Genomic DNA, 144,179 nt, shown 5'->3' with positions numbered 1-144,179 from the left:
AGCTTGAGATTTCTGACATGAGGCAGTTCTGACAAGGTTCTTGGATGTGGGGGAAACTGAAGGAGTGGAAATGAAGCCACGGGATTGGGGAGGTTTGTGTGCGGTGTCTATGAGCTACGGACATCCAACTTTCCCAGCAAGATGGCGGACGTGGAGGAGAGAGAAGGGCTGTTGGTCTTGAGTGTGAGGTTAGATGTTGAAAGTTAGAGGAATGGCAGAGGCTCATGGAACCTCAGGGAAGAGGCTGTTTTCAGGAAAAGGAAGAGCAAAGGTTTGGAAATGGCCCTGGGGAGTGAGGAGGAGGACACCTCCTCTTCCTGACCTTGGGTTCAGTGGGAGTGGGGAGTTGAGTGAGTTCCATGAAGGGCTACAGGGAAGCTGTCAGACTGGAGTCTGTACAGTTTGCACGCTGCCCAAGGAGGGGAGGGACCGGAACCATTAGTCACACTTAGAGTCCTCAGGGGCTGGACTGCCTAGGGGGTACTTTTAACCAATGTGACCTTCTAAACCAGAGGAGCCACCTTCTAATTTGCCCAAGGTTCATAAGGGTTAGCGGTGGCCTTGGGGAGTGCTGTCCTCAGCAGAGAGCTGGGTTTCATCAGAGATGGTAGAGTGTAGAGAATGGATCAAAGATGTCATTGAGTTCACTAGGCAGTCGGGGGTTCAAATGGCCCAGAGGGAAGGTTGGTGAGAGAAGCGTGGAGATGGGGAGGAGAGGGTGGCAGGTGGAGAATGGAGCAGCCCTGAAGTGTCCTGTGGAGGAGGGGTATCTGGAGGGGCTTTCCCCAGGGAGGAGGGGCTCTGAAGCATGAACAGACTGGCTGATTCCAAGGTCTGAAAAAAAGCCACTAGCCTCTCAGGGCCAGGCTGGAGCTCCAGAATGATCCCATTTGGATATATCAGCATAGTCCTTGGACATCTACATTGGTGTCAGTATGCTTATTAAAAATGCATGCTTCTGGACCCCACCCAAGATATGAAGACATGACGCCTTGGTGTGCCATTATGCTCTGCTCCAAGGTGATTTTTAAGCATGTCAAAGTTCAAGAACCTCTGCCTGGGAGTCTCGATGGTCCTAGGTGCATAGCGCCTAGTGGTATTCAGTGGGGGTAATATCGATTCAGCACCTGGTGCAGGACGTGTCTGGACAATGACAGGTTTTACACACAACCCCGGGTTTGTATTGGTGACATGGGAGGGGTGTAGGAACCTGCAGAGAGTTTACTGTTAGCTGATACACATGCCATCCAGGGAGTGAGCAGAATATTGCTTCACTTTTCCCTTCACAACACCTCTCAGTCACACCTCTGGGGATCCCCCTTCTTGCTCTTGTCTCCCCCTTTTTCTCTTCCACAGGCCTCTTGGTCTTTTCTATCCACAGCTTCTCTCATGGTTCTGCTGCAAATAGGGGCCCCGGGTCATTCCTGAGGCTGGTGTGTGGACCATGAGCAAGGCAGGTGTACTGACAACCTCCCCTCACTTCCTTCAGTACTGTGCCTTGCTAACAATTTACCTCTTTTCTCTGTGTTACTGAAGGCTCCTCAGAAGTGGGGGGAGAAAAAAGGAAAGGATGGGGTGCAAGGACCCCTGCCCACCTTGTCACCTGAATCTTACACTTTATGTGGGTTCTAGTCCTGCCTTGGCAGCCAGTTCTCTCCAACACCTCCAGCCCACAACTGAACTGGAACTCTCTTGAAATTCTAAGCAGAATTTGAATTAATTCAATTCCAATTCGACATCAGAATCTGAGTAAAGCAAATGTCTATTTAGTTGGGAAGCTTTGGGCTTGCCAGGTGGCTCAGTAGTTAAGAATCCACCTGCCAACACAGGAGATGCAAGAGATGTGGGTTCAATCCCTGGGCTGGGAAGATCCCCTGGAGTAGAAAATGGCAACCCACTCATACTTTGCAACCCCCAAGTATTCTTGCCTGGAAAATTCCATCGATAGAGGAGCCTGGTGTGTTACAGTCCATGGGGTCACAAAGAGTCAGATAGGACTGAGCACATGCGCAAGTGCAAGCTAGATGCTTTGGCAATACAGATGATACACATCAGTGAATGGTGGAGGGAAAACTCTTGTGCCCTAGGGAACAGAGAAAGGAGCCCTGGCAGGGCTGGGTTTGAAACTGCCAAAAGTGGGAAAAGGGATGGGCTGGACATAGCACAGCAGGTGAAAGGGTAAAAAACAAGTCAGTAGAGCTTGTGAAATGAAATTTGCTCAGCTTAGGTGTAGAGGGGGTAATTTCTTGGGTCAGATGTTCAGGAGATGATCATGTGGCTTCTGGGACCTGCGGACATCAGTAAGGTATGAGAAGGTGAAAAACAAGCAAGCAAGCGTGCAAACAAATTCCAGATCCTTGAATCTCCCTACGTGTTCAGCCTTGTAAATGGACGGACAGAGGAAAATCTTAGGATCTGGTGGTAGAAGGGAGTGTGGCAGTTATTTAATCAAACTGACCATGTCATTCGGGTTGGTTTGGTTTCATGCTAATTTAATGAACATTGCCACACCCTTGTAGATGAGTGCTTGCCTGTGCTTCTGAGGTTCTCAGACATAACTGGACTAATGGGGATGGGGGTGGGCTGTGGGTAGAGGACATGGCAACCTGCCACTATTTTACAATGATGAATACTGAATTGTGTAGGGATTATGAAATCATTCACTGACATGATGTGACAAGTGTAAGACACCATCCCAGCCTCTGGGGCTCTCAGGCAATCCAGGAAGAGAATCAAATGGACACATAGCAAGAGTTGAAGATGAATCCCCCAAAGACCTGTTGGATGTGGAAAGACAGTTGCACAAAAGAACAGGAAAGGGAAGAATTAAACTCAGAATGCCTTTTTGTATGTTGCTTTTTTCCCCTCCCCAACAAGACTGCAAGTTCTGGAAAGGTAAATATTGTACAAGTCCCCTACATGCGAACGAGCTCTGTTCTGAGATTGTGTTCATAAGTCCAATGTGTTCGTAAGTCCAACCCAGTTAGCCAAGGTACCCAACTAACACAGTCAGCTATACAGAACTGTATGGTAATATGTTTATAATACTTTTCACATAAATAATACATCAAAACAAACACAAAAAAATAGAAAGCATTTCAATCTTACAGTAAAGTACCTTGGAAGGTATGGTCATACAGGACAACAACTGGCATACAGGGACTGGCATCAAGTGAACAGGCAAGAAGAGTTACTGACTGGAGGAGAGAAAGGAGAGGGGAGATGGTGGAGCTGGAGGAAGGTCAGCATAGGAGATGGAGGGCAAGCTGCCATGTCACTCATGCCTGACATTGATGGATCGCACGTTCCCATTTTCGAAAGTCCACAACATGAAGCTTCGTGTGTAGGGCACTTACTGTGCCCCACTTAGTGTCTCCATGATTCTCAGAGTGCCTGGGGTTGAGCATGGAGTAGGCACTCAATATTTGCTCCCTCTTATCCACTTCAGTGATTTTAGGGCTTACACCGCGATCTGCATATGTTAGGTACTTGGTTTTCTGAAATGAATAAAATTAATTTTCCCTGTCTTTCACCTCATCCCTTCATTTCCCCCCTGTCTTCCAAGGATTTATGCAATAAACCATTGTTAAGATGAATCATGAAGTGGTCAATGATATTAAAGTTCAGTTTCATTGATGAGATATTTCACTTAAAACATCAGCAGAGATGAATGAAAGTAATTCCCAACATTAATGAGGCCGCAGGTAAATGAAACTTCTATAAATGGTTAATGGGGGAATACTTGCTCAGTTTTTTTGAGAAGGCAAACTGATGCTCTGTCGATAGCCTTAAGACGCACATATCTCAACATATTTACCCTAAGGAGAAAAATTACTGTGGAGTGGAGAAAGATAAACAGCATTCTTCATGCTAGTGAAAGTTGAAAACATCTTAGGACTGTGTGATTAGCATCTTCAAGCAACCTATAATAATGTGGTAGAAATGTATTTGAAAAAATGGGAGCATATTAAAGATGGATTAAATTTTTTTTTTCTGGTATCTTTTTTTTTAATTAATTTTATTTTATTTTTAAACTTTACATAACTGTATTAGTTTTGCCAAATATCAAAATGAATCCGCCACAGGTATACATGTGTTCCCCATCCTGAACCCTCCTCCCTCCTCCCTCCCCATTCCATCCCTCTGGGTCGTCCCAGTGCACCAGCCCCAAGCATCCAGTATCGTGCATCGAACCTGGACTGGCAACTCGTTTCATACATGATATTTTACATGTTTCAATGCCATTCTCCCAAATCTTCCCACCCTCTCCCTCTCTAGAAAATAAATAGTACCAGCTCAGAAAGAGAGAGTGAAAGGCATTCTGGAATTCTGGTTGGCCCCTTTCTGGCTGTGTGGCCTCGGGAAAGTTACTTGACCTCTTTTGCCCTTTGACTTTCTCTTCTGTAAAATGGAGCCGTGGTTCTCTGCTTTGCAGGGTTGCTGTAAGGACTGTTGATATGTACACAGAACAGTAGAACACTTGGTTCTGAGCCTGGTATGTATTGGATGCTCAATCAATAGTGGCTTTTATTACCCAATTTCTGCTTTATAAAAAAGATATGTATTTGCACATGTGAAAGAAAGACCAGTAGAGTTTACAGCAAGATGTTAGCAGTGTTATCTCTGACTGGTGATACTATAGTCATTTTTCTTTCCTTCCTTGGGTTTTTCTGTTTTATCAAATTTTTTACAGCAAACATTGTAGAAATGATATTAATATTATAATCAGAAACAAAGTACTTAGAAAAGAAGCAGTCCTGGACTTGTACTAAAACATGAAAGAAATAGAGATGAACTAGAGATTCATCCAGAGAAGGCAATGGCACCCCACTCCAGGACTCTTGCCTGGAAAATCCCATGGACAGAGGAGCCTGATGGGCTGCAGTCCATGGGGTCGCTAAGAGTCGGGCACGACTGAGCGACTTCACTTTCCCTTTTCCCTTTCATGCATTGGAGAAGGAAATGGCAACCCACGCCAGTGTTCTCGCCTGGAGAATCCCAGGGATGGGGGAGCCTGGTGGGCTGCCGTCTATGGGGTTGCACAGAGTCGGACACGACTGAAGTGACTTAGCAGTAGCAGCAGCAGAGATTCATCTATGCTAGGTTATAAGAGACCTTAGGGATCATTTGTTTAATTTCATTGTACAGCTGAGGAAACTGAGGCACCAAGAGAGAAATGTATAAGGTTAAATATGAATTAGTAGTGAGCATCATTATTTCCTGAGCCAGTACTTTTTCTTATTTTCCTTTTATTTTTCTATTGGAGTATAATTGCTTTACAGTGTGGTGTTAGTTTCTGCGGTACAATGAAGTGAATCAGCCATGTTGTATACATATATCCCCTTCTTAAGCTTCCCTTCCACCACCCCCATCTCAGCCCGCTAGGTTATCAGAGTACTGAGCTGAGCACTTTGTGCTGTATTAGCTGGTTCCCACTAACTAGCTATTTTACACAGTGTATATTATATATAGGGCTTCCTTGATGGCTCAGTGGCAAAGAATCCACCTGCCAATGCAGGCGATGTGAGTTCAATCTCTGAGTCAGAAAGATCCCCTGGAGAAGGAAATGGCAACCCCCTCCAGTATTCTTGCCTGCAAAACCGCATGGACAGAGGAGCCTGGAGAGCTACAAGTCCATGGAGTTGCAAGAGGGTCAGACGTGACTTAGCGATTAAACAACAAGTGTATATGTGTCAATCCCAACCTCCCAATTCCTCCCACCCTCCCCTCCCCTCCCTGTGTCCCTTACCCAGTGCTTTTTCAACTACACTCACCTGTCTTTGAGCATTTGGGGCTCAAGAAAGGGGTGACTTTGGCCCTGGATATTCCCCAAACCTCTGGAGTCACCAGAAGAATCTCAAATCTCTAGAATCTTCTGAATCTCCTGGGGGAGAGACTTTTGTGTCCTTCGCTCTCTCCAGGAAGGGCAGTGTCGGGTAGGGTCCATTACTGGAATCTGCTACTTTCTACCGTCCAAGTGTGAGCAAGTTCCTTCTCCAATTTTGTTTTTTAATTCGTTAAATGGAGACAGCAATGTCACTGGAAATCTTTGGCATGATTTCTGAGCCAGGTCACTCTCCCGGGAGGGCAGAGTCATCTGCTGATCAGCACATGCATGTTCCGAGAGCACATCCAACCCCTCGTGTCTAAAAGGGACTGTCTTACCTCCCGAACCTGTTTATCCTCCTGTAGTCCACCTTGGAAAATGGAAGCACCAGAATCCATGGTGTCATCCTCTACATCGCCTTCTTTTTTTAATTATTTAACTTCATCTAGTCAAGGCTATGGTTTTTCCTGTGGTCATGTATGGATGTGAGAGTTGGACTGTGAAGAAGGCTGAGCGCCGAAGAATTGATGCTTTTGAACTGTGGTGTTGGAGAAGACTCTTGAGAGTCCCTTGGACTGCAAGGAGATCCAACCAGTCCATTCTGAAGGAGATCAGCCCTGGGATTTCTTTGGAAGGAATGATGCTAAAGCTGAAACTCCAGTACTTTGGCCACCTCATGCGAAGAGTTGACCCATTGGAAAAGACTCTGATGCTGGGAGGGATTGGGGGCAAGAGGAGAAGGGGACGACAGAGGATGAGATGGCTGGATGGCATCACTGACTCGATGGACATGAGTCTGAGTGAACTCTGGGAGTTGGTGATGGACAGGGAGGCCTGGCGTGCTGCGATTCATGGGGTCGAAAAGAGTCGGACACGACTGAGCGACTGATCTGATCTGATAATTGATTTACAATGTTGTATTAGTTTCAGGTGTACAGCAAAGTGATTCTGTTATACATACACATGTATTCATTAAGACTTTTTAAGATTCTTTTCTCATCCAGGTTATCACAGAATATTGAGTTGAGTTCCCTGTGCTATTCAGTAGGTCCTTGTTAGTTACTTATCTTGTATATAGTCTTGTATGTATGTTCACCCCAAGCTCCTGACCTGTCCCTCCCTTCCCTGCCACTTTTCCCCTTTGGTAACCGAAAGTTTTGTTTTCAATATCTGTTAAGTCTATTTCTGTTTTGTAAATAAACTCACTTGTATCTTAAAAAAAAAAAAAAAGATTCCACATACGAGTGATATCATATGCTATTTGTCTCTCCCTGTCTGACTTTACTCAGTATGACAATCTCTGGGTCCACCCATGTTGCGGCAAATGGCATTATTTCATTCTTTTTTATGGCTGAATAATGTTCATTATCCAATGAACATTATACAATGGAACAATGTCCATTGTTCCAATGTTCCACATCTTCTTTACCCATTCTTCTGTCAGCGGGTGTCTAGGTTGCTTCCACGTCTTGGCTAGTGTAAACAGTGTCACGGTGAACACTGGGGTGAATGTATCTTTTTGAATCAAGGTTTTCTCTGGATAGATGCCCAGGAGAGGGATTGCTAGATCACATCTTCTGATCCCTTATTGATTAGTTGCTAAGTCTTGCTGAGTGGCCTATAAACAACTCACATTCAATCATGCAATCAGTGTTGATTAGCCCAAGGCACTCTCCATCTGGAAAGTGGGAGGGTAGGAGGAAGCACAAGAATGAACCAAACTGTCCTGGAGGAGCTTATCCCTGGGACAGGGTTTCAGGGACATAAACAGGAGTAAAATCAGGTAGAGAGGGATCATCACCATAAGCAAAGGACAGCTAATGAGACGTGGGGCTTGAGATGAAGGGGAGATTAGTTCTAGTGGGGCTTGGTGGCAGAGAAGTGCACTCACTTGACCTGGACCTTAAGGGTGGTGTAAGGATTTGGACGTGCATGAAGGCTTCGGGAAGGAAGGCCCAGGGATGACCAAGGAGGAGGAGAGCCTCGTGGGCGAGGGGAGGAGGAGTGGGAAGCAGGTGAGGACAGCAGGGCTGGTGTGAGCGGAAGGCCTTGACCTCACATTCAAGCTTCCTAACCTCAGAGCCAATGGTCTGAGTGACCAGGAAGAGAAGATTCCAAGGACATCATTGTCACTCCTCGGGATGCTGGTGCTATATATTTAATCCATTCTATGAGATTCACTGAGTCCTACTCTGTGACAAGGACCAGGCTAGGTGGTGAGCAAGACATCACTGACCCCGTGGACTGTACAGTTTAGTGGTGCAGACAGGCCATTAAGAAGCAAACACATTAATTGCAAACTATGATATATGTCAGCAGAAGCAGATTTACCCAAAGCTAATGGAGTTTACCCTTCAAGGGCTCTACCTTGCACATGGGCCTAGCTGTTTTGAATTTGTGATTTTGTGACCTTCTTCTTTTTAAAATTATTTATTTCCCTGCGTTGGGTCTTAGTTGCAGCATGCAGGATCTAGTTCCTTGACCAGGGATCGAACCCGAGCCCCCTGCATTGGGAGTGTGGAGTCTCAGCCGCTGGACTGCCAGGGAAGTCCCTGTGACCTTCTTCTTAGAGTCAGCCTTCAGCAGGGCATGAGCTTCAGGTCCCATAGAACCTGGAGGTACCTGGCGCTCTGGATGGAGACCCAGGAGGCAGGAAGGAAGCCTGCTCAGATGGGCATGTCACCAAGAATCTCAGTGCAGGCTTCTCTCACAGGCTGGCCTATGTCACATTTTACTTTATATCCTCCACCTGGGACATCACATGCCTCCCTCTTCTCCCGTGGCTGTGCTTCGGCTGCAGGATCCTCTTCTCTGTTCCTCTAAGCCTTTTCTCAGCTCAAGGCCTTTCACAAGCTTCCACCTAGAAGTCTTTCCCTCAATTCCATGCATTGAAGGCTCCTTCTTGATTTTGTTTCAGGTCTCCAGGTTAAACGTCCCACTGTCGGTGGTGACGGGAGGTGCTCCGCAGCCTTGCTAATATTTGGAATCCTCATACTTTAATGTTTTGCAAATTCGGTGTGAAGCAGTATCTCATTGTTTGAAGGAATATTTCCTTTATAGAACAGCTATGGTGTGGCCCTTTTGGCTTTCTCTTTGCTCATTTCTCTATTTGGTTGCTTGCCATTTTCTTATGGTTTGTAGGAGTTCTTTACAATACTGGGGACTGAACATCTTTGGTTATATGTATTATATTGCTCCTCAAAATATGGGCTTGTCATTTATCTTTCTTTGTGGTGTGTTTTGTTAAGCACGCATTTTTCATTTTAGGATATTTATGGGGCTTCCCTGGTGGCTCAGTGGTAAAGAATCTGCCTGCAATGCAGGAGATGTAGGAGATGTGGGTTTAATCCCGGGTTGGGCAGATCCCCTAAGGGAGGAAATGGTAACCCACTCTAGTATTCTTGCCTGGAGAATCCCATGGACAGAGGAGCCTGGCGGGCTAACATCCATGGGGTCACAAAGAGTTGGAGATGACTGTGTGACTGAGCATGCATACACTTTTATAATCTTTTATGGGCAGTTTTTATTTTTTATTTTTTTGAGTCTTTTAAAAAGAACCTTCACCTTTCATGAAGTATTAAAAAGATATCCTTCTTTTAAGTTTTTTTTTTCCCCCAGAGCTATTTATTTATTTATTTTTTTTTTAAATTTTATTTTATTTTTAAACTTTACAAAATTGTATTAGTTTTGCTATTTTCTTCTGAAGTTGGGAAGATTTACATGTCACCTTTGGGTCTTTAATTTACCAGAGATCTATTTTTGTGGCTAGAGGAGATAAGAATAGAATGTTTCCCCCATGCAGCTAATCAGTTACATCAAAAGCATTCCATCTCCATGGATCTGTAATGCCAGTGATGAGTGTGGGGTGGGGTATTTAGATAGAAAGATACGGAAGCCCTCTTTGATAAGGGAACTTTGAGCTCAGCAGAGAGAAAAACAAACACAGAAGGCCTGGGGTGAGACACCCTAAGTGTGGGAGCAACGGCCAGGAGTCAGTGTCGTGGTCAAGAGGCTGGAATGGCATGCTCACTGCAGGCCAGGTCATCAAGGAACTTGAAGGTCACAGTAAAGGCTTCAGATTTTGGCAGCTGCTGGAGGGCTTTAAACAGGGAATGACGTGGTCAGATTTACGTCTTGTGATGACCACGTTGGCCGCTGCATGAAGATAACGCTGTCATGGGGCTAGATATTAGTTAAGAAGCAAGAGATCATGGCAGCAGGAACAGGGAGGGTGGGATTTCAAATTCAGGGTGTATCTTGAAGGTTGAGTGAAGAGAACTTGCTGGTGGATTGGATGTGGGGTGTGAGAGAAAGAGGACTAAGACCTCGTCACTATTCTTTGCACCCTCTTCTTCTGAAACTCCTAAATGAATGTTTGCTAGATCCTCTTGGTCCATCTGCTATCTTAGCTAATCTGTATACCTTTCATCTCTTTGTGCTCTGGCTGCATTCTTGGTAAATTCTAAGGTCAGTCAGTCAGTTCAGTCACTCTGTCGTGTCCGACTCTTTGCGACCCCATGAATCGCAGCATGCCAGGCCTCCTTGTCCATCACCAACTCCCGTATTTCACTCAAACTCATGTCCATTGAGTCGGCGATGCCACCCAGCCAACTCATCCTCTGTCGTCCCCTTCTCCTCCTGCCCCCAATCCCTCCCAGCATCAGAGTCTTTTCCACTGAGTCAACTCTTCGCATGAGGTGGCCAAAGTACTGGAGTTTCAGCTTTAGCATCATTCCTTCCAAAGAACACCCAGGGCTGATATCCTTCAGAATGGACTGGTTGGATCTTCTTGCAGTCCAAGGAACTCTCAAGAGTCTTCTCCAACACCACAGTTCAAAAGCATCAATTCTTTGGTGCTCAGCTTTCTTCACAGTCCAACTCTCGCATCCACACATGACCACTGGAAAAACCATAGCTTTGACTAGATGGACCTTTGTTGGCTAACTAATGTTTCTGCTTTTGAATATGCTATATAGGTTGGTTATAACTTTCCTTCCAAGGAGTAAGTGTCTTTTAATTTCATGGCTGCAGTCACCATCTGCAGTGATTTTGGAGCACAGAAAAATAAAGTCTGACACTGTTTCCACTGTTTCCCCATCTATTTCCCATGAAGTGATGGGACCAGATGCCATGATCTTCGTTTTCTGAATGTTGAGCTTTAAGCCAACTTTTTCACTCTCCTCTTTCACTTTCATCAAGAGGCTTTTTAGTTCCTCTTCACTTTCTGCCATAAGGGTGGTGTCATCTGCATAGCTGAGGTTATTGATATTTCTCCTAGCAATCTTGATTCCAGCTTGTGCTTCTTCCAGTCCAGTGTTTCTCATGATGTACTCTGCATATAAGTTAAATAAGCAGGGTGACAATATACAGCCTTGACATATTCCTTTTCCTATTTGGAACCAGTCTGTTGTTCCATGTCCAGTTCTAACTGTTCCTTCCTGACATGCATACAGGTTTCTCAAGAGGCAGGTCAGGTGGTCTGGTATTCCCATCTCTTTCAGGATTTTCCACAGTTTATTGTGATCTACACAGTCAAAGGCTTTGGCATAGTCAATAAAGCAGAAATAGATGTTTTTCTGGAACTCTCTTGCTTTTTTGATGATCCAGTGGGTGTTAGCAATTTGATCTCTGGTTCCTCTGCCTTTTCTAAAAGCAGCTTGAACATCTGGAAGTTCATGGTTCACATATTGCTGAAACCTGGCTTGGAGAATTTTGAGCATTACTTTACTAGCGTGTGAGATGAGGGCAATTGTGCGGTAGTTTGAGCATTCTTTGGCATTGCCTTTCTTTGGGGTTGGAATGAAAACTGACCTTTTCCAGTCCTGTGGCCACTGCTGGGTTTTCCAAATTTGCTGGCATATTGAGTGCAGCACTTTCACAGCATCATCTTTCAGGATTTGAAATAGCTCAACTGGAATTCTATCACCTCCACTAGCTTTGTTCGTAGTGATGCTTTCTAAGGCCCACTTGACTTCACATTCCATGATGTCTGGCTCTAGGTGAGTGATCACACCATTGTGATTATCTTGGTTGTGAAGATCTTTTTTGTACAGTTCTTCTGTGTATTCTTGCCACCTCTTCTTAATATCTTCTGCTTCTGTTAGGTCCGTACCATTTCTTTCCTTTATCAAGCCCATCTTTGCATGAAATGTTCCCTTGGTATCTAAGTTTCTTGAAGAGATCTCTAGTCTTTCCCATTCTGTTGTTTTTCTCTAGTTTTTTGCATTGATCGCTGAGAAAGTCTTTCTTATCTCTTCTTGCTACTCTTTGGAACTCTGCATTCAGATGCTTATATCTTTCCTTTTCTCCTTTGCTTTTTGCTTCTCTTCTTTTCACAGCTATTTGTAAGGCCTCCCCAGACAGCCATTTTGCTTTTTTGCATTTCTTTTCCATGGGGATGGTCTTGATCCCTGTCTCCTGTACAATGTCACGAACCTCCATCCATAGTTCATCAGGCACTCTATCTATCAGATCTAGTCCCTAAAATCTATTCTCACTTCCACTGTATAATCATAAGGGATTTGATTTAGGTCATACCTGAATGGTCTAGTGGTTTTCCCTACTTTCTTCAATTTAAGTCTGAATTTGACAATAAGGAGTTCAGGATCTGAGCCACAGTCAGCTCCCGGTCTTGTTTTTGCTGACTGTATAGAGCTTCTCCATCTTTGGCTGCAAACAATATAATCAATCTGATTTTGGTGTTGACCATCTGGTGATGTCCATGTATAGAGTCTTCTCTTGTGTTGTTGGAAGAGAGTGTTTGCTGTTATCAGTGTGTTCTCTTGGCAAAACTCTATTAGCCTTTGCCCTGCTTCATTCCATATTCCGAGGCCAAATTTGCCTGTTACCCCAGGTGTTTCTTGACTTCCTACACGGGCGCAGGAGGGCTGAGAGGAGCTGCTCCACGTTCAAGGTCAAGAGGGGTGTCAGTGAGGCGATACCCCTCCTCCAAGGTAAGGAGCAGCAGCTGCGCTTTGCTGGAGCAGCCGTGAGGAGATACCCCATGTCCAAGGTAAGAGAAACCCAAGTAAGACGGTAGGTGTTGCAAGAGGCATCAGAGGGCAGATACACACAAAACATAATCACAGAAAACTATTCAATCTAATCACACGGACCACAGCCTTGTCTAACTCAGTGAAACTAAGCCATGCCGTGTGGGGCCACCCATGATGGATGGGTCATGATGGAGAGGTCTGACAGCATGTGGTCCACTGGAGAAGGGAATGGCAAACCACTTCAGTATTCTTGCCTTGAGAACCCCATGAACAGTATGAAAAGGCAAAATGATAGGATACTGAAAGAGGAACTCCCCAGGTCGGTAAGTGCCCAATATGCTACTGGAGATCAGTGGAGAAATAACTCCAGAAAGAATGAAGGGATGGAGCCAAAGCAAAAACAATACCCAGCTGTGGATGTGACTGGTGATAGAAGCAAGGTCTGATGCTGTAAAGAGCAATATTGCATAGGAACCTGGAATGTTAGGTCCATGAATCAAGGCAAATTGGAAGTAGTCAAACAGGAGATGGCAAGAGTGAACGTCGACATTCTAGGAATCAGCGAACTAAAATGGACTGGAATGGGTGAGTTTAACTCAGATAACCATTATATCTACTACTGTGGGCAGGAATCCCTTAGAAGAAATGGAGTAGCCATCATGGTCAACAAAAGAGTCTAAAATGCAATGCTTGGATGCAATCTCAAAAACGACAGAATGATCTCTGTTCGTTTTCAAGGCAAACCATTCAATATCACAGTAATCCAAGTCTGAAGAAGCTGAAGTTGAACGGTTCTATGAAGACCTACAAGACCTTTTAGAACTAACACCCAAAAAAGATGTCCTTTTCATTATAGGGGACTGGAATGCAAAAATAGGAAGTCAGATTCTAAGGTGCCTTCTTTCAAATACTAATTCTCGCTGAATGTGACTAGTGCAGAGATTCTTGTGACTGTTGAATTCTAAATTTGATGACTTCATTTTTCATTTCCAAGGTGAAAAAAAATTCATATCTACCTGTTTTGGTTTCATAATTTTTTTGTTCTCTTTGAAGTAGACATTGAGGTAAAAAGGTATCTACGGGAGATAAGACTGTGGGCGCTTAAGAATATTCGATGCACGATACTGGATGCTTGGGGCTGGTGCACTGGGACGACCCAGAGGGATGGAATGGGGAGGGAGGAGGGAGGAGGGTTCAGGATGGGGAACACATGTATACCTGTGGCGGATTCATTTTGATATTTGGCAAAACTAATACAATTATGTAAAGTTAAAAAAAAATTTTCCCGTGTCGATAACCAGTTACATCAAAAGCATTCCATCTCCACCGATCTGCAATGCCAGTGATGAGTGTGGGGTGGGGGCTGATCCCCCACAGATGGGCTTCCCAGAAATGAAGCTGATGTCCTGCAGGAATCCTGAGGAACTGTCCCACGTGCTTCCTGGGTACCAGCCCTCCACCTTCACTCCCTCATCATGCTTGGAGAGGGGGGGCTGGTTCTTCCCCAACCATGAATCCACACCACCAGGGTGCTAAGTCATTGAGCTGCAACCGTTAGGCTTGGACGAGTCTCAATCACAAGGCATTGGGTTGGTACTTCTTCCCACCAGGAACACTGAGCCTGGATTCTGCCACATTGTACTGCTCTTATGTCCCAGCCAATGATTAAGTTACTTCCAATTAATATTCAGGGTTGATCTCCTTTAGGATTGACTGGTTTGATCTCCTTGCAGTCCAAGGGACTCTCAAGAGTCTTCTCTAGCACCACAATTTGAAAGCAACATTTCTTCAGCGTTCAGCCTTCTTTATGGTCCAACTCTGACATCCATACATGACTATGGGAAAAAACATAGCTTGGACTATATGGACCTTTGTTGGCAAAGTTATGTCTCTGCTTTTTAATACGCTGTCTAGGTTTGTCATAGCTTTTCTTCCAAGGAGCCAGCGTCTTTGAATTTCATAGCTGCCGTCACTGTCCGCAGTGATTTTGGAGCCCGAGAAAAGAAAATCTGGGACTGCTTCCACTTTTCCCCTTCTATTTGCCACGCAGGCTTCTCTAGTCCTCAGCTCTAGTATTGTCAGTCTGAGAGTCAGGGTCCCTCTCCCACAGCCTCAGGTTTCACTGTGCTGGACTTCCCTGTGCTGCCCTAAGAGCAAAAGACTCGAGACCTGTTCCTCTCTGTGCTTCACCTGGTGGGTGTGGCCCCAGCAGCCAGGGCCTGTGTTCCTTGGTCCTTGCCTTTATTTGCCTGATGGACATTACACTTTCATTTATCTCTCAAATTTCCTCAACATACTTCCATAAGTCTATTATGCTGCTTCCTAAAACTGACTTCATTCAGATGGGGTCACGTGTAGATTATTGATGTCTTTGCCTCTTATTCTTAGCATTTGATTTCTATATGCATTTCATAGTTTTTGATATGCAGGCTCATTTGGGATTGGAAGCTTTGGGATTTTTTTTTTTTTCTTTTTCTTCCTGTGTGTCCAGCCCTACCAGTTTCAAGCTGTTGCAGTTGGTTCCTCATTGCCCCCTGAAGCTCTGGTCTGGGAACAGGCCTTATGCTGCGGGCTGGTGGTTGAGGTGGGATGGCACGGTAGGCTCTCTTGGTTCCCAGAAGAAAGGATTGGTCCTCCAGCTCGCTGGGCCCACAGCTTCCTAGGAAGCTGTCACCCTGGGCTGCACTGGGCCGCAGGCTTTTCAGCTTCCTTTCTGGATTATGGGTGACCCCACCCAAAGTTGACTCTAAGCAGCGGAGCACTCTTGGTCCTTCTTTTGCTGTTGTTGTTAGAGTTGAGCCCCCTGACGCTGCCAGCTTCCAGACCTAAAACCCAGGAGCTGAGAGCTTCAGCTGTGTTCACTTCTCATCCAAAGAGATTTAGTATAACTTTTTTCAGTCCAACTAGGTCTTTTGGTTTTTCCCTTTTTATATTTTGCAATGTGTCTGGGGCAGCACGGTGCAGCATAGCTGGACTCAGTGTGCTATCCTGACCCAGTAGGTAGTCCTGTAGTCCACCGTGGCCGTGCTCTAAGGAATGGCTCTGAAAACCTCAGTGGGATGGCTTCTCCCCAGCAGCTATGCCCACTGAGGGCATGTGGTGATGACAGGCAGATAGCCACTCAGAGGGCAGGGGGTGCAGGGGCACTGAAGTCAATTTTTCCTTCCTGTGTACTCAGAGGCCATGAGACCAACCCTCTGCACAATACAGGTGTCCCCTCTACACTGCCTCCAGAGATGGTCAAGGTCAGCTGGGTTAGCTCCCTGTCCAGAACCACCTGCATTTGCACAGCTTTGTCTTCAGGGAGGGATCCCTTCTGGTATCGAGCATCTAAGTTTCTCCTGTAGCTCTCGGCCAGAAGTTTCATCTGCAGCACTGGGCAGGCGAGCCCCTTCCCATCTCCCCTCAGCTGTCTGGGGCCAGCAGTAGACTTTTCTTTCCCTGGCTCCCTCATTCAACCTCCTCTGCTGTGCCCAGCGTGTTTTCTTTTTCACTTTGCAGGAACTTGGGGTTATCACACGGACTTTGTAAAACACGGGCTTGTCCTGACCAAGGAGGAGAGACAGACCATTTAGCTCCTGAGAAGGTGGTGCCTACTGACATCTCTTAAAGAGGAAGATGGGGAATGGGTTTCCTCACATCTGGTCTCAGCTCGGTGGCACTAGTGGTAAAGAACCCACCTGCCAATGCAGGAGACGTAAGAGACACAGGTTTGATCCCTGGGTTGGGAAACAGCCCCTGGAGGAGGAAATGGCAACCCACTCCAGTGTTCTTGCCTGAAGAGTCCCATGGACAGAGGAGCCTGGTGGGCTACAGTTCATGGGGTCACAAAGAGGCATGACTGAAGTGACTTCACACACATACAAGCATGGCCCCTGGGAGGCAGCTAGCTAAGATATGGTTTCTCCAGTAGTCATGTATGGATGTGAGAGTTGGCCTATAAAGAAAGCCGAGAATTGATGCTTTTGGAGTTGCTTTTGGTGTTGGAGAAGACTCTTGAGAGTCCCTTGGACTGCAAGGAGATCCAACCAGTCCCTCCTAAAGGAAATCAGTCCTGAATATTCATTGGAAGGACTGATACTGAAGCTGAAACTCCAATACTTTGGCCACCTGATGCAAAGAATTGACTCATTTGAAAAGACCCTGATGCTGGGAAAGATTGAAGGCCAGAGAAGGGGACGACAGAGGATGAGATGGTTGGATGGCATCACTGACTCAATGGACATGAGTTTGAGTAAAGTCCCGGAGTTGGTGATGGACAGGGAGGCCTGGCATGCTGCAGTCCATGGGGTCTTAAAGAGTCTGAAGGACATGACTGAGCGACTGAACCGAACTGAATTGAAAGATATGTTTCACAAGGAAGCATCTCCCTCTAGTGGCTACCAAGGTGTATCTCATGATGCTTTCTTCGCTGTTTGGTCCATGAAGATTCCCTTATAAGGTTAAGAAGATCCACTAATCTGTGGGCTGGAAAGCTATAGACTGCAAAGACCCCATCTGACTTTCTGACTAAAATGAACTGATTTTTCAGTGGTGACTTGTGTGAGAGAGAGATAGAGAGGGAGAAAGAGAGAAAGAAAAAGGGAGGGAGGGGATGTGGGAGGGACGAACAGAGAGACAGAGAAAGAGAGAGTGAACTTAGCTTCAGTTTCTGGGTTTCTCATAATTTCCTGAAGCCAAACTTTGCAAATTGTTATATTCCTTGGTGGCCCAGACAGTAAAGAATCTGCCTGCAATGCAGGAGACCTGGATTTGATCCCTGAGGGTCGGGAAGATCCCCTGGAGAAGGGAATGGCTACCCACTCCAGTATTCTTGCCTGGAGAATCCCATGCACAGAGGAGCCTGGCAGGCCACAGTCCATGGGGTTGCAGAGAGTTGGACATGACTGAGTGACTGACACTACTTTCATACATATGCTAAAATGGATATTATCCCCAGAAACTCCAGAACAGCTGTTTCTCTTTCATGTGACTTCCTTATTAATTGGCTCCTTTAATGATTTTCTCTGTTGGTCTCTACTTGCTAAGTGGTTTAGTTGAGTCCCTTTAGTTGCGGTGAACAGACTCCTTTATACCAGTTGGAGGGAAGTTGGAGAAGAAGTTAAAAGGACGGGGGAGCATCAGAGGAGAAGCAATGTCCACAGAGCCTGCCTTTGGACCTAAGGTCATACCAGGGTAGGATTTCCTGGGATTTTGCCCTGTCTAGTTCTCCCCGATAAGGTGACCTCTCTCCTCTCCATTTTCTGCTTGCTTGAATTCACCCTTGCCTTTTCTCTACATCCTAGCTTCTGCTTATTCATAACTTTGGTTTACTCCAAGCTCGTTGTGATCCCACTGGCATCTCTCCCATCCCTCCACTTTGTGAGATTCCAGCCTCGGCGCTTACTACCAACTGACTTATTTCCTTGGCATTTTCTAGTTCTGTTTCTTGAGACAGAAGTCTAATTGATGCCACCACCTTTTTAGGGGATACTAAAAAGGGGGTACATCAAAAATCTCTGGCCAGCCAGTGAATTGGCCATTTGGGGCTCTGCTTCCCGTTGCAATCATCTGGGCAGGGGAGGGTGTGATACAAAATAGAAGCACCTGAGAATGTCTTTGCAGAAGGGCCCAAGGCCAGGCAGTTTCTTCCAGAAGGGCATGTGGGCGTGCCACACCATAGGGCTCTCCCATTGGGAAGCTTGTCCCCTCTTGGTGGGATTCGTCTACTCCATTTGTCCTGTTGTTTTTCCCATCCTCTCTGTGTGGTCAGTGTTGAGGAGCACAAAGAATAGCTTGTGTGATCCTAAGGTGGAAATAACCAGGACTTTCCTTGTGAGCAGGTTGATTAATTGGCTGATGAGGGACCATGTCACACTGGGGCAGAGGAGACAGGCAGTGGGGTTGGCAGTCAGCTGCTAATTGATAGAGCACGTTTGTTTGCATTTCAAAAAAGGCACCTCTTCCTCAAGATGCTTCGCTTACATCCTCCGGAAAACTGCTGTAGAGGCCAAACAAACCTGTGAGGACCACGGGGTGAAAGGAGCTCTCAGGATTTAAGCAGAGTCTTTGGAGCTGGTTTTTGGGGGGGACGCTAAGTCTGCTATCTCCCCAGATTGCTGGCATTCTGCTTACAGTCACCTTTCCTTTGCTACCAACATTTTCGTGAATTTCAACATTTGTTGATTTTTTAAGTGGCGAACAGTGGACCTGCTTCATTTGATAACAAGGAGCCGTGTGTCCGGCACTGGCCCTGCTGTCTGCGCTGCCTGCCGGGGCCACTGAGTGCCACATGCATCTCAGCCAGCCGGGCCTCTACAGTGTCCTCGCAAGGATCTCACGTGGTGATGCAACAGGGGTCCTGCCTGTTCAGCGGACACAGGTGCATAGATTTGCCATATAGAAAATACTGGGGGGCGGGGAGTGGGAGCAGATAAGCAGTTATTGAACATTTTCTATACGCTAGGTGCTCTGCTGTTTCATATACATTGTTCATATTTTTGCATCAAATCTGTTGTATCTATAATGAGCCTCATTTTACAGCTAAGGAAACTGGGCTGAGGGGTTCCGCCAGGGCTGCTGCAAGCTGTGTATTTTCATCGCTCCAAGAGATGCTCTTCCCTTTGTAACTGAAGCTGCATGGTGGTTAGAGGCGGGGCCAATGTCACTCGCTCAAGCCTCACGATGAGGCAGGTGTAGAGCTGGGATTCAAACCCAGGCCTGAATGACTCCACAGCGCATGCCCCTTCTGCTGCACTAATCTCTTGGAGAGCCTATAGGAGTGTGTGCTAAGTCATCTCTGTCGTGTCGGACTCTTTGGGCTATGGACTGTATGGACTGTAGCCTGCCAGGCTCCTCTGTCCAGGGCATTCCCCAGGCAAGAATACTGGAGTGGGTTGCCATGCTCTCCTCCAGGGGATCTTCCTGACCCAGGATCCAACGCAAGTCTCTTGCATCTCCTGCATTGGCAGGCAGGTTCTTTACCACTAGCGCCACCTGAGAAGCCCTCCACCCGCCCCGCCCCCCCACTGCCTCCCCATAGGAATAAGCAACTGAGTTTAGTTTTATCCCCTCCTTAGAAAGTTTCATTCACATATTCTGAAATTAACTGCAGGAAATATAGAATTTTATCCAAGATTACAGCAACCTCTCAGAAAGAAAAATGAGCATGTACTTACTATGTATTACTCATGTTCCAGGTGTTGGGGTGTTAAGACCCAAATCCCCACTGGAGGCTGTCCTGGACTGGACTGTGAGCCGAATGATATGCCTCCAGGGTATGACAATGGAGAAGGCAATGGCACCCCACTCCAGTACTCTTGCCTGGAAAATCCCATGGGTGGTGGAGCCTGGTAGGCTGCAGTCCATGGGGTCGCTAGGAGTATGACAAAGTCAACCTGAAAATCGGATTTAGTTCCAAGTTGGAGGTTCTCTACCCACAGATAGGTGGTTTTAACTGGTCTGGCATCGACTCAGAGTCTCAGTTCTCTAAAGCTCCCTGAATGATTCTACGGCAAGCCAAAGCTAAGGAGCGCTGATCTAGTCCAGCCCTTGAACACAGAGTAGGCCGGAAAAGGAGCCCAGGGGCCAGTGACTTGCTCAAGACCACTCACCGGGGAGTGTTGCTACTGAGTGTGTGCTGGTTCCTACCGGATCCTCTGCGTGCTGGGAAGGGACAGGGTAAGGGATGGGTCACCTGTTAGAAGAGACAGGCCATTGGTAGTGCAGGGGAGGCATTTAGTCGTGCCCAGCACCTGCTCTTAACCATCGCAGCAGCATATTAAATTGATCCTTAGAGGGCATGATCACTATTGTGAGCTGGAATCAGGTGAGACTCATGTCAGGAAACAGCCTGCTGTCATTAGTTAGGATGAAACGAAAAGCCATTGTAAGAAAAAAAACCCAAGAACACAGTGGCTTAAAGAACATCGGAGTTTATTTCTCTCTCATTCAACAGTCTACGGTGAATAGATGAGTGCGTTTATTCCACAAGGGCAGTCAGGAAGCCGGCACCATCCCCAGAGCATTAGGACTGCTGCCTAAGCTGGCTTGCAGGCACTTCTGGGTTCCAGAAAGAAGCATGTGGGATGTGTCTTTTTTTTTTGACCACACCACGTGGCATGTGGAATCATCTAGTCCCTGACCAGGGATTGAACCCCTAAGTTGGAAGCTTGGAGTCTCAGCCACTGGACTGCCAGGGAAGTCTGCACGTGGATGTATTTTAAGTGACACACATCACTTTTGCTCGTTTTTCCAATGGTGAGAATTTAATCCCCTGGAAGCAAGGGGCATTGGGTAAAGTATTCCTTTCCTGTAGCCCGTGTCCAACTACAGTTCTAGCCCTCTAATAAAAGGAGAAAGATTTTAGTGACCAATGAGTGTCTCCACAGTAGCCCTCAAGGGAATTTATTCCTGGCATCTTCCTTCAATCACTCTTCCATTCAAGAAGCATTTTGGGCACTTTCTATGAGTGGGGCATGCACGTGAAAGGGAACACGGAGCTGGGGAAACTCGGTTGGATGTTTTAAGTCTAAGAACATTCCCTAGAGGCAACAGTGTTTGGACTGAGTTTTGAGGATGAGTAAGAACTGCAAAGAAGAATATGCCAGGCAGACGATGCAGCCGTACGAAGGCCTGGAAGTGGATGGAAGTGAGTGGGAGAAGGGAAGGTTGGAATGCAGCAGAGTGGCTGGAGGTGGGCTAGAGAGAACTTTGCAAAGCCAGACCATGTGGACTCCCACTTGATGAAGCCAAAGAGCACAAAGTAACCTTATCTTCTTTCTTTCTTCCTTTCTTTGTCTTCCTCTTTCCCTCCCCCTCCCTCTCTCCCTCTGTCACCCTCTCTCTCTCCCTTCCTTTTGTTGACTGAAATAAAAATGCTCAATGAGTTTCGAGTTTATGTAGGAACTTACTGAGGCCTAGGGCTGAGGAGCTGGGGCTTCCCTGATGGATCAGACAGCAAGGAAACTACCTGCAATGTCAGAGACCCAGGTTCGATCCCTGGGTGGGGAAGATCCCCTGAAGGAGGGAATGGCAACTCAGTCCAGTATTCCGGCCTGGAGAATGCCATGGACAGAGGAACCTGGCGGGCTACAGTCCATGGGGCTGCAAAGAGTCGGACATGACCAACACTTTCAGTTCACTTTTTCACCTTTGCAGATGAGGAGACAGACTCTCAGATAGCTCTGAGGAGCTGCTCCAGACAGGATGGGGCTGAGAAGGTCAGCAGATAATGTGATTCTGGAGAAGGGTTACTTGCCGTCAAGCACACATCTTGGTGGAAGGTTACTGTTGGTCACCAGGCACCGGTATCTCAGTAACTAATTTTAGTGTTTTTCTAAGTGTGGGAAGATGCAAGAGTCCGGATTCATGAAATTTCCTCCTGAAACTGTCTCACTATCTGAGGGCCTGTTCTGCTTGTTTTCTCAGGGCACAGAGTAACTCACTCCTGATCTTTGCCCTGAATTCCTCTCCGGGTGTATTGTAGGTAGAAGTGGATGGTGGGCAACACATGTTGTTTTATCCTTTCTATTCTCCTTTCTTCCCTTCTTCTTCTTTTTTTTTTATGTATTTGTATTGGGGTATAGCAGATTTACAATGTTGTGATAGTTTCAGGTGAGCAGCAAAGGGACTCAGCCATTCATATACTGATGGATGTACATGTATCCATTCTCCCCCAGACTCCACTCCCATCCAGCCTGCCACATGACACTGAGCAGAGTTCCACATGCTAAGGTCCTTGCTGGTTATCCATGTTAAACATAGCAGTGTGTACATGTCCAGTATTCATTACAGCACAGTTTACAGTAGCCAAGACACGGAAGCAATCTAAACATCCATAGGCAGAGGAATGGATAAAGAAGGTGGTACATATGTATACAATGGATTATTACTCAACCATTAAAAGGAATGAAATAGTGCCATTTGCAGCAACATGGATAGACCTAGAGGCTGTCATACTGAGTGACGTAAGTTGACAGAGAAGGGGAAATATCATTTGACATCCCTTGTATCCACAAGGAAAGGAAATGTTACAAATGAACTTACAAAACAGAAGGAGACTTACAGGCATAGAGAACAAACTTATGGTTGCCAGGGCGGAGGATGAGGGGAAGGGATAGTTAGGGAGTTTGGGATGCACGTGGACACACTTTCTTCCTTTTTAACAGTACATCTCCTGCATTTACTTATCTTATAACTGGAAATTTGGAAGTTTCTACCTTTTGGCCATCTTCACCCATTCCAGCCCCCTCCTCCCATAACTTCGGGCAACCATCCAACTGTTCTCTGTGTCTATGACTTATTTTGTGTTGCCTGTGTGTCCATTTATTTCTTTATTTTTAGATTCCACATATAAGTGAGATCACACAGTATTTGTCTTTCTCTTCATAGTGATGTATGGATGTGAGAGTTGGACCATAAAGAAAGCTGAGCACCAAAGAATTGATGCTTTTGAACTGTGGTGTTGGAGAAGACTCTTGAGAATCCCTTGGACTGCCAGGAGATCAAACCAGTCAGTCCTAAAGGAAATCAGTCCTTAATATGCATTGGAAGGACTGACGCTGAAGCTGAAACTCCAATACTTTGGCCACCTGATAGGACGAACTGACTCATTTGAAAAGACCCGGATGCTGGGAAAGATTGAAGGCAGCAGAAGAAGGGGGTGGCAGAGGATGAGATGGTTGGATGGCATCACTGACTCGATGGACAGGAGTTGGAGCAAGCTCCGGGAGTTGGTGATGGACAGGGAATCTGGGCGTGCTGCAGTCCAAGGGGTCGCAAAGAGTTGGACACCACTGAATGACTGAACTGAACTGATGTGACTTTATTTCAGCTTGCCTGGTGGCTCAGCGGTAAAGAATCCACCTGCTAATGAAGGAGACGTGGGTTTGATCTCTGGGTTGGGAAGATGCCCTGGAGTAGAAAATGGCAACCCACTCCAGTATTCTTGCCTGGAGAATTTCATGAACAGAGGAGCCTGGTGGGCTACAGTCCACGGGGTCACAAAGAGTCTGACTTGACTGAAGCGACTAAAGAACAATGTGTGACTATTTCACGCAACATAATGCCCTCAAGTTTCATCCATATTGTCACCAGTTACAGGAGTTACTTCTTTTATGGCTGAATAATATTCTATTATATATATATATACACTAAGTCACTTCAGTCGTGTTCGACTCTGTGCAATCCCATAGACAGCAGCCCACCAGGCTCCCCCGTCACTGGGATTCTCCAGGCAAGAACACTGGAGTGGGTTGCCATTTCCCTCTCCATATATATGCATATATATAAACAAATTTTCCTTATCTGTCAATGCTGCTGCTGCTGCTAAGTCGCTTCAGTCGTGTCCGACTCTGTGCGACCCCATAGACGGAAGCCCACCAGGCTCCACCATCCCTGGGATTCTCCAGGCAAGAGCACTGGAGTGGGGTGCAATTGCCTTCTCCAATGCATGAAAGTGAAAAGTGAAAGTGAAGTCGCGCATACATGTCAGACTCCTAGCGACCCCATGGACTGCAGCCCACCAGGCTCCTCCATCCATGGATTTTCCAGGCAAGAGTACTGGAGTGGGGTGCCATCGCTCTGTCAATGGACACAGTTTATTTCCATATCTTAGATATTGTACATAATGCTGCAATGAACATAGAGGCACAGATGTCTTTCTGAAGCAGTGATTTTGTTTTCTCTTTATGTATCTCCAAAAGTGGGATTGCTGGATCATACAGTAGTTCTAGAACCTCTATCAGTTCAGTTTAGTTCAGTCGCTCAGTCATGTCTGACTCTTTGTGACCCCATGGACTACATCATGCCAGGCTTCCCTGTCCACCACCAACTCCCAGAGCTTGCTCAACTCATGTCCATTCAGTCGGTGATGCCATCCAACCGTCTCATCCTCTGTTGTGCCCTTCTCCTCCTGCTTTCAATCTTTCCCAGCATGAGGGTCCTTTGGCCAAAGTATTGGAGTTTCAGCTTCAGCATCTGTCCTTCCAATGAACATTCAGGACTGATCTTCTTTAGGATTGACTAGTTGGATTTCCTTGCAGTCCAAGGGACTCTCAAGAGTCTTCTCCAACGCCACAGTTTAAAAGCATAAATTCTTTGGTGCTCAATTTTCTTTACGGTCTAACTCTCACATCCATACATGACCACTGGAAAAACCATAGCTTTGACTATTTGGCCCTTTGTTGGCAAAGTAGTGTCTCTGCTTTTTAATATGCTGTCTAGATTTGCCATAGCTTTTCTTCCAAGGAGCAAGCGTCTTTTAATTTTAACAGAACCTCCATTCTGTTTTCCATAACGACTGCACCAATTTACATTCCCCCCAACAGTACACCAGTTTCCTTTTTCGCCACATCCTTATAGCACATGTTTCCTGTCTTTTTGCTAATAGTCATTCTAATAGGTGTGAAGTGATAAGTCGTCATGGTTTTGATTTGCATTTCCCTGGTGATTTGCAAATTTTCAATTGATAGTTTTGAGGAGGAAATTCACTGGTATATACATGAGGGAGGGAACTTTGGGGAGATCTGAACTTTAAGTTTCAGGAGACTATAAAGAAGCTGAGCTGAGCTTTTGAAACACCCTCCGTCAAATCTGAGGTTATTTTAAGAATCAGCCAGGTGTTGGGAAATGTACTGTGGTCTGACATAAGATGGCCTTGCCCCAGCCTATCTGGATTACAGGGTGGTGGGGAGTGATGTGCCCTGGAAGGGATGGGATGTGAAAGGGGACTGTCCAGGGCACAGAGTGGTTTCGGGAGGAGGCCTTAGATTGGGGTAAGGCAGCGTCTCTTGGACTCAGACTCCAGAGTGGAGGTGCCTGGCATGTTTCTGGTGGTGGATGGGAGGTGAATACACTGGCTCTGTGAAGTTGGGTGGGCGGGAGGGAGATGGGAGGCAGGTGGATAAGGCGCCTACCTATGTCCTGCTGTACTTCCAGGCCTCTGGGAGAGTCGTGATGAACGTAGCTGGTCTGCGCGCTGTGCGGTGGACTCGAGGGTAAGGGCTGAGAAGCAGGGTTCTGAGCCAGGCCCTTTCCGGAGAGGCCAGTGGAGTGGCGCCCCGGTGGAGGCCTGCTGTTCCCGCAGATCCACGAGCTCCAGGGGCGCCCTGGGGACGCCGGACACCGATGCGGAGCCCTGAACGCACTAACAGGTGGGTTGCTGGGGGCGTGGAGCCTCTGCCTCAGGGGATCACAGTTAGGGAACGGAAAGGAAATGTGCTCTGGCTTTGCAGCTTCCAGGGATGAAGCCTGGAACATTCTGGTTTGCTTTCATGTTCCACTCCCAGCTCTCAGGAGGAGAGATCCTGCTCCCCGGGAATCTCACTGATCCTGAAAACTCATCCCTTTAAAACATTCTAAGTTCTTGACTTCTGCTTTCCAGTCTGTGTCTGTTTCCTCCTCTCTCCTGCTCTGTCTCTGTCTCTCATTTCTCCCCACGAGCATGCCCGGTCAGCAGACAGCTGGTCACCTCATGTTTCCTCAATGTTTCTTCTCTTCTTGACTCTTCAAGTCCTGAGGCAGGGAAGCCGCTGTTTCTCCGCGGGTAGCGGGGAGCGGGTCTGCGGTTCTCCTGAGCGGTGGTGTTTTCTCCCATCACTGGCCTCAGGTGGGCCCCGCGGTCTCCCACACCAGGCTGGCTCAAGATGAAATGCGGAGCGGGGGCCTGCAGGTCACAAACGTAGCCGAGGGGCCGATCCTGAAGACCGAAGCTGGATTCGCAGGTCTCCAGGGGCTGGCTTCCAGGCAGGCCATTGCAAACTTTGCTTTTAGGAGCCATCTCCTTTGTTCTTACATGTTTCTGCTTTCTCCCTCTTTTAAAAAAAACAATGTTTATTTATTTATTTTTGGCCGTGCTGGGCTTTCTTGCCAGAGCTTTTCTCTAGTGGTGGAGGCGCGGGGTGGTGGTGGGGGGTGGGGGAGTGGGGAGATGGGGGGGGTGGGGGGAGGCACTCTTAATTTGCCAGGCGCAGGCTTCTCATTGCAGTGGCTTCTCTTGTTGTGAAGCCTGGGCCCTAGGGCATCTGGGCTGGGTATTTGAGGCCTCCCGGGTGCTAGAGCACAGTCTCAATAGTTGTGGTGCTTGGGCTTAGTTGCTCCAAGGCACGTGGGATCTTCCCGGATCAGGAATTGAAGGCATGTCTCTAGCATCGGCAAGAGAGCACCAGAGAAGCCCTCTGCTTTCATTTTACCCAGTCTTGTGTTAATTGCTTTTCGGAGGGTTTTTCTGGCAGGTTGTTTTTGCTGTCAGGGATGGCTGCTGTGGGTGGAGGTAATGCCGCAAGCCCAAGAGGGAGCGATCACAGTGACCTCCTGCATGGGGTGGGGGTGGGGGGGGCGGCGCGGTCCCTGCTCCCTGACCCAGGGTAGAAGATTACAGAGTTGGTCATCAACAGTCAGGGATGCAGGCTCAGAGCCTTAAGAACTGACAGGAGCCTGTGGCCAAGCCCTTCCCAGGGTGCCATTCCCTTGCCGTTTGTGGTTTCCGAGGGCCGCCCTTCCAGTGCAGGGACCTCAGGGTGCAGGTGCTTGTGTGCTGGGCCGGATGACCTATGGGGTCTTTTCTAAGATCCTACAAATGCTGACAGCAAAGAGACTAGAACTGGGGTGATCAGATCTTCCCAAACAAGGTTCAGAACATCTGGGAATTCAGTAACTCGTCCATCACAAATATTTACTCGTAACTCCTACTCTGTGCCAGGCATGATGCTAAGGGCTAGAAATGCAACAGTGTATAAGTGTTCAATTTGACGGGGGAGACAGACCTGCACATGGGTAATTACAATGCAGTGAAAGAAACCCATTCGGGGCTTCCCAGGTGGCTCAGTGGTAAAGAGTCTGCTTGCTGATGCAGGAGACGCAGGAGACGCAGCCGCTGGGTTGGGAAGATCCCCTGGAGGAGGAAATGGCAACCCACTCCAGTGTTCTTGCCTGGGAGATCCCATGGACAGAGGAGCCTGGGAGGTTACAGTCCATGGGGTTGCAGAGTTGGACACCACTTAGTGACTGAGCACATACACGCACATGGTCAGGACCAGGATCCACTCACAAGTGGCTTGCTTTTGAGCACAGAAGAGAGGTACCTGGCCTAGTGGGGGCTTGAGAGGGCTCCTGGAGGAGAGACCAAGGGGACTGAGCCTGAAAAAAGAAGCAGGAGCTGGCTAGGCCAGGCAAAGGGGAGTGTAAAGGAGAGGAGAGGAAAGGTGAATTGTTGTCCTCCGTGAACCACCCTGTCTAATAGGAACATGTTGACAACGAGGCATGTGAGGAAGAGAGAATGACAAAACACAGATCTCTTGCTTTTACAGACCAGATTTTAATCTCCTTTGTATGAGGGTCTCAAACTCAATGTCCAGCCACCCAGTGTCTGACCTGTGGTGCCCTCACGGTTCCTTGGCGAGGGGAGGAACACAACCTAAAACGCCCCGCAGGGAGTGCAGATGAGTGTGTCCTGATAGAGCTTGCTTCACTCACGGACTGTCTGAAAGGCGGGCTCCCAGAGCACCCAGTGCGGTGCAGAGTGCACAGTTGGTGCCCATCAAACCCTCAACTGCAGAGTGCGTGTTGGTGCCCCGACTGTCAGGGTGATCAACAGGAACCTGGTAGTTAGAGGCAGCCACCAGTTACACGAGTCGTTGAGTTGACAACGGAACATGGGCCAGGCAGAGAGAAGGCTGCCCGGGTGTCCCTGAGGGCAGCACTGGCAGGAGGATCGGGGAGGCAGGACCTTCCCAGGGAGAGACACCTGTGGCGGTCTCTACTGGAGACAGGGGCTGGCAAACTCCAACCTGAGCCGGTTTCTCTTCTAAGGACTCTAGGGATAACCCCCCAGATTTCTTTTCCTGATTGCCTCTGGCCTTAGCTCTTCTGGGCAGATAAGGGGAAGTCCATGGAGGCATGTGATTTTAGGAAAAGCAGCCCTGGAATCAGCTGACCCTGAATTTGAGTCTTCGCTCTGACACATTAGCTGTGAAGCCTCGAACACTTAGCTTCTCTGAATCTTGATTTTATCATCTATAAAGTGGGGTTCATCGTATTTATTTTTAAATAGCTCTTATGAAGATCAAAAGAGACAGCACAGGTAAAGCACATTCTTCATGCCTTTATGTCTCCCAGCAGGGTGAGGTGGTTTCATTCATTCAGTAAACAGTTACTGATTGTCTGCTTTTTGTTGGGCTTCCCTGGTGGCTCAGATGGTAAAGAATCTGCTTGCAATGCAGGAGACCCAGATTTGATTCCTGGGTTGGGAAGATCCCATGGAGAAGGAAATGGCAAACCACTCCAGTATTCTTTCCTGGAGAATTCCATGGACAGAGGAGCCTAGCAGGCTACAGTCCATGGGGTCACACAAGAGTCGGACATTACTGAGTGACTAACACTCACTATTTTTCTGCTTATTGTTAAGCATTGTTCTGGGAAAACAGTAATGAATAAAACCCTCACAAAGCTCACGTGCTTATGGGGAAGCTAGAAAATAAGTAAGGGAACCTTTAAATAAATAAACAGGATAAACTCAGATTGTGATAAGAGCTACAAAGACAAGAAAAGAGGCTTACATAAATAGCAGAGAGCAATTTAATAGGAGGCCCGAGGGGTCTTTGGGTTGTTCAGTGATATTTGAACTGAGACCTGAAGACTGAGAGGGCATCTGCCTTGCCAGGACCTGTGGAAGGAAGAGCATTCAAGGCAAAGAAAACAGCATGGAGGCGAGACATGTGCTGAGGGTAAGCACCTGGCCCATGCAAGGGAAGAAACAAGGTCCTTGTAGTTCGAGCACTGTGGACCCTGTGGCGTGCGCTGTGGGAGGAGCTGGTGATCAGGAGCAGAGTCCAGACCCGCTCGCACATGCTGCGCCAGGATGTCTGGAGGCCCGCAGGGAACTCACAGGGCTCTGTGGGAAGTTCGGTGTTTAAGAGAACCCTCAGCATCTGTTGGACTCCATGCAGACTACTGACTGGCCCAGGATAGTTTGCAGTTTCATCATGAGACTTCCCTCCGTGCTTTTTGATGGCGTCGCTTTGTGAAGCTGGCTTTTCACTAGTTGCTGTGATAAAAAGCAAGCACCGTGGGAAAACTGACGGTGAACAGGAAATGAGGGTGGCAGTGTCTAATCAGATTCCAGGTTTTGAGAGGCTGTGCCCTGCCCCACTGGCACACCACACACGTACCACTAGTAAGCGGTTGTGGTTATTTAAGGATGAAACAAAAATATCATTCTTTCCCAATTTGTATGCATTCTTTTCTCTTTTAATATGTATTTGTTTGACTGCCCTGGTCTTGTTGTGGCATGCAGGATCTTCTCTCTTTCTTGCTTCAGTCTTCCTTGTGGCACGTGGGATCTAGTTCCCTGACCAGGGATGGAACCCAGGCCCCCTGCATTGGGGTGGGGGCAGAGTCTTAGCCACTGGACCACCAGGAAAGTCCCTGTATTATTTTTTTGAACAGCTACTCAGTTATTAGGACATAAATACTTATTACACTGTTTGGGCCTGCTGCTGCTGCTGCTGCTAAGTCACTTCAGTCATGTCCGACTCTGTGCGACCCCATAGATGGCAGCCCACCAGGCTCCACTGTCCCTGGAATTCTCCAGGCAAGAACACTGGAGTGGGTTGCCATTTCCTTCTTCAATGCATGAAAATGAAAAGGGAAAGTGAAGTCGCTCAGTCGTGTCCGACTCTTAGTGACCCCATGGACTGCAGCCTACCAGGCTCCTCCGTCAATGGGATTTTCCAGGCAAGAGTACTGGAGTGGGGTGCCATTGCCTTCTCCATGTTTGGGCCTACCTACCTTATTTATTTATTTTGTCTGCACTTGTAGGGTCTCAGTTCATCCACCAGAGATTGAACCCCAGCTCCCAGCAGTGAGAGTGCTGAGTCCTAGCCACTGGACTGCCAAGGAATTCCTGGTCCTGTTAGGTTGGTGAAAAAGTAATAGTGATTTTGGACTGTGAGTTTTAAATCATTATAACTAGGCTCAAACACATCTTTGTCAATCAAAATAGGAACCATTATAATCAACACATTTTTGCCAAAGACAAATGAGTTTGTTTATTCTTGTAGCATAAAAATCCATGCTTCGGGATTCCACGAACTCTTAGAAAGCATTTGCCACCTCCTGCTGGTTGTGGAAGCATTTTCCCACAAAAAGTTGTCAAGATGCCTGAAGACATGATAGTCAGTTGGCGAGTGGTCAGGTAACTATGGCAAATGAGGCAAAACTTCATAGTTCAATTCATTCAACTTTTGAAGCATTGGTTATGTGATGTGCACTTGGGTGTTATCATGGAGAAGAATTGGGCCCTTTCTGTTGACCAATGTTGGCTACCCGCATTAGAGTTTTTGGTACATCTCATCAATTTGCTGAGCATACTTTTCAGATGTAATGATTTTGCTAGGATTCAGAAAGCTGTAGTGGATCAGACAGGCAGCAGACCACCAAACAATGACCCTGACCTTTTTTTGGTGCAAGTTTGGCTTTGGGACGTGCTTTGGAGCTTCTTCTCCATCCAGTCACTGAGCTGGTCATCACTGGTTGTCTTACAAAATCCACTTTTCATCGCTTGTCACAATCTGATCGAGAAATGGTTCATTATTGTTGCATAGAATAAGAGAAGAGGACACTTCAGAATGATGATTTTTAAAATTTTTCGGTCAGCTTTTTCACCTTTCCAATTTGTTTCAAATGCCGAATGATCATAGAATGGTTGACGTTGAGTTCTTTGGCAACTTCTTGTGTAGTTGTAAGAGGATCAGCTTCAATAATGGCTCTCAACTATTGTTGTCCGCTTCCAATGGCCAGCCACTGTGCTCTTCATCTTCCAAGCTCTTGTCTCCTTGGCAAAACTTCTTGAATCACCATTGCACTGTATGTTCGTTAGCAGTTCCTGGGCCAACTGCATTGTTGATATTTTGAGTTGTCTCTGTTGCTTTATGACCCATTTTGAACTCAAATAAGAAAATTGCTTGAATTTGCTTTTTGTCTAATATCATTTCCCTAGTCTAAAATAAATACAAAATAAACAGCAAGTAATGTCATTAGCAAAAAAAAACAACAAAAAAGTCAAGCAATCTGCATTAAAATGATGTACGATGCAACCACATTTATTTAAGAATGTATTCCAATACCAAACAGCAAATTTCAACAGTGCAAGACCTCAATTATTTTTGTACCAGCCTAAATACGTCATGAAAAGAATCCTTGGGTATTTGTTTTGGCCTCAGAGGGCTGTGAAAAAAATTACTGAGCCTCTGAGAGCACTATCAACAGAGAAGGTTGTTGATAGCTAGCCCAGTTGATACCTGGCCCAGAGAAGCCCACCCTTGGGCTAGGTAAGGCTGTTGTTCAGTCACTCAGTTGTATCTGACTCTTTGTGACCCCAGTGGACTGCAGAACACCAGGTTTCTCTGTCATCCATTATCTCCCAGAGTTTGCTCAAACTCAAGTCCATTGAGTCAGTGATACCATCCAACCATCTCATCCTCTGTCATCCCCTTCTTCTCTGGCCTTCAATCTTTCCCAGCATCAGGGTTTTTTCCAATGAGTCAGCTCTTCAAATCAGGTGGCCAAAGTATTGGAGCTTCAGCTTTAGCATCAGTCCTTCCAATGAATATTCAGGGTTGATCTCCTTTAGGATTGACTGGTTGGATCTCCTTGCTGTCCAAGGGACTCTCAAGAGTCTTTCTCCAACACCACAGTTCAAAAGCATCAGTTCTTTGGTGCTCAGCCTTTTTTATTGTCCAGATCTCACATCCATACATGACTACTGGAAAAATCATAGCTTTGACTGTTTGCACCTTTGTAGGCAAAGTAACATCTTTGCTCTTGAATATGCGGTCTAAGTTGGTCATAACTTTTCTTCCAAGGAGCAAGCGTCTGTTACTTTCATGGCTGCAGTCATTATCCATAGTGACTTTGGAGCCCAAGAAAATAAAGTCTGTCACTGTTTCTCCATTGTTTTCTCATCTATCTGCCATGACGTGATGGGACTGGATGCCATGATCTTCGTTTTTTGAATGTTGAATTCTAAGCCATCTTTTTCACTCTCCTCTTTCACCTTCATCAAGAGACACTTTAATTCCTCTTCATTTTCTGCCCTATGGGTGGTAATCTGAATATCTGAGATTACTGATATTTCTCCAGGCAATCTTGATTACAGCTTGTGCTTCATCCAGCCCAGGATTTCACATGATGTACTCTGCATATAAGTTACATTGGCAGGGTGACAACATATAGCTTTGATGTACTCCTTTCCCAATTTGGAACCAGTCCATTGTTCCATGTCTGGTTCTATGTGTTGCTTTTTGACCTGCATATAGGTTTCTCAGGAGGCAGGTAAAGTGGTCTGGTATTCCCATCTCTTTAAGAATTCTCCACAGTTTGTTGTGATCTACACTGTCAAAGGCTTTAGTGTAGTCAATGAAGCAGAAGAAGACATTTTTGTGGAATTCTCTAGCTTTTTTGATGATCCAACAGATGTTGCAATTTGATCTCTGGTTCCTCTGCCTTTTCTAAATCCAGCTTGTACATTTGGAAGTTCTCAGTTCACATACTATTGAAGCCTATCTTGGAGAATTTTGAGCATTACTTTGCTACCATATGAAGTGAGTGCAATTATGTGATAGTTTGAACATTCTTTGGCATTGCCTTTCTTTGGGTTTGGAATGAAAACTGACCTTTCCAGTCCTGTGGCCACTGCTGAGTTTTCCAAATTTGCTGGCACACCGAGTGCAGCTGTATAATCGTAAGGAATTTGATTTAGGTCATGCCTGAATGGTCTAGTGGTTTTCCCTACTTTCTTCAATTTCAGTCTGAATTTGGCAATAAGGAGTTCATGATCTGAGCCACAGTCAGCTCCCAGTCTAGTTTTTGCTGACTGTATAGAGCTTTTCCATCTTTGGCTGCAAAGAATATAATCAATCTGATTTTGGTATTGATCATCTGGTGATGTCCATGTGTAGAGTCTTCTCTTGTGTTGTTGGAAGAAGGTGTTTGCTATGACCAGTGCGTTCTCTTGGCAAAACTCTATTAGCCTTTGCTCTGCTTCCTTCTGTACTCCAAGGCCAAATTTACCTGTTACTCCAGGTGTTTCTTGACTTCCTACTTTTGCATTCCAGTCCCCTGTAATGAAAAAGACATCTTTTTTGGGTGTTAGTTCTGGAAGGTCTTGTAGGTCTTCATAGAACCGTTCAACTTCAGCTTCTTCAGCGTTACTGGTTGGGGCATAGACTTGGATTACTATGATATTGAATGGTTTGCCTCGGAAACGAACAGAGATCATTCTGTCATTTTTGAGATTGCATCCAAGTACTCCATTTCAGACTCTTGTTGACTATGATGGCTACGCCATTTCTTCTAAGGGATTCTTGTCCACAATAGTAGATATAATGGTCATCTGAGTTAAGTTCACCCATTCCAGTCCATTTGAGAAATCTACATGCAGGTCAGGAAGCAACAGTTAGAACTGGACATGGAACAACAGACTGGTTCCAAGTTGGGGAAGAAGTATGTCAAGGCTGTATATTGTCCCCCTGCTTATTTAGCTTATATGCAGAGTACATCATGCAAAATGCCAGGCTGGAAGAAGCACAAGTTGGAATCAAGATTGCTGGGAGAAATATCAGTAACCTCAGATATGCGGATGGCACAACCCTTATGGCAGAAAGCAAAGAAGAACTAAAGAGCCTCTTGATGAAACTGAAAGAGGAGAGTGAAAAAGTTGGCTTAAAACTCAACATTCAGAAAACTAAGGTCATGGCATCTGGTCCCATCACTTCATGGCAAAAAATGGGGAAATAGTGGAAATAGTGACAGACCTTATTTTTTGGGCTCCAAAATCACTGCAGATGGTGACTGCAGCCATGAAATTAAATAGCTCAGTTGGTAAATCATCTGCCTGCAATGTAGGAGACCCAGGTTCGATTCCTGGGTCAGGAAAATCCCCTGGAGAAGGAAATGGCAACACTCCAGTATTCTTGCCTGGAGAATCCCATGGACAGAGGAGCCTGACAGGCTATAGCCCATGGGATAGCAAGAGTCAGACAAGACTTAGCAACTAAACCACCACCTTGGAAGAAAAGTTATGATCAACCTAAGCATATTAAGGAGCAGAGATATTACTTTGCCAACAAAGGTCCATCTAGTGAAAGCTATGGTTTTTTCCAGTAGTCATGTATGGATGTGAGAGTTGGACTATAAAGAAAGCTGAGCACCAAAGCACTGATGCTTTTGAACTGTGGTGTTGGAGAAGACTCTTGAGAGTCCCTTGGACTGCAAGGAGATCCAACCAGTCCATTCTAAAGGAGATCAGTCCTGAATATTCATTGGAAGGACTGATGCTGAAGCTGAAACTCCAATACTTTGGCCACCTGATGCGAAGAACTGACTCATTGGAAAAGACCCTGATGCTCGGAAAGACCGAAGGCAGGAGAATGGGATGACAGAGGATGAGACGGTTGGATGGCATCACCGACTCACCGGACATGAGTTTGAGTAAACTCCAGCAGTTGGTGATAGACAGGGAGGCCTGGAGTGCTGCAGTCCATGAGGTTGCAAAGATTCAGACACGACTGAGCAACTGAACTGAACTGAATGCAGCACTTCCACAGCATCATCTTTTAGGATTTGAAATAGCTCAGCTGGAATTCCATCACCTCCACTAGCTTTGTTTGTAGTAATAACTTCCTTGACTTTCGCATTCCAGGATGTCTCCCTCTAGGTGAGTGATCTCACCACCGTGGTTATCTGGGTCATGAAGATCTTTTTGTATAGTTCTTCTGTGTATTCTTGCCACCACTTAGTATCTTCTGCTTTTGTTAAGTCCATACTGTTTCTGTCCCTTATGTGCTTATCTTTGCATGAAATGTTCCCTTGATATCTCTAATTTTTTGAAGAGATCTCTAGTCTTTTCCATTTTATTGTTTTCCTCTATTTCTTTACATTGTTCACTTAAAAAGACTTTGTCTCTCCTTGCTATTTTTTGGAACTCTGCATTCAGATAAATAGATCTTTCCTTTTCTCCTTTGCCTTTCACTTTTTTTCTTTTCTCAGCTATTTGTAAGTCTCCTCAGACAACCATTTTGCCTTTTGCATTTGATGTGAGGGTGCCCTCAATCAAACTCTTTTCTTTTCAAGCCCTGTGCCTGATATTGGGTGCTTGTCTCTTGACAGCTTGTGAGTGAGTGAGTGTGCATGCTAGCAGGTACTGGGGAAAGGTCAGGTAGATATTCTAACTGGGTGAGTCCCCAGCCTGCCTCACCACTTGGATCACTGGAGAACTTTGCAAAAATAGTTTCCTGTTCTCCTTCCTGGAGATTCGAATTCAGTGGGTCTGAAGGAGGAATCTAAGTTTAAAAACCTGTGCTCCCACCCGCTTTCTTTTAGACAGCCAGGAGGGCCCAGGTTTAGGGGGTGAATCTGGTTGTTTTTTGGCCAGGCTGTGGCCCAGGGAAACGAGGTGGCAGTTTTGATCTCCAGGTGGGGGAGGGGCGTGGGCACCAGCCCCAGAACCCTGGGGGAGGTGGTTGCTGGCCGCGTTCATTCGCACATCCGTTCCCGGTGCGCAGCTGGGGTGGTCTGAAAGGAAGCCGCCCCTGCGGGGAAGGTCATTCCCCTCCCAGGCCCAGTGATCATGGCCTTCCCCGGCCCAGACGCTTGGGGAGGGTTTTGGGGCGGGGTACCAGGTGGTAGACGGAGAGGGCTGAGCGCAGCTGCGAGAGAAGGTGGCCGAGAGGTGGCAGCATCAGTCCGCCCGCCGTCTCCGAACTTCCAGGCCCAGCGGGGGTCGCGGAGACTCAGGCGGCTCGGAGACCCTCAAGTGGCTGGGGACAGGGGCGCCAAGACTGGCAGGGCTGACCTCGGGGCTGGCGGGGAAGGAACCACGGAAGCAGCCGCGAGGTGCCCGCAGCAGCGACTCCATGTCTCCAGGAGTCTGGGAGCTGGGGTTTGACCAGTCTGGTTACACCCTGGTTGAGTCTCTCTCCGCAGGATTTGCAGGAGTGCAAGACATTGAGTTCAAGGGACACGGAGATGAGCCAAGGGCTCTGGGTGTACGATGAAGAACCCCTCTCTCAGTATGCTGTGATGTGAAGAATTTTTTTTAAGGGGTGGCTGGCATTAAAGGTAAATCCCTTGTTGGTGTCTAAAATTCCACTACCAGAGATGCATTCTTTTAAGTATTGTTCCCTCAAGACTCTGGGAAGCAGCAATGCATTGGAATTTAAACTCTTTAGAGTAAGTCAACGACTCCATCTAAGCTTAATTCCTGGCAAGAGAAAGGTTAGCCCAGAATACTGAAGAAACAAAGAAGCCTGAAGGCTCATTGATTGGGCCTGGCTAATCAGGCCCCAGGGACCAGGGCACTTCCTAGGAAGGTCTCAGAACCAGTTATGTTGGAGAAAAATGAGCCCTATACCCACTCTGTGAATGTTTGAGAGAGGAATAATGAGGTGCCAGCCCAGGGGGATTAGGTCGGTGCATTGCCTTATTATTACTGTTTTTGTAAAGGAGGAAGCACCTGTACTAAGACTTTCATAAATTATAAAATTAATCTCCCTCTCTTTCCTTCTACCTTCTCTGTTTGAATTAGGGAAATGGTGTGGTATGGTATGATCCAACTTTTACGCCAGAAATTCCTGGCTTGGAGATCTGCCTCTGGCCCCCGCTTCCTGGCTATGTGGTTGTGGAAAATAATCTTTCTGAGCCTCAGTTTTTACATCTGTAAAAGTGGGGAAATGGTGCCTACTAGGATGGTTGTTGTGAGCTTTAAATTACAGAGCAGCTGGAAAACCTCTTGTGAGTGTATGTCCTGATTCAGGCCTGAGTGAGGTGTGCGTCACCGTAGGCACTGTGAGGAGCTCCCTTGTGGTCTGAATTTTATATCTTGCTCTGTGACAACAGCGATGCTGTTGAGCAAGGCTGTCCAGCTTAAGGACCGTCACAACCTACACGGACATGGGCGTGTGTGACCACTGTGGTATGGCGTGCGTGTGTGTGTGTATGTGTGTGACCATGGTGACCGAGAACTGTGAAGAAGAACTCTATACCCTTATATACTGGATTTTAGGAATCTTTTACTAGAAGGAATAGAAAATATTGGTACGCAGTAAAGTCTAATCATCATTTGAAGACTGGCTCTCCATAGATTTCTTCCAGGAATTTCACATGTGTTTATTCTTATGACAAACTAAAATCTATCCTCTATATTGACTAGAGGTCTTTGGACTAAAGACCTTGAGGCAGAGGTTGAAGTTTTATCTATCTTTGCAAGGACAGCCCCCCTCCTCTCCTATGCTGCTGCTGCTGCTAAGTCGCTTCAGTCGCGTCCGACTCTGTGCGACCCCATAGACAGCAGCCCACCAGGCTTCCCCGTCCCTGGGATTCTCCAGGCAAGTCCTATGCAGTATGTTCTAAATATGTGTGTGAACACCAGTCAGTGTTTCTCCCGGTGATAAAGTTAAGGGTAAAATGGTATTTTTAGGTTCACAACTGTGGAGGCTAATGACTTTTGTATCTTGCACTTTCCCTCTGTTCTTCCTTCTTATCTGAAAGTTCATTAAATATGGGTTTGTAATTTGGGTTGTTATTAAATTACTTTTGATGTTGTGTGTGGCCTGGATTTAGATTTCTGACACATATTCTGTGTTGTAACTGTATTTAAACAATTATCTTAGATTTGTCTTTTTGTGTGGTTGGCTTCGTGCTCAATGCTAGTCCTTTTATGCTTTGATTTTCCCATTCTTGAGGTCCTAATTTTAAATTGTCACTTGGGCAGTTGGAGTATATTTTAAAGTGATTTAAACAGTATATGAATGGCAGACATTTTGAGCTCTTATGAATGTCTCTTTTGTTTTCTCCTCTCAAAATTAAAACTTACCTGTGAGTAGAATACCTGAGTCTAAATTTTTTTCCATGTCAAAACTCTATAGGCATCTATCACTGTAGAAGAGAAGAACAAGGTCAGCATGATTTTTATTCCATTATAGATATTTTTATATTCATTTTTGGGTCTGGATATGTAGATAGATAGACAAAAAATCATGTTTTATATTTTAATTTAAAAAATTGTCAGGATATTTTTAGATATGAGTCTAGGTTAGTTACTCTTTCCTGGAACCTGGTGAATGTTTCATTCTCCCTCACCCTCCTCTTTTGGAAAGTTTTCTTTCATTATATCTTCAGTGATTGCTTCTTCTTTGATTATTATAAAGCCTTCCTCAGAAATGTAAGTCTTGGGCTGAATCTTTATTCCTGGTCTACAATAGCTATCATCTTCTTCTTTAATTACTGTATCAATATTTTATCAGTTGTAAGAAGTACTTGTATTTTATGTACTATTAAGGAAGAAAAGATGCTGCCAGTTAAACTATGACATAATGCCATAATTACAGTCCTGTGAAATTGGTAAGTTGATCATACCAGCTTCTTTCTTGTGAGGTATTTCATCTATTTTGAGATATTTGACAGTTTCTCCTGCCTTTAATTGCATTGTTTGGCATGCGACAGGCAATCTCTTTTGCGTGTATCTTAGTCACAAAACATAACAATTTCTAAGCTTTTACTTAAGGATAACTTCCCTTTCTTGGATCCTATAAAGAACTTGGCTTTTTTAAAAAAGGAATTTCACTCATTGCTCCTAAACAGATATTTGCTTCAGTAATATCAAATTACATCCTGCTGCTCTAATTCCACGCCTTTCTGCATACACAATAACTTCTTGTTTCAGTGCCAAGTCATAGTGTAATCTTTTAAAAGACATTTTAAATGTCAATTAAGCTCACATGTGATTGCAACAATGTACATAACTCAATTAAGGCACTTAGAACATGAACAGCTGAGACCACAGTTAGGCCATGCCCAGGACTTGAGGACAGTCTCACTGGGATAGCTCCCAGGTCCACAGTGATTGTGCAATGCCACTGATCGTAAGACTTAACTGATTTCTGAATTGTTGTGAAAAATGGACACCCTAGAATCAATGAAATATGATAATATCAATTCTTTGTTCTCTTTCTCTGCAATCTGGAAGTGTTTCTCAAGTTTGCCATCCTTAATACTTACTTGATTTTCTGCTGTGTCAGTTGCACTCACTTACTGCTTCCTATGTGGTTCAGTCACTGAGTCACGTCGGACTCTGTGACCCCATGAATTGCAGCACTCCAGGCTTTCTCGTCCACTGCTTCCTATATATGGCTTTTAATTATTGTTTAACAATTTTATTTTCTTGGAGATATTTCTTTTATCAGAAATAGCTCCCTTTCTATCTGTTCTTGGATGCCATTGGTCAGATTCTCATTTCTAGGTTTGAAGCCCCTGGAAATTTACCATGCAATTGAGCTCTACTGAATTCAAATGATGTGTATGACTTACAGAACTTCCCCATAAGAGCATTCATTAAGCTCTTCTCCATGCTTATTTTCCCTCATTCCAGCTGAGTGCCAGAAGATGACAGTGGCAACCTAGGAGGCCACATAATGAAGATGGTGGAACTTTTGTTATCCTGGGTGCCCAAGGATGGAGGTCTTGCAGACTTGAAACATTTGCCTTAGACTGTTTTTTAAGTGACAAGTCAACTGTTATTATATTTCATCCAATATACAAATATTGGCTGTATTTGTACAGCAGCTGAATTTACTCTAATAATACATATTCTGAAATCACCATGTACCTTTTCTAAAAGATTTTCACAAAATTCTTACAAAGTTTCAGTGAGAATTGCCTTGAATTTGGCTTTCTTAATTACTGTTGCTGCTAAGAAAAGAGAGTAACTTGGACGTTGAAACTACTGCAAATGAGGTAATGAAGTAATTACTGGATTTTAACATTTCCATCATTTATGCCAAAGGAAAAAAAGGTTTCAGAATACCATCTTTCCCCAGTGAGTACATGGAGTTTTGAATTGCTCAGACATTTGATAAAAGAAGAACTCTTGCAAGCAAGTGACTGAAGCCTGGATGGGTAATAACTGGACATTGTCTAACGCTATTTTGGATGAAATATTTTTTTAGAAAACTCCACTCTTTTATCTGTTATCTCTTTTATTATAGAAGTTCTGTGATTGTTTATTTTAAAAGATTCACAGTTACCCTTTGCATAAACAAAGGAGCTTACCCCCATCACATTTTTGTAAGACCTATAATGTCATTTCAGGTGGCGCTCTTTGAGCCTTATCTTCAGTTCAATTCAGTTCAGTTGCTCAGTCGTGTCTGACTCTTTGTGACCCCAGGGACTGCAGCACAACCAGGCTTCCCATCCATCACCATCTCCTGGAGCTTGCTCAAACTCATATCCATTGAGTCGGTGGTGCCATCCAACCATCTCACTCTCTGTCATCCTCTTCTCCTGCTTTCAATCTTTCGCAGCATCAGGGTCTTTTCAAATGAGTCAGTTCTTTGCATCAGGTGGCAAGTGTCAGAGCTTCAGCCTTAGCATCAGTCCTTCCAATGAATATTCAGGACTGATTTCCTTTAGGATGGACTGGTTGGATATCCTTGCTGTCCAAGGGACTCTCAAGAGTCTTCTCCAACACCACAGTTCAAAAGCATCAGTTCTTTGGTGCTCAGCTTTCTTTATAGTCCAACTCTCAGATCCATACATGACTACTGGAAAAACCGTAGCTTTGACTAGATGGACCTTTGTCAGCAAAGTAATGTCTCTGCTTTTTAATATGCTGTCTAGGTTGGTCATAGCTTTTCTTCCAAGGAGCAAATGTCTTTTAATTTCATGGCTGCAGTCACCATCTGCAGTGATTTTTGAGCCCAAGAAAATAAAGTGTGTCACTGTGTCCAGGTTTATCCTGGTATCGATTTTATCTCAGCTTGCTTTCCATATGGTTTTCAGTTTCATCCTCAAAGGGCCATCTTATATTTTTCATATTATAGATGACATTTTCTTAAAATTTTCTTCTGGTTTCTATAGTAAATCATCTTCAGAAGTGTGTTCTTTTTCTTAGTCTTCTGGGTGATTCTCTTTTTTTTTTCTCATATGTGGCATTGTTTTCCAGTAGGTCCAATTCCCGTCCCCCAACCCCTGGCCCCTCTTCATTTTACAATAAGGCGAATAGAGATTTGGTGCTTGCTAACAGAGGAAGTGTGGCTTGGCCTTGGCCTTGGCCCTGCTCCCTGGGCTGATCCATTTTGATGGGATTCAGCTGTTCAGCCCTGCTGAACTGCGGGGAGATCTCCTCCTCCTTCTGCCTGTTCTCTAACATTCAGAACTGATGAGATCATCAAAGTCTTACTCTCCAGCACAAACTGTCTTTGTCCTGCCTACACAGCATCCTGTGTGGGCAAAATACCTTCCACAATGTGATGTGCCATTGCTACTCATCCTCATCTACTTCCTGCTTCCTGGTTTCCCAGGAATTGCATTCTGGGAATGGATGTAGTTAAGTTGGGGGAGATAGAACAGTTCTCTGGGCCCATCCAAAGAGTAGTACCCATAGTAGAGAGACAGGTATTGGTTCAATCCTGGATCTCTGAACTAGGGGTAGAAAGTAGGAGAAAGGCAAAGTGTTCCTATCATTTTTCAGGTGGGTAGGTCTACTCTGTTTTACAAGGTGAAACATGGATTGTTTGTTTCAATGTGGCTTAGCTTCATTAGCTTTATTTAGGTAACAGAAATTCTTTTCAGATTCTGGTAACAGCTTGGTGATTCATCTTAATTTTTTAAAAAATTAATTATATATTTATTTTTTGGCTGTGCTGGGTCCTCATTGCTGCACTAGGGATTTCTCTAGTTGAAGCGAGTTGGGGCTACTCTTCGTTGCTGTGTATGGGTTTCTCATTGTGGTGGCTTCTTTTGTTGAAGCATGTGGGCTTCAGTAGCTGTGGTGCCCAGGCTTAGTTGCCCCCCGTCATGTGGGATCTTACTGGACCAGGGATTAAACCTGTGTCCCCTGTATTGACAAGGGAATTCTTAAGCACTGGACCACCAGAGAAGTCCTTCCCTTGTGGCTCAGATGGTAAAGAATCCGCCTGCAATGCAGGAGACTTGGGATTGATCCCTGGGTTGGGAAGATCCCCTGGAGAAGGGAAAGGCTACCCACTCCAGTATTCTGGCCTGGAGAATTCCATGGGCTGTATAGTCCATGGGGTTGCAAAGAGTCGGACACGACTGAGCAACTTTCACCAGAGAAGTCCCCTTCTTCAGTTTTGAAGTTGTTGAGGATATTTATCTCTTCTTCTATTTTGTAAGTAATTTAGAGAGAAGTTTAGAGGCATTTCATTGGATATATCAAGCCAGGTGGCATTTAAACCCTAAGGGAACCAGATTTTATTTTATTAAAAAAAAATAGGTCTAGAAATTAGTTCAGTTTACTTACTCATCATGTTCTGTTTACCCTAAATCAGTTCATGAAGCATCTACTGGGTCCAAAGTTGTCTTCAGATGCTTCTCTAAATTTCACTGCATGGGCCTTTGAAGGAAGTAGGGGTGTGACTTCTTTTGGTAGCAGGTGAAAAAAAAGAAAGGGAAGTCCCTCAGTCGTGTCCGACTCTTTACAACCCCACGGACTGTAGCCTACCAGGCTTCTCTGTCCATGGGATTTTCCAAGCAAGAGTACTGGAGTGGGTTGCCATTTCCTTCTCCAGGGAATCTTCCCAATTCCCTGGGATCGAACCCGAGTCTCCCGCGTTGCAGGCAGACGCTTTACCCTCTGAGCCACCAGGGATGTAAAACAGTCATCAAATGGAGCGTAATTTCTCTGATCTAGGGTCTTATTCAATGATTTTTGATTGTTGATAATAGAAACCAGTTATAGCTAGTTGAGGCGGCGGGTGGGAGAAGATGGAGAAAGAGAGAAAGAAAAGAAAAATGAAAAAAAAAAAGTATATTGGCATGCTGGAGTACCTCAGGAATCCAAGAACAGTTGGGACTAGAAGCTCCAAACTGTTAGGAATCCAGACCCTCCATTGAGTCTTCCCTGCTTTCCTTTGAAAGAAACTTTAATTGTAAACAAAGGCCTGTTCAGAATGTAATGTGACTTTGCTTCTCATATGCAAGTAAAATGTGTGCCTGAGAGCTCCTGCATTTTCTCCATTCAAGTAATACATTTCAGGCTGACTGATGGCTGTTCTTGGTGGTTGTTATTCGGTCACTAAGTTGTATTCAACTCTTTGTGACTGCATGGACCACGACTGTAGCCTGCCAGGCTCCTCTGTCCTCCACTATTTTCCAGAGTTCATCGCATCCTCTGCCACCCCCTTCTCCTTTTGCCTTCAGTCTTTCCCAGCATCATGGTCTTTTCCAACGAGTCCACTCTTCCCATCAGGTGGCCAAAGTGTTGGAGCTTCAGCAACAGTCCTTCCAATGAAAATTCAGGGTTGGTTTCCCTTAGGATTGACTAGTTTGATCTCCTTGCAGTCCAAGGGGCTCTCAAGAGTGTTCTCCAGCACCGCAATTTGAAAGCATCAATTCTTTAGTGCTCAGCCTATTTTATGGTCCAACTCTCACATCTATATATGACTACTGAAAAAACCATAGCTTTGACTATATGCACCTTTGTTGGCAAAGTGATGTCTTTGCTTTTTAGTACTCTATCTAGGTTTGTTGTAGTTTTCCTTCCGAAGAGCAAGTGCCTTTTAATTTCATGGCTGAGGTCACCATCTGCAGTGATTTTGGAGCCCTGCAAAAGAAAATCTGTCATGGCTTTCACTTTTTCCATGAAGTGATAGGACCAGATGCCATGATCTTTGTTTTTTGAATATTGTTTTAAGCCAGCTTTTTCAATCTCCTCTTTCACCCTCATCAAGAGGCTCTATAGTTCCTCTTCACTTTCTGCCATTAAAGTGGTATCATCTGCACATCTAAGGTTGTTGGTATTTCTCCTGGCAATCTTGATTCCAGCTTGTGATTCATCCAGCCTGGTATTTTGCACTATGTACTCTGCATAGAAGTGCAATAATCAGGGTTACAATATACAGGCTTATTGTACTCCTTTCCCAATTTTCATACCAATGAGTTGTTCCATGTCTGACTCTAACTGTTGCTTCTTGACCTGCATACCAGTTTCTCAGGAGACAGGTAAGCTGCTCTGGTATTCCCATCTTTTTAAGAATTTTCCACAGTTTGTTGTGATCCACACAGTCAACGTCTGTGTGGATCCACAGTCTCCAAAGTCCACACAGTCTCATCCCACGGGTGAGACTTCAAACTGCAGTTTTGGGGGTTCCTGCTTATGATCCCGGGCCACAGACTGGTATCATCATCGGTTTATGGGCGAAAATGCAGATTTGATTTTACTTCAACCTTTTTACAACACTGTTTATTTCACCTTGTGAGTCATAGGATTTTGTTAGACCTCAAGGGATTGGCCAGACCCTCAGGGGCTCAAAAGTACCAAGACCCATTCCCTTTCTCATCTAAAGTGCCGCTTGACTAGCTGTGCTTGTGGGCAGGAAGCGTCCAGGCAGGTCAGAAGCAGGTCAGAGGCCTGCTCTCCTGCTTTTGAACCCTGAACAAGACTTCCTCTATTTTAATTTCCCTGAGAACTAGCTATTAGCATAACTGCTGGCTCCAAGTCAGGGCTGGGCTGGGGGCAGTTCTCAGGGGACCCTGCGCCCTGGTCAGACTGGCCGAAGGTGACTATCACTGCTGGCTTTGAGAGGAAAAAGCCCATTAGGTCCTATCCTGATGGGAATGGGGGTGACTGACCATGACGCTCTTCTCAGGCCTCTGGGTTACTTGGGTGGAAGAGAGCACCAGTCTTCCCCTTGAGCTGAGGGTCTTGGGTGTGAAGAGTTGCGAGGTCAATTTGTAAGTCTGCACACCTGTGTCTCCAGCTGTCTCCCATTACACTTTCCTTGGCGTTGTTCCCGCATCTGTCCAATCAGAAACACTCTTTAGTATGAAACCCACATTTTGCAACTTTCTAGCAGTGACTTTATTTGGAAATTAACCTCTCTCTTCACTTCTCAAGCAGGACCAGTTGCAACTGGACAGGGCACACCTGCACCAGTGCTTTTCTCTATGGAGGTGGAAATGGAATATGTTTCTCGTGGATGCATTTAGTGGAGTGCAGCTGGAGCTAGCAGTGTGCCAGAGCACTGGCACGGACACCAAAAGTCCTGGGTTTTATTCTCCACATTAGCCTTCAACATAAAACTTCAACAGTTTGAGCAGATTTATTGGTGAACCCAAATTCCAGTTTCTACATTTATTAAGTGGCGATAATTATACTTTGTTTACCATCTATCATGTGCTTTAAATAGAATCAAGTATCTGTAAATGTAAGCCATTCTTTGTTAATTGACATCAGAAGGACAATTCATAACATTCTGACAATATTCCAGTGACTGATAGAGATTTGTGGTGAGACAGTTCGTCCAGTGGCACAGGTAAATCAGAGGGAAAGCTGGATGAAGCATGAAATTCTGAATATCCCCCACCTGAAGGCTCTCATGTGAGCCCAGGTCTTCTCTAGGCACTTGCTTCTCCTGGCTGGACTTCTGAGTCTGCAGTTGACCTGTTCTGATCTGACCAAAAGACAGAGGCTGTGTTGAGACTGAAGTAGCAGCTTGAGCCCCCGTCCACATGACAAGTACATTTGTGTGCATCCTGGACAAGACTCCGGAGCTAACGGTGCTGACTGGGTTGTCATACCCTAAGGCCTGGGAGCTCAGACATGGTTGTTCTTTTTCCCATTCATGGCTTCAGTGTATCATGTGCCCCCAGGGTGTTGAGAGGAAGATGAGAAGGATTGGGAGAGGTGGGAAACTCGGGAGTGTTGTTGTTTCGTTGCTACATTGCTTCTGACTCTTTTGTGACCTCATGGACTGTAGGCCTGCCAAGCTCCTCTGTCCATGACATTTCCCAGGCAAAAATACTGGAATGGGTTGCCATTTCCTTCTCCAGGGGATCTTCCTGACTCAGGGTTGGAACCTGAGTCTCCTGCATCTCCTGCATTGGCAGGTGGATTCTTTACCACTGAGCTACCTGGAAAGCCCAGGAAACTCAAGTTTAAGTGAGGCAAACCAGAGGATGGTTTCCCCTTCTTGTACCTTCTCGGGACTTTGTGTGTGTGTGGGGTGGGGTGAGGTAGGGTAGGTGAAATAAAATGATAAAATCCAAAGGAACAAGGTCTCACTTCGTTTGGTTTTGAGCTGCTGTGATGTGAGATGCAAAAAGAGTAGGTGCTGCCTTTCTGGCATGAGTTTGCAAGGGTGTTTTTGATTCCTGGGTCACAAATGCTTACAACCCTGTGGCCTGGATAATGTCATTATCCAGATGAGGATTCTGGGTATGAGCTGACATGCCCACGGTGACGTCATCAGTAAATAGAGTCAATTTGAACCTCATTCCAGAAGTTTTCCTCTTAGCAACCACTAACTACCCATTGGGGAGTTTTAAAACACTGATACCCAATTCTGATATAAGTGATCTGGGGTTGGCCCTGGGCGTTGAGATTTTTTAAAGTTCTCCAGGTGATTCAGTATCCAGCCTAGCTTGAGAACCACTGCTCTATGTTTTTCCTAGATTAGCGACTAGGGTCCAGCCACCTTCTGAGGCAGTGGCTCTCAAACTCGAATGTACATAAGAAACACCTGTGAATTTTGTTCAGTGTGGGATTCTGATTCAGGTGGTCTGGGAGGGCCTGGGGTTCTGTGTTTCTAACAGTCTTCCAGGAGATGCTGCTGGTCCTGAAACCACACTTTGAATAGCAAGGTAATCTGACCAGCATACCTCCCACGTGGTGCTGAGTGTCCTTCAACCCAGGTTCCCTCACTGTGCTCAGGCGGCCAGGCAGACTCGCTGCCCATCCCACCCCTCCATCCAAGCTGGTGTGTGACTCCATCTGTTTGTGTGATGTTTCTTCAAGCTGAGGTGCTCCTTCCCTTCCTTCCACCCCTGGGGTTGCTGCTATGGATCTTGGACTGGACTTCCTTCTTGCTGCTGCTTCTGGTTCCAGAATCTGGAGTCTCCCAGTTGCCCCCTTTTTGATGTCAGCCCAGTCCTGATGTGTGACAAAGCTAGGTGAGCCCAGGCGGTGAAGACCAGGAAGACTTGTGTTTGGGATCAGAAGGAGAGTCTCAGCTCTCCCACTTCCTGCCTGGATGACCTTGCGCAAGTTACTTGAGTTCTGTTAAAGGATGAAGATCATTGCCTTGTAGGTTTACAGTGAGATTACATGAGATGATTTAGGTGAAGTGCCCACCCCGGAGACTGGTATGCTCCATTAACAATAATTGTATTATTAAGGAGGTTGAAACTAAACATTTACTGACTGTCTGGGGTGTGCCATACCCTGCACTAGATGATTAGTAGACATTATCTCGTTTGAGCCCCAGAACAGCCTTGCAAGGTATCACACTTATTTCCTCTCTTGCACAGCTGAGGTCATCGAAATCCGAAAGGTCGTGACTCAGACAAGGATGCACAGCAAGCAAGCTCTAGGGCCGAACTTGCACCCCCGTCTGTCTGTCTGTGAAGGCGTCTGCAGGTCTCTTTTGACAGCTGTGGCTTATTTGACAGACAGGAGGGTTCCATAGACTCTTGTTGACTTAGCCTTTTGGGGAGAGGAGACCAGCACCCAGAGGCTGGGAAATAGCCTTCCTGCTCTCTAGTTGCTGTCAGAGAACGGGCAGGTGGGCAGGAACAGGGGTAAGGGTCAGAAAGTGACTTTGCTGGGCAGATACTAATAAACACAGCCTGCCTGATCCCTGGCCCTGTGAACCAGGCAGTGTGGGTCTGGAGGAACCATAGGTTTCTATGCCCTCCTCAAGAACAGGTGTGTGTGTGTGTGTGTGTGTGTGTGTGTGTGTGTGTGTGTGTGCACATGCCCTCTAGAGGGTTGAGAATGAGCTGACAGGAGCAGGTGTGAGTACTGTGGATGGGGAATGAATGAGACCTCCCTATGTCTGGGGTGGGATGGGGCCTCCCTACAGGCTCCCACCCCAGTCTCTGTGAAGAAGAGCTCGAAGGGGCCCAAGGCCACGAGTCTCTTGTCTCCTGCTGGACCCAGGTGCCTGCCAGCCGGGCGTCTCTGCCTTGGCCACAAGTGGCAGCAGCTTGTTGATGTAAAGTGTAAACTGCATCTCTGACGTGGCAGCCTGGCAGCAGGAGCGTGCTGATGAGAGAGAGCGAGCGAGCAGCAGAGGACTCAGGAGGCTGTGGGGAGCTGCAGCTCAAATCCCAGATGGCATGACAGGGGTGGTGAGTTGGGGACTGGTCCTGTCCCTCTGCAGAGGACCCTTGCCCATCCCTGGTCTTGGAGGCATGGAGATGGAGGCCGGGGCTGCACATTCAGTGGTCCCAGAGTGAAGGCCGTTGTGCCCTCAGACCAGGCTAGCTGGGGTGGCCCGGCTGCTTGCCCAGCAACACGGCCTTGCCCTGCTCTGAAGGGGGACAGGGACCCTCGGTTTGCACTGCCCTTTAATACTTCTTAGCAAGGCCACCAAGATGGATTGTTTAGTGGAGGAGGAGACGGAGCTAAGAGAAACTCAGGGAAAGTGCCCAGGCCTCCAGGTTTTGGTGGCTGCTTCTCCCAGGGAACAGAGCCTCTTCGCCTCACTTCACACCTGGTCTTCTAGCCTCAAAGCTCATGTTGTCCATCTTGATGAAAAATGTGCAGATTTTACACAATTACAGGAAAAAAGAAACTCCATATGGTTGCTTCATTATTTATATACCTGGTTTCATATAGTTTTGATTATACTATTATATTTTCAAGTTATCAAAACTCTCTCCTTACAGTTGCTAGATTGAGATCTTTTAATTCACTTAACATTTTATTTTTTTCATTTTGAATTCATCTCAGACTTAAGAAAAAAGTTGCAAAAACTGTATGAGAAATTCCCTTCACCTAGACTCCCCCAAATGTCAACATCTTATATAACCTAGAGGATGATAATCAAAACGATTAGCATTGATACTTACTATTATCTAGTCTGTGAACTTAACTCAGATTTTGCCAGTTTTCCACGAGGCCCTTTCTCATTTCCAGGATCCCATCCAGGATCCCACTTCACATGTGATGGTCCTGCCTGCTTAGTGTCCTTTCATCTGAAACATTTCTTTGGTTTTTAAAATGTCTCTGATGACCTTTTCATGTTTGAAAAGCGCTGGCCAGTTATCTTTTTGCCTTTTCATCCTGTTAATGGGGTTCTCAAGGCAAGAATACTGAAGTGGTTTGTCATTCCCTTCTCCAGTAATGGCCCTAACAGAAGAAGAAGATATTTAGAAGAGGTGGCAAGAATATACAGAAGAACTATAGAAAAAAGACCTTAAAGACCCAGATAACCATGATGGTGTGATTATTTAACTAGAGCCAGACATCCTGGAATGTGAAGTCAAGTGGGCCTTAGGAAGCATCACTAGGAACAAAGTTGGTCAAGGTGATGGAATTCCAGTTGAGAAATTTCCAATCCTAAAAGATGATGCCATGAAAATGCTGTACTCAATATACCAGCAGATTTGGAAAACTCAGCAGTGGCCACAGGACTGGAAAAAGTCAGTTTTCATTCCAATCCCAAAGAAAGGCAATGCCAAAGAATGTTCAAACTACTATACAATTGCACTCATCTCACATGCTAGCCAAGTAATGCTCAAAATTCTCCAAACTAGGCTTTAACAGTGCATGAACCGAGAACTTCCAGTTGTTCAAGCTGGATTTAGAAAAAGTAGAGGAACCAGAGATCAAATTGCCAACATCTGTTGGATCATAGAAAAAGCAAGAGAGTTCCAGAAAAACATCTAGCTCTTCTTTACTGACTATGTCAAAGTGTAGTGGATACTGTGTGGATCACAACACACTGTGGAAAATTCTTCAAGAGATGGGAATACCAGACCACCTTACCTGCCTCCTGAGAAATGTGTATGAAGGTCAAGAAGCAACAATTAGAACCAGACATGGAACAATGGACTGGTTCCAAATTGGGAAAGGAGTATGTCAAGGCTGTATATTGTCACCCTGCTTATTTAACTTATATGCAGAGTACATCATGAGAAACGCTGGGCTGGAGGAAGCACAAGCTGGAATCAAGGTTTCCAGGAGAAATATCAATCACCTCAGATATGCAGATGACACCACCCTTATGGCAGAAAGTGAAGAGGAATTAAAGTGTCTCTTGATGAAGGTGAAAGAGGAGAGTAAAATGCTGGCTTAAAGCTCAACATTAAAAAAACTAAGATCATGGCACCTGGTCCCATCACTTCATGGCAAATAGATGGGGAAACAATGGAAACAGTGACAGACTTTATTTTCTTGGGCTCCAAAATCACTGCTGATGGTGACTGCAAACATGAAATTCAAAGATGCTTGTTCCTTGGAGGAAAAGCTATGACAAACATAGATAGCATATTAAAAAGCAGAGACATTACTTTTCCAACAAAGGTCCATCTAGTCAAAGCTACAGTTTTTCCAGTAGTTATGTATGGATCTGAGAGTTGGACCATCAAGAAAGCTGAGCACCTAAGAATTGATGCTTTTGAACCGTGGTGTTGGAGAAGACTCTTGAGAGTCCCTTGGACAGCAAGGAGATCAAACCAGTCAATTCTAAAGGAGATCAGTCCTGAATATTCATTGGAAGGACTGATGCTTAATTTGAAGCTCCAATACTTGGGCCACCTGATGCGAAGAACTGACTCAATGGAAAAGAACCTGATGCTGGGAAAGACTGAAGGCAGGAGGAGAAGGGGATGACAGAGAATGAGATTGTTGGATGGCATCACAACTCGATGGACATGAGTTTGAGCAAGCTCCAGGAGTTGGTGATGGACAGGGAAGCCTGGCATGCTGCAGTCCATGGGGTCGCAAAGAGTTGGACACGACTGAGCTCCTGAATGTCAAGGCTGTATATTGTCACCCTGCTTATTTAACTTATATGCAGAGTACATCATGAGAAACGCTGGGCTGGAGGAAGCACAAGCTGGAATCAAGATTGCTGGGAGAAATATCAATCACCTCAGATATGCAGATGACACCACCCTTATGGCAGAAAGTGAAGAGGAACTAAAAAGCCTCTTGATGAAAGTGGAGAGTGAAAAAGTTGGCTTAAAGCTCAACATTCAGAAAACGAAGATCATGGCATCCGGTCCCATCACTTCATGGGAAATAGATGGGGAAACAGTGGAAACAGTGTCAGATTTTATTTTTTTGGGCTCCCAAATCACTGCAGATGGTGACTGCAGCCATGAAATTAACAGACGCTTACTCCTTGGAAGGAAAGTTATGACCAACCTAGATAGCATATTGAAAAGCAGAGACATTACTTTGCCAACAAAGGTCCATCTAGTCAAGGCTATGGTTTTTCCTGTGGTCATGTATGGATGTGAGAGTTGGACTGTGAAGAAGGCTGAGTGCCGAAGAATTGATGCTTTTGAACTGTGGTGTTGGAGAAGACTCTTGAGAGTCCCTTGGACTGCAAGGAGATCCAACCAATCCATTCTAGACGAGATCAGCCCTGGGATTTCTTTGGAAGGAATGATGCTAAAGCTGAAACTCCAGTACTTTGGCCACCTCATGCGAAGAGTTGACTCATTGGAAAAGACTCGTATCTGGAAGGGATTGGGGCAGGAGGAGAAGGGGACGACAGAGGATGAGATGGCTGGATGGCATCACTGAGTCGATGGATGTGAGTCTGAGTGAACTCCGGGAGTTGGTGATGGACAGGGAGGCCTGGCGTGCTGACGTTCATGGGGTTGCAAAGAGTCGGACACGACTGAGCAACTGAACTGAACTGAACTACTGAACTGAACTGGCCAGTTATCTTCTAGGGTGTTCTTAAATTTAAGTTTATGTGATGTCTCATTGTGACTTGCATCCAGGCTATTCATTTTTGGCAAGAGCACCACAGAAGTGATGTGTGTCCTTCTCAGAGCATCATATCAGGAGGCGCATGGCCTCTCTTTGTCCTGGTACCTGCGGTGTTAACTTTGAGCTCTTATTTAAAGTGGCGACTGCCATGTGTCTCCCCTGTACACTAACTGCTTTTACATTTGTAATAAGTGTTTGGTGAGGAGACACTTTATAAATATCCTGTTTCTTATGATTTGCTATTGATTTTAGGATTCATTCATTCATTCATGTATTATTACTGGGTAGTTTAATTCACTTATAAATGCAAAGACAAGACACTTATAAAGCAAAAATAAAAGAATCTTATATGCCTGTGGGCAGGATTGTATCCCTTTTTACACTTCTAATCTGTTTGCTAGGTTGTCTTCATAGTTTTGTCCCATTTAGTACATGTAGTCAATGGTTAAGTAAATAAAAGGTTGAATGTCACATCGAGTCTGCTTTCACTGTGTTTGCTTTTAGGTATAACACTATTTTAAGGATGTTTCCTCCTTCTAGCTGATTCATTCTTGTCTCTCAGAGCACACAGTGTCTTCGGAGCTCAGAACTACTTTCTAAATTTAATCTGAACTTAAGCTCCATCTCCCTCTATTTAGACTGAAGATATGTGGTCTTATTCTGCCTGCCCCAGTGATTCTAATTTCTACTCAGGACCAGTCTTTTCTTGGTCAATGACTCAGCATTTTACAATCTGACATTTTTAAGAGAACCACTTTGCTATTAAACTGAAGTCATATATTAAAGTGAAACCTGAAGCCAGCATGGGTCCAACAAAGGTTAGACAAAGATAATACAATTTGTCACACCTACCAGCCTGCGAAGTCCACGGCAGAAATGAAATGAGATTCCAGAACCAGAGCAGGCCGGGGCCTTTGACTACAAATTCGGATGCAGAGACACCCTTCTCAGAGATGGCTGGGGCCCTGGCTTCCGAGGACCCTCTCTTGGCCGTGTTTATGGACTATGTGCAGAGAGTCTGTGCTCAGGAACTGAGGCCCAAGTTAGGACAACATGTTTAAAGGAGGCTTAAAAGTTGAACCTCCAAATTGGGAAAGTTGTAAATTTGAAGTGAGCTGTTATTGATTTTTGCTTTGTACCAAAGAAGAATTGATGAAATAGAAAGAAAGCCTTCCTGTCCATGCATCTCATAGCTGCTGTCAGCCCAGTGATTATACTTCCTTCATCGTTTATTTCAGGTGGCACAGATATACACATAGACACACACACTGCTTGAGTCTGCTCTTTGGAACACAGACCTTCTCTGGCCACAGAAGTGCGGGCCAGGAAGCTGGCTGAATGCAGCAACAGGGCTATTTTGGTAGGGCCCTTTTCTGTCTGTGATCTACCGACACAATTGAAGCCGAATCTGGCCTCTGTACCCTGACACCGAATTAATTCTTGGAGACAGTTTTGAATAAAGGAGGAAAGAACAGCTTTATTGCCTTACCAGGCAAAGGGGGCCACGGGGACTAATGCCCTCAAAACTGTGTGCCCCAGCCTGGAGGGGTAGGGGTAGTGTGGAGTTTAATAGTAATGGTTCAAAGAGGAGGGCGTGACCAGCTTGTGGACATTCTTCTGATTGGTTGGTGGTGAGCTAAGTGGGAGTCAGCATCATTAACCTTCTGGTTCTAACCGGTCTTAGGTCTACTTGCTTGTGGGCAGCATATGGTTAATTTCTCCCACATGGTGGGGGTTTCAGCATCTGCAGAATAGCTCAAAGATATTGTTAAGTATTTATATCCTGCTCCTCCCTTGTTTCACCTCCCTTCTCTTCCTTAATAGCAACTGTTGGACCCTGCCCAGTGGAACTCAGGGAAGGTCATGGAGGCTGAATGAAGCCTGTCTCCTGTAATCAAGAAATGGGGGTCACAGAAAGGGTTTTGTGCCCAGGAACCCCACAGGGTCTGACTTGGTATCAGTAGCAGTAACACAAGGCTTTCCTTTTAGCCATCTTTAAAATCATGCTCTTTGTGAGTGTGGGAGGGGCGAAAGGAGTACCTAGATGGAGAAAGCAAAAGAGAGGAAGGCTAAACTGAGCCCTAAAACTGAGTTCCCCTGCTGAGTCTGTGATTAACCTCTCTACCCAGAACTTTATTCCCTTTCTTGTCCATCCCTGCTCCCCTCAGGATTGAGGAACATCAAAGAAAAGGGGGGGACTGAAACCAAGCAGGAAGCTGCAAGGCCTTCCTGAGTACAAGCCTCCCTATGTCGCCGCTTCCTGGTTGACCCTCCCCTGACTTCCAAACAGCAGACTCAAGCAGACTCAAGCAGTGTGTGTATGTGTGTGTGTGTAGTGTGTGTGCCACAAAATGCTCCCAAGAATGACTGACTGCATAATCCCTCCAGGGCAGGCATGGGCCGATGTTGCCCTGTTCACTCTTTGAATCATGTGCCTGGTGGGGCATTGGATCTCATAAGCGCGTGGCCTGATGCTCTTCCCGCTTCACCATGGTTCCAATCCAAGCAAAGTAAGACTAGGGAAGGGAGAGTATAGTCCACGTCCCATGGGATAAGGGGGTAGCAATGACCAGTCAGAGTGAAAGCAAAATTAATTTTGTACCTTTGTCCTTGGGAAATGAAAATGAATGGGCCTTAGGAGACTCTTCTGCCCTGGCTCCTTAGCATGAGTGAGGGAGCAATTAGCTCCAAGGTTTTTCATTTCTGCATAATCCTAGTTAGATCAAGTTTCAAGGATTCAGAGATGCTTCTTTAAGCCCAAAAGATGCCCCACACCCTTGAGTCCACAAGTGACTCCAAAGCCAGAGGGACTGTCAGCAACCCTGACGTCAGAAGACCCAGAGCCTGGTAATAATATGAGAGGGAAAAGTGCCCAGCCATGACATTAAGTGGAATTTATTTTCATCATCTTATTGCACCACACACTCCTTCCCCACCTGCAAATGCAGTCATTTTTTAGGATGCAACTCTGAGGGTTGTAGGGCTGTCTGAGAAATAATGGCTCACATGCCATCAATGTATAGATGTGCTCTTTCCAAATATACGCAACAGGAAGGTGACCTGCTGATCCAGGGAAGGCAATAAACCACACATTCAATTAGAATGACATACATTTAATCACAATTGTCTAATGGTATTTGAGATTTCTTATTTAATCAGTAATGAGACAACCCAGCAATTAATGTTTCTGAAATTGCAGCTGCCCTCGCCGGTGCAGTGTTGATTTTAAGCTAATCTTTCTATTTTACATCCCTTTTTTTATTTCTGGAGTTAATAAAGGTGCTCTAATGAGTTGTATTAAAACATCAATTTCTCCTTTTGTTGCATCCACAAGTTTATCATGGTTTTTAATCAAAATATTGAGCGAATATGTAGGAAGGAGCTTAGGATGTCAGAGTCTGCCTGGATGGAGAAGCTGGGGTGGGAGATGGCTCATTTCTCTCTGATACTCTCTCTGAGAAGCTGTTTTTCCCCTTTGGAAGAGGTCTGAGATCAGGGACCATTTCATGGGCATGTGATTTGTGTGGTTACACAGGTGCCAGGCTCAGAAGGACCTGTGCTTGGTGTCATGCTCTGCTGCCACTGTCTTGAGTCTTAATGCCTTTTAAAAAAGAGATCTCATATTTTCCTTAAGCACTGGGCCCTACAAACTGTGCAGCCAGCCTGTTTGAGGATCTGGCAGAATCAGCCCCTCCTTGAGTTAGTGCTAGTGTGGAGTGGGCAAGAAGTGGATGGGGAGGCAGGTGGGGTGAAATCTTAGAAATATATATATGCACACATCCATATATATACATGTCCCTTGCTTCCATTTAAATCAATTATACATGTGTTATACATGCATTGTTTTGGATCTTCCTTTTTTTGCCTCATCCTATATCTTGGAGATAATTTCATAGCAACAATAGATTTGTCTGATTGAAAGTTTTTCAAAGATTTAAACTGGCATCCATGTGGAATAGAACAAAGGGAATGGAGGGAGACCAACTGAGAGGCTCTTTCAATTTTCCATTCATTTTTATTCATACATCGAACATTTATTTAAGTCTTTGCTGGGTTCTGTGATATCAAGTCACATAAGAAATTATCCTTGCCTTCAAAGAGCTCAAGGGAGCTAAGACAAGTAAACAAATAAATCAGAATGCAATGTGCCCAAGTGTTGTAACCAGAGTGAAGTGACAAGTATCTGGACTGGGATGTCTCCAAGAGATTAAAAAAAAAAAAAAAAAAAAAAAAAGAGGAGGTGGCTGGAATACTTCTTCTTTGGAAAAAGTGTCAACAGGTGCAGTCTGATAAAGGGTAACGAGCATTTTGGAAGGGATAGACTGACACATCTTTCATTTATTTTATATTCTTCTGTCTCCCCATCCCCATGCCCACACTGACATGGTGTCTGATGCTGAGGAGTGTTACCTGACAGAGAACAAGGCTAAGGAGAGGCTTGAGATAGGGATCAGTGGGTTCTCAGCCGTTGCCTATGGCATCTCCAGCTCCTGCCTGGCTGCAGTAGAAACAGTGAGCGAATTCTTGATTATGCAGGGAGATGAGCCTCTGATTCATTTTTGATGTTCAACGTTATGAGGCAAGCTCCCCAGCCATCTGTTCAAAGGAGGGATGTGTTACATATTTTGATTAATTTATTTTTATCTTAATCAAGTGGCAACTTTCCGTCTTGGTGCATCTTAACCTGAGCAGTTGTGGCTGGAGGGCGACAGGCTTGAGCAGATTGATGAGGGAGGGGGAAGGTGGGCCGCCTGGTGCGAAGCTAGTGTCAGATGCAGAAGCAGAGTCTCCCCTGAACTGCCCTTTCACCTCCCTAATTAGGGAAGAAATCACAAGCCCTCCAGTGGGCACTGAAATGCTTCGAGCGCCAACCTCCTGGGGCTCATTATACAGATAGGGGCAGAAAACCAAAACAGCCAGGATCTGCTGCTTAAGGACAGCGGGCCACAGGGAACCCAGGCTGGGGGTAAGAAGCATGAACAGCTTCCTGAAATGGTTACATACAAGTGAGATAACGGGGAGGAGGCTGCAGTGTCCTCAGTGGAAATGGCTAAAACCTCTTAGCTGGTTTATTGACACTAAGAGATTTATGTTTTTCCAGCCATTGGCATTAGGTGGAAACGTGCGGTTCTGTTTCAGGCGCTGGCTCTAGGACCTCAAAGAATGAGTGCGATGGAGTAGAGAGTAATAATAGTCTAGCCATTTGTCTTCAGTGTGGTTTTCCCCAAACTGAGGAGCCTGAAAAAAAGGATTGGGGAGCAGTTTGTTTGGCAGAGATCCAAGGGAAAGGGGTGAGGGAGATGGACGAGGAGGAAGAGTCAGTGACCTGGTACCACATGGGCAACTGGGCTCAATTCTGATGAGGACCTGTCAGAATCGTCCCTCTGCAGGGGGAGTCTGGTGGTTTTATTGACCGACTTGCAATGCCATCGGTTGAGGGTTTGCCCTCACAGGTGTTAATACCTTCAGACTGCGCTTAACAACTGGGATGTGGAGGAAGAAAGCCCTAGGGCAGACAAGCAGAGACTTGGAGGGCACTTGAGTTGGTTCCTTGGACCATGCATGGGGACCGGCAGTCTCAGCTGTAGCTGAAGTCACTGTGTAGGGCACAGACAGCACCCCTGTCTGTCCTGTGGGCAGGGAGTGGGAGGAGGAGAAGAAATACCACTTAGTCATCAATGGTGACCAGTGTGTGAGTTTCATTGGCGTGGCAGGCACCAGTCTCAGGTAGGTGGGAAATCTCAAATTCTTCATGCGCATGTGTAGGGAAAGAGCAAGTCAGCCAAGATGGTGTGGTCACGCTCTCTCGCCTCGCTCCTGCCCCACATTTTGTAAATAGTGACTGTGTAACAGCTGACATCACTTCTAGTGCTGTGTAGGCGCTCCATGAGGTGCTCACTTGGTCATGGGTTACTTTGTGCAGTATGCCTGTATGAACTTAACCATGAAAGCCCTGGCTGCTGCCGCTACTATATTGGAGTGACATCATGGTTATGTTATATGAGGTTATGTTTTGGCTACGTTATGGTTATGTTATGGCTGTTGCTACGGCTGCTGCATCAGCCAGGAGAGAGGCCATGTTACAGCTGCCATGCCAACCAGGAGAGAATAAACGTGTCTGCAGTTCCTAGGCTCCTCAAGTCTTCTTCCAGCCTCTTAGCCCGCGCCTTGCCTACCCTGGGTTTAGCAAACAGTGCAGACAGCGTGAACAGCGAGACCACTGGCGCCGTGAGCAGATCAATGATACTGTGTGCTTGCTCATTCGTGTCCGACTCTTTGTGACCCCAGGGCCAGGCTCCTCTGCCCATGGAATTTTCCAGGCAAGCATACTGGAGTGGGCTGCCATTTCCTACTTCCTGACCCAAGGATCATACTTGAAATTCTTGTGTCTCCTGCATTGGCAGGCGGGTTCTTTACCATTATCCATGTCCATAAATTAACCTAAGTTTGATTCTGTGCTCCCATCATATTGTGATGATGGAAAATTTTATCTCATTTTGGGACTTTCCTTCCCATGTGCCAACCTCCTTCCCAGCTGCATGGCTGGCTCTGGGTTTCTGTGAGTCACTGGATACTTCCCAGGCAGCAAGCTTTGTGCTGGTGCTGGTATCTGCGGAGGATGGTTCTCGATGTTTACGTGGTGTATAGGGTGGTTTTGTTTCTGGTGATGACTTTTCTGATTACCTAGTCAGGTAGAGCTAGTTTTCTTTTTCATGTTTGCAAGCTACTTTATTTTGCACACTTTAGAGGTCTCCTGTGAGTCCCTGTGCATGGACAATGCTTCTCTGTAAAAAGATGTACTAGTTTTTGTGTAACTAGTTTAGTTACTGCCCCATTTTCCCCATCGCTGCGACCATCTCCAAGTGACTTTGTGGCCTCTGTATGTGAATAGCATCACAAGACTGGCACCTGGATGCTGGCTGTCTAGACATTTCCAATGATAGTTTCTTCATGAACTAGCCTATGGGTCTGCTTATTTTTTGACTGCTTAGAAAAGACCTTCTAGAATTTAACTTGTTTTAATTTAACTAATTAAAAGGCTATCATTCAATAAACTTGACAATTTTTGATGTATAATTCTATGTATGTTTTAACACATGCATAAATTTGTGGGACCACCACCAGCACAGATCAGGATACAGAACTTCCCATCACCCCCAAAAGCTCTATTTTGTGGCCCCTTAGTAATCACATCCTCTCCCCACTCATAACCCCTAGCAACCACTGTTCTCCAGCACTATAGTTTTGTCTTTTTGAAAGTAAGGTCTTCATGTTTAAAACATTGGAATAAAATTCAATGTTTAAGGTCATTCTGGTTTTGTATTAACACACATATTTACTGTTGAAGCAAAGAGTCTTTTTTTAAAAAAAGAATTTCTTTTTGACTATAACATGTGGCATTTGGGATCTTAGTTCCCAAGCAGGGATTGAACCCTGCATTGGAAGTGCGGAGTCTTAACCACTGGACCACCAGAGAAGTCCCTGAAGCAAGGATTAGACAACACTTGCAAAGTCATGTATGTCAAGGTAGGATGCTGTGAGGATGCTACCAGAAAGTCTCGGAGGGCGCCAGTGTTGCCGATTTCATCGGCCTTAGAGTATTTCAGGGAAGTCAGTTCCACCTTCTCTCTCTTAAGCTTCTTCTACTTGGTAGTATATAGGATGACTTCTTTTTCTTAACACCACCATAAAGTCTTAGCAACCAAAGGGTACCTTTTTTAATGTTGTAATCGCATGTTGCTGGTGCATCCATCTTCTGGTTGCTTTTCCAGCAAAACCAGTCCTTGCTAATTGGGAAGTATCTTTGGTTTCATATTTTAAATTTTATCCATGGGTTCAGCCTTGAGTGTATTGGCTTTTCCTGTTAGGACTTAAAAAAAAAAAAAATCCGCATCTTGGAAGTAGTTCTAAGATAAGTGAATCTGAAAGGAAGGGTTAATTCTTTTTTTTTTTTTTTTTGGAAGGGTCAATTCTGATTAAATGTTGCTAAAATTTGTCTTAATCTGGGTTAAATCTGGGTTATAGGAGAAAAGGGAATAAGGAGTCCAGTGTCATAATTGGAGTTCTTTCTGAAAGACTCAAGGAAACACTGGTAACTATAATTGGGCCATCTTGACCTTGTCACTTCAATTGTTAAAGGAATTGATTGGAGGTGTTCTGAAATAAAGAGGAGAGAACCTCCTTCTTACCTACTGCCCACAGATTTTGCATCCTGGCTGGGTGGCCCCAGGGCGGGCTGGAGGACAAGGGAATAGCATTTTTTTCCAGGACACCTGAAGGAATGAGTTGTTTTGTTTTATTTTTATTTTTTTTTAATTTTATTTTATTTTTAAACTTTACAAAATTGTATTAGTTATGCCAAATATCATAATGAGTCCGCCACAGGTATACATGTGTTCCCCATCCTGAACCCTCCTCCCTCCTCCCTCCCCATACCATCCCTCTGGGTCATCCCAGTGCACCAGCCCCAAGCATCCAGTATCGTGCATCGAACCTGGACTGGCAACTCGTTTCATACATGATATTTTACATGTTTCAATGCCATTCTCCCAAATCTTCCCACCCTCTCCCTCTCCCACAGGGTCCATAAGACTGTTCTATACATCAGTGTCTCTTTTGCTGTCTCGTACACAGGGTTATTGTTACCATCTTTCTAAATTCCATATATATGTGTTAGTATACTGTATTGGTGTTTTTCTTTCTGGCTTACTTCACTCTGTATAATAGGCTCCAGTTTCATCCACCTCATTAGAACTGATTCAAATGTATTCTTTTTAATACTCCATTGTGTATATGTACCATAGCTTTCTTATCCATTCATCTGCTGATGGACATCTAGGTTGCTTCCATGTCCTGGCTATTATAAACAGTGCTGCGATGAACATTGGTGTACACGTGTCTCTTTCCCTTCTGGTTTCCTCAGTGTGTATGCCCAGCAGTGGGATTGCTGGATCATAAGGCAGTTCTATTTCCAGTTTTTTAAGGAATCTCCACACTGTTCTCCATAGTGGCTGTACTAGTTTGCATTCCCACCAACAGTGTAAGAGGGTTCCCTTTTCTCCACACCCTCTCCAGCATTTATTACTTGTAGACTTTTGGATCGCAGCCATTCTGACTGGTGTGAAATGGTACCTCATAGTGGTTTTGATTTGCATTTCTCTGATAATGAGTGATGTTGAGCATCTTTTCATGTGTTTGTTAGCCATCTGTATGTCTTCTTTGGAGAAATGTCTATTTAGTTCTTTGGCCCATTTTTTGATTGGGTCATTTATTTTTCTGGAGTTGAGCTGTAGGAGTTGCTTGTATATTTTTGAGATTAGTTGTTTGTCAGTTGCTTCATTTGCTATTATTTTCTCCCATTCTGAAGGCTGTCTTTTCACCTTGCTAATAGTTTCCTTTGATGTGGAGAAGCTTTTAAGGTTAATTAGGTCCCATTTGTTTATTTTTGCTTTTATTTCCAATATTCTGGGAGGTGGGTCATAGAGGATCCTGCTGTAATGTATGTCAGAGAGTGTTTTGCCTATGTTCTCCTCTAGGAGTTTTATAGTTTCTGGTCTTACGTTTAGATCTTTAATCCATTTTGAGTTTATTTTTGTGTATGGTGTTAGAAAGTGTTCTGGTTTCATTCTTTTACAAGTGGTTGACCAGATTTCCCAGCACCACTTGTTAAAGAGATTGTCTTTAATCCATTGTATATTCTTGCCTCCTTTGTCAAAGATAAGGTGTCCATATGTGCGTGGATTTATCTCTGGGCTTTCTATTTTGTTCCATTGATCTGTATTTCTGTCTTTGTGCCAGTACCATACTGTCTTGATAACTGTGGCTTTGTAGTAGAGCCTGAAGTCAGGTAGGTTGATTCCTCCAGTTCCATTCTTCTTTCTCAAGATAGCTTTGGCTACTCGAGGTTTTTTGTGTTTCCATACAAATTGTGAAATTATTTGTTCTAGCTCTGTGAAGAATACCGTTGGTAGCTTGATAGGGATTGCATTGAATCTATAAATTGCTTTGGGTAGTATACTCATTTTCACTATATTGATTCTTCCAATCCATGAACATGGTATATTTCTCCATCTATTAGTGTCCTCTTTGATTTCTTTCACCAGTGTTTTATAGTTTTCTCTATATAGGTCTTTAGTTTCTTTAGGTAGATATATTCCTAAGTATTTTATTCTTTCCGTTGCAATGGTGAATGGAATTGTTTCCTTAATTTCTCTTTCTGTTTTCTCATTATTAGTGTATAGGAATGCAAGGGATTTCTGTGTGTTGATTTTATATCCTGCAACTTTACTATAGTCATTGATTAGTTCTAGTAATTTTCTGGTGGAGTCTTAAGGGTTTTCTATGTAGAGAATCATGTCATCTGCAAACAGTGAGAGTTTTACTTCTTCTTTTCCAATTTGGATTCCTTTTATTTCTTTTTCTGTTCTGATTGCTGTGGCCAAAACTTCCAAAACTATGTTGAATAGTAATGGTGAAAGTGGGCACCCTTGTCTTGTTCCTGACTTTAGAGGAAATGCTTTCAATTTTTCACCATTGAGGATAATGTTTGCTGTGGGTTTGTCATATATAGCTTTGATTATGTTGAGGTATGTTCCTTCTATTCCTGCTTTCTGGAGAGTTTTTTTTTTTTATCATAAATGGATGTTGAATTTTGTCAAAGGCTTTCTCTGCATCTATTGAGATAATCATATGGTTTTTATTTTTCAATTTGTTAATGTGGTGTATTACATTGATTGATTTGCGGATATTGAAGAATCCTTGCATCCCTGGGATAAAGCCCACTTGGTCATGGTGTATGATCTTTTTAATGTGTTGTTGGATTCTGATTGCTAGAATTTTGTTAAGGATTTTTGCATCTATGTTCATCAGTGATACTGGCCTGTAGTTTTCTTTTTTTGTGGCATCTTTGTCAGGTTTTGGTATTAGGGTGATGGTGGCCTCATAGAATGAGTTTGGAAGTTTACCTTCCTCTGCAATTTTCTGGAAGAGTTTGAGCAGGATAGGTGTTAGCTCTTCTCTAAATTTTTGGTAGAATTCAGCTGTAAAGCCGTCTGGACCTGGGCTTTTGTTTGCTGGAAGATTTTTGATTACAGTTTCAATTTCCGTGCTTGTGATGGGTCTGTTAAGATTTTCTATTTCTTCCTGGTCGAGTTTTGGAAAGTTGTATTTTTCTAAGAATTTGTCCATTTCTTCCACGTTGTCCATTTTATTGGTATATAATTGTTGATAGTAGTCTCTTATGATCCTTTGTATTTCTGTGTTGTCTGTTGTGATCTCTCCATTTTCATTTCTAATTTTATTGATTTGATTTTTCTCCCTTTGTTTCTTGATGAGTCTGGCTAATGGTTTGTCAATTTTATTTATCCTTTCAAAGAACGAGCTTTTGGCTTTGTTGATTTTTTCTATGGTCTCTTTTCTTTTGCATTTATTTCTGCTCTAATTTTTAAGATTTCTTTCCTTCTATTAACCCTGGGGTTCTTCATTTCTTCCTTTTCTAGTTGCTTTAGGTGTAGAGTTAGGTTATTTATTTGACTTGTTTCTTGAGGTGTGCCTGTATTGCTATGAACTTTCCCCTTAGGACTGCTTTTGCCGTGTCCCACAGGTTTTGGGTTGTTGTGTTTTCATTTTCATTCGTTTCTATGCAAATTTTGATCTCTTTTTTGATTTCCTCTGTGATTTGTTGGTTATTCAGCAGCGTGTTGTTCAGCCTCCATATGTTGGAATTTTTAATAGTTTTTCTCCTGTAATTGAGATCTAATCTTACTGCATTGTGGTCAGAAAAGATGCTTGGAATGATTTCTGTTTTTTTGAATTTACCAAGGCTAGCTTTATGGCCCAGGATGTGATCTATCCTGGAGAAGGTTCCATGTGCGCTTGAGAAGAAGGTGAAATTCATTGTTTTGGGATGAAATGTCCTATAGATATCAATTAGGTCTAACTGATCTATTGTATTATTTAAAGTTTGTGTTTCCTTGTTAATTTTCTGTTTAGTTGATCTATCCATAGGTGTGAGTGGGGTATTAAAATCTCCCACTATTATTGTGTTATTGTTAATTTCTCCTTTCATACTTGTTAGCATTTGTCTTACATACTGCGGTGCTCCTGTGTTGGGTGCATATATATTTATAATTGTTATATCTTCTTCTTGGATTGATCCTTTGATCATTATGTAGTGACCTTCTTTGTCTCTTTTCACAGTCTTTGTTTTAAAGTCTATTTTATCTGATATGAGTATTGCTACTCCTGCTTTCTTTTGGTCCCTATTTGCATGGAAAATCTTTTTCCAGCCCTTCACTTTCAGTCTGTATGTGTCCCCTGTTTTGAGGTGGGTCTCTTGTAGACAACATATGTAGGGGTCTTGTTTTTGTATCCATTCAGCCAGTCTTTGTCTTTTGGTTGGGGCATTCAACCCATTTACATTTAAGGTAATTACTGATAAGTATGATCCTGTTGCCATTTACTTTATTGTTTTGGGTTCGAATTTATACACCATTTTTGTGTTTCCTGTCTAGAGAATATCCTTTAGTATTTGTTGGAGAGCTGGTTTGGTGGTGCTGAATTCTCTCATCTTTTGCTTGTCTGAAAAGCTTTTGATTTCTCCTTCATACTTGAATGAGATCCTTGCTGGGTACAATAATCTGGGCTGTAGGTTATTTTCTTTCATCATTTTAAGTATGTCTTGCCATTCCCTCCTGGCTTGAAGAGTTTCTATTGAAAGATCAGCTGTTATCCTTATGGGTATTCCCTTGTGTGTTATTTATTGTTTTTCCCTTGCTGCTTTTAATATTTGTTCTTTGTGTTTGATCTTTGTTAATTTGATTAATACGTGTCTTGGGGTGTTTCGCCTTGGGTTTATCCTGTTTGGGACTCTCTGGGTTTCTTGGACTTGGGTGATTATTTCCTTCCCCATTTTAGGGAAGTTTTCAACTATTATCTCCTCAAGTATTTTCTCATGGTCTTTCTTTTTGTCTTCTTCTTCTGGGACCCCTATGATTTGAATGTTGTAGCGTTTAATATTGTCCTGGAGGTCTCTGAGATTGTCCTCATTTCTTTTAATTCGTTTTTCTTTTACCCTCTCTGATTCATTTATTTCTACCATTCTATCTTCTAATTCACTAATCCTATCTTCTGCCTCTGTTATTCTACTATTTATTGCCTCCAGAGTGTTTTTTATCTCATTTATTGCATTATTCATTATATATTGACTCTTTTTTATTTCTTCTAGGTCCTTGTTAAACCTTTCTTGCATCTTCTCAATCCTTGTCTCCAGGCTATTTATCTCTGATTCCATTTTAATTTCAAGATTTTGGATCAATTTCATTATCATTATTCGGAATTCTTTATCAGGTAGATTCTCTATCTCTTCCTCTTTGGTTTGGTTTGGTGGGCATTTATCCTTTTCCTTTATCTGCTGGGTATTCCTCTGTCTCTTCATCTTGTTTAAATTGCTGAGTTTGGGGTGTCCTTTCTGTATTCTGGCAGTTTGTGGAGTTCTCTTTATTGTGGCGTTTCCTCACTGTGTGTGGGTTTGTACAGGTGGCTTGTCAAGGTTTCCTGGTTAGGGAAGCTTGTGTCGGTGTTCTGGTGGGTGGAGCTGTATTTCTTCTCTCTGGAGTGCAATGAAATGTCCAGTAATGAGTTATGAGATGTCTATGGTTTTGGGGTGACTTTGGGCAGCCTGTATCTTGAAGCTCAGGGCTGTGTTCCTTTGTTGCTGGAGAATTTGCTTGGTATGTCTTGCCCTGGAACTTGTTGGCCCTTGTGTGGTGTTTGGTTTCAGTGTCGGTATGGAGGCGTTTGATGAGCTCCTGTCAATTAATGTTCCTTGGAGTCAGGAGTTCCCTGGAGTCAGGGTTTGGACTTAAGCCTCCTGCTTCCAGTTATTGGTCTTATTTTTACAGTAGTTTCAAAACTTCTCCTTCTATACAGCACCATTGATAAAACATCTACGTTGAAGATGAAAAGTTTCTCTGCCGTGAGGGTCACTCAGAGAGGTTCACAGCATTACATGGAGAAGAGAAGAGGGAGGAGGGAGTTAGAGGTGACCAAAATGAGATGAGGTGGAATCAATAGTGGAGAGAGTGGGCTAGCCAGTAATCACTTCCTTATGTGCACTCCACAACTGGATGGCTCAGAGATGTTCTTGGAGTTATACAGAGAAGAGAAGAAGGAGGAAGGAGACAGAGGTGGCCAGAAAGATAAAAGTGGGGAATGAAAAGGAGGGAGACAGATCCAGCCAGTAATCAGTTCCCTGAGTGTTCTCCACCATCTGGAACACACAGAAATTCAGAGTTGGGTAGAGTAGAGAGGGGTTAGGGAGGAGACACAGGCGACCTGGTGGAGAAAAAGGAGAGTCCAAGGGAGAGAGAGCAGTCAAGCCAGTAATCTTGCTCCCTAGTGAAAAATGGGTACTGAAGATTGGGTTCTTAAAGGTACAAAATTGGTAACAAATACATAAAAGCAAAAATTAACAATCTAGAGTAGAGTTTGGAATTTCAAAAATACGATGTTAAAGAAAAGAAGAAGGAAAAGAAAGAGAGAAAAAACGAACAAACAAAAACAAGCAAGGTCGCGAAAATTATAAAGAAAATATAGGTACAAAATTGATAACTAATACCAAAAAGCAAAAGTTAAAAATCTAGAGTAGAGTTTGGAATTTCAGATATACAATGTTATATAAAAGAAGAAGAGAAAGAAACAGAGGAAAAAAAAAGTCACAGAAATTATAAAAAAAACTATAGGTACAGAATTGATAACATATACCAAAAAGCTAAAATTAAAAATCCAGAGTAGAGTTTGGAATTTCAAAAATACAATGTTAAGAAAAGAAGAAAAAAAAAAACCCAAGGTCAAAAAATTATAAAAAATATGTATATGAAGTTTGCCAAAGAAGAAAAAATAGGGTTCTTTTTTTTTTGCAAAGTAATAGGTTATAAAAGTGAAAATTAAAGGAACAATAGAGGACTTAAAATTTTTTTAAAAAATTAAAAAAAAAAAAAGGAAGAATGATCGTAAAAATAGTAAAAATATATCTAGGACTTTATCTGGTTTTGTTGTGAGTATTGTGGGTTCAGTTCATTTTTGGCTAGTTCCTTGGTCCGACTTATATTTCTCAAGATCTATAGGCCCCTTCCTATGTAGTCCGTAGTAACCACAGGGTTTTAATCTATTGCCTGTAGCTTCCAAGGCGTTTCCCTCTGTTATAGCTTCTTCTGTTTGCTGGTCTCTTCAGTGTCTGGTTTCTGCCCTGACACAAAGGGGACGGTGGAGGACACTTTTTTTTTTTTTAGGCTCACTTGTTCAGCCGCACTGTGGGGAGGGAGGGAGGGATGCTGCAAACAGATAACACTGGTGTGTGCTTGCAGTGCCTCAGCCGCACTGGGTCTGCCCTCTGCTCACGGCGCATGTAGCCTCCCTGCCCACACTGCTTGGGCTCTAGGTTGTTCCGCCGGGAATCATCCAAGGCCGGCCCTGGGCTGCCTGCACTTCCCAGGTCCAAGCCGCTCGGGTTCAGGCACTCGGGTAGTCCTCAGAGGCACAGACTCTCTGTTGGGCCTGCGTTTTGTGTTCTTCCCAGATCCGAGCAGCTCAGATGATGAGGTGTTTGGCGCGCGCGATTGCTGCGACTTATCGCCTCCCCGCCACTCGGTTATCTGGGTGTAAAACTGGCGCACCTTCTCAGGCAGATGTTGACCGTCCAGACCCCCAATAAGTTTTAGTTAGCAAAGAAGCCTGCTTACAGTTTTATAGATAATGTCTCTCTCTGGGGCTGCGATTGCCCTCTTCCGGCTCTGGCTGCCTGTCACCAGAGGGGGAAGGTCTGCAGCCGGCTATCTCTGTTCAGTCCTTTGTTCTGTGCGCAGGCCTGGTGGTGTCTTAGGTTAGGGCTGGCTTTTCGCGTGGTAGATATCCCACAGTCTGGTTTGCTAGCCCAAATTATTTCGCTCAGATAGCGCTCAGGGTATTCAGGCCAGGTTCTTACTCTAAGCGATGCAGCCCTAGCCACACCTCCCTGCCCAGCCCCTGCTTGCTAATGGCGTGTGCAGGCGTCCGCGATGCTTCTCCACTGGGGGAGTTACCGTAGGGCTCACAATCTGCGAGTTTTAATTGTTTATTTATTTTTTTCTCCCTGTTATGTTGCCCTCTGTGCTTCCAAAGCTTGGCACAGATTCGGCAGTGAGAAGGTTTCCTGGTGTTTGGAAACTTCTCTCTTTTTAAGACTCCCTTCCCGGGACGGAACTCCGTCCCTCCCTCTTTTGCCTCTTTTTTTGTCTTTTATATTTTTTCCTACCTCCTTTCGAAGACTTGGGTTGCTTTTCTGGGTGCCTGATGTCCTCTGCCGGCATTCATAAGTTGTTTTGTGGAATTTACTCGACGTTTAAATGCTCTTTTGATGAATTTGTGGGGGAGAAAGTGTTCTCCCCGTCCTACTCCTCTGCCATCTTGGCTCCTCCCCTCCAGTTGTTTGGTTTTAATGGAAGTAGAGGAGGAGGCACAAGACCCATCTCTGACCGTCTCCTTGGTAATCTTAATCTCAGTTCTGTTCTAGACTTTATTCTCAGGTCCAAAGGCTGCTCAAGCTCCAGTCATATGTTTCAACCAGCTGGAAAAAGAAAGGAGGAGAAGCCAGGCTCTCTGTCTTTAAGAACTCTGTTCAGAAATTACTCTTACCATTGCATTTACCGTGTCTTCTTACTTTTCTTTGGCCAGGACTTAGTCAATTGACTGAAACTGGCAAGTTTGGGAAATGTAGTTTTTGTCCCACACAGCCATTTGCACCAGCAAAAGATCAGAGGATATTCATGTCAATATCCAGATTGGGACTTCCCTGGTGGTCCAATGGTTAAGAATCTACCTCCCAATGCAGGGTTTGATCCCTGGTCCACGAAAATCCCACAAGGCATGGGGCAACTAAGCCAATGTGCCACAACTACTGAGCTTGCACGCTAGAGCCCACGTGCCGCAACTTCTGAGCCCACTTATCACAACTACTGAAGCCCACGGGCCCTGGAGCCTGTGCTCTGCAACAAGAGAGGCCACTGCAATGAGAAGCCCACACGCCAGAACTATTAATAGAGAGTAGCACCCACTCACCACAACTGGAGAAAGTCTGAGCACAGCAAAGAAGACCCAGCACAGCCCAAAAAAAAAAAAAAAAAATCCAGATTGGAGCATGAGCAGAAAGAGCTTGACCCCTTGACGTTCACTTCCTCTCCTGCTGTGTAGTCACCCTACTAGAGGGCGTAGAACCACTCCTTTGAAATGTACAGCCAGGAAGCACGCTTTCTTTCCTTCTTTGTCCCCGTCATGAATGGGATCCCTTGGTATTTTCAAAGATCTTTCTTTAGGACCAGGTGTGAAAAGCAGAAAATAAACAAAGAGAATGCTGGATGCCAAGAAACTTACAATTTATGGGTTTGGATCTTAAGGTAACGGCTTTCCATCCCCAAAAGCCTGGCATGAGTATACAATAGTTTTGCCTGACTTTGATCCTTTTAGCTGCTGTCAGATGTCTGTGTAGAGGAGATTAGCTTTTCTTTTTCCTGGACCAAGGCACAGGGCCATTTTTAAACTCTGCCATCCCACCGTGCTCAACCATTTAGATCTGACTTTCCCCTGAGCCACAGGCTTTGTCAGTGATCACTTGTAGTGATTAACGGGTAAGACTCTTCCTCTCTATGTGGAGAATGAATTCTTCCCTTCAAGCCCACAGGGCAACAGGACTTTCACCACTCTCTAAATAGTGTATCTTGAGATCTTTTCCTGTCAGTCGCTATTGATCTAATGCATCCTTTTTAACAGTTGTGTAAATATTCCATTGTGTGGATAACTCCAATTTATTTAAGCAGACTCCTATTGCTGAAGGCTTTAAGAATTGATGTCCCTATTGAATAATTCTTTTTCATGGATTATTTTTTGAACAGGGGAACAGCCTGAGTTTGGAAGGGGATGTAATGGCAAGGGAGAGACATGGGGGTGGTGGGCGAGGAGACCAACTTCCTCCATTTCATACTATCTTAAAGGGTGACCTTTTAGAGAATAGACCTTTTGAATAGAATGGTTCAATAAAATATGGACAAGAAGTGAAATCTTCTAAATCTGCTGGAGGTTGAGACCAGATCCACAGGTGTCTTTGGGATCAGAGAAATGAATAGTGTCATTAACTTGAACTGTAGGTGGGCTGGCCCACAAACTTTTAAAGTTCACACCTCAAAGCAAAGTTTTTCCCTGGTGGCTCAAACAATAAAGAATCCGCCTGAAATGTAGGAGGCCTGGGTTCGATACCTGGATCAGGAAGATCCCCTGGAGAAGGGAATAGCTACCCACTTTAGGATTCTTGCTTGAAAAATTCCATGGACAGAGGAGCCTAGCAGGCTACAGTCCATAGGGTCTCAAAGAGTCGGACATGATTGAGTGACTAACTTTCACTTTTTTCTTTTACTCAAAGCAAAAGCTTGGCCTCTTAATAGTAAAACTGGTTGACACAAAAAGCACTTTGGGTAACTACCCACTTTGGGTAACAACAAAGACGAACACTTCAGAGATCAACAAGGCCAAGAATAAATGTCAGTTCAATTCTTCCACCAAACCTCCCAGTCCTAATGTGATTGCTCTGAAATAACATGAGCCTCACACTTGTAAAGAAGCATCCTTCCAAATGTTTTTAGGGACCCTGGCCTCCCAAATATATTTGCCTCCTCCCTCCCCCAACTGATGGCCTTCTGCCTGCTGAGAATTCAGCTTTCTTTCTATTCTTTTACTATAAAAACATGCTCTCAAAAAAGATGAAAAAAACTAAAACTTGTTCACATTACAATTTAAATTGCCAATAGCTGTTTAAATGATATCAGTTAGGCTTCCTAGGTGGCTCAGTGGTAAAGAATCCACCTGCCAATGCAGGAGATGCAGGTTCGATCCCTGGGTCAGGAAGATCCCCAGGAGAAGGAAATGGCAACCCACTTCAGTATTCTAGCCTGGGAAATCCCATGGACAGAGGAGCCTGGCAGGCTACAGTCCTTGGGGTTGCAAAGAGTCAGACATGACTGAGCAACTAAACAACAGGGAGGGAAACTAGAAAGTTATGTTTGAGTACTTGTGTGTGTATATGCACACACATATATTATTTATTTATTTATTTTCCTCTTTTAAAAAAATTGAAGTATAGGTGATGTATAACATTATACATCTCAGGTGTACAATATTGTGATTCACAATTTTTAAAGCTTTTACTGTATTTGTAGTTGTTATAAAATTGATCACATACACTGTGTTGTACAGTATATCCTTATGGCTTGTGGATGTGTGCTCAGTCATGTCCAAATCTTTGTGACCCCAAGGACTGACTGTAGGCTGCCAGGCTCCTCTGTCCATGGAATTTTCCAGGCAAGAATATGGAGTGGGTTACCATTTCCTCCTCCAGGGGATCTTCCTTGTCCAGGGATCAAACTTGTGTCTCCTGAGTTGGCAGGCAGATCCTTTATCGCCAGTGCCACCTGAGTAGCCCTATCTTTGTAGCTTATTTTATACCTAATATTAGTAATTTATACCTCTTAATCCCCTACCCCAATATTCTACCCTCCCACTATGGTAATCACTAGTCCGTTCTCTATATCTGTGTCTACCTCTTTTTTGTTCTATTACTTTCTTATGTTTTTTAGATTCTACATATAATAGAATCTATTTATACACACAGTATTTGTCCTTCTCTAACTTATTTCATTTAACATAATGTCCTGCAAGTCCATCCATGTTGTTGTGAATGTCAAAATTTCATTCTTTTTCATGGCTGGATAGTATTCCATTATATTACATACCACATCTTCTTTATCCATTCATCTGGTGATGGGCACTTGGGTTGCTTACATTTCTTAGCTACTGTAAATAATGCTGCTATGGACATTAGGGAACATATATCTTTTCAATTTAGTGTGTTTTTGTTCTTTTGGATATATACCCAGGAGTAGAGTTGCTGCGTCATATGATAGTTCTATTTTTAGTATTTTGAGAAACCTCTGTACTGATTGCTAGTGGCTGAACAAATTTACATTCCCACCAACAGTGTGTGAGGGTTCCCTTTTCTCCACATCCTAGTCAACATTTGTTGTGGGTTTTTTTTTTATGATAGCCATTCTGACAGGTATGAGATAATATCTCATTGTGATTTTGACTTGCATTTCCCTGATGATTAGCATTATTGAGCATCTTTTCATGTGCTTGTTGGCCATCTGCATTTCCTCTTTGGAAAAATGTCTATTCAATTCTTCTGCCATTTTTAAATGGAATTGTTTGGGTTTTTTGGTTGTTGTTGAGTTCTATAAGCTGTTTATATATGTTGGATATTTACCCCTTATTGGTCATATCATTTGCAAATATTTTCTCCCATTCAGTAGGTTGTCTTCTCATTTTGTTGGTGATTTCCTTTGCTGTGCAAAAGTTCTTAAGTTCCCATTTCTTTATTTTTGTTTTTATTTCTTTTGCTTTAGGAGACCGATCCAAAAATACTGCTATGATTTATGTCAAAGAATATTCTGCCTATGTTTTCGTCTAGGGGCTTTATATTATGCAGTCTTAAATTTAAATCTTGAATCCATTAAAATTTATTTTTGTATATGGTGTTAGAGAATGTTCTAATTTAATTCTTTTAAATGTAGTCATCCAGTTTTCCCAGAAGACCACCTTTTCTTTATTGTGTGTTCTTGCCTCCTTTATCCTAGATTAACTGACCATAGGTGTGCAGGTTCACTTCTGACCTTCTTATCCTGTTCTGTTGATCTACGTGTCTGTTTTTGTGCCTGTACCATACTTTTTTGATTATTGTAGCTTAGTACAGTCTGAAGTTCAGGGAGTGTGATTCCTCTTCTTTCTCAAGATAGCTTTGGTTATTTGATGTCTTTTGTGTTTCCATAAAAATTTAAAAATTACTTGTTCTAATTCTGTGAAAAATGCCTTTAGTATTTTGATAGAAATTGCACTGAATCTGCAGAGTGCTTTGGGAAATATGGTTATTTTCACAATATTGATTCTTCCAATCCAAGAACACAGTGTATCTTTTCATCTGTTTGTATCAACTGTAATTTCTTTCCTCAGTGTCTTATCATTTTCCTAATACAAGTCTTTTATCTCCTTAGATAGATTTATTCCTAGGTATTTCATTGTTTTAGATATGATGGTAAATGGGTTTATGTCCTTAATTTCTCTTTCTGATAGCTCATTGTTAGTGTATAGAAATGCTACAGATTTCTGTATATCGATTTTGTGTCCTGCAACTTTACCAAATTCATTGATGAGCTCTAGTAGTTTTCTGGTGGTGTCTTTAGGATTTTTTGCCCTAAAGTCATGTCATCTGCAATCAATGAGTTTTAATTTTTCCTTTCCAATTTGGATTCTTTTTGCTTCTTTTTCTTCCCTGATTCCTTGGTTAGGACTTCCAAAACTATATTGAATAAAAGTGGCAAAAGTGGGCATCCTTGTCTTGTTCTTAGAGGAAATGCTTTCAGCTTTTCACTGTTGAGTATGATGTTGGCTGTGATCTTGTCATACATAGCCTTTATTACATTGAGGTACGTTCCCTGTACGGTCATTTTATGGAGTGTTTTTTTTTCTTTTGGTTATAAATGGATGTTGATTTCATACAAATATATTTTAATTTAAATTTTTAGTGTAGAAGTTTCAAATACAAAAGTAGAGAGAAAAGTGTAATAAACCCACACCTGTCTATCTTCTAAACGTTTATTTGCCATCTGCCATTTTTGTTTCCATCTGTCATCTGTCTCCCCTCAGCATACTTTTTTTCTGGATTACTTTACATTATTTCAACTTTTTTCATTTCATATACAAATATGGAAAAGGAAGTTATGTTTAATGGGATAAAACCTCATGGGAAGTTTCATAGGGCTACCTGGGTTGAGAAGGAGCTGGGTGCGGGGTCAGGATTCAGCAAAAACAAGTTCCTGGGTTGTGTCGGATGCCTGCCACCAACGCATGTACCCGCCATGTAATTCCATCTTGCTGTCCCCGCTTCCAGCCCAAGAAATGAAAGCCTTACTATAATACTGGAGGAATTTATAGCCAGTGGGAGAGAATGTTCTGGAGGGAAGAGGGCTTTCATGTCCCAGCCACTCGCAGCTGTCTATTCCTCCATCTTCCTCCGTGGATCACTTTGCAGCGCCTTGATGTGGCTTGAGCAGAGTGGCGTGTGAATGTCAGGCAGAGCACAGGCCTTGCTGCCAGAGAGCGAACGTGGAGGGAACAAAGCCAGGCAAGGCTTCAGGTGGCAGCTGGCATGCAGCCGAGGGGAAGAGCAAGCGGAAAGACTTGCCATTTGGAGGGACTGTGGGCTTCGGGCCTCCTGCTGGAGCATCAACAGCTGTCAGTGTTATCCAAACTCCACTCTCCACTCAAAATGAAGATGTCATGGAGACAGAAGGGAATGCCAGTCATGCCCTTTGATTTGCTTGTTTTTCCCAGAAGCAGCAGTTTTGTCTCCAGAACTATTTTCTGGCAATCCAGTCTGTCCCAAGGACAGCTGTATTTGCATGTGCCACAAGCCCAAGAGGTAGCTCTGTGTGTGACTGGCATGTGCGATGTCAGGGTGGGGCACAGGGGCAGGAGGCTGAAGGCATGTGGGACTGGGTGTATCCATGCACCCTCTGCCATGCACCTTCCTGTGTGATAATTGTTGTTCAGTTGCTCAGTTATGTCTGACTCTTTGCAACCCCAGGGACTGCAGCACACTAGGCTTCCCTGTCCTTCACCATCTCCTGGAGCTTGCTCGAACTCATGTCCATTGAGTGGGTGATGCCATCCAACCATCTCATCCTCTGTTGTCCCCTTCTCCTCCTTTTCCAGCATTAGGGTCTTTCCCTGCGTGACAGGCTCTAGAAATGCTGGCAGCATCAATCAGCTGGCTATTTGAGGATCAGGTGTTCTTGGGGTGGGTTTTCTGGGGCTGGTTAGATGGAAGGAGTGCTGGCTCATATTATCAGTGTTGAACCTGACATGGCGGCAGGAGGCCAGAGGAGCCTGTTCGTTTCTGCTGCCTCCTCAGCAGGGCTCCCAGGCTGCACACATCAGCTCTGGGCTCAGGTGGGTTCTGCTACTGCTCGTGTGCCACGTGCAGAATGTTGAGGGCTCTTAGGAGAGAATCTGGTTGTTCACGGTGAATTCTGCAATCAGCCATATGGCTTTGCTCAAGTCTGATGAACATTTTTTAGTGTAAGGGAGCCATGAAAACTATTAACTAGAGCTTGAACTAAACAGAATCCATAGGTTCTCTAGTTTAGCATTTTCTAAAGTGTGTTCTGCTGAGCAGTAGCTGAAAATTAGGAAGGGAACAGGGGATGTTCAGGTGGGTTAAGGTCAAGAGTGGGTAGAAAATTCCATGATGAAGAGAGCTGGGAAATGGAGGGTTGAACAGTTCTGCCTGTAGAAGATTTCTCATGGCATTTGTTACACTCTTTACACTATCGTGCGTTGTGACTTTCTAGAAGAGGGCTGTGATGTGCTGTGTTCCTACTATTTGTTTGGCTATAGGCCCCCTGCTGCAAGTGTTTTCTCAAACACATTTTAGGAAATGAAGTCTTGCTTGAATGAAGATTCATTCTGCTGACTTTTTAAGTCACCGACACCAAAATACTCAAAGTCTATCTCTCAGAAAGAAAGAAAGAAAGTGAAATCACTCAGTCATGTCCGACTCTTTGTGACCCCGTGGACTTTAACCCACCAGGCTACTCGGTCCTTGGGGATTATCCAGGCAAGAATACTGGAGTGGGTTGCCATTTCCTTCTTCAGGGGATCTTTCCAACCCAGGGATCGAACCTGGGTCTCCTGCATTGCAGGCAGATACTTTACCCTCTGAGCCACCAGGGAAGACCCAAATATTTCTCAAGTATCTTTTTATCCCCAAATATCTTTTAATCTGGATTTTTCTTCACTTTTTTGGCCCTGTACTAAAGAGAAATAATTTGACATTAATATTATTAAAAGCTCCTCCTAAATGATTTTTGAAACTTTGATTGACTTTGCATTTCCTTTCTAGTTTATATATATATATATATATATATATATATAAACCTTTGTATCTGTGTAAACTCCCTTTGGGAGCTTGGAAACATTCTTACTTTTCCAACAGCCTTGAGAGACAGCATCCCCATTTTATAGGTGGAGACAATGAGGCTCAGAGAGGCTTAGTTGTTGGCTCAAAGTCTCATATGGAGTAGGAAATGGTAACCTGCTCCCATATTCTTGCCTGGAATATTCCATGGACAGAGGATCCTGGCGGGCTACAGTCCATGGGGTTTGCAAAGATTGGGACATGACTGAGCAGCTGAACACAAAGTCTCATAACTGATAAAGATGTAGATTTCAGTTTGTCTGACTCTGAAGCCCATGTTCTTTTCTTTCAGGTAAAGGAAGGGCAGGTTTTTCTTGTTTGGTGTCTGCTTACCCACAAATACTTTCCCCGAGGGTGTGGACTTTATTTTGTTCACTCCAAAATCCCAGAGGCTTGCACATAGTAGGTGCTCTGTACATATTTATTAAAGGAAGGAAATCACTATCTTTTCAGCTGAGTAATAAATATGCAATGAAAATGTCTCTTCTGGGTCCCTAAGGAGGTTAGTTTGAGAAAGTGCAGCTAAAATCAAGAGTCTTGGTGAGGCCAAGTCAAATAATGAGGCTGTGGTTGTTCTGGGGACAGAGAAAAAGAATTTAGCCCCATAGGAATGTCCCAGGGTTGCCTCTGAATCCTGACTTCTTTTAAGCTTAAAAGAAAAAAAGCAATATTAACCACACATGCCCAGAGGAAATAACAATGAAAATAGAAAGGTCTGACATGAAAGGGAAGTCTTCCCCTACGCCTCCATGGCTGGTCCTGCTTTTCACTTAACATGTGGTCATGATGGTTGTTTTTGTCCATAACTCAAATAATATGCTTGCATTTCTGTTTCTTGACTCATCACTTTGAAGCAGTAGCTATTAACTCCCTACTATGATAGATGAGGCATGTATCTTCTCCTGGCTTCTTTCTGCCAATTTTTGTTACATTTTTATTCTTCTACTTATTTCCTCTCTGGTTTAGAAGGAGGTGCTTAAACCTTCATTCCTTGATTCATTAACTTAGTATCTCTTGTTTCTCCACCTTGTAATATGAGACCATTACTCCACATTGCCTCCTTCCTCTTCCTTCCCATCTCAGTAAGTGCTAACTTTACGTTATCAAAGTTTAGAACATTTATATTTCATACTGCAACTATAGAGTTAGTCTTCATGTTTTGTTTATATACCTGTTGACACTGAAAATTGAAAATCAGCACATAGCTTTAACCAGTATTGTAATTTTGTAAATATTATTCACTGTGGAATCAGTAGAGTAATTGGATCTATGTCATTGTTCAGTCGTGTCTGACTCTTTGCGACCCTGTGGACTGCAGCACGCCAGGCCTCCTTGTTCCTCATCATCTCCTGGAGTTTGCCCAAGTTCATGTCCATTGAGTTGGTGATGCCATCCAACCATCTCCTCCTCTGTCGTCCCCTTTTCCTTCTGCCTTCAGTCTTTCCCAGCATTAGGGTCTTTTCCAATGAGTCAGCTGTTTACATCAGGTGGCCAAAGTATTGGAGTCTCAGCTTTAGCATCAGCCCTTCCAATGAATATTCAGGGTTGATTTCCTTTAGGATTGATTGGCTTGATCTCCTTGCAGTCCAAGGGACTCTCAAGAGTCTTCTCCAGCACCACAGTTTGAAAGCATCAATTCTTCAACACTCTGCCTTTTTTATGGTCCAACTCTCACATCTGTACATGACTACTGGAAAGACCACAGCCTTAACTATACAGACCTTTGTTGGCAAAGTGATGCCTTTGCTTTTTAATACACTGTCTAGGTTTGTCATAACTTTTCTGCCAAGAAGCAAACGTCTTCTAATTTCATGGCTGCAGTTACCATCTGCAGTGATTTTAGAGCTCAAGAAGAGGAAATCTGTCACTGCTATGACTTATTCCCCTTCTATTTGCCATGAAGTGATGGGACTGCATGCCACGATCTTAGTTTTTTTAATACTGAGTTTTAAGCCAGCTTTTTCACTCTCCTATTTCATCCTCATTAACAGGCTATGTAGTTCCTCTTCCCTTTCTGCCATTAAAGTGATATCATCTGCATATCTGAAGTTGTTGATATTTCTCCCAGCAATCTTGATTCCAGCTTGTAACTCATCCAACCTGGCATTTCGCATGATGTGCTCTGCATATAAGTTAAATAAACAGGGTAACAATTAACAGTCTTGTCATACTCCTTTCTCAATTTTGAACCAGTTAGTTGTTCCATAGAAGGTTCTAACTATTTCTTCTTGGCCTGCATACAGGTTCTATCAGATCAGATCTATCAGATCAGATCAGTCGCTCAGTCGTGTCTGACTCTTTGCAACCCCATGAATCGCAGCACACCAGGCCTCCCTGTCCATCACCAACTCCCAGAGTTTACTGAGACTCACGTCCATCGAGTCAGTGATGCCATCCAGCCATCTCATCCTCTCTTGTCCCCTTCTTCTCCTGCCCCTAATCCCTCCCAGCATCAGTATTTTCCAATGAGTCAACTCTTCACATGAGGTGGCCAAAGTACTGCAGTTTCAGCTTTAGCATCATTCCTTCCAAAGAAATCCCAGGGCTGATCTCCTTCAGAATGGACTGGTTGGATCTCCTTGCAGTCCAAGGGACTCTCAAGAGTCTTCTCCAACACCACACTTCAAAAGCATCAATTCTTCGGTGCTCAGCCTTCTTCACAGTCCAACTCTCACATCCATACATGACCACAAGAAAAACCATAGCCTTGACTAGACAAATCTTTGTTGGCAAAGTAATGTCTCTGCTTTTGAATATGCTATTTAGGTTGGTCATAACTTTCCTCCCAGGGAGTAAGCGTCTTTTAATTTCATGGCTGCAGTCACCATCTGCAGTGATTTTGGAGCCCAGAAAAATAAAGTCTGACACTGTTTCCACTGTTTCCCCATCTATTTCCCATGAGGTGGTGGGACCGGATGCCATGATCTTCATTTTCTGAATGTTGAGCTTTAAGCCAACTTTTTCACTCTCCACTTTCACTTTCATCATGAGGCTTTTTAGTTCCTCTTCATTTTCTTCCATCAGGGTGGTGTCATCTGCATATCTGAGGTTATTGATATTTCTCCCAGCAATCTTGATTCCAGTTTGTGTTTCTTCCAGTCCAGCGTTTCTCATGATGTACTCTGCATATAAGTTAAATAAGCAGGGTGACAATATACAGCCTTGATGAACTCCTTTTCCTATTTGGAACCAGTCTGTTGTTCCATGTCCAGTTCTAACTGTTGCTTCCTGACCTGCATACAAATTTCTCAAGAGGCAGATCAGGTGGTCTGGTATTCCCATCTCTTTCAGAATTTTCCACAGTTTCTTGTGATCCACACAGTCAAAGGCTTTGGCATAGTCAATAAAGCAGAAATAGATGTTTTTCTGGAGCTCTCTTGTTTTTCATGATCCAGCAGACGTTGGCATTTGATCTCTGGTTCCTCTGCCTCTTATAAAACCAGCTTGAACATCAGGAAGTTCACGGTTCACATATTGCTGAAGCCTGGCTTGGAGAATTTTGAGCATTACTTTACTAGCGTGTGAGATGAGTGCAATTGTGTGGTAGTTTGAGCATTCTTTGGCATTGCCTTTCTTTGGGATTGGAATGAAAACTGACCTTTTCCAGTCCTGTGGCCACTGCTGAGTTTTCCAAATTTGCTGGCATATTGAGTGCAGCACTTTTCACAGCATCATCTTTCAGGATTTGGAATAGCTCAACTGGAATTCCATCACCTCCACTAGCTTTGTTCATAGGAAATGTAATCCTAGTCATCAAATTTGGGCTGCTCAAAGGAGGTTGTTTCAAGCATCAAGGTCAAGTGGATTACTGCTGTACTCTATCAGTTCAAAAAAAAAAACCAACGCACTGATTTTTGTATGTTCCATTTCATATCTGGAGCATACACTGACGCTCATCTTGGAATTACTAATTGCAATTCTCCCTTTTCTTATTGACTGAAGTAACAAAGGCCTTCTTCACATATTACTAAGAATGTCCAGCTTCTTAATCATTCTACTCTATAAGTATGAAATGGCCAATTTCAAATAGATTTCTTTCTAACTGGGTCCTGAGCTTTTTCAGTGCATTCCTGACTTAGCTCCACTGTTTATTGGATCTCATACACTCTGTTAGATTTGAGATGGACAAATGGACAATGTCCAGATGATATGAAAAAATAAAATCTGCAGCAACAAACCCAGGACACCAGCCCATTATTCACAGTAACTCTTCCAGGGAGCCAGCATGTTATCTATACGTTAGACTTGTAGGAGAGTTGACCACTATCGTAGCAAACCAGCCCATGAAGCCAAATAATAACCTCTGAAACAATAGGACCAATAGGGGCAGGACTGGATTAATATCTGAAAGTTTCTCCATTTTTGTTCCTGATTCCAACTTAGGACCAACCAAGGACAGCCAGTGTCCACCCGTAACCAATCACACAGGAAGTTAGCCCACCCAAGACTTCCCCACGCCCACAGCTTCCAGTCAGCGCACATCTGAAGACTTTACTTTTTCCAATATAGAGCTTTCTTGTTCTTCTGCCCCACCTGAGTCTCTGCCAGACACAAGTGATGGGATTGACTCCCTTGCAAGCTCTGAATAAATAACCTGCGGTTGTCCTTATTTGGTTGGTGTTTATTTATTTCCACAGGTTCATTTTTGCTTGTTTGCTTTTCTGGAGTATATCCTAAAGTAATTTTTCTCAAGTAAGATGTCTGGGTCTTACCAGGTGTGAAATATCTTTATTCTGTCCTCTTTCTTGGCTGACTTCTGGGTTCAAAATCACTTTACTCAACATTTTAGAGGAATTGCCCCCACTGTCTTCAATTATCTAGAGTTGCGACTGAGAGGATTATCATCCTTTGTAGATAAAATATTTCCTCTACTGGCTTTAGAATCTTCCCTTAATCCACGCTCTGAAAGTACATGAGGCGAGATCTAGGAATTATCTTTTTAGAATCATCGTGCTCAGGACTTGGTGGGCCTTTTAGCAATACAGACCTCAGAAGTATTTATTTGACTCTTTTCTCCATTTCTTCTTTTTTGGTTCTCTCTCCCTGGACTTCTGTGAGATGGATATTGGCTCTGATTAATCTTTTATATCTTTTAATTTTTCTCTCATGTTATGGCTGTTTATATTTTTGTTTTCCACATTGGAGTACTTTCTTAAATTTCTGTTTCAAAAATTATATTTTCATAGCATATTCTTTATGAATACAGTTTCTTCTCAAGTCTCTTTGGGATTACTAAATTGAGTTCTTTGAGTTCTACACACTTCCTTAGCAGGCTTCCCTGGTGGCTCAGTGGTAGAGAATCCATCTGCCAATGCAGGAGACATAGGTTCGATCCCTGATTTGGAAAGAGCCCCTGGAGAAGGAAATGGCTACCTACTCCAGTATTCTTGCTTGGGAAATCCCGTGGACAGAGGGGCTTGGCGGGCTAAGTCTGGAGAATCACAAAAAAGCTGGACTCATATCGACTCAACAACAACATCATCAACATTTCCTTGAGTCTATGTCTTTGAGCTGTTTCTTTTTTTCCTGTTCTCTTTGAGGGTCTGCTGACCCTTGACTGTCTTTGCACATTTATGGGGGGAGGAGCAGACTCCCCTCATAGGGAGTCTGTATGTAGGTTTCCTGGCTATTTCCCTTCATCTGAAAGAGAGGGCTGAGTGTTGCACCAGTTTTACACACAGGCTTCATTTAGGTGAAGTTGGTTGGATGGCATCACTGACTCAATGGACATGAGTTTGAGTAAACTCCAGGAGTTGGTGATGGACAGGGAAGCCTGGCGTGTTGCAGTCCATGGGGTTGCAAAGAGTCGGACACGACTGAGTGACTGAACTGAACCAAACTTCATTTTCAGTGTGTGAGTGGGGAGCTGTAGGCAAGATTGGGATGACCCTACTTTGGGATGCCAATTCCACTGTGAAATGCTACCCATTTCCAGAAAGAACTTTCCAATTTCTTCTGATTTTTTTAGATTCAGCCTGGGGCAAAATTCTGGGGAGCCCAACCCTTGAGAAGCCCAACCCTTGAGGAGCCCACTTCAGTCTGTCCTTCCTGGCAGCTCCTCCTTCACCTTGGGGCTCTAGCTGCTAATTTTTGGGTGGGCATGGTGAGGCAGAGTCTCTGCTGCCCTCTTGTCTCTGCTGTTTGCCATCAATATGATTGAATTCACTGTGTGACCTCTTTGGTCCTTTCCTACCCCATCTTCTGCTTTGAGCATTTTGATGACTTGATTCCCTTTGTACTTTTTAAACTGTCATTTTGGTTGAATTTTGAAGTGTTCTGTTTTTTTCTACTGCCTTTTAATGGACTCGAGTGCTTTTCTGTTAGATTTAGGACTGAGGTAGTTAGAACAAAGTTTCTGTGACCAAAGGCAAATCAATATAATCTTACAGTCTATGCTATCACCCCAAAGCACACTCAAAGCCACAAAGAGACTGAGAACTTGGGATAAAGAGGTGGTGACAAAAAGAGTGGGAGTGCTCTTCCTCCTTACCTTTTACCCGGGGTAGATGCGGACCCCATGGGAGCACACCCGTGGCCCAGGAAGGTTTACCACGTGCCGTCACCTCCTCACTGTTCTGAGGATGGTTAGAAAATATTGGGCGGAACCGCAGCGTTTTTTGGAAGAGGCATGTAGAGTCTTTTTCACCCCTCCTAGATTCTTCCCCCGGCAGAAGTCAGAGTTATGGTAGCCTAAGTTGGGAATAGCAAGATAGATATGTTTCCCAGAACAATTCAAAAATGCATTCATCAACAACTTTGCAGAGTGGGGAGAAAAAGAACCCTGAAAAATAAAAAAGTTGGCTCAATCATTTCATGAGCTGATTAGAACAAGAAGACCTTGATATTATTTCTTGTATATTGTGCACACTCTATGGGGAGAGAGTAGGAGTTGTTGCTGGGGTCCAGTTTAGAGACTGGCTGTCCGGCCCCTGCCCGGGACATTGCTTAGATTCCACCCTGGTGGAAGCTGAGGGACAGCGATGCTAAGATGTCAGCAGCTCATCCTGCATAAGCCAGCAGCCCTCTTACCACAGCAGAGCCTTGGTTCTGCCTGGTACCCCATCTTCTCGTAGTGAGCTGAAGTATGTGCCCAGGGTCACATGGCCAGCAAGAGGCAGAGCTGGGGGGATTTCCCTCGTGGTCCAGCAGCTAGCATTCTGGACTCCCAATGCAGGAGCCCCAGGTTTGATCCCTGGTTGGTGAACTAGATTCCATATGCCATAACTAAGAGTTCGCATGTTGTAACTAAAGAAGACTCTTGAGAGTCCCTTGGACTGCAAGGAGATCTAACCAGTCCATTCTAAAGGAGATCAGTTCTGGGTGTTCTTTGGAAGGACTGATGCTAAAGCTGAAACTCCAATACTTTGGCCACCTCATGCGAAGGTGGAAAAGACCTTCCACCTTTCCAATGACTCATTGGAAAAGACCCTAAGGTTGGGAGGGATTGGGGGCAGGAGGAGAACGGGATGACAGAGGATGAGATGGCTGGATGGCATCACTGACTCGATGGACATGAGTTTGGGTAAACTCTGGGAATTGGTGATGGACAGGGAGGCCTGGCATGCTGCGATTCATGGAGTTGCAAAGAATCAGACACGACTAAGTGACTGAACTGAACTGCACTGAAGATCCTGCATATTGTAACTAAGACCTAGCACAGGGGTTAGTTACATAATAAATACATGTATCATTTACTTAATAAACAAAAAAGGTAAATATTAAGAAAAAGGCAGAGCTGGGACTCAAACCCAGGACTGTTGGATGTCAGAGCCTGTGTTGTTTCTTCCACAGTGTTGCATTGCACTGTTTCTCTAAAGAAGTTGGCATCAGAGGTCAAGCATGACACATGACTCAGCCACGCCCATGGGTGGTGAGACGCTGTGAAGCACAGTTGTGGTTCAGGGAAGGGGTGATGGGAGGGCTGACTGCAGTGTGGGGCAGGTAGGGGCCAGTCTGTTCATCCACAGTCCTTCTGGCCTCTGTGAGACCCAGGGCCCAGCCTCACGCTGCTGCTTGGTCAGTAGTTACTGCTGAATGAATAACGTGGAACAGCCTGAGAGGTTCTGTGGAGAAGGTAGGGTTCAAACTCTGTAGAAGCCTTGGGTCTAGGAAGGCAGAGAAGGCAGAAAGAGCTTTCCAGGGCTTGAGAGACAGGATGGGGCATGTGCAGGTGGGGGGAAGGGGGAGGGCTGGAGAGGTTGCAGGTCAACTTGAAGAAGCAGCAAAGGCCAGATGGTACCAGGCCCTGAACATCAGAGAGACTGGAGGGAAAAGGACTGAGAAATCGATGAATGGGAATGCTGTGCTGTCTTTAAACATGAGCTAGGATGAAGATGCTTTGATTTCTCAGATTTCTTGAAGATGAATAAAATTATCTCAACTAATGAATTAGTAATAACAGTTATTTTATGGAGGCCTCACCATGAGCCATAGATTTTACAAAATGCTTTACATACATCAGCTGAGCTAATTTTTGCCTCCTTTGTGAGGTAGCTGCCATCTCTATTTCTAGAGAGGAGGAAATAGAGGCTCTGAGAAACTCAGAGAGGTTAAGAAACTTGTCCGAGGACGCACAGCCCGTCAAGGCAGAGCAGAGGCTTGAAGTGAGGTGCGTCTGCCTCGAGGTTCTTAATGACTAGGTTTTACTGCCTCCTGGAACAGGTGCACTTGGCTCCAGCTGCAACAGTGGGGGTCCCTGGGGAAGCTGGGGGCCGGTCCGCTGCTGTGTCATCCAACAGGCAGGATCAGGCAGGCTGGGAGGAAGGGTGGGCTAGCTTTGCCGGGGGTCAAGCTGGCGCAGCTAGGCTCTGCTTTGCAGGACGAGGAGCCAGTGCCCTCAAGGTCAATTCCAGCCACATCGGTCTACACCTCTATTGCTCAAAGACTTGAAACCAGCCTCAAATGAATGAATAAATGAACAAAAATATTTGCTATTCCCTCTGAAGCTTGGCTGGGAATCTCTCTCCCAAACTTCTCACATGCAAAATGTAGTTCCAGGGAGCAGATTAGCATTTCAAACTGGTTCATGCAATTAGACCGGAACACCTGGTTTTGCAGTAAGCCTGATTTTCTGTGTGTGTGGAGGGGTCCTTGAAATTCCCGTGCTGGGCGGGTTACCCTGGTGACTGGGCACCAGCTGTTCTGTTGGCATGTTGTGTGACAATTGATGGCAGCTCCCCGCTGGCATTTGGCAGAGGCCCTGGCAGAACAGGTAGCAGGTTAATGCTGACACCTTCCTTTCTTCCTCTCCTGTGGGGCCTAGGCTCCTCTTTAGCGATAAGTGGCGCAGGCTGGGGGAAGAGCATCAGAAGCTGCAGACCGTGGAAGCCAGCAAGCACTCTCCTCACCTCAGCGTCTGGACTGATTCATCAAAGCTGAAAGCGTGGGCAAGGAGGGGCGGCATTGGGAGATGTGTGTTGTCCTTGAATCCAGACCCACTCTGTGCAGCCCTGCCTGAGGTAGACATCTTCACCTGGGGGTTTTATCCCAACTTTACTGATGGATAGAACAAGTTTAGAACTTCATTCATCAGCATCAATAAACTCCAAATCCCCCCAAAACAGAACAAAACAAAAATCTGGAGTCTGGAAAGAAAGAGGAGCTATTTATCATTTTCCCCCAACTGCTTAATGGTAGCTCTCTTGCCCATTGTTGGCGGAGCGCAGGGCCCTGCCTCTCCCCTCAGAACCCATCCCTGGAGCTTTTCCCTCTTTAGCCCTGACCACAGGGCATCGGCATGTGGCTCAGACTGGCCAGGCAGATGCTCCGACCCAAGCTGCCTTTGTGTCTGGTGCCAATGCCTCAAGGATGACAGTCAAGGTGGAAGAAGGGGTCAACTGCAAACTGGCACTTGCCATGGGCACTTGCCGTCGACCTCTACAAGGCTTAAACCATGTGCTGTGGCAGCTGCTGACCTTCAACCCCTGCTGCAGGGAGTTCAGAGTGGATACCAGGAATGAGGCTCTCTGTGCTCCCGAAAACTGGCAGAACAGGTCTTCAGAGAGTTAAGATATTTTAAGGAGCTGATTTTATGAGCCCAACTCTTTCGTCTCCTCATATCTAGAAAAGCACTGAATTACTTCATGGGGATGTGTGCTGCTTGTGACTAGCAGCAACCTTCTGCAAAAATATATGCTTGGTTGCATGCACTCCCCTTTCACCACAATCACATATATACTGACCTTCCCCACTACTTCTTTGGAGCAATTCCTCAGAGATATTTGAAATGTGGTCTCCCAGGCTATAGTCCTCATTTCCCCCCAAATGAAACTTAATTCACAACTCTCGTGTTGTGGATTCTTTGAAGTCAGCAAAGGGAAGACCAGAATCCATCCATTCATGGATGCACACAGTTGTGCCAGCAGCCATGGTGCCCTGGAGGAGCAGTGCGGTCCTGGTGGAGGGCATGACTGAAATATGAATTTATTATCTGTTCTCAACTGCTTGGTTCTTAGACACTTTCTAAGACTAGAAATTGGCTTTTAGAAGACAATTGTTGAGTCTAAGAGCTCAGACTCTTCCCATGATCAGCACTGGTCACCATTGCTTATAACTATCAGATAAAAAACAGATCTGGGCTTAGTAAGAAGAGACTTTATTTGAAAGGATTATTCTAGGGGCTGAGAGGGAAAGAGTCTATTGTAAAAGGGAGAAGCTCCCACTGTAGCCTCTGCAAGGGCCTCAAAGTCTGAACAAATGGGGTTTTTCTTTTGTAGGGAGAGTAGTAACAGTCTACTGTCTACAGAACCGAAAGAGCAAAAAACCAATCAGAACAGTAGGTCAGACAATGGTTTATTTACCAAGCACAAGTACCTAGGGGAAGGGGATCAGCTTCACTCGCTGGTTAAAAGCCTTTTACTCCGATTGTTCTGATTGAATCATCAGGCCCTAAACCGTATGGCCAACCATTGATGAGGCAGAGAACAGGACTTTGGAAGGTCTGCGTCCGGAGTTGTCATAGATGAACAGGACACAACAGCCCCATGTTCTGGGCTGTGTGGGGAAGGAGGTTCTGTACAGTGACCCGTTTTCTGGAACACAAAAAGGTGTGGGGATTTTTTAACTATCACTGTTTTCTAGGAGCGCAGGGCTCCTGGCTGATAAGGAAACATGTTTTTAAGCTGCCAAGTCCATGATCTCAGTTAGGATCATGGAGCAGGCTGCGATAACCACCCGCATTTTGCAGAGAGGCAGAAAAAGGGAATTTGGAAGGTCTGTGTCTGGAGTTGTCGTAGATGAACAGGACACAACAGCCCCACATTCTGGGCTGTGTGGGGAAGGAGGTTCTGTACCGTGACCCATTTCCTGGAACACAAAAAGGTGCAGAGTAAGGAGGAGAGGCAGGAATTCCCAAGGTTGACACCAGGAAATGGCTGAGCTGACCCCTGAACCTTGGTTTCTTAAATCCCAGATCTGTACGTATTCCTTTTCACCATGCTGCCTCTCTGCACGGCCTTGGTGACTTAACCTCATACCACAAACCTTGGCTTGTTTTTAAGACACTAGCACCATTATTTGACACATAAAGGATCCACATGTATGTGTGGAGTTTTTCATGATAATTATATTACACCAATATCCAACGGAATATGAAAATGGAGATCAATTGCAATCTCAATTTACTAGACTGAAATTGTGTTCCGTAATTTCTATGCAGTCATCAGCACTTACTCTGCCTAACAGGCTTGCCTTCTAATGCAAAAGGACTGCATTAGCGCACATCAAACCCTGCTGCCCCCAGCATTACAATCAATGCTGCTGCAAAGCTGCTCCCCTCTCTTTGTTAAAACCAAAATAGCTTCCTTAAAGAATAAAAAAGAGATAAATAAAAAGGAATAAAAAAGAGCTTACATCTTTCTCTTTCTATGTTTCCAGACTCCCCACCATGTAACCCCCAAAACAAAAGACAGTTGAGATGAAGTATTCTATATAGTATCAGGATGGAATCCAAAACAGGCTTTGGCCCTGAGATAGCCTAGTTTTGAGAAGGTTCTGTTCACACATGGCAGCAATTGTTCAAGGGGAGTCTTCCCATTGGAAGGTGGAACAAGCAGCTTTTAAGCATCATGAAACTAGGATACTGCAGATATGATACCCCATGTCTCCCTCTTGGCCTGTTCTTCAGATGCTTCAGGTCGGGGTTAGTGCCTGGGGGGCTGCCTTTTCCCTCCAGCTCTGTTCCCCCTGGGCTTCCCTGGGCTCTCCTTCTATTTGCACGGGCTTCATTTTCCTAGCTCCTTAGGGACGGCCACCCAGCTCCTCTGTGGTGTATCCCACATATCAACATTCTGAGCCTGTATTGGGACCTCAGAGCCGAACACAATCCTCCCAGGGTGACGGCTAGCAAAGCCCCTGCTGTGGTCTGACTCTGGACTCAGGCTCTAGAAGTAGTCCTGGGTTTCCTTCTGGCTCTTCTGCTGACTTGCTGTGCAGCTTGGATAAAGTGCTATAGTGCTCTGTGCTTCCCCTGTTGATGAGGGAGAGATTACACCCATTTCTTTGTGTTGTGATGGTTAAATAAGATACTGCAATCAAGGAGTTGGCATTCAGCTGATGCTGAAGCTCCAATACTTTGGCCACCTGATGCGAAGAGCCGACTCATTGGAAAAGACTCTGATGCTGGGAAAGATTGAAGGCAAAAGGAGAAGGGGGCGGCAGAGGATGAGATGGTTAAATAGCATCATCGACTCCATGGACATGAGTTTGCGCAAACTCTGGCAGATAAAGACAGGGAAGCCTGGCGTGCTGCAGTTCATGGAGTCACAAAGAATCAGATGTGACCGAGTGACTGAAAAACAGCAACAAACCAAATGGAGGATTAAATGAGATAAGAGGTATACAATGCCTGACATATAGTGAGAACTCAGTTAATGAAGATACTTTTGAATGGATTATACTAAAAAGCCACTTAGGTTTTTCTTGTGGCTCTATCTGCAAGGAATAGTCAAGAGTGATGGATGGGATATAGGGTATGAAATGGGGAAAAGCCCTGAATGAACCCATTACTGATGCTAGCAGCAGGCTTTGAAAGACAAAGGCTGTGGGGAAAGGTTTTGGGGCCAGTCCCCAGTCCCACGTGTGCCCTGGGGGTCAAGGGGGAGGCGGCTCCCACCCTGAGTTGGGGATTTGGTCGTGTGCATTCACACTTGAGTCCCCCGATGGGTCTCACTTTCCAAGATCCTGCCCTGCAGCCTTCAGCTCAGACCTTTCTAGAGGTGCTGGAGTCATTCATGCAGCAGCACATCTTAATTTGGGATTGGAAGTGAGTGAGGGCCCAGAGCTCTGATGCCTGCCGCTTTGGGGAGGCAATTAGAGGCCTGCAGGGAGCAGGTCTGGACACTGGCTTATGGCTTTCCTGCTTCAGTCAGGCAGGTGCTTACATTTATTCAGTGCCTATGACGTGGAAAGTGCCACACCAGATGCTGGAGGGAGGGGACGGGAATAGAACACATGCGCTGTCTCCCTTGTAGAGGAGCTTAGAGACCATCAGGAAGTTAGCGCACACAGCAGAAAATACATAACAGAGAATTCCCATCACTGAGTGCATTTTCATGAGCTAGGTCTCTGCAGCGGGGGAGGTGGTGAGCTGAGTTGGGGATGGGGCTGGAGGTGCATTTTAGATCTGGATGAAGCTCACCAGGAAAGACTTTTCATGGAAAATTAACCTGGGCAGGGTTTGGAACCACCCAGGGACACAAAATGCTGGAGAGGAAAAGGCGGGGGTACTGCAGAAGGGAAAATGGTATTTGCAAAAGTGCAGAAGCAGGATCTGGACAAGAATTGATAAGCCCAGGGAATTCCCTGGTGGTCCAGTGGTTAAGAATCCACCTTTTAATGCAGGGGACAGGGGTTCGATCCCACGTAGGGGAACTAAGATCCCATATGCCACGGGGCAACTAAGCCTGCATGCCACAACCACTGAGCGTGTGCTCTAGAGCCCCAGGGCCACAGCTAGAGAGAAGCCTGTGCGCTACAGTGAAAGATCCCACGAGATCCCACAGTGAAAGATCCCACGAGATCCCACAGTGAAAGATCCCACGAGATCCCACGCTGCAGTGAAAATGCCACAACTGCAACCTGACACCGCTAAATAAATAAATAAATATTATAAAATGGCAAGCCCATTAACGTGTCTGGAGCAGGTCATCTTTGCGGGAGTGGCACAGTGTCTGTGAGGTCACTGTGGAGAAGACTGGCGGGCAGGGTAGCAGCAGCAGCAGCAGCTAAGTCTCTTCAGTCGTGTCCAACTCTGTGCGACCCCATAGACAGCAGCCCACCGAGCTCCCCCGTCCCTGGGATTCTCCAGGCAAGAACACTGGAGTGGTTGCCATTTCCTTCTCCAATGCATGAAAGTGAAAAGTGACAGTCAAGTCGCTCAGTTGTGTCCGACTCTTAGCGACCCCATGGACTGCAGCCCACCAGGCTCCTCCGTCCATGGGATTTTCCAGGCAAGGGTACTGGAGTGGGGTGCCATTGCCTTCTCCGGCGGGCAGGGTGGGGAGCTGCAAATCTCCTGAGAGGTGAACAGACCATTCATGTACACCTTTGGCAGAGGCAAACCTGTACAGGGACCTGAGATAAAGTAAGATCCACCTTTAATAGGTTTGTGTGTGTATGTGTGTGTGTTTGGTTGAGGTGGGTGGTGAATTACTTAAGACTCTTTAATGGCAAGCAACAAAAACCAAAGTGTGACTGCTGGTCCACCCTGGGGCCGAGATGGGCAAACATTCCAGAGTGTCGCAAGTGGCTGTAAGGGCCGTGTGAGGCGCTGGGCTGCTGTGTGGCTTGTCTGCAGGGCAGTGGAAAGGCCAGGAGACCTAAATTCCAGACCTGACTCTACACAGCTTGAGGTCATGGTCACATGTCCCTCCTCTCTGAGCCTCTGTTTCCTCATCTGTTACATGAAGGGCTGGGTTACCTGATTCCTCCCAGCTCGAAAAGTGTGTTTCTTTTGCCCGTGGATGGGATGAGGAGGGCCTGGTTTGGGGTGAGGGCCGGGGAAGTGAAGTGGGTATGAGGAAAGCATCATAGGAACAACTGGAAGATGCTGATGAAGAGCTGGCTGTGGAGCATAAAGAGGATGCCAGGGACGCAGAAGCTGGACGATGGTGGCTTTCCTCGTGGCAATAATGACAGCAGGAAAGAAGGCCCATCTGCAGAGAGCAAGAGCTCAGCTTCAGGTGGTGCGGTATCCAGTATGAGAGACCTGACGATCCCCGAGGAGGGTTGCGTGTTGAAAGCCATGCAGCAGAGTTAGAAATGGAGATCTGAGAGGCATTTTCAAAGGAGAGATGTTTGGAGCCAGCGGAGACATTGATGTTGAGGGGAAAAAAGAGGAAGGAAGGCAAAGATGCCTGGGAGATACAGAGAGAAGAGCCACAGGAGAAGGTGCAGCTGGGAGGAGGGGTTTCAGTTCAGCAGGCACTTGGGTGATGCCCAAATGTATGCAAAACTGTAGCGGCTGGGAGGAGGGTACCAGCCCCTTCTCAGGGAGCAGTGGGCGTGGGAGCAGAAACGAGAGGCAGCTGAGGCAGAAAATGAAGCCCATTTTCGAGTAAATGAATTGGATAATGAAGGCAAGAAGGAAAAAACAGGGTAGTGGCTTCAGGGACCAGTGGACTCAGTGGATTTAGGAGAAGCCTCTCTCTCCGCCTCCTTCCTTTCCTTTTTCATGTGAGGACACGGTGAGAAGACACCATCTATGAACCAGGAGGAGGGCTTTCACCCTCTCACCAGACGCTGGATCTATGGGTGCTTTGATCTTGGACTCCCAGCTTCCAGGATTGTGAGAACTGTCGGAAAGAAAGTTCTCTCGTTTGAGCCACCCCGTCTGTGGTATTTTTGTCATGGCAGCCCAAAGGGACTGGGTCACACTCCTGCCCTCTCCCTTTTCAGTTGTGACCCCGAGGAGCTCCAGGGAGCACAGAGCCAGCCAGTACCCTCCGCCACGCACCCTTGGTGGCCTTGACAGTTCAGTGTGGAAATCTGGTGCGAGGTGGGCTGTCCAGGTGAGAGATTTTTTTTTTCCCCTATAGCTCCTGGCCTCAGATCATTAAGACCAGGAGGTTGAACAGTGTCTGGGGGCCTCAAAGAATGTCTCTGCTGTCAGTGGCTTATTCTCATTTCCCAGGCGTTGAAGTCAAAGCATCTCAGTGAAGGCTGATGGACAGTGGACAGTGTCGCCTGTGGGTACTTGGGGAATGGTGACTCATAGGAGCAGAGGACAGGAAGGGCCTGGATCCTGCCGCCAAGCTCTGCGCCAGGCAAGCACATGGTCTTCGTGGTTCCTCCTCCAACTGCCACCCCTCTCAGAAGCAAAGTGCCAGGCTTGATTCCTGCATCTGCTGCACCTTGGGGTGTGCACGCCAAGAGATCATGGTGCTCCGGTGTTGGGGGTTCAGAGTCTTTGAAGGCACACTCTTAGGTTGACTAGATAGCACTAGTTACCCCGGGGCCCCTCACCTCCTGACTCTCGCAGCTTCCCATGTGGCCGGGTTCCCCAGAGGGTTCTGGGTCGGCCTGTCATGTCCTCCCTGTCATGACTCCTGGAGAGCGTGTCAGAGCATTTTGTTCTTCTCCCATCTTGCTTAACCTTGTCTCACTGATCTTTCTCAAGCAGTGGTTTTAAAAATAAAGGACCGCCTCCTCTCGCTTGAAATTCCCTTCTCCTGAAACATCTCTGCCATCAATAGAGCTACAGGCTGCTGGCAATAATGTTGCTCTCTGCGCTGGGAAGAGGTCTGCTGCTGCTCCTGCCCCTTCACATTCCTGTCCTGGGGTTGGGGGGGACTAGGCCAGGTTTGGAGGGGCCTGTAGGAGTTAAGCTGCCCCATTTGGACTTGCCTCCTGGGTCAGTCCACCCTTTATGTGCCCTGGAGGAGGGGCGTCTGATGGAGGTGGGGATGGATCCAGAACCGAGGCTGGAGGAAGCGTCAGCTTGCAGGCAGCAGCATCCAGCAGAATATCTGCCCGCGGCAAGGTGACGGCTCCTGCCAGCCAGTCGCCAGGGCTGGGCTTTTGGCCTGTGTTCAAGCTCGGGCCGGCGTGTGCTTGGTAGGCGCACCTGTGGGTTCCTTCACCGAGAAGGAACCCAGCCTTTCTTTTTATCTGGGCTCTTATGCGGAGGCGGGAGGGCCCCAGTTGGCTTTGGGCTGGGCTGACTCCCCACTGGAAGTGCCTGCGAATGAGGAGAGGGAGGTGGGTCTTTCTTTCCTCCAGAGAAGGGGCTTTCCCAGGGCCGCAGGCTGCTTGGAAGGTGGGGTGCGCTGCCCTCTGGCCCCGAGGGTCATTCGTGTTCACGGACATGGGGGCTTTTCAACTACAGGCCTGCTCCTGCCAACCCTTTCTGTTTATCCACTCACAGGATTGATTTTCTCATGAAATCCTCCTACTGCATGATTTAGGTTCATTTATATAAATTATACAGTGATTTATTTAATGACCTACTTGGAGCACTATAAATTCTACAGCATCCGTGCAATTTATTATTTAACCCCCATATAAATCTCGCAAGATGAAGAGACGGAAGAGTGGGTAAGGATCATGGGCCGGGTTCAAATTGCCTTATGAAAGCTCAAAGAGGGCTTTGTTTTAAGAACCAAAACAGACAGAATACCAAGATGTCAACTATTTTTTGGGGAGTGGGGGTATCCTAGCAACGTTTTTTTCTTGCTAGAACAGTGCACCCCACTGTGGGATTCACTGCAGCTCTTGCCTGCAGGTGGTGGGGTGACGTGCATGCAGGTTGAGCTGCTGTTGGAAGGAGGCCCCTTGGCTCCTGTTGGCCAGGGACCACGTACCCAGCACTGTGACATTTCTGCACTTGGAAAAGTGAGCTATGCTTCATGCCGAATTGACAGAATAGGCCCTTTGGCTCTCGTCTAAGCCTCAGTACATTTGCTAAAAAATTATCCTCTGGTGTGAAACTACCCACCTCTTCATCTTCCTTTGTTGGTCAATTCCTTCCCCATATTTCCCTCCAGGCAGCAGTGGGCAAAGGAAACTCATGACTATATATAAGGAGACCTGCTCTTCTCTGCCCCTTCCCAGAGCGAAGAACAGGATACATGTGACCTAGAAATAGAGTGTGCAGGATGCTGTGAATGTGGCCGGAACATCATTCATTCATTCAACAACGCATTCCTTCATCCATTCAATAAGAATTTACAGAGCTCTTCCACAACTCCAGGGACTAGGAAGAATGAGGTACTATGTGTAGTAGTTAAGGCACTCTTCAAGTCAGGACTGGAGCAGAACAGTCTTAAAATCATACAGCATCCCTAGCATGTAGCCAGGCAGCATTTGCTGTTGTTGTTCAGTCTCTAAGTTGTGTCTGACTCTTTGTGACTATGGACTGCAGCATGCCAGGCTCCTCTGTCCTCCAGTATCTCCTGGAGTTTGCTCAAGTTCATGTCCATTGAGTTGGTGATGCTATCTAAACATCTCATCCTCTGCCACCCCCTTTTCCTTTTGCTTCAATCATTCCTACCATTAGGGTCTTTTCTGATGAATCAGCTGTTTGCCTCAGATGGCCAAAGTATTGGAGCTTCAGCTTCAGTATCAGTCCTTCCAATGAATATTCAGGGTTGATTTCCTTTAGGATGGACTGGTTGGATCTCCTTGCAGTCCAAGAGACCCTCAAGAGTCTTCTCCAGCACCACATCAGTTCTTTGGCACTCAGCCTTCTTTATGGTCCAACTCTCACATCTGTACATGACTATTGGCAAAAGCATAGTTTTGACTATACAGACTTTTGTCAGTAAAGTGATGTCTCTGCTTTATAATACGTTGCCTGGTTTTGTCATAGTTTTTCTTCCAAGGAGCAAGCGTCTTAATTTCAGGGCTACAGTCACTTTATCAGTGATTTTGGAGTCCAAGAAAAGAAAATCTGTCAGTTTCCATCTTTTCCCTATCTATTTGCCATGAAGTGATGGGACCAGATGCCATCGTCTTGGTTTTTTTTAATGTTGAATTTCAAGTCAGCCTTTTCACTCTCCTCTTTCACCTTCATCAAGAGGCTCTTTAGTTCCTCTTCACTTTCTGACATTGCAGTGGTATCATCTGCATTTCTGAAGTTGTTGATATTTCTCCTGGCAATCTTGATTCCAGTTTGTGACTCATCCAGCCTGGCATTTTGCCTGATGTACATTGCATATCAGTTAAATGCACCTTAAACAAGGTGACAATGTACAGCTTTCTTATGTTCCTTTCCCAATTTTGAACCAGTCCATTGTTTCATATCTGGTTCCAACTGTTGCTTCTTGACCCACATAACAGCTTTCTCAGGAGACAGATTAGTTGGTTTGGCATTCTCCCCTGTTTAAGAATTTTCCACAGTTTGTTGTTATCCACACAGTTAAAGGCCTTAGCATAGTCAATGTAGGAGAAGCAGATTTTTTTCTGGAATTCTCTTGCTTTCTCCATGATCCAACAAATGTTGGCAATTTGATCTCTGATTCCTCTGCCTTTTCTAAACCCAGCTTGTACCAGTAGCCTTCAGTCTTCAGTCGCTCAGTCGTGTCCGACTCTTTGCGACCCCATGAATCACAGCACGCCAGGCCTCCCTGTCCATCACCAACTCCTGGAGTTCACTCAGACTCACGTCCATCGAGTCAGTGATGCCATCCAGCCATCTCATCCTCTGTCGTCCCCTTCTCCTCCTGCCCCCAATCCCTCCCAGCATCAGAGTCTTTCCCAATGAGTCAACTCTTCGCATGAGGTGGCCAAAGTACTGGAGTTTCAGCTTTAGCATCAGTCCTTCCAAAGAGGAAAGCTTTAAAGCTCTTGCTGGACCCTTATGTTCCTCAGGTGCAAGATGACAATAACAGTACTTATATCATCCAAGGTCATTAATAAGTGAAGAGAGATAAGGGAGATGACGCATAAGTCATTGAGAATGGGACTTCACAGATAGTAAGTGCTCAACAATATTTGTTATTATTTGACATGGATTCTGGCTTCTCAAACTGTAAAATTTTAAGATTTGCAAAACTCATGTGTAAATAAAGATGACACAAGATAGAAAAGTATATGTTCTTTAAGAAAGGTACATATGAAATGCTGAACTAAGCTTTTCTTTTTTATCATTTGAATATTTTGTAACAAGAAAATCATACACATGGTGCAAATTCAAAAGGCACAGAAAGAAATACACCAAAGAGTAACTCTCTCTCCCACAGTTGTCCCTGGGCAAACAGATTCCCCACCTGGATAAACAGCCACTGTTTAGTCCCTCATGCATCTTTCCAGAAAATCTTTGTACATGGAGCATAAGGGTAAATGTGGTTTCTTTTCACAGGAATAAGCAGCACACAACTGCTGGCCCAGGAAGCTTTCTTTTTTAGCAACGTGTCCCGGAGTTTGTTCCCACGGCTCTGCCCCGTACCATTCTGTTCTGTGCCAGGACATTGCCGAGTTAACCTACTCTGCATTGCTCCACTTTATGTTGATTCCAATATTTTGCTATTACCAAAAATGGATGCAATAAATACCATTTCTTGTTAAAATATTTCTTGGGTTAAATAATGAGTTGTGTAATTGCTGGGACACCGAGTACAAGCATCTGTGACTTTTACAGTTGTTGCCAAATCATGCTTCACAAAGCTTTTACCACTTTCACTTCTACCAGCCAACAAAACTGAGCCATTAAACTCTTGATCTTTGAGACTGAGCATCTTTTCATCTTCAGGAACTATTCAGTCTTTTAGGGCTTCCCAGGTGGTGCTAGTGGTAAAGAACCTGCCTGCCAATGCAGGAGATGTAAAGAGACATGGATTTGATCCCTGGGTTGGGAAGATCCCCTGGAGGAGGGCACAGCAACCCACTGCAGTATTCTTGCCTGGAGATGCCCATGGACAGAGGAGCCTGGCGGGCTACCGTCCATAGGATAGTTGAGTCGGAGACGATGGAAGTGACTTAGCACACACTCATGCATAGTCTTTCAAATGAACTGTCTGTCTTTAACTGAGGGGTTAATTTTTTTCTCTTTGACTTGGAATGGCTCTTTATATATTAAGGAAATTAGCACACTGTCCATGGTGCGTCATTTGCACCAGTGATAGGACTGCCCTTAGACCCTGTCAGAAGGGATCTTTGTCCTGGCTCCACTCTGGCCTCCTGTGGTTATTCACTACCCCATGGGTGAGGAGTCTGTAGCTGTAAGAGTGGGCTCACTCTTCCAGACCATTGCATGGGTACAGAGGATCCTGGGGTTTCCTGCTCAAGCAGCACCAAACCCATTACCAGGCTTCTTTCTCGGGTCCATCATCCTCTAGAGAGTGGACTGTGCTGCTGGTATGCATACTCTTGGACTCATTGGCATGTGTGTGTGTGTGTGTGTGTGTGTGTGTGTGGAGTGTGGACATGCAGGCTGGGCTGCTGTCAGCATGAGTGCAAGGCCCCCTTTGAATTATGAGATGGAGCCAGAAGTGGGAAGAAGGGGGAGGCTGGCTTAGTCCCTCCCACTAGCACATGTAGAGCTTCCCAGGTGGCGATAGTGGTAAAGAATCTGCGTCCCAATGCAGGAGACGTGGGTTCCATCCCTGGGTCTGGAAGATCCCCTGGAGGAGGGCATGGAAACACACTCCAGTATTCTTGCCTGGAGAATCCCATGGACAGAGGAGCCTGGCGGGCTACAGTCCATATGGTTGCCAAGAGTCAGACATGACTGAAGTGACTTAGCACACATGCACGCACGCACTCACTGTAATGTGTGGTGTGGAGCTTTGAAGAGTTCAAGGATTCTAAGTCCAACATGGCCTTCTAGGTGGTTTTAAAGGTATATTTGTCAAGGTAGGAGATCAAAACACATTTTATTTAAATTTATTACCTTGAATTCTAACTTTTAAATAGTATACATACACTATGTGGGCCTCCATTTATAATCTTTCTGTGGCCACTTGCCTAGGGCCCTGCAAATGTCAGGGGCAGGCCTGACCACATCCTCTAGAGTCAGCAAGAACAATCGGGCACATTCATATGTGTGTGCATTTTACTTTGGTATGAAATCAAGGCCTTCAATCTGTCATGGTTTTCAGAGCTTGAAGGAAGTACAAAAAAGCCGTCTTCACTTTAGACAGTCACTGTCTTACCCCCATTTTACAGATGAGGCAGCTGAAACCCGGGGAGGTTCAGTGACTTATCCAAAGTCAGTCTGCGGCTTTCTTTTTTCAGGCCCTCTGATGCCTTTGCTAAGGGCTTCCATGAAAACTGCTTCAACATTCAGCTTTTCATGTTGCAATCAAATCAGAGAGTGAGCAAGTCTTAAGCAAGAGAGAATAAAGATAGCTTCAAATGCAAGGATCAGACCAGATTTCACAGCAGATCGGAGCTGGCTGTCTTCAGCCGCAGCTCCTGCTGGCTGTGTTTCCTAACAGAGGATCCCTCTCTTTGACGTTCCCTTGTGTGATCATCCGGAAGCATGTGCACCAGAGAGTTGGAATGACGCCATTAAAAATATTGATATTGGTGCGGAGTTGTTTGCGTCTTAGCCTGCGCGCTGCTCTAACAGCACAGGGGCAAACATGGCATTTTCCTTGAGTAATTACAGAAGCCAGCAGATGTTTAGAGTGAGTTGGCTGTTTATGGACATGGGAAACACAGCCTCACAGATCGGGGCTTCTGGAATCACGGCCCTTTGTTACCCAATCGGTGCTCCTTCCTGCGAGTGAGCGGAGACCCTGCAAGACAGCCAGGCCCTCAGCTCAGGTCTGAGAAGCACCCCCAGGTGAGAGAGGCAGCTTCACGGCAGGAATCAGGAGCCTTGTGCCGCGCCCCACCCCCGCCCTGCCTCCTGCCCTGTGCTGAACGGAGTCTGCAGGCCTGTGTGTGTGTATGAGGGGGTCTCAGCTGGTGTTACCCTCCTCCCCCAGGAGATCAGTCACCTTTAATAGCCACAGGTGGAGCCCACTGCAGGCTCTGAAGGTCCCTGTTGCCCAGAGAGGGACAGTGTTCCTGGGGACACTGGCAGAGTGGGGGTGGGGCTGGCCATGTGGTTCCGCATCTGAGCCCCTCTGCACGCGGTTCGGCATCTCAGCCCCTCTGCGCCTGTCTCTGCTTTGTCTTTCCCACTGTCGTTGTCGTTCAGTTTCTTGGTTGTGTCCAACTCTTTGCTACCCCATGGACTACAGTAGGCCAGGTTCTCTGTCCTTCACTATCTCCTGGAGTCTGCTCAGATTCTTGTCCGTTGAGTTGGTGAGGCTATCTCACCATCTCATCTTCTGTCGCCCCTGCTAAGAGGCACTTCCCTTACTTAGCAGGGTTGCTAAAGTTAGATTTCTCTCAATACACTCCTGGTCTTGCTCCAAAGAGGAGATACTGTGTCGCCCTGGAATCCATTTCCTTTTCATCGGGGTGTGGTGGAAGGCACAGGGCCTGGAGCCAGACACATCTGAGTTGAGCCGGACCCTCCCTGCCGCCAATCACCTAACTTCTCTGAGCCTCACTTTTCTCTTCCGTTGAAAGAAATGGATGGTAACACTTCTCTCCAATGTTAAGGGTTTAAAAGGAAGTGATGTAAGGATGTACTGGTCATAGCTGGCATTGCTCAGTAGTTCCTATTTTTAGAACTCGACATGGCTAATATGTTTTTAACTTTACAAATATTGTCACTTGGGATTTCATTAGTCATCAAGAGTTATAAGGGAAGAAGGGTGAGTATTATTCCACATAAGCAGAGGAGTCGAGTAAGGCACAGAGAGATTTTTACAACTTAATCTACAAATGTTCTTGATCATCTGTTGTGTTCAGAGTGCTAAAACTTCCATCTGTAAATCTTACCTTTGAGAAGTTTATAAGCTCACAAGTGAGACTGCTGTGTAGTCAAGAACAAACTCAGTGAAGGGATGCACTTTGGCTGTTTTGTTCATGGCTATATACGCAGCACTCCATAAATGTTTGTTGACTGAATGAATGATGTGGTTTTTAACTCGAGACACAGAGAAGGGTAATAGCAGATTGACAAGGCCCTCTGGAAATTCAGAATTGGGGAGAGGAGTTCCAGCCAGGAAATGTGAGGACGTAGTTACATTTGACTTGGGCTTTTTTTTTTTTTTGTAAGATGTTTTTGATGTGGACTATTTTTAAAAAAGTATTTACTGGATTTGTTACAGTAGTGCTTCTGTTTTATGTTTTGTTTTTTTGGCCATGAGGCATGTGGGGTCTTAGTTCCCTGACCAGGGATTGAACCCATACCCCCGGCACTGGAAGGTGACATCTTACCCACTGGACCCCCGGGGAAGTCCCTGGCCTGGGCTTTGAATGTGTGACTGAATCTTAGGTTGAGACAACAAGGGAGGATAGTCTCATGAGCTGAGAAAACAGGGGCAGGAGTGCCAACATGCCACACTAAGGAAACATGCCTGACATGTGTTGCCTGGAGACTGGGGTGCGTGATGCCCGAGCTGGGATCAATACTCTGGCAACCATACACCCAGGTTTGCCAGAAAGCGTCCCATAATGCCTGTGGTGGGCCAGTGAACACCTGGTGCTTATTTTTAGTGCTGCTTTTCACTTTCAAAAGCGACCTGATGTGGAAGATCATTGCATCAGTAGTGAGAGTGAAGCTGTAAGGAAAGCTTAGGAGACTAAGGAAAGAAGGTCAAAGAGTCAGGGCGTGAGTGAATGAGTATTCAAAATGCGGCTATGACCACCCAGCTCCAGCTGACGGCCGCCATGTAAGTAAAGACCCAGGTCATCAATCGTGGTTTTCCAGAGAGACAGAAACAGTAAGATCTGTAAAGATATATACATAAGAGAAGATTTATTGTAGGAATTGGCTCGTGTGGTTCTGGGGACCAGGAAGTCCCATGATGTGCAGTCTATAAACTGGAAAACCAGCTGAGCTGGTGGTTTAGGTCAGACTGAGCCTGAAGTGCTGAGAACCAGGGAGGCAGCCAAGGAGGGAGTGATGATGGTGAAGGTCCCCACAGAACCAGGAAAGTGGATTGTCTGAGGGCAGGAGGAGATGGATGTCTCAGCTCCAGCAGGGAGAATGAATTCCCCCTTCCTCTTCCTTCTTGTTCCAGGCAGGCCCTCAGTGGATGGGATGACGCCCACCTGCACTAGGGAGAAAGATCTTCACTTAGTTCACCCACTAAAATGCTCATCTCTTCTGGAAACACCCTCACAGACACACTTAGAAATAATGTTTAATCAGCTATCTGGGCATCCCTTTGCACATAAAATTAATCATCATTTTGGGCTTGCCAGATCTCCTGGTGTTTGAGACAAGTCAGAAGTCTGAATTTTTATGTGTAACTCCTGATTTTAAAGCATTGGTTCAAAAAAATATGAAAAACTATGGAGATCAAACAAAACCTGTCTGGATACTGTAACTGGCCTGAGGCCCCCATTCTGCCCTCCTGGCGGGCAGTGGGGAGCTGGGAGATTTCTGAGGAGAGGGGCAGTGACCTGATTAGATCTGAGGGTCACTGGGACCTGGGTGTCAAGGGGGAGCCGGTGGAGGGCAGGGATGAGGGTGGAGGTGGGGCCTCCGGTGGGAGCTCCTGGCCATGGACCAGGTGAGCCATGGGGCAGCTCTTACCAAGGCTGGGGGCAGCGGGGGTGCAGACAGAGACAAGATGCTGGATCCTTTGCAGAGCCCTGGAGGGCAGAAGCTGGCTGGTTGTGAGACTGAGGCCCCAGCAGGCTTGTGGGAGTCATACTGTGGAGGTTGCAGTCTCCACAGGAGATGCCCGTGACACTCTGCTTCTTCCTCAGCGGGTCCAGGCAAGGTTAGCTGTCACCTGTCTAGTTATACCGCCTGGGGCTTTGCTGCTCTGCACCCTGGTTAATGCCCCAGAAGACATCCACCCACAGCTCAGACTCCCACTTGGCTCCCAGAGTCACCAGTCACACCTCTGGAGCAGGAAGCAGCGCAGGTGTTTGTGGCTATGACTGCTAAGACCTGCTCTCAAAAAAAAAAAAAAAAAAATCTCTTACAAACTGTAAATGCTGCTGGTGATGACTCAGTTAGCATATGTCCCCCAAAGGAGTTAACCAAGCTCATAATGGGTTTTCTCACACCCACCTGAGTTGGGCTGAGAATGAAGGCAGCTCTCGGGATTAAACACCTTCCACCCATGCAACAGGCTCAGCCACTGATTCGACCTGCAAGGGGCTGGGTTTTGCCTCTCTGAGGAGCTGGCCGCTGGTGTTCGCAATCATCAGAGCTCCCGGCCAGCAAAGCCATGGGCAAGATAACTGGATGGGTGATGGTTAGTTCTCAGGATCGCTATGTGAGGCAGGGCTGATATTATCCCCATATCAAAAATTAAGACACTGAGGCTCCAAGGGGAGAGGAGAAATAAAGCAGAAAGTTGGAGGGAAAAAAAAAAAGTACCCAAGTCAAGAACCTGTCAAACTGAGGCCCATTGTGGGCGGGACAAATAGCACCTAGAGGATATTGCCCGAATACAGGAAGGATGCTGAGCTCTGTCTTCACTCATGTGTGAGTGCTCAGTCGCTCAGTTGTGCTTGGCTCTTTTCAACCCCAAGGGTTGTCTCCTGCCAGGCTCCACTGTCCGTGGGATTTCACAGGCAAGAATACTGGAGTGGATTGCCATTTCCTTCTTCAGGGGAATCTTCCTGACCCAGGGATTGAACCCGTGTCTCTTGTGTTGCAGGCAGATTCTTTACCATTGAGCCAGCTGGGAAGCCACTGTCTTCGCTCAGTCAAATGCTCTCCTGAGAGAGAAAGTAATTCTGCACAGCCGCCATCCCCCTTCCTCCCTGCAGCACTGTTGCTTGTACAATGCAGGGTGAAGACCAGGTATTTGGGGTCTAATCTCAGCCCCACCACATCATATCGCTGTATTGTTGTTCAGTCACTCAGTGCTGTCTGACCCTGCGACCCCATGGACTGCAGCACGCCAGGTTTCCCTGTCCTTCATCATCTCCCAGAGCTTGCTCAAACTCATGTCCATGAGACTATGATGCTGTCCAACCATCTCATCCTCAGTCATCCCCTTTTCCTCCTGCCTTCAATCTTTCCCAACATCAGGGTCTTTTCTAATGAACCAACTCTGTATCAGGTGGCCAAAGTATGGAGCTTCAGCTTCAGCATCAGTCCTTCCAATGAATATTCAGGATTGATTTCCTTTAGGATTGACTGGCTTGATCTCCTTGCAGTCCAAGGGACTCTCAAGAGTCTTCTCCAACACCACAGTTCAAAAGCATCAATTCTTCAGTGCTCAGCCTTCTTTATGGTCCAACTCTCACATCCATACATGACCACTGGAAAAACCATAGCTTTGACTATAGGGACCTTTGTTGGCAAAGTAATGTCTCTGCTTCTTAATATGTTGTCTAGGTTTGTCATAGCTTTTCTTCTGAGGAGCAAGCATCTTTTAATTTCATGGCTGCAGTCACCATCTGCAGTGATTTTGGAGCTCCCCAAAATAAAATCTGTCACTGTTTCCAATGTTTCCTCATCTATTTGCCATGAAGTGATGGGACTGGATGCCATGATCTAAGTTTTTTTCAATGTTGAGTTTCAAGTGGGCTTTTCCACTCTCCTCTTTCACCTTTATCAAGAGGCTCTTTAATTCCTCTTCACTTTCTGCCATAATTGTGGTTTCATTTGGATATTTGAGGTTATTGATATTTCTCCCTAAAATCTTGGTTCCAGGTTGTGCTTCATCCAGTTTGGTTTTTTGCATGATGTACTCTGTATATATGTTAAACAAGCAGAGTGACAATACAGCCTCCATATACTCCTTTCCCAATTTGGAACCAGTCTGTTGTTTCATGTCTGGTTCCAACTATTGTTTCTTGACCTGCATGTAGATTTCTCAGGAGGCAGGTCAGGTGGTCTGGTATTCCCATCTCTTGAAGAATTTTCCACAGTTTGTTGTGATCCACACAGTCAAAGGCTTTGGCATAGTCAATAAAGCAGAAGTAGATGTTTATCTGGAATTCTCTTGCTTTTTCTATAATCCAGCAGATGTTGGTAATTTGATCTCTGTTTCCTCTGCCTTTTCTAAATCAAGGTTGAACATCTGGAAGTTCTTGGTTCAAGTACTGTTGAAACCTAGCTTGGAGAATTTTGAGCATTACTTTGCTAGCATGTGAAGTGAGTGCAATTGTGCGGTAGTTTGAACATTCTTTGACATTGCCTCTCTTTGGGATTGGAATGAAAATTGACCTTTTGCAGTCCTGTGGCCACTGCTGAGTTTCCCAAATTTTGTGGCATATTGAGTGCAGCACTTTCAAAGCACTTTTAGAATTTGAAATAGTTCAGGTGGAATTCCATCACCTCCACTAGCTTTGTTCATAGTGATGCTTCCTAAGGCCCACTTGACCTTGCACTCCAGGATGTCTGGCTCTAGATGAGTGCTCACAATATCGTGGTTATCTGGGTCATTAAGATCTTTTTTTGTAAGTTCTTCTGTGTATTCTAGCCACCTATTCTTAATATCTTCTGCTTCTTTTAGGTCCATACCGTTTCTGTCATTTATTGTGCCCATATTTGCATGAAATGTTCCCTTGGTATCTCTAATTTTCTTGAAGAGATCTCTAATCTTTCCTATTCTAGTGTTTCCCTCTGTTTCTTTGCATTGTCCAGTTAGGAAGGCTTCTTATCTCTCCTTGTTATTCTTTGGAACTCTGCATTCAGATGGCTATGTCTTTCCTTTTCTCCTTTGCCTTTAGCTTCTCTTCTTTTCTCACCTCTTTGTAAGGAAGGCCTTCTCAGACAACTATTTTGCCTTTTTACATTTCTTTTTCTTGGGGATGATTTTGATCACCTCCTCCTGTACAGTGTTGCAAACCTCTGTTCATAGTTCTTCAGGCACTCTTTCTACCAGATCTAATCCCTTGAATCTATTTGTCACTTCTACTGTATAATCATAAGGATTTTGATTTAGGTCATACCCGAAAAGTCTAGTGGTTTTCCCTATTTTCTCCAATTCAGGGTACAAGAGTGGTGAGAGAGATTGAGAACCCTTTCTGAGAGAGTTGTTGGCGGGCTGGGGACCACATTCAATGTTCCCCATCCCACAGGGAGTGGTGGCAAGATGAGGACCACTTCAGAGAGCCAGAAAAGACCCCCCGCTTTGGAGATGCATGGGGAATGATCAGGGCTCACACCGGTGGCTGCAGATGGAGAGTGGCATCTGGAAGCAGCCACACTCTCCTTCAGCCGGACATGCTTCCTGACCCAGATATGGGACTTGTGTTAGGACAGGCCTGGAAGGGACCCTGCAAAGGGAGGTTTCCCCACTCAGGGATGGATGTGATGGTTAATTTTATGTGTCAACCCAACGATGTCACGGGATGCCCAGACATTTGGTCAAATATTATTTGAGTGTGTCCATGATGCTGTTTCTGTGTTTCTCTTAGTATTTGAATGCTATTCTCACAGTATTCAAATGCTTTGAGAATAGCATTTGAATCATAGATGGTTAAAGCAGATTGTTTCTCTCATGTGGGTGGGCCTCATCCAGTCAATTAGAGAACAAAAAGGCTAAGGGGGAACCCCTTTTGACTACTTCGAACTGCAACAAAATCTGCCTTCATACTTGAATTGAAACATCAGGTCTTTGTGGGTCTTGAGCTCACTGGCTTCTGGACTGTAACTTATACCACAGGCTGTCCTTATTCTCAGACCCTAAGACCCAGATTGGAACCACAACCTTGGTGCTCTTGGGCTCCCCCAGCTAGCCAACTGCAGATCTTAGAACCTCTCAGTCTCCGTAATCATGTGAACCCATTCCTTGTACTACATCTGTCTATCATCATCTCTCTATTTATCTGTATACATACATCTCTATCATCTCTACCATCTAGCTATCCATCTATCTGTTATCTATCATCTATCTATCCATCCATATATATCTTACTGTTTCTGCTTCTCTGGAGGTAAACACTGAAGTTAAAGGGCAGGATACGGAAGGCTAGCAGAAGAGGCATTGCCCACAATGTGGAACCCAAGAAAGTGCCACATGAGAAAAACTCAGCTTTTGAGCCCTGCCAGGTCCAGATAGTGAAAGGCCATCTTAAGTGAGAGCCAATCAAGTGATTACCTTCCTGCCTCCTTAGTTACTCCCTCTCCTGCTTCTGCGGGAGCTGAGGCTGGGGCTGGGGGGCAATGAAGCAGTCAAAGAAGATGGGGGCTGTGGGAGAGGCAGGAGAAGCTGACTACAATTGCCTCCGGGTTGCTGTTTGTCCCGTTCGCTAGGGAGGGATAGAAACTGCCATGCAGCAAGGAAGCCTCAGTTCAGATCTCTGAGAATCAAAATACCCATGAGGAATAAAGGGGAAGAAAGCAAGATTATGCAGAGGGAGATGCTTTAGGCCATGCTGTTGAAGAGAAAAGGAGGGGGAATTGGATAGGAAGACTCCTAGCCTGCATGCAATGCTGAGCGAGTCTAAGAGTGGCTCGCTAGCCTTTCACTCGTCCCCACCTAGTCCCCAGCACTGACTCAATGGACATGAGTTAGAATAAACTCCGGGAGACAGTGAGGGACAGGGAAGCCAGGCGTGCTGCAGTTCACGGAATCGTAAAGAGTCGGACATGACTTAGTGATTGAATAACAACAGTCCCCTAGCAGAGGCTGCCATCAGAAGGGTCCCCTGGCAGGCAGGAATGGGCTGGTTCTGGTTGTGCTTGGCCTTCAGTTGGGAGCAGTCCTGGGAAGTACAGCCTTGGTGCAAGTGTGGTGGTGGGTCCCCAGGGTGGGCTGGGCTGTCAGTCAACTCTGCTCCCCACAGCAGGTTCCCCTGAAGGAGAAAGAAGCAGTCACCTTCACGGCCACCAAAGGCCCCGGCCACCCTTTCTCACACCCTCTTTTTTTGCTCCCCAACAGTCAAACTCCCTGCAGAGTCTACATGCCACAGAGCCCATCTGGGCAGAGAAGAACATTCTAACTCCAAGTCAGGTTTTGATTATTGAGTATGATCTGACCATTGTTAACTGTTGAATCGGGACTGCTTACATTTGAAAGTGACTATAGAAGTCTTTATTACCCATGAGTGACCAGAAGAACCATGTTGATTATTTAAGATTTCATCCAAGAAGGACCACTTCCACTGAGGAGGTAAAAATGAACTGTGGGTCTCAAAGTAAAAATGCCTTTATGGCACTGTTTCCTGAGTCCTGCTCATTCAATATAGTGGTTACAGCTATAAAGTGCTTAGAATAATGGCCATGCATTAACCACTAAATAATAGAGGTTAGCTTCAGGCAACCTTGAGGTCCTTGAAAGAGGAGAGAGAGGAGACTGGAGACAGGAAAGGATGGGGGGAAGCAGAAAGGGCAGGTGGGTGTCAGTGCGCATGCCCAGCCCTCTTGCTAACAGCTGAGCTCTGGGGGGTGCCCTCCCCGCACGTGAGGTCTGCGAGAGGCTGGGGCCAGAGGGGGATTGCTCAACATCCATCTCTGGAATTAATTAGATCTTGAAGCCACTGTATTTGGAGGAAGAGAAAGAGGTCCGTCTGTCCTGCTGGCTGGAGCCCAACTCTCTGGGGAGTGTCTGCAGTTTCCTGGAAGAGCGGGTGTGTCTTTTGGTTATTCAGGGAGCATATTGCCACCAAGCTGACCCTAAAACAATATCAGTCATCTCCATTGAACCTTGCCAGCAGCCATGAAAGGCTCTGTACAAGTGAAAAATCCATTCTTGTTTCTTAAGATGCTGAAAGGATAGTTGGAGAGAAAGACATGTGAATAGAAAATTGATAATAAAGACATAATAAAGCTCAAAGAAAAAGCTCAGGTGATAATGAAGATCTAGCATCAGGGCACTGTAGGCTTAACAACCAGATGAATGCTTCTGGCCAGGATTGCTACAGGAATTCAGGACTGGGAGACCATGGAATTGGACATTCCTACCTTCATCTGCTGAGTGACCTTGGACACAGGACTTAATCACTTTGAGCTTCAATTTCCTAACCTGTTGGGGGGGGGGTGTATAGGAAGATGAAATCATAGAATGATAGGTTGCTGGTAAAAATATATCATAAGTGCTCCACATGCATTAACTTTCTTTCTTACTTTCCAGTGGCTGGAGTGGCAAGAATGGCCACAGGTCAGTGGGACTTGAGCTGAGCCTCCAGTAAGGAGGATTTGGTGGCTGTGTTGTCAAAAGTAGATTGTTGAAAAAAAGTGTTAGTCACTTGGTCACGTTCAACCCTTTGCAACTCCATGGACCATAGCCTGCTAGGCTCCTCTGTCCACGGGATTTTCCAGTCAAGAATACTGCAGTGGGTAGCCATTCCCTTCTCCAAGGGATTTTCCCAAACCGGGGATCTAACCCTGGTCTCCTGCATTGCAGGCAGATTCTTTACCATCTGAGCCACTAGGCAGATTATGGTACAAAAATGCTTGGTGGAGGGTAAGTTCAAGGTGTCTTGGTTAACAATGACTGCAAGAGTTTGATTGTTAGGGGAGTAGGGGACACAAAGATGATGGTAGGGTGAGTCTCAAGTTGAGAATGTGGGAGTGGAATCACCGTAATAGCTACAACCATTTAGCTTGTGTTGTGGGCTGAACTGTATGTTCCCCCTCCCCAAGTTCATATGTCTAAGTCCTGACCCCTCAATAGTTCAGACTGTGACCACACTTGGAGGTAAAGTCTTTACATAGGTAATTAAGAGAAAATGAACTCTTTAGAATGGGCCCTAATACAACATGACTGGTGTCCTTATAGGAAGAGGAGATTTGGACACACGCAGGGGGAAGATGATATGGAGACCCAGGGAGAAGATAGCCACCGACAAGCCCAGCAGAGAGCCTGCACAGATCCTTTGCTCACAGTTCTCAGAAGAAACCAACCCTGTAGATACCTCGATCTTAGATTTCCAGCTTCCAGACCTGTGAAAAAGTAAATTTCTGTTGTGTAAGCCACCCTCTGTGATGTATCTTTTGATGGCAACCCTAAGTTAGGGTAAGCACTTTCCACGTGTTCTCTTATCATTAGGCACTGGGAGTACTATTTTCATGGTGGAGTGGTTGCAGCCTTGGGGTAAGTGCTGGGAGTCAAACCCTGGGTCCACCATTTATAGCTTGGACATCAAATTCAGATGATGGTAACAGTGGAGGTGGGGTTGGAAGAGAATGTAATAGAAGATGGGGAGATTTACTTAGGACCTAAGTTGGATGAAGCCATACCCAGTCTAAAGTGCTGTCCCCTGGGCTTGGTCTCAGGAGGACATCTAGGAGCCCTCAAATGCTGGTGAAATCTTTACTAGTTTTACCTGGATCTTGACCCAGAGCTCCCCTACAATGTGTCACTGAAATGATTTGTTTCCAGGCGGATCCTGCCTGTGATGGCTACAGCCTGATGCCCCTTGATTTGGCCTGTATTCTGTGGCCCTCAGCTCCCTCTCCTGGTTGCTCTAACCACCTTCCTAGTACATAACAAGTTCTTGGTCATTGTTATGGACTGAATGGTTTTGTTCCTACCAAATTCTTCTTTTGAAATCCTAACCCCTAATATGATGGTTTTAGGAGGTGGGCATTTGGGAAATGGTTAGGTCATGAGTGTGGAGCACTTATAAAAGGGACCTTGGAGTGCTCTCTTGCCCTCTTTCTGCCTTGTGAGGACACAGTGAGAAGTTGGCAATCTGGAGCCCAGAAGAGGGCTCCCAGCAGAGACTGACCATGGAGGCACCTTGATCTCAGACTTCCAGCCTCCAGACTGTGAGAGATAGACACTTACTGTTTAAGCAGTCCAATCTATGGTTATTTGTCATAACAGTTCAAACTAAGTCATCAAGTGAGTATTGGGTTGGGGTGAATATAGTGTTTAAAGCAGAAGGCTCTATGATAGTGTGTGTGAAGTATTTAGTCACTCAGTCATGTCCGACTCTTTGTGACCCTATGGACTATAGCCCACCAGGCTCCTCTGTCCATGGGATTTCTCAGACAAGAATACTGGCTGCTGCTGCTGCTGCTAAGTCGCTTCAGTCGTGTCTGACTCTGTGCGACCCCATAGACAGCAGCCCACCAGGCTCCCCCATCCCTGGGATTCTCCAGGTAAGAACACTGGAGTGGGTTGCCATTTCCTTCTCCAATGCATGAAAGTGAAAAGTGAAAGTGAAATCACTTTGTCGTGTCCGACTCTTCGCGACCCCATGGACTGCAGCCTACCAGGCTCCTCTGCCCATGGGATTTTCCAGGCAAGAGTACTGGAGTGGGTTACAGTTTCCTTCTCCAGGGGGTATTCTCCACCCAGGGACTGAACCCGGATCTCCTGCATTGGCAGGCAGATTCTTTACCACTGAGCCACCAGGGAAGCTGGTCAATACTGTTTCCTAATTCCAGTTGACTGAGATGGAAGCTGTGCATTAAGGATTATCAGCCAGGATTTCTGAATAACTGTGCAGAAACAATGCAAAACTCTTGATGCAACCATCTGAATGCAGAGTTCCAAAGAATAGCAAGGAAAGATAAGAAAGCCTTCCTCAGTGATCAATGCAAAGAAATAGAGGAAAACAATAGAATGGTAAAGATTAGAGATCTCTTCAAGAAAATTGGAGATACCAAGGGAACATTTCATGCAAAGATGGGCTCAATATAGGACAGAAATGGTATGGACCTAACAGAAGCAGAAGATATTAAGTAGAGGTGGTAAGAATACACAGAAGAACTGTACAAAAAAGATCTTCACGACCCAGATAATCATGATAGTGTGATCACTCACCTAGAGCCAGACATCCTGGAGTGTGAAGCCAAGTGTGCAATAGGAAGTATCACTATGAACAAAGCTGGTGGAGATAATGGAACTCCAGCTGAGCTATTTCAAATCCTGAAAGATGATGCTGTGAAAGTGCTGGACTCAATATGTCAGCAAATTTGGAAAACTCAGCAGTGACCACAGGACTGGAAAAGGTCAGTTTTCATTCCAATCCCAAAGAAAGGCAATGCCAAAGAATGCTCAAACTACCGCACAATTGCACTCACTTCACATGCTAAGTAATGCTCAAAATCTTCCAAGCTAGGCTTCAACAGTACGTGAACCAAGAACTTCTAGATGTTCAACCTTGATTTAGAAAAGGCAGAGGAACCAGATCAAATTACCAACATCTGCTGGATCATAGAAAAAGCTAGAGAATTCCAAAAAAACTACTTCTGCTTCATTGACTATGCTGAAGCCTTTGACTCTGTGGATCACAACAAACTGTGGAAAATTCTTCAAGAGATGGGAATACCAGACTACCTTACCTGCCTCATGAGAAATTGGTATGCAGGTCAAGAAGCAACAGTTAGAACTGGACATGGAACAACAGACCTGTTCCAAATTGGGAAAGGAATATGTTAAGGCTGTATACTGTCATCTTGTTTATTTAACTTATATACAGAGTACATCATGCGAAAAGCCAGGCTGGATGAAGCACAAGCTGGAATCAGGATTGCTGGGACAAATATCAATAACCTCAGATATACAGTTGACATGACCCTTATGGCAGAAAGTGGAGACACAACCATTACGGCAGAAAGCGAAGAGGAATTAAAGATCCTCTTGGTGAAAGTGAAAGAGGAGAGTGAAAAAGCTGGCTTAAAACTCAGTATTCAAAAAATTTAGATCATGGCATCCGGTCCCATGACTTCATGGCAGATAGATGGGGAAACAATGGAAACAGTGACAGATTTTTATTTTCTTGGGCTCCAAAATCACTGCAGATAGTTACTGTGGCCATGAAATTAAAAGATGTTTGTTTCTTGGAAGAAAAACTATGACAAACATAGACAGCATATTAAAAAGCAGAGACATTACTTTGCTGACAAAGGTACATCTAGTCAAAGGTATGGTTTTTCCAGTGGTCATGTATGGATGTGAGAGTTGAACCATAAAGAAGGCTGAGCATCGAAAAATTGATGCTTTTGAACTGTGACATTCCTTTGGTCTGCAAGGAAGTCCAACCAGTCAATCCTAAAGGAAATCAGTCCCGAAGCTCCAATACTTTGGCCATCTAATGCAAAGAACTGACTCATTGGAAAGACCCTGATGCTGGGAAAGATTGAAGGCAGGAGGAGAAGGGGATGACAGAGGATGAGATGGTTGCATGGCATCACAGACTCAATGGACATGAGTTTAAGCAAGTTCTGGGCATTGGTCAGGGACAGGGAAGCCTGGCGTGCTGCAGTCCATGGGGTCACAAAGAGTCAGACACGACTGAGCAACTGAACTGAACTGAACTGTGTGCAGCAAAGCCTCCTGCCTTCCTCACTACCCTAACCTGGAACTTTCCTGCACTGTTTTATGAGCAAGAAATAATCCTCATTATGTTGAGTAACTAAATGTTTGCGTCTCTTTGTTACTGCAGCCCAACCTCCTCTAATGAATCCATTCTCCACTCATGTTCCCATCAGGCTAAAAGCTTGCGGTGAGAAAGGGTCACAGTCAGCTCTCCCTCCCTGCTTTGTACCTCATTTCCTACCCTCAGCTCTGCTGACCCTCTGTGGTTTCTGACCCCTCTGGGGTGGGCAGGAGAGGAGGAGAGAGGTCAGAAGCTGGAGAGATCTTACTTGACTGAGACTGTTGTAAACTCGTTGCTTTGGTCCCCATTGCTTTGGTACATGTTCCAAGTTGACTCTGTCATGGGTTGCTTTTATGGGGTGTACTAAAGAGCTCTGTTTCCCCCTCCAAATCTAATCTCTCACCCCCTTCAACCTGCTTTTGTCCCAGATGGTTGACCGGCATAGACAGTATCAGAGGGCTTCTTCACCTTTTGTCATCTGCTTGAGTTTGGCCAATGGGGAGCACTGGGAGGAGACTAGGGAGAGGCAGGCGAGAGAGGTGGGGGCCTTTGCTCTTCTGATCCTCTTCCTGTTAGGCTGCACTGTCTTCCTGCATCCCTCTGCTGAAGGTCACAGCTCCTGCTGGGAAGTTCTTTCCATACATGGCTCTCTGCATCTGGGCTCTAGTGAAGCCCTTGCCTCTGTAGGATGGTAAGGGTACCAAACTGTTATTAGCTCCAGAGCAGCACTACACTGTTTCCCAAGGTCTCCCTCTACCCTGCCCACACCTTCTTGTTTTGGTTGTTCAGTTGCTCAGTTGTGTCTGCACTCTTTGTGACTCCATGGACTATAGAGCACACCACATTCCCCTGTCCTTCACTGTCTCCTGGAGCTTGCTCAAACTCATGTCTATTGAGTCAGTGATGCCATCCACCCATCCCATCCTCCGAGGCCCCCTTCTCCTCCTGGCCTCAATCTTTCTCAGCATCAAGGTCTTTTCTAATTAGTTGGCTCTTTGTACACATGCTATTCAACTCTCCTAAAATTATCTAATTTGAGAGACACCTGTTTTGCTACTGTGGGATCTTTGGAGATGTCCCAACCAGAGCATCCATCAGGGTGCACTTCCAGTGATGTGGTCAGGGTGTCTGCTACGCTGCTAGCTTAGAATTCGACACTCAGCTCCTGAGTGTTCCATGGTATGTCCTCTCCATTGGAGGTCATGTTACCCCTCCAAGTGCTCTACTGCAAGAGGAAACCGAAGCTCAGAGATGCCTTGTGACTTGCCTAGGGCCCAAAAGCTAGTGAGTGGTGGAGCCCAGAGTCAACTGCAGCTTCAGTTACCATCACGGCTAGTGCTCTGCCCTCTGCTGAGACTCCACATGCATTACCAACCAGGTTCCCGAAGCCTCTTCAAGCTCGTACTCCCACCAGGTAGAAAGTGAAGTCATCCTTGTTTTCAGGGTGACCAGAATTCTGCATGGGTTAGATTGAGTGGCTGGAGCTAGTCTTGGGAGAGCTTCTTTTTCTGACATGAAGAGAAATTCCTGATTAATAAGATGATTCCATCAGGAAATTGTGGGAAGGAGCTACAGCAAGTAAATTAGGCCAGATTCTTCTGTGCTTCTACTGAACAAGACAGTCAGTGATTCAGTGAAAATCAGACTGCGAGCAATGGGTGCCCTCAGCAGGTGATGTGGACCCATTGGTGGTGCTTGTCAACACTTCACTTTGAGTGGGGATGTCTCTGCTCCCATAACCAATTCTCTCCCCAGCCCCCCACTGCTCCCAGGCCTGAAAACATCTTACAGCTTCCTGGGCATCTTTTGGCAAATGCAGTATTGACATCGTAGTAGTTTAGTCTACCTTTGTGTCTTGGAAGAGGGTGGGGACTGGTCTGTGGCTCTCTTAACTACACTCCCTAGAGGGTAGGTCTCTTGCCAGCCCCCAGCCCGGGTTTCCCTCCAATGTGGCAGTGATGCAATAACAGGCATCAGGAGTTCCTCCCTCAGGATGCTTTTCTTGACCCCATCCATGGGCTGTGATCTCTCCTAGGTGCTTTCACAATGCCCTGTTCTTAAGACCTGTTAGTTCAATAAGTGTTTATTCAGCACCAACTATGTCCCTAGCCCAGGGCTTCCCAAGTGGCCCTAGTGATCAAGAACCTGCCTGCAAACGCAGGAGACATAAAAGATGTGGATTCGATCGCTGGTTCAGGAAGGTCCCCTAGCAGAGAGCATGGCAGCCCACTACAGTATTCTTGCCTGGAGAATTCCACAGACAGAGGAGCATGACAGGCTACAGTCCATGGGGGTCGCAGAATCTGAAGCGACTTAACACATTTGCCTAGTCTTGTTCTGGGAACTTGCTCTAAAGTCTTAACATAGCACTTGTATCAGTGTTTTCTAATTGTCTACTTCAAAAGATTCCAGGAAAATCACTGACTTTAAATAGGAAATATCCATCTTTTTATTATTTTAATCAGGAATATTGAAAACTTTAACACCACTTTATGTAATCTTGCTGCATCTTAGGAGTATATTCAATAGAAATAGAAATGAAAAGACTTACGGACAAAGTTGGTTATTACAGTGTTATTTATGGAACAAAAACATCAGGAAACAATGAAATATAAAACATAGGAAACATAGGTTACATGCATTAAGGCACATCATACAGTCAAATACGACTAAATTTTAACATTGTGGAAATACTCATATTTTTATCTTGGCTAGAATTCTGCATGAATTCTGAGAGGCTATGTCTTATTATCATTTATAAATATTTCATTTAAAAATTATTATTAAAAAATCTTTCCAGACTAGTGCATGGCACATTGCCATCAAATAGATACTCAATATGAATTTAGTGAATGAACTGATATAGCATTTAGGTTGACTATTGGATAAATTGAGGTTTAGGGTTTTCCTGATAGTCTATTTTTTTTTTTTTTTTTTGTCAGGAGAGGAAACCAAGTCAATCAAGTGCTGCTCAATGTGGCATCCAAGGTCGTGGGCAGAGTCCGTGTTAGAATGTAGACTCCTGGAGGGTCACCTCCCTCTGCTTCACTCTCCTGCTTGTTTCTATGTCATCTTGTCCTGGTGTGGCCAGTACGACCACATGAGTTAGCTGTGAAGAGAGAGTTTTTGATTCTGAATTCTGTATAGAAGCCCCAGGAAACTGAGAAAACTGATAAAAACTGATTTTTAAAATCAGAAACTGATAAAACCTGTGCAGATATCACCATGATCTCTGAATGTCCCAAAGGAGGACACTGAAGTCTAGAGGACTGTGGCGCCCCAAGGCCACACAGGTGGAGAGCTGGGGTGAGAAATTGTCAATTACCTTTCAGCCACACAGTGCCGTTGAACCAGGGTTGTGGTTTGGTGAGGGGCCTGCCGTGCAAGGGTTTATGAGCTCACCATCTCCTTGTTGGTCTAAGAAGGACTGATGTCCACCTGATGACTGGTGAGCAATCTGGCCAGGGGGACAGGAGTTTGGGGAAGTATCGTGTGCCCTCCTTCCCCCAGCCCTCCCAGCTCCTGGTCCCGCTGTGCGCTATGCCCTGACAGGGATTCCATGAATAGGTACGGGCATAAATTGGTATTTTGCCTCAGGAGTCTTAGAATAATGCAAAACAATGTAAGCAGCAGTTTGTATAACACTTCACAGTTCTCTAAGTGCTTTCACATACATTATCTCATTGCAGGTACCTGCTCTCATTTGAAATTGTTGCAGGTGTAAGCATATAATTAAAATATCAATTAAGCCAGGATCTGAAATAAATCAGTCTGTGCTCGAACAGGAATTAAAAAATTTATAAATGACACTTGTCCATCTAGGACTAATCCCCAGATCTGATCCACAGCACACCTCCCCTCCCTAACAAGTGTGTTCCAACTTCATAGTGCCCATTGACCTGCACATCTATTCTTTAAAAAAATTTATTATTTTTAAAAATTTTTAAATGGTCACAGGATGCCAACATTATTTATTTATCTATTTATTTATTATTATTTTATTTGGCTGCATGGCACAGCATGTGGGATCTTAGTTCCCTGACCAGGGATTGAACCTATGCCTCCTGCACTGGAAGCGCAGAGTCTTAACCACTGAACAGCCAGAGAAGTCCTGCCATCTGTTCTTTTTTTAATTAATTAATTTTAATTGGAGGCTAATTACTTTACAATAATGTAGTAGTTTTTGCCATACATTGACAAGAATCAGCCATGGGTGTACATGTGTTCCCCATCCTGAACCCCCCTCCCACCTCCTGCCCCATCCCATCCCTCAGGGTCATCCCAGTGCACCGCCCCTGAGTGCCCTGTCTCATGCATTGAACCTAGGCCGGTGATCTAGTTCACATATGGTAACATATATGTTTCAATGCTGTTCTCTAAAAGCATCCCACCCTTGCCTTCTCCCACACAGTCCAAAAGTCTGTTCTTTATCTCTGTGTCTCTTTTGCTGTCTCGTACACAGGGTTATTGTCACCATCTTTCTAAATTCCATATATATGTGTTAGTATACTGTATTGGTGTTTTTCTTTCTGGCTTACTTCACTCTGTATAATAGGCTCCAGTTTCATCCACCTCATTAGAACTGATTCAAATGTATTCTTTTTAATGGCTGAGTAATACTCCATTGTGTATATGTACCACAGCCTTCTTATCCATTCATCTATTGATGGACATCTAGGTTGCTTCCATGTCTTGGCTATTATAAACAGTGCTGCAATGAACTTTGGGGTACACGTGTCTCTTTCCCTTCTGGTTTCCTCAGTGTGTATGCCCAGCAGTGGGATTGTTGGGTCATGTCGCAGTTCTATTTCCAGTTTTTTAAGGAATCTCCACACTGTTCTCCATAGTGGCTGTACTAGTTTGCATTCCCACCAACAGTGTAAGAGGGTTCCCTTTTCTCTGCACCCTCTCCAGCATTTATTATTTGTAGACATTTTGATAGCAGCCATTCTGACTGGCATGAGATGGTACCTCATTGTGGTTTTGATTTGCATTTCTCTGATAATGAGTGATGTTGAGTATCTTTTCATGTGTTTGTAAGCCATCTGTATGTCTTCTTTGGAGAAATATCTGTTTAGTTCTTTGGCCCATTTTTTGATTGGGTCGTTTATTTTTCTGGGATTGAGCTGCAGGAGCTGCTTGTATATTTTTGAGATTAATTCTTTGTCAGTTGCTTTGTTTGCTCTTATTTTCTCCCATTCTGAAGGCTGTCTTTTCACCTTGCTTATAGTTTCCTTCGTTGTGCAAAAGCCTTTAAGTTTAATTAGGTCCCATTTGTTTATTTTGGCTTCTATTTCCATTACTCTGGGAGGTGGGTCATAGAGGATCCTGCTGTGATTTATGTTGAAGAGTGTTTTGCCTATGTTTTCCTCTAGGAGTTTTATAGTTTCTGATCCTACATTTAGATCTTTAATCCATTTTGAATTTATTTTTGCGTATGATGTTAGAAAGTGTTCTAGTTTCATTCTTTTACAAGTGGTTGACCGGTTTTCTTAGCACCACTTGTTAAAGAGATTGTGTTTTCTCCATTGTATATTCTTGCCTCTGTCAAAGATAAGGTGTCCATAGGTGCGTGGATTTATCTCTGGGCTTTCTGTTTTGTTCCATTGATCTATATTTCTGTCTTTGTGCCAATACCATACTGTCTTGATGACTGTAGCTTTGTAGTAGAGCCTGAAGTCAGGCAGGTTGATTCCTCCAGTTCCATTCTTCTTTCTCAAGATTGCTTTGGCTATTCAAGGTTTTTTGTATTTCCATACAAATTGTGAAATTATTTGTTCTAGTTCTCTGAAAAATACTGTTGGTAACTTGATAGGGATTGCATTGAATCTATAGATTGCATTGGGTAGATTTTTCTCTTTTTGTGCCCTCTGTCAGGAATTCTCTCTCTCGCTTTATCTATTCCCCTTAACCTTCAAAGTCTCAGTTTTCTATCTCTGATTTTATTATAGTTTTCTTAGCACTTTCTTTTGCCTGCTCCACTCCTGCAGAATTAGTTGCTCCCCATACCGAGTGCTCCCACAGACTGTGGTTTAGCGCTTCTTATATTATACTCTGGGGCTTCCAGGTGGCACTAGTGGTAAAGAACCTGTGTGCCAATGCAGGAGATGCAGGTTCAGTCCCTGGGTGGGGAAGAGCCCCTGGAGGACAGCATGGCAACCTACTCCAGTATTCTTGCCTGGAGAATCCCATGGACTGAGGAGCCTGGCGGGCTATGGTCCATGGAGTCACAAAGAGTCTGACATGACTGAAGTGACTTAGCACTTCTTACGTTGTATTCTGCTAAATAACTTCCATTCAGTCTCCTTCATCAGACTGAGCATCTTGACAGCAGAGCTGTTTTATCATCTCCAGCGCCTGCTGCCCTATAGGTGTTGGGTGCATGTCTGTTACATGAATGAAGACTTGAGCCTGAGGCATTTGGTGGCCAGATGGGGAGTCCCCGGTGGATTGGCATTTAGTAACCCTGCTGTCTCCCAGGTGACCCAGCCCAATGCCAAACAGAGTGGGCTCCCTGGGGCAGAGGCCAGCGCCAAGGACCAAGTCACTCTTTCTGTGCAGCCCTGTTTCCACAGGAAGCTTGCTCGCCAGGCAAAGAATAAATCTCAGGTTTTACAACTTGTTTGCTTTACTTTGTAAACAGGCTTCTCATTGTAACAAAACAAAATGATAGAGAAGCCCACAAAAATCCATTTTCTTTTGCAAACATTAAAATACCTAGGAAGGATTATGGAAGATTTGGCTACTCTGAATGCATCTGGCAATGTGTTCTATGTTGCTTTTTCCAAAAAAAAATTGCCTCTGTAGACAGCAGATAAGGGGTGTGTGTGTGTGTGTGAGCCTGCATGCACACAAACACTGAAGACAGGGTGGACGGAGGTTCAAGTCCAGCTTGACTGTTCACCATCTGAATGACCCACAGCATCTATAAGATGGGAAAGATGAGGCCTGCATTGCATTCTGAAGTCATTTGTGAGGATTGCAACAAAGCCAAAGAGCCGGCACAGTTCCTGATACTCAGAAACTCTCTCCCCAGAGGCAATGGAAGCACAAAGAAAAGCACAGTTCTGGAATGTTTTCTCTCCTTGGGGACTTTGTTCACACACATTGTCCTATTTCTGTGTCATTGGCAGTACTTCCCACGGTCACTTATCTTTCCCCAGGCACATCTCTCCCTAACTGGGCTGGAGCCCCCTGCAGGGCAGGCCCAGCTCAAACTCTTCCTTCTATATTGCAGAGGAGATGCTCACTGGGTCCACAGCCCCATTGGAAAGACCCCTGGGAGAGTGAGCATCTTCTCTGTTCTGAGACCTCTGTCTAGGTCTCAGGATGCTGACTACTGACGCCAGAAGATGATAGCAGAAGCTGCTCCTCAACCTTTCCTCCTGGTCGTAGGTGTGAGGATGGGTAGCACATTGGGTGGACTAGAACAGAGGCTTCGCAGCCCCAACCCCACCTCTAGAGGGCTACACTTTCCCGATAGGGTGGTTCCTAGTATGAAAGGATAAGGCAGTGGATCAAGGCCTAGACCACATCAAGGTACTCAGTTGTTCTTGTTAATACCACAATTCTTCAATTTTAAGATTCCATTGATTAGATGGACTACAGAAAACAGCTTTTCCGGGAACATTTGAGTGTCAATTACCAATTAAATGTATATATCTCAACCTCAGACACACTTAAAAAAAAAAAATGCACAAATGAGCTCCGAATTGTCTCAATTTTGGCCACAGAGATGAGCTGCTGAGAGAGAAGTATGTGAGGCATGAAGCAATAACCACCAACACAATTAGATGATAACCTTGAGAATCACCCTGGTGGTTGCCATGATGCTGGCACTGCAGATGCTCCCAGGCCTAGGATGGAGAGTGTCAGGGACTCTTGGCTGGATCCTCTGGGCTCTGTGTGTGGTTCAGGCTTTCTGGATTCCAGCCTGTTGGAGACCAGGCACATGCCTCGGTGTCTGTCCCAACATCAAGTATGACCAACCTTCAGCTGGCATCTGGCAGACCAGTCCCTGCTGCTGGGCAGCCTCATTATTCTTGGCGTGTCTTTGCTCTCAAAGTTAGGGAGTGTGGGACAGCCTCTTCCAGAGCTTTGCCCTTTCCTTAGTCTATAGGACTGTGCTTGTGCTTGATTTCCTTTCCTAAGTTCATGAAATCTACCAGGATTTTGTCAGGAAAACAGAATCCACACTAGGTATATCAAACAGAGAGGATTTAACACAGGATTTGGAATGTGCAGGTGTTGGAAGTCTGGGGCTGCATAAGGGTGATCAAGAATTTATTTTTTTAATTCAATTTTTCTAAATATTTATTTTTGTCTTTCTATTTGGCTGTGCTGGGTCTTAGTGGCAGGATCTTTAGTTGTGGCATGTGAGATCTAATTCCCTGACCAGTTTTCAACCCTGGGCCCCCTGTGTTGTGAGTACAACGTCTTAGCCACTGGACCACCAGGGAAGTCCCACCCCAGAGCTTATTACCTGCTGGAAGAAGCCACCACAGCTGGGGCTTGGGAACAAAAGGGAGGAGGAGGGGTGTTACCAGGATCTGGGAGTACAGAAGAGGGGTCACAGCCTCAGGAGCCCGAGCTATGGAAGAGGGGCTATTTCAGCTGGAGTTGGGATGATGGAAATAACACAGCAGCATTAGAGACATCACCAGGGGAAGGAGAAAAGAGAGAAGGCTGAGAGAGGTGGAGGAAGAACAGTGGTCTCTGCCTTTCTCTTGCCTTCTGTTTCCCCGAGCATCTTTTCACTGAGAAGGCTTCTGAGGAAGTCAGCTGGCAAAGGAGCATAGGCCTTACAGAGCAGTATACGGAGGGTGGCCTTGGGGCTGAGAGACCATAGATAAATAATAAGTACAGTCAGGCAGCTAACAAGTATTTATTGAGTACCTTCTACAAGCCAGACACTGCTGTAGTGCTGGGGAATCAGGAGTGAACAAAACAGAAAGTCCTCGCCCCCTAAGAACCCATATTTTAGTTGGGAGAAATAGACAGCAAACATATCAAGAAAATAACAGTATCACAGATGGTGGTAAGAGTTACAGAGAAAAATAAAACAGGGAACGGGGTAGGGAGTGGTGAGAGTGGGTGGGTGGGCAGGAAATGTTTCACTGAGAAGTGGTGTTTCACTGAAAGAGTGAGAGATTGAGCCCTGACGCTATCTGGAGGAAGAAGATTATAGGCAGACACGCAGAGAAGGTGCAAAGCCGCTGGGGCCAGAGCAGAGTGTACAAGGGGAGAGGCGCGGTGGGCCCCCGATATTTGCATCCAGGAGGTCAACCAACTGTGGATTTAGAACTCACAGATATGGAAGGCAGACTGGACTGCCATTTGGCAGGATAGGAGCCTGAAGCATCCTTGGATTTTGGTATCTGCAGGGGATCCTGAAACCAACTCCCTGTGGATACTGAGGGACAGTGGTGATAGGAAATGAAGACCCGGAGATAGCCTGACAAAGACAGTTTGGGTTCCAAAGAAAAAAGAGACCCCTTTGAACAAGCAGGACATCTAAAAACCTTTACACAAGTTTCTATTAGGCCCTGGCCCCCTCTGGACTACAGATCTGGGTTATTTGCACTGGTTTCCCCTCTCACCCCTTGTAGGCTGGGAAGAGAGATAAAGAGGGTGACTCTCAAGGACACGCTCTGCAGGGCCTGGGAGGACACTGTAATGGCTTTATGCTAAATGAGATGGAAAGCCGTGCCCCCCTTCTGCCCTGTTGACACCCGCTTTCTCCTCCCCCACTCCGTATCGGGAGCTGAGGTCCACTTTGAGTCCTAGTTCAATTATTGGAATAATTCTCCTTCCTCTGATCTCGACATTCACACATCGTCTACTAGACTGTCAGAATGTCAGAAAACAGGACCCTGTCTGTGTTATGTATCACTGTTTGCATAACTGGAGCTTGGCATCCAGTAGGGGCTTAGTAGGAGAAGGCAATGGCACCCCACTCCAGTACTTTTGCCTGGAAAATCCCATGGACAGAGGAGCCTGGTAGGCTGCAGTCCATGGGGTCGCTAGGAGTCGGACACGATTGAGCGACTTCCCTTTCACTTTTCACTTTCATGCATTGGAGAAGGAAATGACAACCCACTCCAGGGTTCTTGCCTTGAGAATCCCAGGGACAGGGGAGCCTGGTGGGCTGCCGTCTATGGGGTCGCACAGAGTCGGACACGACTGAAGCGACTTAGCAGCAGGGGCTTAGTAATCACCTGCTGGATGAATGGACACTTAAGCAGATCTTCATAGATCTCATTTGTCACCAACACTGTGATGGGTCAACTCACACGACTCAGTCAAAGCCAGTGTCATCTGACAGTGACAAGGCCAATTATCATCAGTACAATGGTTAGTTGGAGCAGGCTGAGTAATAGGACAGTTGTTTGATTACATTTTAAAACTGGTTACATGAAACTTGTGTGGTTATAGTCTCAGGATCCATGAGAACTTTGGGGCCAAGGAGTTACATACTACTCAAGGATGTCCACCCCACTGCTTTCTTGTAATGATGGAGGTCTTTTTTCCCCTCCCTTTTATTAGTGATGAAGGTTTTGTTGGAGATAAGTGTATTTTTAGCAGCACAGTTAATGAACTAGCTAAGCATCAATAGACAGAATCATAAAACCATTAAACACCAAGAGCAATAATGGGAAACTGTGTCTGGTGGTAATGAAATTAAGTGTCTTTATGAGGTCACTTTATTCCTTTTCTCCTCAGCTCTCTTGCCCTCTGGAGTACATGGTGACTGCCGCTCCTAATTGCTGTTTCACTAAAATGCACAATGCCATCCATTTTGTGTTTTAATTCAATGTATTTCTAGGGCCTTCAGGATCATTAAACCCTTCACCAAGAGAGCACAATGGAAGTGGTGATTATGAAAGCTTCTGGAAATGGCCCAGGAGTGTAGGAGAATGCGGAGCACAGACAAGGTTGAGAAGGAAGAAAAAAGGACCTGCTGGACTTGGTACTGGATCCAAACTAATGAGAACTGGTGCTCAAGGTTGAGCCCATGGGAGTGTCTGGTACAACCTCTGAAGGTAGGATGGGGCCACTCCTAGAGGGATGGAACGTCCACAGTTATCAGTTCAGCTCAGTTGCTCAGTCGTGTCTGACTCTTTTTGCGATCCCATGAACCACAGCACGCGAGGCCTCCCTGTCCATCACCAACTCCCGGAGTTCACTCAAACTCACGTCCATCGAGTCAGTGATGCCATCCAGCCATCTCATCCTCTGTTGTCCCCTTCTTCTCTTGCCCCCAATCCCTCCCAGCATCAGAGTCTTTTCCAATGAGTCAACTCTTTGCATGAGGTGGCCAAAGTTCTGGAGTTTCCGCTTTAGCATCATTCCTTCCAAAGAACACCCAGGACTGATCTCCTTTAGAATGGACTGGTTGGATCTCCTTGCAGTCCAAGGGACTCTCAAGAGTCTTTTCCAACACCACACTTCAAAAGCATCAATTCTTCGGTGCTCAGCTTTCTTTACAGTTCAACACTCACATCCATACATGACCACTGGAAAAACCATAGCCTTGACTAGATGGACCTTTGTTGGCAAAGTAATGTCTCTGCTTTTCAATATGCTATCTAGGTTGGTCATAACTTTCCTTCCAAGGAGTAAGCTTCTTTTAACTTCATGGCTGCAATCACCATCTGCAGTGATTTTGGAGCCCCCAAAAATAAAGTCTGACACTGTTTCCACTGTTTCCCCATCTATTTCCCATGAAGTGATGGGACCAGATGCCATGATCTTCATTTTCTGAATGTTGAGCTTTAAGCCAACTTTTTCACTCTCCTCTTTCACTTTCATCAAGAGGCTTTTTAGTTCCTCTTCACTTTCTGCCATAAGGGTGGTATCATCTGCATATCTGAGGTGATTGATATTTCTCCCAGCAATCTTGATTCCAGCTTGTGCTTCTTCCAGCCCAGCGTTTCTCATGATGTGCTCTGCATAGAAGTTAAATATACAGCCTCGACGTACTCCTTTTCCTATTGGAACCAGTCTGTTGTTCCATGTCCAGTTCTAACTGTTGCTTCCTGACCTGCATACACATTTCTCAAGAGGCAGATCAGGTGGTCTGGTATTCCCATCTCTTTCAGAATTTTCCACAGTTTCTTGTGATCCACACAGTCAAAGGCTTTGGCATAGTCAATAAAGCAGAAATAGATGTTTTTCTGGAACTCTCTTGCTTTTTCCATGATCCAGCGGATGTTGGCAATTTGATCTCTGGTTCCTCTGCCTTTTCTAAAACCAGCTTGAACATCTGGAAGTTCACGGTTCATATATTGCTGAAGCCTGGCTTGGAGAATTTTGAGCATTTTACTAGTGTGTGAGATGACTGCAATTGTTCAGTAGTTTGAGCATTCTTTGGCATTGCCTTTCTTTGGGATTGGAATGAAAACTGACCTTTTCCAGTCCTGTGGCCACTGCTGAGTTCTCCAAATTTGCTGGCATATCGAGTGTAGCACTTTCACAGCATCATCTTTCAGGATTTGAAATAGCTCAACTGGAATTCCATCACCTCCACTAGCTTTGTTCATAGTGATGCTTTCTAAGGCCCACTTGACTTCACATTCCAGGATGTCTGGCTCTAGGTGAGTGATCACACCATTGTGATTATCTTGGTCGTGAAGATCTTTTTTGTACAGTTCTTCTGTGTATTCTTGCCACCTCTTCTTAATATCTTCTGCTTCTGTTAGGTCCATACCATTTATGTCCTTTATCGAGCCCATCTTTGCATGAAATGTTCCCTTGGTATCTCTAATTTTCTTGAAGAGATCTCTAGTCTTTCCCATTCTGTTGTTTTCCTCTATTTCTTTGCATTGATCGCTGAGGAAGGCTTTCTTATCTCTTGCTATTCTTTGGAACTCTGCATTCAGATGTTTATATCTTTCCTTTTCTCCTTTGCATTTCACTTCTCTTCTTTTCACAGCTATTTGTAAGGCCTCCCCAGACAGCTATTTTGCTTTTTTGCATTTCTTTTCCATGGGGATGGTCTGGATCCCTGTCTCCTGTACAATGTCATGAACCTCAGTCCATAGTTCATCAGGCAGTCTATCTATCAGATCTAGGCCCTTAAATCTATTTCTCACTTCCACTGTATAATCATAAGGGATTTGATTTAATCAAACTTGAATGGTCTAGTGGTTTTCCCTACTTTCTTCAATTTCAGTCTGAATTTGGCAATAAGGATCTGAGCCACAGTCAGCTCCCGGTCTTGTTTTTGTCGACTGTATAGAGCTTCTCCATCTTTGGCTGCAAAGAATATAATCAATCTAATTTCGGTGTTGACCATCTGGTGATGTCCATATGTACAGTCTTCTCTTGTGTTGTTGGAAGAGGGTGTTTGCTATGACCAGTGTGTTCTCTTGGCAAAACTCTATTAGCCTTTGCCCTGCTTCATTCCATATTCCAAGGCCAAATTTGCCTGTTACTCCAGATGTTTCTTGACTTCCTACTTTTGCATTCTAGTCCCCTATAATGAAAAGGACATCTTTTTTGGGTGTTAGTTCTAAAAGGTCTTGTAGGTCTTCATAGAACCGTTCAACTTCAGCTTCTTCAGCATTACTGGTTGGGGCATAGACTTGGATTACTGTGATATTGAATGGTTTGCCTTGGAAATGAACAGAGATCATTCTGTCATTTTTGAGATTGCATCCAAGTACTGCATTTTGAACTCTTTTGTTGACCATGATAGCTACTCCATTTCTTCTAAGGGATTCCTGCCCACAGTAGTAGATATAATGGTCATCTGAATTAAATTCACCCATTCCAGTCCATTTGAGTTCGCTGATTCCTAGAATGTCAATGTTCACTCTTGCCATCTCTTGTTTGACCACTTCCAATTTGCCTTGATTCATGGACCTAACATTCCAGGTTCCTATGCAGTATTGCTCTTTACAGCATCAAAGCTTGCTTCTATCACCAGTCACATCCACAGCTGGGTATTGTTTTTGCTTTGGTTCCATCCCTTCATTCTTTCTGGAGTTATTTCTCCACTGATCTCCAGTAGCATATTGGGCACCTACTGACCTGGGAGTTCCTCTTTCAGTATCCTATCATTTTGCCTTTTGATATGGTTCATGGGGTTCTCAAGGCAAGAATACTGAAGTGGTTTGCCATTCCCTTCTCCAGTGGACCACATTCCGTCAGACCTCTCCACCATGACCCGCCTGTCTTGGGTGGCCCCACAGGGCATGGCTTAGTTTCATTGAATTAGACCAGGCTGTGGTCCGTGTGATCAGATTGACTAGTTTTCTGTGATTATGGTTTCAGTGTGTCTGTCCTCTGATGCCCTCTTGCAACACCTACCGTCTTACTTGGGTTTCTCTTACCTTGGACATGGGGTATCTCTTCACGGCTACTTCAGCAAAGCACAGCCGTTGCTCCTTACCTTGGATGAGGGGTATCTCCTCACTTCTGCCCCTCCTGACCTTGAACATGGAGTAGCTCCTCTCAGCCCTCCTGCACCCTTGCAGCCACCGCTCCTTGGACGTCCACAGTATTTTACCTGAACCATACCTTTTAGTTTGGGAACACATTCATATACATAATTTCCATTGAGAATTGTGACAAGGCCACATGATGAAATTTTATTCTCGGTTTTCTGATGAGAAAACTGAGGCTCAGGGAAATTAAGTGATGTTGACTCCCACTATTCATCAGAAGCCAAAGGTGTATTCTTCCTTTCATTCCAAGATGTTTACTCCAAGATGTTTCATTGGCTATGAGCAAAACCACTTGCCAATGATTTAAAACTTGCCCTACAAAGGTTAATAATTCAAGAAATATATGTTGAGTATCTAGTACTTATTGAGTGTCTGCTATATTCTTGGGCTCCAAAATCACTGCAGATGGTGACTGCAGCAGTGAAGTTAAAAGATGCTTTACTCCTTGGAAAGAAAGCTGTGACAAACCTAGACAGCATTTTAAGAAGCAGAGATACTATTTTGCTGACAAAGGTTTGTATAATCAAAGCTATGGTTTTTCCAGTGGTCATGTATGGATGTGAGAGTTGGACTATAAAGAAAGCTGAGCACCGAAGAACTGATGCTTTTGAACTGTGGTGTTGGAGAAGACTCTCGAGAGTCCCTTGGACTGCAAGGAGATCCAACCAGTCCATTCTAAAGGAAATCAGTCCTGAATATTCATTGGAAGGACTGATGCTGAAGCTGAAACTCCAATATTTTGGCCACCTGATGCAAAGAACTGACTCATTTGAAAAGTCCCTGATGCTGGGAAAGATTGAATGCAGGAGGAGAAGGGGATGACAGAGGATGAGATGGTTGGATGGCATCACTGACTCAATGGACATGAGTTTGAGTAAAGTCCCGGAGTTGGTGATGGACAGGGAGGAAAGAGTCGAAGACGACTGAGCCACTGAACTGAACTGAACTGAACTGTGGTGTTGGAGAAGACTCTTAAGAGTCCCTTGGACTGCAAGGAGATGAAACCAGTCAGTCCTAAAGGAAATCAACCCTGAATATTCATTGGAAGGACTGATGCTGAAGCTGAAGCTCTAATATTTGGCCACCTGATGCAAGAGTCAATTCGTTAGAAAAGACCCTGATGCTGGGAAAGATTGAGGGCAGGAGGAGAAGAGGGTGACATAGGACGAGATGGTTGGACAGCAGCATCAACTCAATGGACATGAGCTTGAGCAAACTCTGGCAGGCAGTGAAGGACAGGGAAGCCTGGCATGCTGCAGTCCATGGGGTCTCAAGGAGTTGGCCTTGACTTAGTGACTGAACAACAACAATATGCTGGAAACACGATGATGAGCAAAATAGACACCTTTGCCATTGTCATAGAACCTGGATGTAGCTGGGAGGACAAGCATGGCCAACAACATGCAGTGAATTAGGGTGATAAAAGAGAGAACACATTGGTGATTGGAGCCCCTAGTCTAATCTATGAGATAGGAAATCTTCCTGGGGTGAGTGAGGTTTAAGCTGAGGCCTGAAATGTGGAAGTTAAATGGATGAAGGAGGGAGAAGAATACACAAAGGTGGGCTGAGGTGTCCGAGGCAGCAGTGGTTCAGCAATTTTTGTCTATTTAGGAGGTAGCATCAGTTGGTGAGACTAAGGAATGACTTTGTGTGGGGGCTGGAGGGGTAAGTGGAATTAGGAGTGCCTTTCCTGTCTTGGCCGCCTGGTGGGGCAATGACAGTTCCGTTTACTGAGACTGTGGGAGAAGCCCAAGGGTAGAGGTGGGCCGGGATAAGATGGTAATTACTGGGTAGGTCCCATTTTTATAAAAACGAGCCCTAAAAGGCTGCAGCTGGCTAGGTCCAGTGGTATCCCAGGGCTAAGAAGTGAGATAAAGCCCTGATGCAGACATGCTGTTAATTTCTCCACGGAGGTCACCCTAAAGCCGCGGTACCCTTTGTTTCCACTCTGCTGAGGAATTGAAAGGCAGAATGAAGCCTCAGAATGACCACCACCAGCCAGAAGGATTAGGCTAAACATGATGAAATTTAAGAGGGACAAATGTAAATGACACACCTCAGGTTTACAAAATCAGTTTCATGTCAAGGATGAAATCCCTGATCTGGCAGCAGCTTATATCCACAGAACCTAAGAGAGTCAGCTGGCTGTGAATCCCACAAAAACCAACAGCGTCATTTGGCTGCCCCTTCTCCCACCTCTAAAGCCTCCTTGACTTTAGCATCACTGAGGAGCCCAGAAAGGTGGTTATCTGAGAGGAACAGAGGCAGACCTGTGAGAGAGATGCAGCAGCCAAGAAGGAGAGACGTCAGTTCAGAGACATGTCTGTTGGTGCCCAGGATTCTAGGGGCCTCTTGGAGTGCGGTCGATGCGCATCTCCAATAAAATACCTGGAAAAATCAGGGACAAGGGCATAATTCTCAGTGGACCAGGGGCCTCAGAGAGAGGGATTTGTTTGGGTTGGGAGTATAGGAAAGTGTGGACCAAGGAGTGTTAAAGGGAGGAGGAGCCTGCCACATCTGCTCAGTGTGTTGTTTGTTTCCATCCTGCGTTTGAGGTTAATTAGGTGCCTAGCTGCTCTTATGTGCCCTGCTGTGGGAAATACTGTAAAACACCAACTATAGAAAAACCAGTAGTTCAGACTGTTCTAGTTCAGGCAGCAGGAGCTATTCAGAGGACAGTGAGGTCTGGGAAGACAGAGAGATCAAAGAGGTCACGGGATAACTGGAGGCCAGGGAAGAAGTCACTGGCAAGGCCGAGTTGGGGAAAATGAGAAACTCAGCTGACTGCAGTCTTGGGAAATAAGGCAGGAAAGGTAAGCAAAAGGCCAGAGCTTGACCCGTTTGATGGGCCAGACAAGGCATGGAGATGTAATGGAGGTCGTGTGGGATGCAGAGTTGACAGAAGTCTCCTGCCTGGTGAAGCTGAGTTGAAGGATGACTCTGAATTTGTGAGTTTCCCCCTGATCAGTTTCTCCCTTCATAGGGCCTGCCCCACATGGCTGATTACCCCTGTGGTGTGCTGAGGGTCTGTAACAGACAGGAGTGCCCAGACAGCAGGAGGTAGGAAACTCTAAGGCAGATCTCTAGAGGAGAAAGCCTGGTGCCTTCTGACGGGAAATCAAACTAAATCAGAGCAAGTGTGACAGCAATTTCTAAATTGCAGTGGAAGAGATTTCCCTTCCTTGTTTTCTTCCTTCCTCCCTCTCATTTCCCGCGTCCCTCCAGCATTTATTGAGCAGTACTCCCAGCTCTCTGTGAAGGGGTGGGGACCCAAATGAGCAGAACACAGGTCCTGCTCTTTGTAGTTCATAGTGGAGAGGGGAAGTGGGACATCTGAATAAGTACTATTATTTCTTTGATTTTAAAATGCACTCTCAACATAATAACAGCTTTTCAGAAGCCAAAAAATAAAAAATAAAAACCAGAAACACAACCACACTAAATGTACACATTGTTGCAAAATGTCCCACTTTTAGAAACATTCAAATGTGAAAAAATATAGTGTGTTTCAGAATTGAAACATATGAGCAGCATAATCATTATTATCATAATAGGAGTGGGTGCCCTGACCCATCAGAACATAACAATGTGGGGAAGAATGTGTCTTAGAAGCAGGAGTTACAGCAGTGAGATCATTGTCACAACAGGGGTGGGAACAAGGAGCCACTGGAACCCACTGGAGGAAGTTCTTTAAGCCTCCTGGGGACAGCAGATTAGGCTTCCAGCAGGGGCTGGTGTTGTAAGGCAATCTTGCAGGCAAACAGTGGTGGAAGAGGTGGATACGAGGCCAGGGGAGGGGGCTGCAGGCAGAGTGAGCGGGTTTTGCAGAGAGCGCGGTGCATCCTGGGAGCAGCTGCATCTTATCTCGGAGATTGTCATTATCGGTGAGGAACAGAGGGGCCTTCAGTCTGGAGGAGTCTGACATGTCTCATCACAAGGACAACAGGGAAGGAGATGTGGGCAGTGTGTCTCAGAGCCAGGCCTCTCTGCTAAACTTAACCTGTTTCTTGAAAGCTTTTTCTGTTTCTGTTTACATAAGGCAGAAGCTGATTGCCTCGTACAGAAGTGATGTGTTCTTCAAAAGAAAGAAAATACAACAGATTTCAGTCAGTAGGCTTGGAATTTTTCCTTAAGTCTGCTTGGCTGTTTCCTTAAATCTTTTCTCCAGAGCAAGGATGCCCTATAGAAGTGACTGACTGTGTTGCCTCCATGGGCACATGGACCTTGTATAGGTTCTTCTCTGTCTGTCTGTCTCCTACTCTCTCTTCTTCCCAGTTGTCAATAGGCTGCTCAGGCAGGCAGCCAGGAACCTAGATTTTGTTTAAGTGTATGTGTGTGCATGTGAGGCTGTCTCTGAATTGCATCCACACAGATTGTCCTTTGGGTATCAGCAGGATGAGGATGCCATTAGCAAGAAATTAATCTCTGTTGGTCCCAGTTTTCAAAGAAAGCCCAATAAATAGCCTGGATGTTCTTCCCAGGAAAGCCCAGTAAAAAAGACAGATGAAAAGTAAAGTGAAGTGTTAGTCTCTCAGTCATGTCTGACTCTTTGTGACCCCATGGACTGTAGCTGGCCAGGTTCCTCTGTCCATGGGATTGTCTAGGCAAGAATACTGGAGTGGGCAGCTATTCCCTTCTCCAGGGAATCTTCCTGACCCAGGGATGGAACTAGGGTCTCCTGCATTGCAGGCAGATTCTTTATTGTCTGAGCCACCAGGGAAGCCCTCCCCTTGCCCCCTCTGCAAAAAAAGACAGATGGTTCTGTATTAATTAGGACATTCTCCTGGGCTGTGTTTTTTCATGCTCTTGGGGGAATGGATATTCTCTTGGGGCAGAGAAGCACTCATCTGGTCCTTTCCACATTCACTCCATAGCCCAATCCCCCTTGGGCCTGAATGGAAGAAGCCCTTGTCTGCTCCTCCTTCATACTTTTTTCTCAGCCCTGAGAGAGCCTTGAGCTGTCTGAGCAGAGAGCCAGGGCACACTGCAAACGGCGCCTGGGGAAATCATCAGCTTGGCTCCTGAAGGTTCTGCCACTGGAGCCTCCTTGGAGCATGTTTCCTTATCTGTTAAATCAGATTGTTTATTATGTAATTTCTGAGGCTCTATTTCAGTTCTGTGACAGCAAGTCAAACAAAAATAAAGGTCTTGTTGCTGAATGTTATGAAAAGCTAAAAGCCTTACATATATTATCTCACTGAATCCTCATGGCAACTCCATGTAGTTTAGACTCTTGCTATCCCATTTTACAAATGGGGAATGGAAGCTTAGAGACGTAGTGTACGCAGCTCAGAGAAGCGCACCAGTCAGCGGCAGAACTGTAATGAAGGCGGGTCTCTGATTCTCTAGCCGATACTCTTGATGAGTTGTCTCAGCCCATTTTTGCTGCTGCACAAAATCCCACAGACAGGATGACTTAAACCACCAACATTTGTTTCTCAGTTTGGAGGCTGAGAAATCAAAGATCAAGGTGCCAGAAGGATTGATGTCTGGTGAGGTCTGTCTCCCTACTTTACAGATGGCTGCCTTCTTGCTATGTCTTTGTACAGCAGAGAGGGAGGGAGGGAGGGGAGAGAGGGGAAAAAGAGAGAGAGTGAGTGAATTCTAGTCTCTTCCTCTTCTTATTAGGGCACTAATCTCATCATAAGGACCCTACTCTCATAAAAAAGAAAAGAAGTGTTAGTCACTCAGTCCTGTCCGACTTTTTGTGATTCCATGGACTGTAGCCCACCAGGCTCTGCTGTCCTTGGAATTCTCCAGGCAAGAATACTGGAGTGCGTTGCCATTCCCTTACTCCAGGGGTTCTTCCCCACCCAGGGATCGAATCCAGGTCTCTGGCTTGAGAAGTGGATTTTTTTACTATCTGAGCCACCAGGGAAGCCCCACTCTCATGAACTCATTTAAACCTAATCACCACTCAAGGCCCCGCCTCCTAATAACATCACATTTGGGGGCTTAGGGCTTACACACAAAGCTGCCGTGCCTGTGATCAGGACTCTGGAGGTTGATGAACAGGAGGGGAAGTGTGGGAGGGCCCGTGTGACTGAAGCTGAGAGGGCAGAGGTGAGGGAGCCAGGCGGGAGGTATGGAGAGTTCTGTTAGACTTCATAGGTAATTTAAATAGTTTGCACCATATTCTAAGTGCAACAGAAAACTACTGTAAGGTTTTAAACAAGAAAGTAATGTGAACTGAGGAGCATGAAAACAAAATCACTCACTGCTGTATGGAAGAGGCCCCAGTAGGAACAGGAAACCCAGTTGATGGGCTATGCCCACCAGTCCTTTTTTTTTTTTAATTTCTGTACCACTTGCAATAATTTATTAATATTCCATTTCTTTAATCAAATAGCTGACCAATTTGAAATTATTTGGAAAGTGTGGTGAAATTTTATTCACATCACTATATTATGTGCAGAGTATGCTTTTTTATATGATACCTATAAATTAAACATGTAAACTTTGTCTTTCATAAGTATATTTTTGTTCCCTAATGGTGCTCACCAATCTTGTAGATTGTACAAGAGGTAGCAGTCGCTGGGCTAGAGTTGGCAGTGGACATGGAAAGAATAGGAAACTTTAGGGGGGCTTTTTAGGAGGTAAAATCAGCAAGACAGGGGAAGGGATGGCTAGAGTTAGGGCTGCAGGTAAGACAATGTGCAGAGGTAGGGATGGGCAAGCTCATTTTGGACCCTGGTGAGGCAACTTGTTTTTAAGGGGTAATGCTCATTCCTAAAGCTTCCCAAAGTGTCTAGCTGGGTCAGTTAGGATGACCTCACCTGCAAGTTAGACAAATCCTCCAACTCAAAGGTCGTGGACAATTAGGAACCATGTCACGTAGCAGAAAGTGTAGCGGTGGTGTGTCTCCCGGATGGTGGGATCAGGCCTGCGATGCCAGCAAGGGGCCAATTTCTCTTCTCTTCCCTCTGCTGAGGAAGGCTCCCAAGCTGCCTTCCCTTCTGGAGGCAGATGACCCTGCCATTTCTAGACAACAGACACCCAGTCACAGCCACATCCTTGTCAGGCCCAACTGGCCAGACTGAGTCATGTTTCCACGCAGTAAATCGATCTTTGCTCAGACAATGGGTTTTCTCTGACCCCTTAGATGGTTCAGGGTTTTGCTCAGAGCTGAGAAGTGGGGTGAGTGGTGGAAAAGTGGACTAATCTGGGGTTCTGTTCAGGGGAAGAAATATTCAGGCTCATTGGGTTTGTCATGAGGTCCTGGACAAATGAGACCAAGCTTTTGCATTTCTTAGATCAATAAATACATCATGAGGGGAGTGGATGTGGGAACTGGCTTCCCAGGTGGCACAGTGCTAAAGAATCCACCTGCCAATGCAGGAGCCACAGGAGAGTCTTGTGTTGAGAAGATCCCATGGAGGAGGAAATGGCAACCCACTCCAGTATTCTGGCTTGGAAAATTTCATGGACAGAGGAACCTGGTGGGCTACAGACCCTGGGGTCATAAAAAGTCGGATATGACTGAGCGACTGAGCACAAGTAGTACATTGAGCACATGTTGGAACTGGTAATAGGATCGTCCACTTTTAATTTTTACCTTGTAAAGACATTTAAACAATTACCACCTGCTGTCTCTATCATTTCATCAAAAGAACATTCTAAAATCAAAGAAAAAAAATGTTACATTTAATAAACTTAGCATTATCAAAATTTGCTCTTTTTTCAAATTTCTTATCTGAAACCTGGAAACCACTCTCTTGGACCACTATGGTCCGTAGAAAACAGAAGTTCTTAACTGGATTGATGGGCCCACAGGGTCTGTGGAATTGAAGTCAGAGGGCCTTCTTGGGTAGACAGAAACTACAGTTTCATTTTTACTATCCTTTATCTGAAATGTAGCATTTCTTTCAATGACAAGTGTGGCAACAGACTGGCAGTATTAGCATGACCTGTGATTTTTGTCATTAATAGAAATCACAAATATTTTCATATTGTTTGTGGATCAGTGCACAGGAGTTGAATCATTTTCATGGTTTGCTGAAGTTTTTGCAAATCTGAGTCCCTTTAACACGAGTTTTTTCCTCTTGTTTGGGAATGCAACTTTTGGTGACATAGACGAGTTCAAACATGTCTGGTGGCCGCACCGACTGTCCAAGTGTGATCCCTAAAGCAGCTTCTTGTGATTGCTAACAGGTTGCAAGTGACGCAGGTCATGGCAGTGTAGTAAGCTCTCCGAGTAGCACAGTCCTTTCTTTTTCTTTTTTGTTCTCCATTTGCACATTCTCTCTGTGTTGTGAAGTAAAGTCCTATCTGCATAGTATATATATGCATGTTGTCCTTGTATCATTATTTTGTGAAAATGTCACACATTAAAAATACGTTTGTGGGAAACATTGACAATATGAGAAATGAGAACCATTATTTCACATGAAGCAGTAGCTAAATTCCAGGGAGATCAGGACTCCTGAGCAGCTGGTGTTACCCCTGGTCCACACAAAGGTGAAAAGATGTTGCTAGTACAAACATTGACTAATCATAAAACCTGCCTTCCTTCCTTGTCATAAAATGTAATGAATGTTTTATACTTTACTTAATTAACATACAAATAATTCACTTCTAGGTAGATTTATCAAACAAATCACTTAGGAACCACAAAGAAAACATTATATTTCAAAAAATGTCACTGGAACAAAAATATTTTAACTTTATTATTTTTTTATGGACTCAATTTATCTTGAGCTGGCAAAGAAATGAAGGTCTATGAAAACTATGTACCTGGTTTCATTTACATTAATTAAGCAAAAGGACACAAGATGACAATGATTTCTTTACTTTTATGGAGAAATTATTGCAAAAGGAATTGTGAAGTCAGGAAGACTGAAAGAATACATCATGTCTGTCCATCTAAAAAATGCATCTAAATAAAATGAAGGTATTTTTGTGTGTATGTGAATGAAGAACCTCAATTTCAAAAAGGTAGGATACTTCAAGGGCTTCCCTGGTGGCTCAGACAGTAAAGAATCCACCCTCAATGTGGGAGACCTGGGTTCGATCCCTGGGTTGGGAAGATCCCCTGGAGGAGGGCATGGCAACCCACTCTAGTGTTCTTGCCTGGGACATGCCAAGGACAGAGGAACCTGGTGGGCTACAGTCCATGAGGTTGTAAAGAGTCCGATATGATTGAGCGACTAAGCACAGCACAGGATAGATACTTCAAAATGTGGATTTGCCACTTGCTGGAAACCTTTTCCAGAAGAGTTCTTGAAGTTGCTTACCAAGTGCTAAACAAAAGCCTCACGTGACTGGGGAAACCTGAAATCACAAAAGCTGGGAACGCAGAATGGACTGGAAGTGGCTCTTCGGGTCAAGGGAGGTGTTTCCATGGAGAACTGGTGAAGTATTTTGAAGTGGGGGAATTGGCAGCTTTGTCATTCTCTTCCGTGAATCACTGGAGGGAACTATTAGCATCTTACAATACAGCTACCTGCTTCTTTTGTTCACGATGACCCACATCGAAAAAGAATTCTTGTTCTGTGGGTGACTTGGAAATTACAAAGACCACTGACATTTTGGAGATGGTGTGTGTAGCTTCTTTTTTTTTTTTTTCCAAACAAACTCAGCTGGACAGAAAATCTACTGATCTTTGCACGGGACCTCCTGTGATGATTAGTTGTGCATCTACTTTAGTGGAAAAGGGAGCACCTTATGTTGTTATCACTTGCTGCATTTAATAGACATATTCTGGTCTGGTTTTTCCCAAAATCCTGAGGGAAGTTTTGTTGACAGCCATAAAAAGCCATCAAGTTTATCAAAAGTCAGTCTCTGAATCAGTATTTTTACAGGTTTTATCAAGAAACCATAGCAGAATATAATGAGCTTCTCTATCACAGAGAAGCCCATTGAATTCAAGAGGAAAGTTTTACTTATTCTAAAAGAAAAAGAAAATCCATTCTGGGAACACTTTGAAAGAATTTTGTCTGCGCGTTGGTTGGCTTACCTGGCAGATGTTTTTAACCATATGAATGAAATGACTCTTTCAATTCAAGGCCTTGGTATCATCATTATGAATGCTTCTGAAAACATTACGAGCTTTCTTGGCTGATAGGAGGCTAACATCTTTCAAACTTTCAATGTTGGGGGAAGTGCTTTAACCTCAGTGGAGTTGAGTTACAATATGCTGTCAATTTATTTGAAAAGAGTAATCTATAAACACCTGGAAACACTTTAGAACTCCTGCAAAAGTTATTTCTGTCTTGATGGTAGCAAAATTGAACCCTAGAGTCACATTCTTTTTCTTTCTGATATAAACTGAATCAACAATGTTGAGCTAGCCAAAGATGAATTCATTGATCTTAGGACCAAAACAACCGCTATAACTAAAGTTTCACTGAAAAGCCTTAAAGAGTTATCCTGGTCCCTGGGAGACAATTATCTCTAGTCTGTGAAGTTGCTGACAAGCTTTAATTTCATTTTCAACACTGCATCTTTGAGGATTGGATTTTCAACTTTGTAATCATAAAGAAATCAGTTGGAGTTCAACAGGACGTGTGTTTATTTTGTCAAAGACCAGTCTGCCATCTTATGTTCTTATTCTAGGTAAGCAAAAAGTGTTCATATGGGTATGTCTTTAAAAATTAAAATTTGACCTTCCTTGGTGGCTCAGTGGTAAAGAATCCACCTGCTAATGCAGGAGACACAGGTTCAATCCCCGATCCTGGGAGATCCCATATACCTCGGAGCAACTAAGCCCATGTGACCAACTATTGAGCCTGTGTCCTAGAGCCCGGGAACCGAAACCACAGAGCCCGTGTGCCACACCAGCTGAAGCCTGTGCACCCTAGAGCTGTGCTCCACAACAAGAGAAGCAGCGCAGTGAGAAGCCTGTGCACCAGCCCCCACTCTCCACAACTAGAGAAAAGCCTGCAGCAACGAAGACCCAGCACCGCCCAAAATAAAGAAATAATTAAAAAATAAAATTTACCTTGACTGTATTTCAAATGTAATGTTCCATTTTTAATGTCATACAGAGTATCAAATTCATCACTATATAATTTTCACCCTGCTTATTTAACTTATATGCAGAGTACATCATGAGAAACGCTGGGCTGGAGGAAGCACAAGCTGGAATCAAGATTGCCAGGAGAAATATCAATAACCTCAGATATGCAGATGACACCACCCTTATGGCAGAGAGTGAAGAGGAGCTAAAAAGCCTCTTGATGAAAGTGAAAGTGGAGAGTGAAAAAGTTGGCTTAAAGCTCAACATTCAGAAAATGAAGATCATGGCATCTGGTCCCATCACTTCATGGGAAATAGATGGGGAAACAGTGGAAACAGTGTCAGACTTTATTTTTTTGGGCTCCAAAATCACTGCAGATGGTGACTGCAGCCATGAAATTAAAAGACGCTTACTCCTTGGAAGGAAAGTTATGACCAACCTAGATAGCATATTCAAAAGCAGAGACATTACTTTGCCAACAAAGGTTTGTCTAGTCAAGGCTATGGTTTTTCCTGTGGTCATGTATGGATTTGAGGGTTGGACTGTGAAGAAGGCTGAGTGCCAAAGAATTGATGCTTTTGAACTGTGGTGTTGGAGAAGACTCTTGAGAGTCCCTTGGACTGCAAGGAGATCCAGCCAGTCCATTCTGAAGGAGACCAGCCCTGGGATTTCTTTGGAAGGAATGATGCTAAAGCTGAAACTCCAGTACTTTGGCCACCTCATGCGAAGAGTTGACTCATTGGAAAAGACTCTGATGCTGGGAGGGATTGGGGGCAGGAGGAGAAGGGGACGACAGAGGATGACATGGCTGGATGGCATCACTGACTTGATGGACGTGAGTCTGGGTGAACTCTGGGAGTTGGTGATGGACAGGGAGGCCTGGTGTGCTGCGATTCATGGGGTTGCAAAGAGTTGGACATGACTGAGGGACTGAACTGAACTGAATGAATATATTTAAAAACAATTGCATTTTGGTATATTTAAAAGTGACTTAGCATCCATGCATGCACTGGAGAAGGAAATGGCAACCCACTCCAGTGTTCTTGCCTGGAGAATTCCAGGGACAGAGAAGCCTGGTGGGCTGCTGTCTATGGGGTTGCACAGAGTCGGACATGACTGAAGTGACTTAGCAGCAGCAGCAGTTATTTTTTTTTTTTTTTGTAACCTTGCATATTTATTTTGTGCATTGAAAACCTTTATTCTAAGATAGGTCCACAAACTTCATGAGACTGTCCAAGGGATCCCTGTTATAAAAACAACAATGAAGTTCTGATCTAAGAAGACATGATTTAAGCTCTCAAGTTGCTTAAATATGGGAAAAGGGGAGGTTGGCTGTGTCTTTTGGAGGCTGGAGAAAGAGAAGCTCCCCTGACATCAGGCTAGGCCATCTGTAAGAGTCCTCTGCTTCCTGGAAAACCCACTGACAGCCATGAATATTCTACCCCTTCACACCCAGGACAAGGGAAGAAAGGGAAAGATAGCCCCCAGTAAGAAGGCAACCCTTCTTATCTTCCCATAATAACTGGTTTTAGGAAACTTGGGCACTTTTCAATCAATCCCAAGTACTGAAATGAAATACACTGTTGAGTTCTTCCTGTGTGTATGGAGTGTGGCATTGGAGGGCCACAGAGAAGAGGATTACAAGGTTTCTTCCCTCAAGGAGTTAATTTATTTGTGGAGACAAAACTAGTGCATAAAACAATTAAGGAGAATTAAATGCAAAGCGAGGTGGTGTCTTGAGAAAAACCTGCCTGTTGACTTTTTAATCACAGTATCCCCAGAGTTTAGAGTATTGCTTGGCACATAGAGTGTGCTAGAAAAATATTTTTTGAATGAAAAAATTGATGACTGAATTTTTAAAATAACACTTATTGTTATGAGAGTAATACATGTTCATCAGAGAAAATTTCAAAATACAGAGGAATATAAAGCATTAGCAAAGAAAAAAAGCAGCAAACATTTTCCATATTTCTTTCTCCCCCCGTATACACATGTACAATATACACACTCACACTTTTTTTACAGAACAGAATTGAGGCCTGAGTTTTATTGCTTGAATTTTTTTCTCTTAAAATTATACTGTGAATATTTTTCTGTGCCATTAACTATTCTTCAGAACATTATTTTTTATGGCTTCGTTATATAGTATTCTATAAATAATAAATCATGATGTAGCCTAACTTATTAACCACTTTCCTATTGTTGAGCATTTGGAAACGTTTTATAAGACCAAGAGCTGCATTTATTTGTTGCTTGCTCTGTTCCAAGTGTTACGATGATTTTCCCCCCTCTTCATACATGATCTCATTGAATTTCCTTCTCACAGTGATCCAATGAAGAGGAATTCATTATACCCACCTTACAGAGGGAATACCTGGACATGGGAGGAGTAAAGTACTAAAGGTCACGGTGCTGGTAAGTGACAAAGCTGGGATTCAAACTAGGTCGTGTTTAATGTCAAGGTGCAGGTCCTGCAAGCATGACTCTAGACCCCTCCCCTGGCGTGTGTGAGGAAGGCACGTGACTCCTTGGGCACTAAGGGGATGCAGAAACACACATCTGCAAGGCGAGTGAGTGGAATGGCAAGCAAAGCCCAGAGGCAAAGGAGGGAATGCTTTTCAGGTCCGCAGCCGCGGAGACATCGTGATGGACTAGACCAAAGCAGAGCATCTCAAAGAGTGTGTTTCAAGAGAGGCATTTCAGAAGTGAGAGCCAAGGTGTGTTCCAAGTTCTCTGCTCCTAACTTCAGGCAGGGGAGAGACTAAACCCCTCTTTTATATCTTCTTGCTATTGAGTCATCTGACCAAGAGCCTTCATGCAATGGCTGAACAAAGGGCCATGAAAAGCAGAGGGTGGCTCTGCTCTCAAGCCTTCCTGTGCCTTCTCCTGGGTAAGCGGTGTCAGAGAGGAGCTCAGAAGCTTGACAGGGTGGAAGGCAGGGACCCCAGCTCTACCACAGGGAAGAACCATGGGGCCTTGAACTGAGCACAGCTCTTCAGTTGGGGCGGGTCGGGGACCAGGTTTATGTGATCAGATGTCCTGGTATAGCTGGGAAGGAATGGGATGGTTCTTCTAGATGCAGGACTTTCTTTGTCAAAATTGAGAAAGTCCCAGGAAAAATGGAATGGTTGGTCACCAGAGGCCTAGGCTTTTCTCCATGTGAGGGCTCATTCTGTAGGAAAGGTCCAAGCAAGTTTATTTACTTATTGGTTGATTGATTGATGGGTGGAAAATAATAAGTCCTTTATATTCTAACAAGTTCCATTCAGAGAGAGTGTTTGTAAGTCTAATTTGTTTGTAAGTCTAACAAAGTTAGCCTAGGTATCCAACTAACACAATTGGCTATAAGCACTATACTGTGTTAGGTTTATATTCATACAAATAATATATAAAAAAAAACACACAAAAAGTGAAGCATTTAAAATCTTACAGTACAGTACCTTGAAAAGCACAGGAATACAGTATAACAGCTGGCATACAGGGGCTGGCATGGAGTGAACAGGCAAGAAGCGTTCCTGACTGGAGGAGGGAGAGGAGGTGGGAGATGGTAAGAGATGATGGATCGTCAGCAGCAGGAGATGGAGGGCGAGCTGCAGTGCCTGACTTTGATGGCGCAGGCTCTGCTTCCTGACTGGGTTCAATTCTGTCTACCTTCTTGGAAAAATGATCCAGTGCTGTCTGGGTAGTGCTGTACCAGCAACATCACTGCTACTTTTATGTTTGCTTCCGGACATTCTGGACTTGAAACAGAAATATTGTACTATTGTACTCTATATGGTATTGCATGCTGCTGCTGCTGCTAAGTCACTTAAGTCGTGTCCGACTCTGTGCGACCCCACAGACGGCAGCCCGCCATGCTCCCCCATCCCTGGGATTCTCCAGGCAAGAATACTGGAGTGGGTTGCCATTTCCTTCTCCAATGCATGAAAGTGAAAAGTGAAAGTGAAGTCGCTCAGTCATGTCCAACCCTCAGCAACCCCATGGACTGCAGCCCACCAGGCTCCTCCGTCCATGGGATTTTCCAGGCAGGAGTACTGGAGTGGGGTGCCATTGCCTTTGTACTGTAGTGTACTCTATAAAGTACACAAAAGCACAAACGTAGAGGATTCATGCATGTGACAATGTATGTCAGACACGTGAACAGACCTTACATGGTTGGACATGCAAATGCACGTTTGCATCTTTGAAAGCTCACAACTTGAAATTTCATATGTAAAAGACTTACCGAATAGTTGACTGACAGTGTCATATTAGTGTCAGATATACAATGTAGTAATTTGATATTTTTATAGATTATATTCCATTGAAAGTTGTTATAAAATATTAATTATAGTCCCTGTGCTGTACATTACATTCTGATACTTTATTTATTTTATACCCAATAGTTTGGGCCTCTTAGTCTCCTTCCCTAGCTTCCCCCTCCCCTAACCCTCTCCCCACAGGTAACCACTAGTTTGTTCTCAGGTAGGTGTCTGGAAAGAGTCGTTTGTGATCCAGGACCCAGGGCTGTCTGCACATGCTCACCTCCGTTCCTCACCCTTGCAGCCTGCCTCTCCCTCTGTGCCTTCACTGAAGCTGTGTCCACCAGGGTCACTGATGGCCTATGTACTGCTAGATTCTGGGTACTTTCAGTCTAAGCCATGTCACTCTCACCCAGGGGCCTCCCTGCTTCCAGTCTTGCCCCTTCAGTCTATTCTGAACCCCAAAGACAAAAGTGATCCTTTCCTATTTTTTTCTATTGAGAAATAATGTATATACAGCAAAATTTACCTACATTAGTATACAATTCTGCATGTCTTGACAAATGCACCCAGTGCTTTAACCATCAGTGCAATGGAGAACAGTTCTATCACTCCAAATAATTTTTCTGTGTCTACCTGTTCCCTTACTCTCAGCTCTGATAACCACTGATTCGTTTCTGTCTCTGTACCTTGCCTTTTCAGAATGTCATATAAATAGAACAATGTAGCGTGTAGCCTTTGAGTCTGGCTTTTTTCACTTGGCACATGTATTTGTAATTCATTCATGTTGTGTATATCAGCAATTATTTTCTTTTTGAGACTGATTAGGATTAGGATCAGTTGTATAGATATTTTATGTTGTTTATCTATTCCCCAGTTGAGGGATATTTAGTATTTTCTAATTTGGGGAAAATAGAAATGAAGTTGCTCTAAAAATTCACATACAGATTCAGATTATTTGGTGCATGTAGGTTTCCAGTTTACTTGGGCAAACACCTGGGAGGGATATTGATAGAAGTGATGTGATAGAAGTATGTTTCACTTCATAAGAAATCTTTAAACTTCCAAAGGGACTATGGCAGGGACTGTGCTTATTCTGAATCCCCTCCAGTAATGAATGAGAGTTCCAGTTGCTCTACGTCCTCACCAGCACTTTGTATTATCAATTACAAAGATCATTTTAGCCATTCTACTAGATGCATAGTGTTATCTCATTGTGGTCTTTTCAATAAAAAAATTATTTATTGATTGGTTCTTGGCTGCTCTGTGTCTTCCTTGCTTTGTGCAGCTCTCTCTAGTTGCAGCAAGCAGGGGCTACTCGTCCTTGTGGAGTGTGGGCTTCTAATGGCAGCGGCTTCTCTTGTTGCAGAGCACGGGCTTTAGGCACGCAGGCCTCAGTAGCTGTGGCTTGGACTCAGTAGTTGTGGCACATGGGCTTAGTTGCTCTGAGGTATATGGAATCTTCTCAGACCAGGGATCAAACCCATGACCCCTGCATTGGCAGGTAGATTCTTACCCACTGCACCATCAGGGAAGTCCTTCTGGTTTTAATTTGTATTTCCCTAGTGGTTAAGCAGCCACAGTTCTTTTGCCCATTGAAAGCATCTGTTCAATTCTTTTACCAATGAAAAAAACTGGACTGTTTGCTTTTTGGAGTTTTGCGAATCCTTTATGTATT

General features: G+C 44.9%; 1 long non-coding RNA gene across 1 annotated transcript; it reads left to right on the top strand.

The window, feature by feature from the left end:
• Positions 1-25,007: 25,007 nt before the first annotated feature.
• On the top strand, positions 25,008-140,787 carry LOC112579521. Its single transcript, XR_003103816.3, has 4 exons — positions 25,008-25,577; positions 25,741-25,955; positions 123,679-123,895; positions 140,587-140,787. It is a non-coding gene; the product is annotated as an uncharacterized LOC112579521 (long non-coding RNA).
• The last annotated feature ends 3,392 nt before the right edge of the window (positions 140,788-144,179 follow it).

The sequence above is a fragment of the Bubalus bubalis genome, chromosome 16, assembly GCF_019923935.1.
Source record: "Bubalus bubalis isolate 160015118507 breed Murrah chromosome 16, NDDB_SH_1, whole genome shotgun sequence".
NCBI classification, from domain to species: Eukaryota; Metazoa; Chordata; class Mammalia; order Artiodactyla; family Bovidae; genus Bubalus; species Bubalus bubalis.
Note: the sequence above shows the minus strand (reverse complement) of the source record. Positions and strands in the feature narration are given on the sequence as shown.